General features: G+C 46.5%; 4 protein-coding genes across 4 annotated transcripts; 2 read left to right on the top strand and 2 right to left on the bottom strand.

Moving 5' to 3' along the window:
* Positions 1-27,931: 27,931 nt before the first annotated feature.
* On the bottom strand, positions 27,932-55,492 carry LOC143766861 (uncharacterized). Its single transcript, XM_077254850.1, has 7 exons — positions 55,458-55,492; positions 45,365-45,515; positions 45,056-45,235; positions 44,849-44,972; positions 44,668-44,765; positions 44,379-44,469; positions 27,932-29,601 (listed from the first exon to the last, which is right to left on the bottom strand). Exons 2-7 carry the CDS (start codon positions 45,440-45,442, stop codon positions 27,986-27,988), a joined length of 2,187 nt encoding a protein of 728 aa, XP_077110965.1. The 5' UTR covers positions 45,443-45,515; positions 55,458-55,492; the 3' UTR covers positions 27,932-27,985.
* A 7-nt stretch (positions 55,493-55,499) lies between these two features.
* Positions 55,500-90,847, top strand: LOC143766887 (gastrula zinc finger protein XlCGF66.1-like). The gene is made up of 7 exons (XM_077254889.1): positions 55,500-55,615; positions 64,134-64,283; positions 64,413-64,592; positions 64,675-64,798; positions 64,882-64,979; positions 65,178-65,268; positions 89,601-90,847. The coding sequence occupies exons 2-7, from the start codon at positions 64,206-64,208 to the stop codon at positions 90,536-90,538; spliced, it is 1,509 nt and encodes a 502-aa protein (XP_077111004.1). The 5' UTR covers positions 55,500-55,615; positions 64,134-64,205; the 3' UTR covers positions 90,539-90,847.
* A 19,379-nt stretch (positions 90,848-110,226) lies between these two features.
* On the top strand, positions 110,227-110,722 carry LOC143768281 (oocyte zinc finger protein XlCOF29-like). Its single transcript, XM_077256975.1, has 2 exons — positions 110,227-110,372; positions 110,498-110,722. Exons 1-2 carry the CDS (start codon positions 110,295-110,297, stop codon positions 110,720-110,722), a joined length of 303 nt encoding a protein of 100 aa, XP_077113090.1. The 5' UTR covers positions 110,227-110,294.
* A 21,734-nt stretch (positions 110,723-132,456) lies between these two features.
* LOC143766889 (uncharacterized) lies at positions 132,457-137,106 on the bottom strand. The gene is made up of 6 exons (XM_077254891.1): positions 136,639-137,106; positions 135,430-135,493; positions 135,276-135,350; positions 134,754-134,952; positions 134,437-134,599; positions 132,457-133,683 (listed from the first exon to the last, which is right to left on the bottom strand). Exons 2-6 carry the CDS (start codon positions 135,472-135,474, stop codon positions 132,702-132,704), a joined length of 1,464 nt encoding a protein of 487 aa, XP_077111006.1. The 5' UTR covers positions 135,475-135,493; positions 136,639-137,106; the 3' UTR covers positions 132,457-132,701.
* Positions 137,107-144,179: the final 7,073 nt, after the last annotated feature.

Below are 144,179 nucleotides of genomic sequence, written 5' to 3'. Positions count from 1 at the left end.
TTGCAGCGACTGCGGCATTGATAATTATTGTTCCTGCCTGAGTGGGAGTAGTTCATCGCGTCGCTGCAGCATGCCCAATAGCCAGTACAAAGCAGGCAGCCTTTCTGGCGACTAATACCCTAGGTGCAATACCTAATCTGACCTGACAGTAAGGGGGCGCCAGAGAGCTGCAAGGGTTAAGTGGAACTGTAAGCGGGATATACACAAATCCCTGCAGTTCATGGTATATTGAAGAGCAGTGGGATACCTAAAATAAGCCCCTGCTATAAACTAAGAGGTCAATAGCCTCGTGTGTGTTTTTTTCATCACATTGTGGCAGTGGAGGGATACCTAAGATAAGCCCCCCTGCACATGTGATAGCCGTCGGATGGTCTTAAGTCACCCCAATCCGTGACATATTGGTGGCAGTGGTCAGGAATCGTGACAAACGGCTGGCCGCGGCTAAGAGATCGTGACAATTGGTGGCAGCGTTGGGATAACTAAGATAAGCCCCCCTGCACAGGTAATAGCTATCTGTTGGTATAAAGTCACCCCAATCCGTGACATATTGGTGGCAGTGGTCAGGAATCCCTGAGGATTTCGTGACAAACTGCTGGCCGCGGCTAAGGGATCGTGACAATTGGTGGCAAGGCGGTGGGATATTAGAGCATTAGTGATTTGGTTTGAGCAATCATTCCTCTCACTAAAAACTTGCAGAAAGTTCTTGGGAGGACTCTGCGCAAATAAGTTTGGAGAACGAACTCAGTGTTTTTAGTCTTGAGACAATTGTGTACTGGTAATTATACCCTCCCTTTATCTTGGTTTTTCTATCCTATCTTTTATTTGGCAACCATGGTTGGGCTGGGAGAAGCCTTTTATGAACAGCAGATCAGAGACACCCTTGTTGCCTTATGCAAGTCACAGCACGTTGACTATGCAAGCAAAAACAAAAGCCAACTGGTCACAGTCCTAATACAATGGGAAGCCGTTCTAGACCACTCACAGAGCCCAGAAGCCAGCACCAGCGAACATGGTGCTGCAGCAGTGGTCCAACCACTGAATGCTGGCCCTGTTAGCAATCCGGGCGAATTGGATCCCCACCTGCAGGCGGCCTTGGAAGAACTCCCCACTGATGACCATGATGGACGTTTGCAGCTGATTCAGCAATACCAGCGGGAGGACCGAGCCGAGCGAGAAGCCCAGGCCCAGCGAGCCGAGCGGCAAGCAGAGCGGGAGTACCAGCTGCAGATGGCCCAACTGCAAATGCAGGGGTCGTCCCAGTCCAGCCGTGAGCCCAGCAGCGCTCAGATACTGAAGCCCCGGCCCGATCACTTCCCTGTTATGGAGAAGGACGGGGACTTGGACACTTTTCTGCGGGCCTTTGCGAAAGCCTGCAGACAGTACCGACTGCCTACAGATGAATGGGCACGATACCTGACACCAGGGCTGAGAGGCAAAGCTCTGGAGGCGTTTGCTGCGCTCCCTCAAGAACAAGATGGTGACTGAGGCTATCAAGCAGGCCCTCATAGCCAAGTACCAGCTTACACCCGAGGTGTACCGTAAGAAGTTCCGGACCCTCCAACGTGGCCCACACGACAGTTACAGTGATGTGGTGCATGGACTGGGACCCACTTTGACCAGTGGACCCAAGGACTATCAGTGACCACCTTTGCACAGCTGCGAGACCTGATGATCAAAGACCAGTTCTTCCATCTTTGCCCAGCTGAGGTGCGACAGTTCATGATGGACAGAGAACCCAAAAACGTGACGAAAGCAGCGCAGATTGCCGATGCCTATGAGGCCAACCGTAGATCGGAAGTACGGAAGCCAGTCACCACCAGCTGGAGAGGGGGTAAGCCTGCATCCAACGCCAGTACCCCTGCCAGCCAACACACCAGAGGTCCTGTCCCCGTGGCCAACAGCACCAGACCTACCACCGAACCTCGCCAGTGTTACATCTGCAAGCAGCCTGGTCATATCAGTCCCCACTGTCCAGACAAGCGGAAGAACCCCCCAGCCAAGGCCGCAGGGCCTAGTGCAGCAGTTCTTTTGGTGGGTGGTGTGGTTGGGAGGGTGTGTGACAACGTACAGCACATCACTGTGGGAGGCCATGTTGCTACAGGCCTCAAGGACACCGGGGCTGAACGAACCCTCATCCGACCCGAACTGGCGGCCCCTGAAGAAATAATTCCAGGGAAAACCCTAACTGTCACTGGGATTGGGGGCATCAGCTGTCCCTTACCGATGGCCCGGGTTTATATTGATTGGGGTGCCGGAAGCGGGGTGAAGGAAGTGGGGCTGTCTGATAATTTGCCCACTGATGTTTTGTTGGGGACTGATTTGGGGAGGATGGTTGCATATTACGTCCCTGACACCCCTCCCCAATCTACTAATAAGGGTAACGTTAACCCTGATGATGATGATGAGGATGATGGGAAATCGCATGTGTTACCTGACCATGCTTTACCTTGTAATGATGCATCTAATAACCATTTTTTCCCTAGGATTGATGGTGAAAATGTTGTACCTGTGCCAACTGTACCTGATAATGATGTTTCTGTGCAAGTTGATGTGTCCATAGGTACAGGAGTGCTCAGCCACGTCGCTCTGCGGAGTGAGACGGCTGAGGAACCCCTAGCAGGGGCAAGTGTCGGTGCTACAAGAAATGGGGAGATACATGGGAACCGTGAGGAAGGTGATGCCATGCAATTGACCAGTGCCACCGAGGAAGGTAACTGGCCCCTAAGTAGCAATGCTCCTGAGGTAATGGGGGTGGATGGGGAGGTAGAGCCCATAGCAGCGGCGGCTGTTGGGTCTGTAGAAACCCCCGGGGAGACAGCCTACGTAGCTGCTGTCACCCGCAGTCAGAGTGCCCGGAATGCAGATAACTGTCTGCCTCCCACACCCTCCTTAGTCATCAGTATGACTGAACCAGAGGTGGACCCAGAGCAGGTCCAAGAGGGTTCCCGTGGGGAAGGGACCCTGACGTTGCTTCTGGCTTCCCGTAGCCAGGAGTTTCAGGCCGCTCTGCACACAGATGCGAGCCTAGAGAGTTTGAGACAACTCACCGGGACGTCATTCTCTGAAACTGATAAGGAGGTGTTCTGGGAAGGAGGAAGGTTGTACCGGGAGACAGTACCCGGAGAATCACAGAAGGAGTGGTTGAGGGAAAGACAGCTGGTCGTCCCACAGCAATTCCGGGGTGAGTTGTTGCGGATTGCCCATGAGATCCCGCTAGCTGGACACTTGGGGATCAGCAAAACTAAGGCCCGGCTGTCTCAACACTTCTATTGGCCTAAGATGGGGACAGATGTGTCAAACTACTGCCGCTCCTGTGTCACCTGTCAAAGAGTGGGGAAGGCGGGGCATGCTATTAAGGCTCCTCTGATCCCTTTGCCAGTGATAGAGGAGCCTTTCCAGAGGATCACGGTGGACATTGTGGGCCCGCTGGCCGTCTCCAGCAGCTCTGGAAAGCGATATATTATTACTGTGGTAGACTACGCTACCCGGTACCCAGAGGCAGTAGCTCTGTCGTCAACTAGGGCAGATAAGGTGGCGGATGCCCTGTTGGCCATCTTTTCACGTGTAGGATTTCACAGGGAAATGCTTACTGATCAAGGGACCCAATTTATGTGTCACCTAATGGAGGCTCTCTGTAAGAAAATGCAGGTGAAGCACCTGGTATCGAGTGCGTATCACCCACAGACCAATGGCTTGTGTGAACGATTCAATGGTACCCTCAAACAGATGCTACGCATGCTGGTTGAGTCACAAGGGCGTGACTGGGAGCGGTACCTCCCACACCTGCTATTCGCTTACCGAGAGGTTCCGCAGGCCTCGACGGGGTTCTCCCCCTTCGAGCTCCTGTACGGCAGGCGAGTCCGGGGACCCCTTGGGTTGGTAAGAGAATCCTGGGAAGCGGAGCCGATCCCATCTGAAGTGTCCATAGTGGAGTATGTCATGCGCTTCCGTGACAAGATGCAGACCTTGACGCAGTTGGTGCATGACAACATGACGCAGGCTCAGGCTGATCAGAAGCACTGGTACGACCAGAGCGCCCGGGAGCGGACCTACCACGTGGGTCAAAAGGTGTGGGTGCTGGTCCCCGTACCAACGGATAAGCTTCAGGCAGCCTGGGAGGGCCCATACGTCGTCCACCAACAGCTCAACCCGGTCACCTATGTGGTCACGCTTGACCACGCTCGGGGTAGGCGAAAGGCCTTTCACGTCAACATGATGAAGGCTCATCACGAACGTGAACCTTTCGTCCTACCGGTCTGCAGCGCACCCGAAGACGGGGAGGAAGAAGCCCTCCTGGACATGCTGCCTGGAAGGACTGAGTTAGCCGTCCACGAGGTGGACACCGGGAATCACGCCCCACTACGGCGAACACCCTATCGAATCTCCGACCAGGTGCAGCAGATTATGCGCCAGGAGATCGATGAGATGTTACAGCTGGGGGTGATTCGACGGTGAAAGAGCGCGTGGGCCTCACCTGTAGTTCTCGTGCCAAAGAAGGACCGGAACACCCGGTTTTGCGTGGACTACAGGGGGCTCAACGCTATTACAGCCACTGACGTACACCCAATGCCGCGCATCGATGAGCTGCTTGAGAAGTTAGCTGGCGCAAAATACCTGACAATAATGGATCTGAGTCGAGGATACTGGCAGATTCCCCTGAGCCCCGAGGCGCAGGAGAAGTCCGCCTTCATCACACCCTTTGGAGTGTACGAGTCCACGGTCATGCTCTTCGGCATGAAGAATGCCCCTGCCACTTTCCAGCGGATGGTCAACCTCCTGCTTCAGGGACTGGAGAAGTACGCAGTGGCGTACTTGGATGACATTGCCATCTTCAGTCCCTCCTGGGAGGAACACCTGCAGCATCTCGAGGAGGTGCTCAGGCGAATTCATCAAGCAGGACTGACTATCAAGCCCGGAAAGTGCCAGATGGGCATGAGTGAGGTTTACTACCTGGGACACTGGGTAGGTGAAGGCACGATGGAGCCAGAGCATGGCAATGTTGATGGGTTGGCCCACCAGGGTGAACCTGCTGAGGTGCGCATGGAGAACCATCAGGTCCTGCCTCCGTAGCGCACACCTGAAGGGGGAGGTGTGAGGAAAATGTATAATATAAGTAGTAGTTTCTCTGCCTGTTAGCACCACAGCTGAGGGATTTTTGCACTTCTGACCATGGTCCCCAAAAACACATGGCAGACACTGGGCTCAAAACCCCCCTTCCCATTACTTCAGGATTTAGCTTTCCTTCTCAGAGAGTGTGGGGGTTTTATGATAGCCAAGGTATTTACGACCGGCATTTCCTGCCATGTAAGCTCTTGTCCAGCTATAACTGGACTAGAAACTTCTAGAATCCATGAAAGTTCTTTGTTTGGTTTTTGTAAGATATTAGGCAAACCATTTAAGTTAAGAACACAAAAATATATATTCTTAAAGTCCGTCGGAGGATCTATCCATCACTCTAAGCACGGGCTTCTAACTCCATCTGCCAAAGAAGCAGGGATTTCTCTGTAAATAATAGGACATATTTGATCTCATTAGAAAGCCCACGTTAATCCGAGATGAATGCTGGTTTTGTTATGATTGTGACAGGTACTGGAGCGGACTTACGGGCATTGGATAGAGTTGGGTTACATGTAGTTGAACTGAAGGGATGGGAGGGTCTGGGATAGCCAGCCCTTTTTGGGGATGTCACCAAGCTGAGCTATAACTGTTTTGGCCAGACCCCAGCAGGCAGTCTGCTGCTGGAAGAACATGTGAGTCTGATCTGAAGAGCTGTACCTCATGCATTGGGATTTTTGGGAGCTCCGCCCACCAGCATGGTGTTTGCCTGAACTGATATGAACTAAGAGCATGTGAGTTATCTTTTCTCCTTTAATCCTCTTTATGTTTTAATTACCTTGTACATATTTGCAATTGTCTCATTTGTAACATCTCTATAAAATATTTTTGATAAAGCACTGCCTAATTTTTACGGGGTATAATATTAATACCAGTTCATTCTCCATGCTCTAAACGTACCCTGTCTCTTGAAGGGAAATTACGCTGCTGTTTTGGGTTAGCTACGGACCCGGTTAATCGAAGCTGGTGGCGGCACTACCGTGTACTGTGCCGGCCTTTGGGTGACATTGCAGCGACTGCGGCATTGATAATTATTGTTCCTGCCTGAGCGGGAGTAGATCATCGCGTCGCTGCAGAGTGCCCAATAGCCAGTACAAAGCAGGCAGCCTTTCTGGCAACTAATACCCTAGGTGCAGTACCTAATCTGACCTGACAGTAAGGGGGGCGCCAGAGAGCTGCAAGGGTTAAGTGGAACTGTAAGCGGGATAGACACAAATCCCTGCAGTTCATGGTATATTGAAGAGCAGTGGGATACCTAAAATAAGCCCCTGCTGTAAACTAAGAGGTCAATAGCCTTGTGTGTGTTTTCTTCATCACATTGTGGCAGTGGAGGGATAACTAAGATAAGCCCCCTGCACAGGTGATAGCCGTCTGTTGGTCTAAAGCCACCCCAATCCGTGACATATTGGTGGCAGTGGTCAGGAATCCCTGTGGATTTTGTGACAAACTGCTGGCCGCGGCTAAGGGATCGTGACACTGAGCTTCTGCTGCCATATGTGTCCCTATTACTCCACCTAATACCCCAATACTGAGCCGCTGCTGCCGTATGTGTCCCTATTACTGCACCTGATTCCCCAATACTGAGCCGCTGCTGCCGTATGTGTCCCTATTACTACCCCCGATACCTCAATACTGAGCCTCTGCTGCCGTATGTGTCCCTATTACTGCACCTGATACCCCAAATACTGAGCTGCTGCTGCCATATGTGTCCCTATTACTGCACCTGATACCCCAATACTGAGCTGCTGCTGCCGTATGTGTCCCTATTACTGCACCTGATACCCCAATACTGAGCAGCTGCTGTCATATGTGTCCCTATTACTGCACCTGATACACTAAGGCCGGCATCACACTAGCGAGTTTTACGGACGTATGAGCACAGAAACTACATCCGTAAAAAATATAGTTCTTACCGATAACGGTATTTCTCTGAGCCCATGACGGCACCACGGAGAGAGGGGATCCGCCCACCAAGGACAGGAAACCTACAGATAAAAAGGCGGTACCTCTCTCCTGCATCAGTTGTTTACTAGAGAATGATGGGAGACTATGGAACAGCTTATTAGTTTCAATATTACTTAACTTAATTGAGATACCGCGTGACCTATCATAAAATAAACTATGGCACTATATTAACGTGCACACCCATGAGTGAAGGGAGGGAATGTACGGGTGCCGTCATGGGCTCAGAGAAATACCGTTATCGGTAAGAACTATATTTTTCTCTGTCGCCCATAACGGCACCACGGAGAGAATTGCAGAGATTTGTACATTCAGGGAGGAACCACCGCTTCCAGAGCCCTTTACCGAAAGTAAGGTCCGAAGAGGAGATAAGGTCCAATCTATAGTGCCTATAGAATGTGGAAGGTGATGACCAAGTAGCAGTTCTACATATCTGGTCAATAGAAGCTCCGGCCTTCTCCGCCCAAGAAGCTGCCACTGCTCTCGTTGAGTGAGCCTTGACCTCCCCGGAAATAGACATTCCACTTGATGAGTATGATAGGCTGATAGCATCTGTGATCCATCTTGCCAGAGTAGCTTTGGAGGCTTTTTTCCCCTTCCAGGGATCCTGAAAGCACACAAAAAGAGAGGCATCCTCCCTACTCTCTCTGGTGGCTTCTAAGTACTACATGAAGCATCTCCTGACATCTAGTGTATGCAATGATTCCTCCTCCCTATTTTTAGGGTTAAGACAAAAGGAGGGGAGAGATATCTCTTGAGTTCTGTGGAACCGGGATGCCACCTTCGGGAGGTATGCTGGATCTATTTTGAGAGTAACACTATCCCCTAAAAACCGTGTAAGAGGAGGGTTAGCAGATAGTGCCTGTATGTCGCTTATTCTACGAACAGATGAGAGGGCGATGAGCAGGGATGTTTTGAGGGATAGGAGTTTTAATGGGATATCCTCTAAGGGTTTGAAGGGCAGTTTAGACAGGGTTTTAAGGACCAAAAATAAATCCCATTGAAGGGAACTTTTACTGGAAGTGGCCTCGAACTACCTGCTGCCTTGATGAACCTGGGAACCCACCGAATCATAAAGTGAGGTTTTAAGGGACAGATTCCCAGAGAAGCCTCTGACCGGGGTTCAAAAGAAGGTTTGGATAGGGATATAAGATCCAAGTTTAAATTCCCAGGAGGAGTAAACCGAGAGGGGATGGGTCTAGACCTGGCCAATGCTTTGATGAACCTGGATATCCCCGATACCCAGCCGGGTCGTAATTTTACAGGGCCCTTAAAGCCAAGACTTGAACTTTTAAAGTATTTGTGGCTAGCCCCTGTTCCAATTCCTTGCAGAAACTCTAAGACAGCTGTTATTGGAAACTCCCTCGTCTAACTTGGAACCTGAAAGGAAGTTCCTCCAGGTTTCCCCCCCCCCCAGCAGTTTGGTGGTTCCTATATGGTCTTCACCACTCCTGGAAACATTCACAATCAATATTATGGCTAATATTCTGAGGAGATGCACCAGAGAAGTCTGGGTGACCAGCCTCTTGACCACTGCCACATATTAGGGCTCAGAGTACCGGCCCCCGACCACCTGCTCTATATTTCTACGAGGAGGGGACTTGGAGAAGCAACATGTGCCTGTTCAGACTGGATTACCCAGTCATGCACCGTGGCGTCTGCTTGCGTCATAAGGGCGCGCTCTCACCCCGCGCGTGCCACTAGCCTCCGGTCCTGGACTGCGGGAAGATCAAACCAATAACAGTTAGTACATGGATAATGGCAGAGCATTAGGATGTACACACATTACTCATCCAGGAGATCATGTCTATTCCGAATCCTTAGGTGTCTAAACCCCAAACAAGGGTTGGATATTATTGCAACCAAGGAATACACAATCTGGCAGGTAATATTTCCTAACATTACCAGAGTTGGCCTCTCATTAGAAACGCTGAAAGGGAAACGTGGATCATCAATCCTATTTTACTGACATTACACACATATACATATCCTAAAAAGCAAGCTTGTCAGTGTTATCAGCCATGGAGGGAGAAGCCATACTCTATGGCTAGAGAAAAACAGGATTCTTCCCACCAGAGAGGTGCTGATTCGCCACAAGGTGCCAAAGGCAGACATGCCGTCCCTGGTAACCATAGTACAATAGACTTATGGGACGAGAATCTGTCTACTGGATGTTAATCAAGGAAACCAGCCTGATTGTCACATGTGGAATTGGTAAGGATTTTTTCCTTCCACCTCTTGGTATTTTCTGCTCCCAGGACAGTAGTATGTCCCTTTATAGGTTGAGAAAAACTGTTCCATACGGAAGAACTGCTAATTTACTCAGCCAATTCAAGCAAAGCTGCTTGCTCAGCTAAGCCCTGTTGTAAAGAATGAATCAACAGAAGTTGGAACTGAGTACAAAACCACTAGGACTCTAAGTCAGAATTGGGGCCCAAGACAAAAACGTGAAATGGTAGACCCACGATATACCTTGTGCGTGGCTGCATAACCTAAATCAGAAGGTCTAACCCAGAGCCAAAAAAGAAAACAACAAGCCCGAAGAACTAGGAAGCACAGAGGTACTATGATACTAATGTTACCTCCTGAGGCACAGGGGCACTGAAGCAATAAGATGCCCGTAAGCACACATTTTGATGCATGGAGGGGCTATTGATGCAATGTGAAGCAAAAAAGCACAATGAAGCACCATGAAGCAAAATGATGCAATACAATGCATAAAGGCAATATGAAGCACTAAGATGCGACATGATGCAATACGATGCAACATGATGCACCGTGAACTATACTGGGCAGCACGGTAGCGCAGTGGCAGTACAGCAGCCTCACAGCGCCTGAGTCCCGGGCTCAAACCCCAGCAAGGACAACATCCGCAAAGAGCCTGCATGCTCTCTCCGTGTCCGCGTGGGCCCCCGGGCCCTCCAGCCTCCTCCCACATTCCAAAGACACACCGACAGGGAATCCAGATCGTGAGCCCCACCGGGGACAGCGCCAACAATGTCTGCAAACTGCAAGGAGCTGCGGAACATGCCAGTGCCATACAAAAACAAAGAGCATCATTATTATTATCCATTATGATGCACAGAGGCAATATGAAACACTATAATACAATATGAAGCACGGAGGCACTATGATGCAATATGATACACAGAGGCACTCGATATGATGCATAGAGGCACTAAGATGCAACATGATGCACAGCGGCACTCAATATGATGCATAAAAACACAATGATGCAATATGAAGCAGAGGTACTCAATATGATGCATAAAGGCACTATAATGCAACATGCTGCACAGCGGCACTCAATATGATGCATGGAGGCACTGATGCAACATGAAGCATAGATGCACTCAATATGATGCACAGAGGCTCTCAATATGATACGTAGAGGCACAATAATGCAATATGAAGCACAGAGGCACTCAGTATGATGCATAGATGCACTATGATTCAATATGACACCCAGAGGCACTCAGTATGATGCATAGAGGCACCATGATGCAATACAACGCGCAGAGGCACTCAATACGATACCTAGAGGTACTATGATGCAACATGATACATAGAGGCATGCAATATAATGCATAAAGCACTATGATGCAATATGATACACAGAGACATGCCACATAATGCATAGAGGCACCATGCCGCAACATGATGCACAGAGGCACGCAACATAAGGCATAGAGGCACCATGATGTAATATGATACGTAGAGGCATGTAATATAATGCATAGAGCACTATGATGCGACATGATACAGAGACATGCGACATAATGCATAGAAGCAATATGATACACAGACACGCAATATAGTGCAAAGAGGCACCATGACACAAAGGGGCACTCGGTAAGATGCATAGAAGCTCTAAGATGCAATATGACACACAGAGGCACTCAATACGATGCATAGAGGAACTATGATGCAACGTGTTGCACTCAATATAATGCATAAAAGTGCCATATGATGTTCAGCCACACACAATAATAAAGCATAGAGCTACAGTCATGCTTGAAAACCGGCGCATAGTTACAAGCAAAAGAGCAATCTCTCAGAGATACGGATAAGCCTCCACTAAGAATAGTATATCTCATTTGTCAGACTGACCCCACCCGAAGGAGCTAACTAATGAGTCGCAGATGAAGGGCAGTCTTCATGGAGGCAAAGTGCTCCATTAACACTATATGTCCTCCCAAGGCATAGAGTAGTTAAGTTGTAAAGAAAAGTGAGACACCTGTTTATCAGATCCAAAAAAAGTGAAAACCATGCATCCAAAGGTCACTTTGAAGTCTAATCATAAGGCTCTGCGCAGACAAGACATGCAACTAACTTAAACCAAAACATGAGATGTAGCCTGGACATATGGCCTTATTATAGCCTAGAGGTCCAAGGTCTGGAAGTGTATATGTGAAAACATACCTCACGTATGAAGCTCTAGCACAGCTTTGCACAAAGGCATGAGCTATCAACAGAACATTCCACCATGCACTTACCTGTGCTGGCTCCATACCTGCTAAAAAACAGGGGGAGCTGGTGACGCCGAGAGCCCATCATAAGGGGAAGCGGCGTCCCATCAGGAGTGCTGCAATGATTCTCTCTCCCACGAGGTCCAGGCCTGGCAACTGAAGTAGGCTCAGCTCCGGTGTTTCCCTGGAGAAGATTCTGGAATAGGCAGCATGCATTTTTTTTTTTTTCTTTTTTCTCCCCTGCACACTGGGGCCCCGGCTTTTGCAGATTGCAGGCTTACGCTTCAGGGGGGAGAGCGCCACTCTCCCCGTAACCACAGAGGGACCCCCTGTATGTTTATCGCTGCTGCGGCATTTTTTTTTTTGTGGCTAGTGCTGCGGTTTGCGCTGCGGCCTGCTCAAGATGGTGCCGCACATGACCCGCTGCCTACCGGAGCTCCCGGTCTCTTTGCAGCCTGCAGCCTAACGCGCGGTCCCTGCACGCCGGTCGGCTATGCAGTGTGCAGGCTGACGCTTCCAAAGGGAGAGCCGCGCCGCTCCTCCCGCAACCACAGAGGGACCCCCCTGGATGTTGCCACTGCTGCATCTTACCTAGGGAGGTGACCGCAAACTCCATGTCACCTCCCCCGCACACCCTAAAGGCTCACTAGCCCCAGCGGTGGCTCTTCGAGTGACCACACCAGCCGAGGCAGAGGGACCCCAGCTGCCTGAGTCGGACTGATTGGCCCCGGAATCCCACGACGATCTTCCTTCTGGTAAGTCTGTAGGTCTCCCATCAAGGACAGGAAACCAACTGATGCAGGAGAGAGGTACCGCCTTTTTATCTGTAGGTTTCCTGTCCTTGGTGGGCGGATCCCCTCTCTCCGTGGTGCCGTTATGGGCGACAGAGAAATACGCATTACACACGGCCCAATGATTCTCTATGGCCCAGCTCCTATCTGCCGTATTTACTGATCCGTATTATATGGTATTGTACGGCCGTAGAAAATCACAGCATGCTGCGTTTGTCACCGTATTAAGCAAAAAATACGCCAATGAAAGTCTATGTGGGCGAGAAAAATACGGATTACAAACGGACCAGCAGTGTGACTTGTGAGAAATACGCAGCGGTGTTCTCTAGAAAAGCCGGTATTTCAATTGCCGGCTTTTCATTTCTCCTTCCCAAACCTGACAGGATATGAGACATGATTACATACAGTAAACCATGTCATATCCCCCTTTTTTTTTATGCATATTCCACACTACTAATGTTAGTAGTGTGTATGTGCAAAATTTGGGCGCTGTAGCTGCTAAAATAAAGGGTTTAATTGCGCAAAAAATTGGTGTGGGCTCCCGCGCAATTTTCTCCGCTAGAGTGGTAAAGCCAGTGACTGAGGGCAGATATTAATAGCCTAGAGTGGGTCCATGGTTATAGGACTCCCCCCTGGCTAAAAACATCTGCCCCCAGCCACCCCCCAGAAAAGGCACATCTGGAAGATGCGCCTATTCTGGCACTTGGCCACTCTCTTCCCACTCCCGTGTAGTGGTGGGATATAGGGTAATGAAGGGTTAATGTCACCTTGCTATTGTAAGGGGACATTAAGCCAGATTAATACTGGAGAGGCGTCAATTATGACACCTATCCATTATTAATCCAATAGTACTAAATGGTTAATAAAACACACACAATATTACAAAGTCCTTTAATGAAGTAAAGACACAGGGTGTTGTAATATTTTATTATTCTCTTAATCCAGCTGAAGACCCTCATTCTGTAACAAAGGAAAAAAAAAAAACAACAATATTCCATACCTTCCGTAGTTATATCCCACGATGTAATCCATCTGAAGGGGTTAAATCATTTTACAGCCAGGAGCTCTGCTAATGCACTGGCTCCTGCCTGTAATTCCCCGGGTACTGAATGGAAAGCAGGGTGATCTGTAATTACCTTGAGTCGCGGTGAGGCACCCTCTGCTGGATGTCCTCATGAACTGGAGCCTGGTAAAAGTTCCCATGCTCGAGTTCATATGAGGACATCCAGCAGGGGACGCCTCACCGCAACTCAAGGTAACTACAGATCACCCTGCTTTCCATTCAATACCCGGGGAATTACAGGCAGGAGCCAGTGCATTAGCACAGCTCCTGGCTGTAAAATGATTTAACCCCTTCAGATGGATTACATCGTGGGACATAACTACGGAAGGTATGGAATATTGTTGTTTTTTTTCCTTTGTTACAGAACGAGAGTCTTCAGCTGGATTAAGAGAATAATAAAATATTACAACACCCTGTGTCTTTATTTCATTAAAGGACTTTGTAATATTGTGTGTGTGTTTTATTAACCATTTAGTACTATTGGATTAATAAGGGATAGGTGTCATAATTAACGCCTCTCCATTATTAACCTGGCTTAATGTCAGCTTACAATAGCAAGGTGACATTAACCCTTCATTACCCCATATCCCACTGCTACACGGGAGTGGGAAGAGCGTGGCCAAGTGCCAGAATAGGCGCATCTTCCAGATGTGCCTTTTCTGGGGTGGCTGGGGGCAGATGTTTTTAGCCAGGGGGGGGGTCCTATAACCATGGACCCTCTCTAGGCTATTAATATCTGCCCTCAGTCACTGGCTTTACCACTCTGGCGGAGAAAATTGCGCGGGAGCCCATGCCAATTTTTTCCGCGATTTAACCCTTTATTTTAGCAGCTACAGCGCCCAAATTTTGCACATACACACTACTAACATTAGTAGTGTGGAATATGCAAAAAAAAAAAAGGGATATGAGATGGTTTACTGTATGTAATCATGTCTCATATCATGTCGGGTTTGGGAAGGAGAAATTAAAAGCCGGCAATTGAATTACCGGCTTTTCACATATATCGCGCTGAATAAAATATAAATACAGAATATATATATATATATATATATATATATATATATATATATATATATATATATATATATATATATACACACATATACACACACACACACACACACACTGCATATATGTTTTACCGAACATTTGAGGCCATAAATCCATTAGATGTCGGTTTTAATAATAATAATAATAATAATTTTATTTATATAGCGCCAACAATTTGCGCAGCGCTTTACAACTTATAGAGGGGACTTGTAGACAATAGACATTGCAGCATAACAGAAATCACAGTTTAAAACAGATACCAGGAGGAATGAGGGCCCTGCTCGCAAGCTTACAACCTATGAGGAAAAGGGGAGACACGAGAGGTGGATGGTACAATTGCTTTAGTTATTTGGACCAGCCATAGTATAAGGCTCGGGTGTTCATGTAAAGCTGCATGAACCAGTTAACTGCCTAAGTATCTAGGAGTACAGACACAGAGGGCTATTAACTGCTGAAAGTGTATGAGAAAATGATGCGAGGAACCTGATTATGTTTTTTTTTTTTTTTATTAGGCCACGCAGGGATAGTTAGGTTAATGCATTGAGGCGGTAGGCCAATCTGAACAAATTAGTTTTTAGGGCACGCTTAAAACTGTGGAGATTGGGGATTAATCGTATTAACCTAGGTAGTGCATTCCAAAGAATCGGCGCCGCACGTGTAAAGTCTTGGAGACGGGAGTGGGAGGTTCTGATTATTGAGGATGCTAACCTGAGGTCATTTGCGGAGCGGAGGGCGCGGGTAGGTTGGTAGACCGAGACCAGAGAGGAGATGTAGGGTGGTGCTGAGCCATGGAGTGCTTTGTGGATGAGGGTAGTAGTTTTGTACTGGATTCTAGAGTGGATGGGTAGCCAGTGTAATGACTGGCACAAAGTAGAGGCATCGGTGTAACGGTTGGCGAAAAATATGATTGTCACGCCCTACAGATGGGTCTATCGGGTGGACCCTCTGGACCGCAAATACAGCGGTTGCTGATACCAGGAAGGGAGAGCCAGACCAAGAAAGCAGGTTCAAAAGGTTTATTGTAAAGTAATACAAATACTAGGGGAGACTCCCCAAAGGAGGGCCACAGGACCACAACACCAGGGTGCCTCTAAGGAGTCCAAGGCTTGGAGTGACCCCTATACAGGGATTTCCCCTTGACCACCAATAGAGGGTCCGATGAAGCAGACACCTGTGTTAAACCGACCTAGGAGGCTGGGGAGAAATGAACTGAAAAGACAGGGCAGAACGTGGAACTAGGAAGCAGGCTGAAGACTGCAGGGAATCGTCCAGGATCCAGGACACAGGATGCCGAGAAGGCCAGACACGATCCTAGGGGAAAAAGGAACACAGAGTAAGGCAGGCAAACTGGATTGGTAAGCATAGCAGGACAAGACCTGGAGCAGCAACTTCAGGATAATAGAAGTTGCCCAGGCGGAGTCCAGGAGTGACTGAGATCCTTTTATCCCTCCAGCCTGCAGGTGATAGGCCGGGAGGAGGGGCAGTGAGTAGGAACGGGCTGGCCGTTTAAGAAGCCAGAGAGCTGGCCTGCCCGCCCCCTATGCACTCCCTAGGAGAGGGAGAGGAACGAGGAAGTGCAGCAGACATGGGAGCAAGGACCCGGGCAGCATGTCTGCAGGGATGGACCCCGGAGCGCCGGCGGATGACCGGAGCGTGACCCTGCTGGCTCAGGACAGAACCGGAGGAGGTAAGAACAGGCGGGGAAGAGAAAGTAGGTGCCCCGGACCGCGAGGTGGTGACAGTACCCCCCCTCCAGGCCCCCCCGGGCGGCGACTGGCAAGGAACCGACGTAGGAGACGAGGAGCATGGATGTTGCCCTCCGGTTCCCAGGACCTCTCCTCAGGACCAAACCCCTTCCAGTCGACCAGGTACCATGTGGCACGCCCTCTCTTCTTCACGTCCAGAATGGCACTGACCTCATACTCGTCATTGGCCGATATAGGAGGAGGACGCTCTCCCGGATCCTGGGAGAAGCGGTTGAGGATCACAGGCTTGAGGAGGGAACGGTGGAAAGAATTATGTATTCGCAGAGAAGGAGGCAGTCGTAGCTGATAGCACACATCGTTGAGTCTCCGGGACACCTCGAACGGTCCGATGTACCGAGGTCCGAGCTTGAAGGAGGGCACCTTAAGGCGGACGTACTTGGCTGATAACCATACCTTGTCACCCGGTTGAAACATCTGGGCATCAAGTCTTCTTTTGTCGGCATGGTCCTTCATACGCTGGGATGCTTTCTCAAGAGCTACACGAGTCTTGTTCCAGATGTCGGCGAAGTCACGAGCCACGGCCTCTGCTGCAGGATTGGTAGTAGCGATGTCCAAGGGGGTCGGGATCCTCGGGTGCTGCCCATATACAATAAAGAATGGAGTGTTACGTGAAGACTCACCAACATGATTATTGTACGAGAACTCCGCCCAAGGCAGTAGGGACGTCCAGTTGTCGTGGTGTGCGTTGACAAAGTGCCGTAGATAACCTGCCAACACCTGGTTTACCCGTTCCACCTGTCCGTTAGTCTGTGGATGATAAGCCGAAGAGAAGTCCAAGGTAATATCGAGTTTCCTGCAGAGAGACCGCCAGAATCGGGACACGAATTGAACTCCCCTATCGGAAACAATGTTGGAGGGTAACCCATGCAACCGGAGGATATGTAGAACAAACAACTCGGCCAGCTTGGGTGCCGAAGGAAGACCAGGCAGAGAAACGAAGTGACCCATCTTGGAAAATCTGTCCACCACGACCCAGATGACAGTATTCCCGGAGGATGCAGGAAGATCCGTGATGAAGTCCATCGCAATGTGTTGCCATGGTTTTGATGGTACAGGCAAGGGCAAGAGTTGACCGGCGGGAAGCCGTTTGGGGGTCTTGTTGCAGGCACAGGAAGAACAGGCAGAGACGTAGTCTGTCACCTCTTGACGCATCCCAGGCCACCAGTAGTACCGGCCGATCAACTGTAGGGTCTTAGTCAGACCCGCGTGCCCAGCTAGTAAGGAGGAATGTCCCCAGCGGAGGATGCGTTCTCGATTAGGTTCAGGCACCAGCGTCTTCCCTGGGGGTACCTGCGACAGTCGGAGCGGTGCAACCATGATCACCTTGGATGGATCGATGATGGGACGAGGTTCCTCCTCATGATCGTCGGTAAGAAAAGAGCGGGAAAGGGCGTCAGCCTTGACATTCTTATCTGCGGGACGAAAATGAAGACGGTAATCAAACCGAGCAAGCAACTCACGGTCACCAATGGAGTAATTCCGCTCACAGGGGGAAAAGGCCTTCGAAAAGAAGCCGCAAGAGACCTTACGTCCGGAGGCGGCTCTCTGCGTGAGGACGGCCCCGGCACCTGTGGAGGATGCGTCCACCTCCAGAAAGAACTGCTTCTCAGCGACGGGCCTGTGCAGGGCTGGTGCGGAGGAGAAGGCCCGTTTGAGTGCCTGGAAGGAGCACTCAGCCTCTGGAGCCCATCCATTAGCAGGTGTTCCCTTGCGTGTGAGTGCAGTGAGGGGTTTGACCAGATCCGAGAAGTGCGGGATAAACTGCCGGTAGTAGTTGGTGAATCCCAAGAAGCGCTGGATGGCTTTGATCCCGACCGGCCGAGGCCAGTTCATGATGGCCGACACTTTATCAGGATCCATCTCCAGCCCAGAGTCAGAGACGATGTATCCAAGGAACGGCAGAGAAGACCGCTCGAAGAGGCATTTCTCATACTTGGCGTACAAGCGGTTCTCCCGTAATCGAAGGAGAACTCGTCGGACGTCTCTTCTGTGTGTGGGTAGGTCTGGGGAGAAAACCAAGATGTCATCTAGGTATACCACAACACATACGTACAGCAAGTCACGGAAGACGTCGTTCACGAACTCCTGGAAGACGGCTGGTGCATTGCACAGTCCGAAGGGCATCACCCGGTATTCGAAGTGACCATCACGGGTGTTGAAGGCGGTTTTCCACTCGTCACCGGCCCGGATGCGGACAAGGTTGTAAGCCCCTCGCAGGTCCAGCTTGGTGAACAACCGGGCTCCCCGGAGCCGATCGAAGAGTTCTGGAATAAGAGGCAGAGGGTACTTATTCTTTACCGTGATGGCGTTTAATCCACGGTAGTCAATGCAAGGACGCAAAGACCCGTCCTTCTTTTTCACGTAGAAGAACCCGGCTCCGACAGGGGATGTGGACCTCTGGATGAATCCCCGGGCCAAGCTGTCTGTGACGTATTCTGACATCGCCTGGGTCTCAGCAGGGGACAGTGGGTAGATTCGTCCTGTAGGAAAAGAGGCACCTGGAACCAAATCGATGGGACAATCATAAGGCCTGTGCGGGGGCAAGACCTCTGCTTCTCGTTTATCGAAGACGTCCGCATATGCCCAGTAGGCCTCCGGAAGTCCAGGCAAGGACGTAGGTGAGGGAGGCAAACGGATAGGCCGGACGGACAGCAGGCAATGGCTATGGCAGGCCGAACCCCAACGCTGGATCTCCCCACTTCGCCAGTCTATGACTGGCTCATGCATACGCAGCCATGGCAGACCGAGCAAGAAAGGTGGGGAGAGAGTGGGTAGCACGAGAAAGGCAATCCTCTCAGTATGGAGAGCTCCGATCTGAATCTCCACCTCACTGGTAATGCCCTCAACGGAGTCTTGTAGGGGTCTCCCATCAACGGAGGTGATGGTGCGGGGATGCTGCAGGGGGTGTATAGGGATGCCGAGGCGGAGAGCCATGTCTCGCTGAATAAAGTTACCTGCAGATCCCGAGTCCAAATACGCCAACTCTGAGAACCGCCTGTCACCAATTTTCACCTGTATGGAAACAGTTAATGGTAGAGAGGTATCACTCTCACCTAGGATGGCCTCTCTTACCTGTCCTAGGTGGAGGAGTTTTCCGGTCTTCTGGGACATTGCCGGCGGAAGTGGTTGGAGCCACCACAATAGAGACACAACCTCCGGGCGACTCTCTCCTCACGCTCCCGGGGACTCAGCCGGAGACGATCCACCTCCATGGGTTCGGGTGCTTCGGCAGACGAGGCGTTACCTGGTAACAGGGGCCTCTGTAAAGAGGGTGCCAATCGAGGTGGTCCTCTCTCCTGGGCTCTCTCCTTGGTGCGTTCTTGTAGGCGGCGGTCCATCCGGACGGCAAGGGAGATGTATTCGTCCAGGGTATCGGGGAGGTCTCGTACGGCAAGCTCGTCCTTCAGGCGACTGGATAACCCTCTCCGGAAGACACCGATCAGGGGCTCGTCAGACCAGCGAAGCTCCGAAGCCAAAGTGCGAAACTGTATGGCGTATTGGCCAACCGAGAGAGTACCTTGCTGTAAGCTGAACAACTCCTCCGTGGCCGAAGCCACTCGACCTGGCTCATCAAAGATCTTCCGGAAGGTGTCCAAGAAGGACCGCAGATCAGATACAATGGGGTCCTCTCTCTCCAGTAGTGGGTTGAACCAGGCCAAGGCCTCGCCCTCCAGGTGTGATGCCAGAAAGGCCACTTTCGCCACATCCGTAGGGTATTGATGAGGGAGAAGCCTGAAATGCTGCTGGCATTGGTTGATGAAACCCCTGCACATTTTTGGATCCCCAGAGTACCTGGTGGGTTTGCAGAGACGAGGGGAAGAGAAGACGCCTCCTACGGCAACGGGATCCAACACGGGTGCAGTAACCGGGGCAGGAGGAGACCGCTGTAGATTCGAGAGCCGCTCGTCAACAGACGTCATGTACTCCAGCATCTGGGTCTGTATCCGTCCTTGTTGATCCAGCTCCTGATGTAGATCTGCAAGATGAGAGGAGTAAGATGCATCCACCCCCTGAGGGGAACCTAGACGGGCCTCAAGGGTCCGCATGAACACAACAACCTGTTCCTGGCTCTGGCGGAGACTAGCAAGCTCCCTCTGAGCATCGAACCTGGCATCAGCGGGGTCCATGGCCTGGGCAAAATCTGTCACGCCCTACAGATGGGTCTATCGGGTGGACCCTCTGGACCGCAAATACAGCGGTTGCTGATACCAGGAAGGGAGAGCCAGACCAAGAAAGCAGGTTCAAAAGGTTTATTGTAAAGTAATACAAATACTAGGGGAGACTCCCCAAAGGAGGGCCACAGGACCACAACACCAGGGTGCCTCTAAGGAGTCCAAGGCTTGGAGTGACCCCTATACAGGGATTTCCCCTTGACCACCAATAGAGGGTCCGATGAAGCAGACACCTGTGTTAAACCGACCTAGGAGGCTGGGGAGAAATGAACTGAAAAGACAGGGCAGAACGTGGAACTAGGAAGCAGGCTGAAGACTGCAGGGAATCGTCCAGGATCCAGGACACAGGATGCCGAGAAGGCCAGACACGATCCTAGGGGAAAAAGGAACACAGAGTAAGGCAGGCAAACTGGATTGGTAAGCATAGCAGGACAAGACCTGGAGCAGCAACTTCAGGATAATAGAAGTTGCCCAGGCGGAGTCCAGGAGTGACTGAGATCCTTTTATCCCTCCAGCCTGCAGGTGATAGGCCGGGAGGAGGGGCAGTGAGTAGGAACGGGCTGGCCGTTTAAGAAGCCAGAGAGCTGGCCTGCCCGCCCCCTATGCACTCCCTAGGAGAGGGAGAGGAACGAGGAAGTGCAGCAGACATGGGAGCAAGGACCCGGGCAGCATGTCTGCAGGGATGGACCCCGGAGCGCCGGCGGATGACCGGAGCGTGACCCTGCTGGCTCAGGACAGAACCGGAGGAGGTAAGAACAGGCGGGGAAGAGAAAGTAGGTGCCCCGGACCGCGAGGTGGTGACAATGATCCTGGCAGCAGCATTCAGGACAGACTGGAGCGGGGAGAGTTTGGTAAGAGGTAGGCCGATTAGTAGTTACAATAGACCAGACGAGAATGAATAAGTGAGACAGTAAGAGTTTTTGCAGAGTCGAAAGTAAGAAAAGGGCGAATTCTAGAAATGTTTTTGAGATGCAGATAAGAAAAGCGAGCCAGTGATCGGATGTGGGGGGTGAATGAAAGCTCGGAATCAAGGATAACCCCAAGGTAGCGAGCATGTTGCTTTGGAGTAATGGTGGAACCGCACACAGGGATGGCAATGTCAGGCAAAGGTAGGTTAGTAGAGGGAGAGAACACGAGGAGTTCAGTTTTTGACAGGTTCAGTTTCAGATAGAGGGAGGACATGATGTTAGAGACAGCGGTAAGACAATCACTGGTGTTTTCCAAAAAGGTCGGCGTGATATCAGGAGAAGAGGGTGTCGTCAGCATAGAGATGGTACTGGAAACCAAATCTACTGATTGTTTGTCCAATAGGGGCAGTATACAAAGAGAAGAGGGGGCCTAGGACTGATCCTTGAGGAACCCCAACAGTAAGGGGAAGGTGAGAGGAGGAGGAACCAGCAAAACATACAGTGAAGGATCGGTCAGAGAGATAGGAGGAGAACCAGGAGAGAACGGTGTCCTTGAGGCCGATGGAGCGGAGCATAGTGAGGAGGAGCTGATGATCCACAGTATCGAATGCTGCAGAGAGATCCAAGAGAATTAGCATGGAGTAGTGACCATTAGATTTAGCTGTTAGTAGGTCATTAGAGACTTTAGTGAGGGCAGTTTCAGTAGAGTGTAAAGAGCGGAAACCAGATTGAAGAGGGTCGAGAAGAGAGTTATCTGAGAGATAGCGGGTAAGACGGAAGTGGACCAGGCGTTCGAGAAGTTTAGAGATGAAGGGAAGGTTAGAGACAGGTCTATAATTAGCGGCACAATTTTGGTCGAGGGAGGGCTTTTTAAGCAATGGATGTATGATGGCATGCTTAAATGAGGGAAAAATACCGGAAGTGAGGGAAAGGTTGAATATTTTTGTTAGGTGAGAGGTGACAGCCGGGGAAAGGGACTGGAGGAGATGTGACGGAATGGGGTCACTGGTACAAGTGGTCGGGCGAGAAGATGCAAGGAGCCTGCTTACTTCTTCTTCTGTAACTGGTTCAAAGTCAGAGAGTGAACTAGATGCAGTGGGGGAGGGAGGACAGTGCTTGGTATGAAGAGATTGGGAGATGATTTCCTGTCGAATGTGGTCAATTTTTTCTTTGAAGTAATTGGCCAGATCGTCAGTGCGGAGATCTGTGGTTGGGGCCTGCTCTCTTGGGTTGAGTAGGGACCGGAAAGTGTCAAAGAGACGTTTAGGGTTATTGGACAGCGAGGTGATAAGGGTGTTGAAATAAGTTTGGAAAGGTGAAGGGCAGAGTTGTATGTTTTTAGCATGAACTTATAATGGATGAAATCTTTGGGAAGATTAGATTTTCTCCACAGACGTTCGGCGCACCTGGAGCACCGCTGCAGGAAACGTGTTTGCAGCATGTGCCACGGTTGTCGCCGTCTGTGCCGAGTTGTTCTATGTATAGGAGGTGCAGCTTCATCCAGGGCACTTTGCAGGGTTTCATTGTAATGCTTCAGAGCAGAATCAGGACATGAGATGGAGGAGATTGGGGCCAATGAGGACTGCAAGTTCTTCATAAGTTTCTGGGTGTTAATGGCCTGTATTTTTCTATAAGTGTGGAAAGAGGGGGTGACCTGAGCGGGATTGCAGTTCTTGATAGAGAATGAAAGAAGGTTGTGGTCAGAGAGCGGGAGAGGGGAGTTTGTGAAATCATCCAGTGAGCAAAGCCGGGAGAAGACCAAGTCAAGGGAGTTTCCATCATCATGTGTTGGAGAGTTAGTATGCTGCGAGAGGCTGAAGGAGGAGGTTAGAGACAAAAGGTGAGAAGCAGATGGGGAGAGGGGAGAAGCAATGGGGATGTTGAAATCACCCATGATGAGGGTGGGGGTGTCACAGGAGAGAAAGTGTGGAAGCCAGGTGGCAAAATGATCCAGGAACTGGTGAGAGGGGCCAGGAGGACGGTACACCACCGCCACTCGCATGGAGAAGGAGACGTAGAGTCTGACAGCATGGACCTCAAAGGAAGGGAAGACAAGTGAGGGTACTTGGGAGATAACTTGGAAGGTACATTTGGGTGAAAGGAGCAGACCAACACCTCCACCTGCTCTGTTGTCTGATCTTGGAGTATGAGAAAAGTGTAGTCCACCATATGAGAGAGCAGCAGCAGTGGTGTCTGACTGCTGGATCCAGGTTTCAGTAAGAGCCAGGAGATTAAGAGTTAGAAAGGAAGAAGTCATGAATGAAGGAGAGTTTATTACACACAGAGCGAGAATTCCAAAGGGCACAATTCAAAGAGACAGAAGGCATGCATGAAATATTAATAAGGCTAGAGGGGTTTCTGGGGGTAGCAATTGGGAGGTTTGACTGGCTATAACATGGGGGGCCGGGGTTTGGAGAGATGTATCCAGCCACTAGGAGGAGGATAGAAAGAGTGAGCAGATGGTTGAGTGATTTGTGAGAGCGTCTCTTGTGTTGGATGGTGGGACTCTGTGGATCTGTGCTGTTAAGCAATGTGAACAGAGCATGAGTGCTATACATAGGAGAGGCAAGGACAGAGGGGCCGCTATGGATGGAGTGTAAAGAGTTAGTGCAAGGTCGGTGAATGTGAGTGAATGCAGCAGCCAGGATATAGATTATACAGATACATATGGTGATTATTTGTTCTGTTTCAAGTGAATAGGGAATAGATTTAGATGGTCTTGCCTGTCTCCTGCCCTGTCTAACTGCCATGTTATAACTGCTGAATACTTAGAAAAAATAGTACTTTGAAAAAATTTACACGAATAATAGTGCATGAATGCACCCCTGCATGAATGCTTCCCCAAGCTATGTCTACATTTATAGAAGGCGAGCTCTTAGATCTCACTTTTTTTTTTTTTTTTTGGGGTGTTTCTCCCCCTCTGATTACCAATCAATCTAACTCAGTTGAGACAGCAGGACACAATAAATGTAGTGATCAGATAAACAAATGTCCAGGTCTACATGGATCATAAACCGCTTTGAAAAAGTGATGTGAACTCTTAGCAAAAGGACAAACAGAAGTGAATTAAATATCTATAAACAAAAACAATTGTATAATAATATGGCTAACAAATATAGATATAAGCAGGAATCAATGCCGAAGGTAGAAGGACTCTGATACCATTCAAGCTTGCTTGCTGTCAGGGAATGGAGCCATAGACATGCAGGATATTTCAGTTCAGACAATGAATGATATGTTTACCATTCAAGCTTGCTTGCTGTCAGGGAATGGAGCCATAGACATGCAGGATATTTCAGTTCAGACAATGAATGATATGTTTACCTGTCCCAACTGCAGCTCCTTGGGTCATGGAGTGCAGTCTAGCAGTTCCCCGTGATGTCTTCTCCTGCTTCTGGCTGTCTTTTCATCTTCCCTGGATCACTGATCCATGAAGCATGATGAATGCTTCAGCAGTGAGGCTGAGCAGTGAGGTTTTGCAAGGCTGCGGGAAAATATCGCAGTACGGATGCCATACGGATTACATACAGAGGATGCCATGCGCAAAATACGCTGCCACACCCTGCCTACGGATGACATACGGACCACTATTTGGGGAACATTTCTCCGTATTACGGCCGTAAAAAATGGACAGTATTGTATTACGCTGAGTGTGACGCCGGCCTGATACTGAGCCGCTGCTGCCGTATGTGACCCTATTACTGCCACTGATATCCCAATACTGAGCCTCTGCTGTCGTAGGTGTCCCTATTACTGCACCTGATACCCCAATACTGAGCCGCTGTTGCCGTATGAGTCCCTATTACTGCCCCTGATACCCCAATACTGAGCACCTGCTGTGTGGTTCTCTGTCCCTTCTAAATTCTAAAGCACTCCTCTATAATACAGTAATGCCAGGTGCAAGCGCCCTAGAAAACAGTGCCCATATTTTGCCCCCTAGAAAGTAATAATGCCATCTGTGAGCCCCTTTGACAGTCACAGTAACCTGAGTTCCCCTAAACAATAAGTGCCCACTTTACATTTAATAATGTCCCGAGTCTCCCCCCTGTTCATCTCCCCTATACACAGTATGATGGTATCTTATACACAGTATACTGACCCCTTAGTAGCCTCCAAACTGTTTGATGGCTCCAACACTGTATGATGGCCACCTCACTGTAATCCCCACACTGTATGATGGCCCCATATATAACATCCATATAGTATAATGTGCCAGATAGTCCTCAATATAGCACAAGGCAGCACAATCATAGGCAGACCCTGTAGAATAAGGCAGCACCCCCCCCATAGGCAGATCCTGTAGGATAAGGCAGCTCCCCCCATAGGCAGATTCTGAAGGATAAGGCAGCTCCCCCCCCCATAGGCAGATTCTGTAGTATAAGGCAGCACCCCCCCATAGGCAGATTCTGTAGTATAAGGCAGCTCCCCCCCATAGGCAGATTCTGTAGTATAAGGCAGCTTCCATTTGCAGATCCTGTAGTATAAGGCAGCTCCCCCCATAGTCAGATTCTGTAGGATAACGCAGCACCCTCCATAGGCAGATTCTGTAGAATAAGGCTGCACCCCCCATAGTCAGATTCTGTAGGATAAGGCAGCACCCCTCATAGGCAGATTCTGTAGGATGAGGCAGCATCCCCCATAGGCAGATCCAGTAGCATAAGGCAGCACCCCCCATAGGCAGATCCTGTAGTATAATGCAGCTCCCCCATAGGCAGATTCTGTAGGATAAGGCAGCACCCTCCATAGGCAGATTCTGTAGGACAAGGCAGCACCCCCCATAAAAAAGCAATAAATACTCACCTCTCTTCCTCCTTCCATCGCTGCTCCCTGCTCCAGCTCATCTGACAGCAGGCACTGGGTGGTGACGTCATTGCGCCCGCTGTCAGAGACGCTGACAGGGGGATGATGGGGGAAGGAGTGCAGCGCAGAGCTCCTTCCCTCATCACTGTGGTCAGCTGACCTTGCGATCAGAGGAGGGGGCCCACTGCTGGCACTGGGCCCCCCGCCTGCTCAGGGGCCCCATAGCGGCCGGGCGGCAGAGCAGGGAGATCGATTCTCCCTGCTCTGCCACAGAATGTAACTGTATCGGCGTGATGCAGTTACAGTAGCATAGCTCTGGGTGGGCCCCCTCTGAGCTCCTGGGCCCGGGGCGCCCGCACCGTCTGCCCCCGGTAGCTACGCTACTGGTGAGGTGACTTATACACACTCACTCTCCAAGCCTCTCATTTCTATGGGTTTCATCGTCCTCACCAAAGGCGACTCATCAGGAGACTATTTAATATTGACCTATATTCAAGCGAAAGTAGACAAAAAAACTAAAATCATGTATCATGTTATCCGAAACAGTCAGAAAACCAGTCACATATTGGCAGATCCCAGATCTCAAACTATATAGTTTGTAAGTTTATAAGCTACTCCAGTGACAAGAATAGATGAGTCGCCTATCGTGAGGACGATGAAACCCGTAGAAATGAGGGGCTTGGAGAGGGAGTATGTATACGTCACCTCATCCTATATACTGAACTGTGGCAAATGTTTTTTCTATTAGTCACCTACTGACTAACCTTCAGGGGGTGAATTATGAATATACACTCACTGGCCACTTTATTAGGTACACCTGTCCAACTTCTTGTTAACACTTAATTTCTAATCAGCCAATCACATGGAGGCAACTCAGTGCATTTAGGCATGTAGACATGGTCAAGACAATCTCCTGCAGTTCAAACCGAGCATCAGTATGGGGAAGAAAGGTGATTTGAGTGCCTTTGAACGTGGCATGGTTGTTGGTGCCAGAAGGGCTGGTCTGAGTATTTCAGAAACTGCTGATCTACTGGGATTTTCACGCACAACCATCTCTAGGGTTTACAGAGAATGGTCCGAAAAAGAAAAAAAATCCAGTGAGCGGCAGTTCTGTGGGCGGAAATGCCTTGTTGATGCCAGAGGTCAGAGGAGAATGGGCAGACTGGTTCGAGCTGATAGAAAGGCAACAGTGACTCAAATCGCCACCCGTTACAACCAAGGTAGGCCTAAGAGCATCTCTGAACGCACAGTGCGTCGAACTTTGAGGCAGATGGGCTACAGCAGCAGAAGACCACACCGGGTACCACTCCTTTCAGCTAAGAACAGGAAACTGAGGCTACAATTTGTACAAGCTCATCGAAATTGGACAGTAGAAGATTGGAAAAACGTTGCTTGGTCTGATGAGTCTCGATTTCTGCTGCGACATTCGGATGGTAGGGTCAGAATTTGGCGTAAACAACATGAAAGCATGGATCCATCCTGCCTTGTATGGAGCATCTTTGGGATGTGCAGCCGACAAATCTGCGGCAACTGTGTGATGCCATCATGTCAATATGGACCAAAATCTCTGAGGAATGCTTCCAGCACCTTGTTGAATCTATGCCACGAAGAATTGAGGCAGTTCTGAAGGCAAAAGGGGGTCCAACCCGTTACTAGCATGGTGTACCTAATAAAGTGGCCGGTGAGTGTAGTTTTACATTTGGAATTAATAAAGCTTACTTTTATCCTTTTGTCAGCAAACATGAGGAATGACCAGAGACAACTCATTTCAGAAGATTCAATTGTGGTTATAACTATTCCAACATTATGAACATAAAAAAGGCTTCTCCCCTATGTGACGTCTCTGATGTTTATTAACAGTAGATTTCCAAGTAAAATATTTCACCACATTATGAAAATGTAAAAGGCTTCTCCCCTGTGTGACTGCTCTGATGTCTAACAAGAAGCTCTTTACGTTTAAAACATTTCCCACATTCTGAACATGAAAAAGGCTTCTCTACTGTGTGAGTTCTCTGGTGACTAACAAGATTCCTTTTCTGGTTAAAACATTTCCCACATTCTGAACAGGAAAAAGGCTTCTCTACTGTGTGAGTTCTATGGTGTATAACAAGATTCCTTTTCTGGTTAAAACATTTCCCACATTCTGAACAGGAAAAAGGCTTCTCTACTGTGTGAGTTCTCTGGTGACTAACAAGATTCCTTTTCTGGTTAAAACATTTCCCACATTCTGAACAGGAAAAAGGCTTCTCTACTGTGTGAGTTCTCTGGTGACTAACCAAAGTTGATTTATGGGTAAAACATTTCCCACATTCTGAACAGGAAAAAGGCTTCTCTCCTGTGTGAGTTCTCTGATGTTGATAAAGGTTTGTTTTCCATTTAAAATATTTCCCACATTCTGAACAGGAAAAAGGCTTCTCTACTGTGTGAGTTCTCTGGTGACTAACCAATTCTGATTTCTGGGTAAAACATTTCCCACATTCTGAACAGGAAAAAGGCTTCTCCCCTATGTGGATGCTTTGGTGTCTAACAAGATGCACTTTGAGAGTAAAACATTTCCCACATTCTGAACAGGAAAAAGGCTTCTCCCCTGTGTGAGTTATATGGTGATAAACCAAATCTGATTTCTGGATAAAACATTTTCCACATTCTGAACATGAAAAAGGCTTCTCCCCTGTGTGAGTTCTTTGGTGTATAACAAAATTTGATTTCTTGTTAAAACATTTCCCACATTCTGAACAGGAAAAAGGCTTCTCTACTGTGTGAGTTCTTTGGTGACTAACAAGATTCCTTTTCTGGTTAAAACATTTCCCACATTCTGAACAGGGAAAAAAAGGCTTCTCTACTGTGTGAGTTCTCTGGTGACTAACCAAAGCTGATTTCTGGGTAAAACATTTCCCACATTCTGAACAGGAAAAAGGCTTCACTCCTGTGTGAGTTCTCTGGTGTTGATAAAGGTTTGTTTTCCATTTAAAATATTTCCCACATTCTGAACAGGAAAAAGGCTTCTCTCCTGTGTGAGTTCTCTGGTGACTAACCAATTCTGATTTCTGAGTAAAACATTTCCCACATTCTGAACAGGAAAAAGGCTTCTCCCCTGTGTGAGTTATATGGTGATAAACCAAATCTGATTTCTGGATAAAACATTTTCCACATTCTGAACATGAAAAAGGCTTCTCCCCTGTGTGAGTTCTTTGGTGTATAACAAAATTTGATTTCTTGTTAAAACATTTACCACATTCTGAACATGAAAAGGACTTCTTTGCTTTAGGAGCAGTTTGTTTTTTAATGCCTCTTTTGTGACTTTGATTTTCCTTAGTAGACAGTAATGAATCAAAAGATGGGACCTGTTTCATAGGATCAGATGACAGATCTTTGCCGTGAATGGATGATGATATATCTGGAGTAATGGCATTCACTTCAGTTGTATCTTGTGGGATCTCAAGATCATCAGATATTAAAATTGATGATGTCAGCTGTCCCTCTGATCTCCTGGCACAGTTATCTGCTAAGATAATAAACAATTATTTTTTAATAAAATATCCTTGAGTTTTATATTTTTGAACATTTCTACTTAAACTGTCCATAAAAATGTCAAGCTATGTAAAAAAAGCTTTAATTACACTATGTAACAATTATGTTTTTTCCTGGGTAGACAGTGTGTTTTCTTAACCATAAAACAAATAGAAAATAGTTGTAGTTCCAGCAAAACTTTGCTTCTGTGATCAAGATAATGAAATTTTGAAATTTTTCTGTTTTCAGTAAAAAACGGTTTTTACTTACCGGTAATAGGATTTTACAGAGTCCACGACAGCACCCCTACGAGAGACATTCAAAGACTAATCACCTGGGAGGGACTACAGTACTAAGTACTGTACGGCCAAACTCTATGTTGGCCTCAGATGATAGATCAAGATGGTAATGTCTATAAAAGGTGGAAGGGGATGACCACGTTGCCGCCTTACATATTACATCTATGGAGACGTCCGCTCTTTCCGCCCAGGATGAGGCCATGGCTCGAGTAGAGTGGGCTCTGATGCCGTCTGGCGGAGCTTGGCCCTTGGACGTATAAGCCAAATGTATCGCATCTCTTATCCATCTGGCGATAGATGCTTTTGTTACACTCGCCCCCTTCCTTGGGTTCTAGAATGAAACAAACAGAGCCCTACTCTGCCTCCATGGTTCTGTTTTGTGCAAGTACTCTAATAATGTTCTTCTAACATCTAGCATATGACATTTCTGCTCTTTCGCTGAGACTGGATTGTCACAGAATGATGGTAAGAAAATTTCCTGACTTCTATGAAATTTGGAGGCTACATTTGGTAGATTTGCTGGATCTGGCTTCAACACTATTCTATCCTGAAAGACCGTTAAATAAGGGGGGGTCTATCGACAATGCTTGCAAATCACTCACTCTCCTAGCGGAAGCCAGTGCTATCAGTAGGGCTGTTTTTAAAGTTAAATTTTTAATGGAGACAGACTAACGGCTCAAATGGGGGTTCTGTTAAAGCATCCAACACTAAATTTAAATCCCATGGTGGTAGTTTAGGAACATAAACCGGGTTACTACGTTCGGTGGCCTTAATGAATCTAGATACCCATCTGTTTCCCGCCACATCGCTGTTATATAATGCCCCCAAGGCCGATACCTGGACTCAGAGTATTTACCGCTAAACCCAATTCTCGGCCCTTCTGTAAAAATTCTAGAATAGCCGGAATTGGAACCCTGCCCGAAAAGGGATGTTGGTAGAAGGCAAGGAACTTTTTCCAGGTTTTACAGTAGATCTTAGTGGTAACTTCTTTTCGGCTATTTAAAAGGGTATCAAAGCTTCTGAAAACCCTTTCCTCCTCAATAACTCCCTCTCAAATTCCACGCCGTCAGATGCAGGGATTCCACATTGGGGTAACGGAATGGACCCTGAGAAAGAAGTTCCGGACTGGCCGGCAATACCCAGGGGTCGGTCACAGACATTGCCCTGAGTAGAGAGAACCATGCCCTTCTGGGCCAGAAGGGGCCAATCATGATCACTCTCGCCCTCTCCTCCCTGATCTTTCTGAGGACTATAGGGATCAGACACATTGGGGGAAATGCATATGCCAGAGGGAAATCCCAGTGAATCCGAAGGGAGTCTATTACACAGGGTTTGTCCGCTACCCGAAGAGAAGCAAACTTCCTGGTCTGTCTGTTCTCTCTCGTTGCAAATAGGTCTATATCGGGCAATCCCCATAGGTCTATTATCTGTTTGAACACCCGTCGATTTAGAACCCATTCTCCCTGACGAAGAGAATGACGGCTGAGGTAGTCTGCCTCTGTGTTGAGCTCTCCTCGAATGTGCACAGCTGAAAGAGAGCAAAAGTGAGCTTCAGCTATGTCGAGTATGTCTGTGGTGGTGTTCATTAGAGACCTTGATCTTGTCCCTCCTTGATGGTTGAGATATGCTACTACTGTTGTGTTGTCTGACTGGATTCTTACATGTGAATCCCGCAGAGATGGGAGCCACCTGAGTAGAGCCTTTTTTACAGCCGTAAGCTCCTTCCAATTCGAGGACTCTTGGGCCTCTAAGAGAGACCATTGCCCTTGAGTCCAAACATCTCCTATATGAGCTCCCCAAACTATCGGACTGGATTCGGTTGTGACCGTGTTGTCTGGTACTATACTCCAGTGCACCCCTTTTTCCATCTGTTTGGTATTTAGCCACCATTTCAGACTGTCCAGAGTGTTGGTGGAAAGTCTGAGTCTTCCGCCTAACTGACCTTGAAGACTCCTTTCTGCATCCAAGACTTGGGCCCGCAATACTCGAGTGTGGAATTGTGCCCACTGGACGGCCGGTATGCAAGATGTTAAGGATCCCAAAAGGGACATCGCGTCTCTCAAAGTCAGATCTGTTTTTTTTGTCACAGCACTGACTTTGTGCACAATCCTCTGTTTCTTTTCTTCCAGAAGAAAACATTTGATTTTCCGAATTTAGCAGAATACCCAGGAAAGTTTGAGTCGTTGATGGTTTTAATCTTGATTTTTCCAGATTGACTAGCCAGCCTAAGTCCTGTAAGGAAGATATCACATGATTTAGGTGTTTTTTACATTGAAGAAACAAATTTCCCACTACAAGGAAGTCATCCAAGTAGGGTATGATTAATGTATCTTGTTCTCTGACATGGGCCATCACTTCCGCCACAATCTTAGTAAACACCCTTAGTGCCATAGATAGACCAAATGGCATCACAGTAAACAAAGTGTCTGACCTGGTTGTTTAAGCGCACCGCCATTCTGAGGTATTGTTGATGATCCTTGTGAATGGGCAGATGGTAATACGCATCCTTTAAATCCAGGACTGTCATATAGCATCTGGGAAAAAGAAGTTTAGTCGCCGTTTTAATTGATTCTATTTTAAAGGCATGGTATTGTAGATACTTGTTCAATCTCCTTAAATTTATGATGGTTCGAAAGGATCCATCTGGTTTGGAGATCAAAAATAAAGGGGAATAGAACCCTTTCCCCTGCTGATCTTTTGGAACCTCTACTATAACTTCCTTTTTTCTTAACATCTGAACCTCATTTTCCAGGGCCTTCTGTTGGTCTAAGGAATCAGGGGCAGTCAAAATATAAAAATCAGAAGGTATCTCCTGGAATTCTAATTTGAATCCCGATTTAACTATACCAAGAGCCCAATTGCTGGAAGTTATTCTGGTCCACTGTGTATAGAAGTGTCTTAACCTGCCCCCTACTGGAAGACCTGTATTAATGGTAATTTCTTCTACGTCTTGAGGAAGATGATGCTGTATTAAGGTCCGAACCTCTCTTCCTCGGATCCGTCGATTCCCAGTCTCGGTTTTGGTAAGGTCTTCGGTATGGGAAGCGTCTCTTGAAGGTATTCCTAAAGGTAGGATTGAAAGCTTTAGGAAAACCTTTCTTCCTATCCTCAGCTTTAGCCAGGATGTCATCCAATACTGGGCCAAACAGGTACTCACCCCTACACGGAATAGTACAAAGTTTAGCTCTTGCCTGGGCATCCCCCTTCCAAGTCTTAAGCCATAATGCTCGGCGGGCGGCATTTGAGAGACCTGATGATCTGGCTGCAAGTTTCAGGGAATCCACTGATGCATCCGCCAAATATGCCACCCCCTCACATATTTGGGATAGGGAGTTCAGTATTTTGTCTCTAGGTACTTTGGATTTCAGCTGTTCCTCTAGCTGGGTTATCCAAACCATGACAAATCTAGCCGTGCAAGTACTAGAGATTGCAGGCTTAAATGCTCCAGACGATGCTTCCCAGACCTTCTTCAAAAACATATCCGCCTTCCTATCGGACGGATCTTTCAGAAGACCTACATCCTCCAGAGGCAAGGTACCTGCCTTAGATGTAGAGGCCACAGCTGCGTCCACCTTAGGGACTTTCGACCATTCCGCCAAGTCATTATCGTCAAAGGGATACCTTCTCTTTGCAGATGACGGCAAAAAACCTTTGTCCTGTTTATCCCATTCCCGTTTAATGAGTTCTTTAACTGTATCTACTACCGGGAATGACTTACGACTCTTCTGGCACAAGCCTGCAAACATTATGTCTTGCGCAGATCTTGGTTCCCTGTTGTCTGCCACACCCACGGTTGCACGGGACTCCTTTGACTAACATATCCATATTTTCCACTGAAAAACATGGCCTTCCCTCTTCATCCGAGGAGGATGGTGATGAGGGGCGAGAACATTCACCCTCCTGTATAGATGGGCTAGATCCAGGAGATACGTCCCTGACCGATCTCTCATGGCGGCTGCCCTTAAGGGAATAACTTATTTCCTCCCTGATGACTGCTCTGAGGTCTGATGAACGAAGTGGAGCTTCTTCCTCTAAAGTCTGACAGATGCAAGCCTGGCAAAGCCTTTTAGTATAATTGTCAGGCATTGGAGTCGTGCATAAAGCACATTGCTTATGCTTAGATTTAGTTGTCTTTTTACCCTAAAACAAAGCACAAAATAACGGACCATATCAGCATCAGGTGTATTGTTAACACTCACCATAAGGCTGAATTCGTGAATACCGGTTTTGGAGGAGAAAGATCTCTCTGTGACGCTGGGGCGCTCCCCTGCCCCCGTACCACTCTGCTGCTGCTGCTGCATGAGCGGCCACTACCGCTCTTGCTGCGCTGCTCCCGCACCTCTTCCTGAGGGTGCTCTGTGCCCCCTAACGAGGACATCTTGCCGCACAATACATTCCATAGGCGCCGCCCTTTCATAGTTGCAGCCATACTCCTCCCCCAGAAGTGTAACAACCTCTTCCGGGTTCACCAGCGCCGGTGATACGCAGACCGCACGCTAGATCTGCGGACCAGGACGGCACTGCCCGACTCCTGGAGCACGTTCCATATGGCCAGACGAGAGGTGGTCTGCATGCAGGACACACCCGATGCTGCTTCCGGGCCCCCGATTCTGCCGTTCCTAATAGACACCGCACAGAGGCATGGTGGACCCGGGTAAGTTCATACTGCAGGCTCCCGCCGTCCGGACAGGAACCCAAACTGGAGTGGTGATGGGGACCGCCCCTTTAAATTCTGTAGGTTCCTGTCCGGAAGGTGGGCGGATCCCCTCTCTCGTAGGGGTGCTGTCGTGGCGATAGGAAAAACTCGATTCTTATTCAATACGGAGTAGTCTTCTTGAATATTCTTGAACTGCTAGAATTGTGCAGAGCTTTCCAGAATTATCTAGAAGATTCTAGAAACTTTTAGAACTTTCAAGAATATTCTAGGACTGTTCAATAGTAGTCATGGAAGTATAAAAGCACAGATGACTCGAACCAACATTTCGGTTTGTTATTGCTGAGTAACAGAAAAAGGAATCGTAAAGAGCAATTATTTTTTTAGATGGCATCAAGAGGTTGTTTGCACCAAGCAGATGCATTTTGCTATGTGTGTGGACAATTTATAAAGACAAGAGCGAGAAAGTATTCCATGAAAGCATGTCGTAAGATGTGCGAGGCCTACAAGGCATATTTCGGCATGCCTGTCGGGGATCAAAACAAGTCCTGGGCACCTCATTTCACATGCGAATATTGCAAGAAATCTCTTGAAGGTAAGGTGAACAATTGCTACTCGTTTAGATGGCAGTGCTTTATTTTGTAGAATTTCAATGATTTAGGTCTAGTACAGTTTAAGGAGTTGCAATTAACAACATTTTCACATATTTCAATGCACTATAGTAAAATATGTATTAAGTAATGTGTAAAATTTCATGCTTTTAAATTTATATAATAATTATATCTGCTATGTTACAGTTTGGTACAGGGAAGAAAAGAGCCGTGAAGTTTGCTATCCCGTGAATTTGGCAGCAACCGACCAACAGCTCAAGCAACTGCTACCTCTGCATTTTGGATCCTGCCAAACGTCGCACAAGCAAGAATGCGCCTCAAATCGTTTATCCAGACATTACTTCTTCTATTGCCCCAGTATCGCACTGCCCCGAGATACCTTTTCCATCTTCCCCGAAGAGGGATCAGCCATCTTCAGGAAAAAAATAGTAAGTCGGACAGCGAGGAAGATATTGGAGAGCAAGATTATGTTTTCACAGATGCGGTTGAGGAGAGAAGGCCATTTTTTCCTAACCAGAAAGACGTCAACAATCTAATCAGAGACCTTCGTCTTACCAAGTCCAATGCTGAGCTTCTGACATCCAGGCTCAAGCAGTGGACCTTGTTGGATGAAAGTGTGCAAGCCACAGATCAAAGAAAGCATCACCAAACATTTTCCAACTTCTTCTGTTGAGAAGATGGGTTGTGCTTCTGCAACAATGTGGCCGGTCTTTTTGAGGCTATAGGTATCACTTATAACCCGAGTGTCTCCGCCTATGGCTCACTCTTTGTATCTCAAGGAGGACTACACCAGTATCAAGATGTTGCTTAGTGCCTTGAAGTATGAGGACTATGGATGGGAGGTCATCGGAGACTTTAAAATGGTGGCATTCCAGATGGGCCTTCAAGGCGATTTCACAAAATTTCCTTTGCCTCTGGGACAGCCGTGACACTAAGGCACACTATCACAGAAAGGACTGGCCACAGCGGACCGAGTTCTCTGTGGGGAAAAACAACATCAAGTGGGAGCCGCTGATAGAACCTCTGAAGGTGCTGATGCTACCACTGCACATCAAGTTAGGCCTCATCAAGCAATTTGTTACAGCTCTTGACAAGGAGTCAGCAGCTTCAAGTACCTCCAAGGTCTCTTTCGAAAGCGGTCAGAGGCAAAGGTCAAGGCTGCTATCTTCGTCGGACCGCAAATCAAGAAGATCATAGAATATGACTAGTTTGCCAAGCTGCTGAACAGGACAGAGAAAACAGCTTGGAACAGTGTCGTTGCAGTGGTTCATGGCTTCCTGGGTTATCACAAGGCTGAAAACTATGTGCAGTTGATTCAGACTCTTCTAAAGAATTACGCCATAATGGAATGCAGAATGTCTCTCAAAGTCCATATCCTTGACGCTCATCTTGACAAGTTCAAGGAGAACATGAGAACTCAGAGGAGCAAGGCGGGCGCTTTCATCAAGATATATTGGACCTTCAATGTTGTTACCAAGGACAGTATAACAAAAACATGATGGGGGACTACATTTGAGGGCTTCTTCGAAAAAGCGATTTGCAGTAAACTCGCATATCTAGAACTTCCACTCATTTCTGAACCTTTGAGAGTTTTTTGACTGTCTTTGTCTATTTACCATGCAAGTTTTGACATTTTTCTGGGCTGTGGTCATAAAATCAAAGTTTGTGCTGAATGTAGTCGTTTTTCATAAGCAGTTGAAATATTACACTTGGAAGCCAGGAACAAAAATTGTGTTACATGGTGTTATTTAACAAGACAATGACTGTTCACAGTCTAATAGAAAACCTTGCTGGATGAGCCAGTAGTGCGTGGTGTTCAACTGCTTGTTCATTCTGCCTCCCAAATATCGAATAAAAAGAAACCAATCAATGTTATGTAGGCAAAAATAATATTAATTCTCATCTCACAAAAAACAAGTCCCCACTCAGGTCTATCATCTGTCAATGGAAAAACAGAGGTTCCCACACCACTAGTGGTTCAAAGGTTGTTGAAAAGTAACAGAGTTTATATAAACCAATCCAGCAAAATCCGCTCTCACTTCTGAGTCTTGCAGTGTGCTCAAACAACATTTAGGATCCCCGTATTTAGCAATATTATATAGTGAGAAGAATCCACTTAATTTGCGGTGTGTGACTCCTGGAGCACAATCTGGGCACTATGTGCTGGGTAATAAAATGGCAAATGTGTAATTTTCACTCTCCAACATCCACTGCGTGTTAATTTCTGGAAAGTGGCTGTGGAGTCAAAATATTCATTCCTCCTACACACGTGGTCTGAATTGTTGGTACCCCTCGTTTAATGACAGAAAAATCCACAACGGTGGCAGAAATAACTTGAATCTGACAAAAGTATTAATAAATAAATAATCTATGAAAATGAACAAATGAAAGTCAGACATTGCTTTTCAACCAAGCTTCCACAGAATTTAAAAAAAATAAAACTCGTGAAATAGGCCTGGACAGAAATGATGGCACCCTTAACTTAATATTTTGCTGCACAACCTTTTGAGAGAATCACTGCGATTAAACAATTCCTGTAACTATCAATGAGACTTCTGCACCTCTCGACAGGTATTTTGGCCCACTCCTGAGGAGCAAACTACCCCAGTTGTCTCGTGTCTGAAGGTTACATTTTCCAGACGGCATGTTTCAGCTCTTTTCAAAGATACTCACTAGGATGTAGGTAAGGGCTCATAGAAGGCCACTTCAGAATAGTCCAATGTTTTCCTCTTAGCCATTCTTGGGTGCTTTTAGCAGTGTGTTTTGGGTCATTATCCTGTTGCAAGACCCATAACCTGCGACTACGCCCAAGCTTTCTGACACTAGGCAGCACATTTTTCTCTAGAATCCCTTGCATTGTACCCTGCACAGATTCTAGACGCCCTGTGCCAGATGCAGTAAAGCAGCCCCAGAACATAACAGAGCATCCTCCATGTTTCACAGTAGGGACAGTGTTCTTTTCTTGATATGCTTCATTTTTCCGTCTGAACACAGAGCTGATGTGCCTTGCCAAAAAGCTCAATTTTTGTCTCATCTGTCCATAGGACATTTTCCCAGAAGCTTTGTGGCTTGTCAACATGTAGCTTGGCAAATTTCATTCTGGCTATTTTATGATTTTTTTTTTTTTCAAGAATGGTATCCTCCTTGGTTGACTCCCATGAAGTCCACTTTGGCTCATACAATGACGGATGGTGCGATCTGACACTGATGTTCCTTGAGCTTGAAGTTCACGTTAAATCTGTTTAGAAGTTTTTCTGGGCTCTTTTGTTACCATTTGTATTATCTGTCTATTAGCCATCAATTTTTCTCCTGCGGCCACGTCCAGGGAGGTTGGCTACAGTCCCATGGATCTTACATTCTGAATAATATGTGCAACTGTAGTCACAGGAACATCAAGCTGCTTGGAGATGGTCTTATAACTTTTACCTTTAACATGTTTGTATATAATTTTCTTTCTCATCTCCTGAGACAACTCTTTCCTTCGCTTCCTCTGGTCTATGTTGAGTGTGATACACACCATGTCACCAAACAGCACAGTGATTATCCATAGCCCTATATACAGGCCACTCACTGATTCCAAGATTGTAGATCCCTGTGATGCTAGTTAGTGGACACACCTCATTATAACATGTCCCTTTTGTCACATTATTTTCAGGGGTACCATCATTTCTGTCCAGGCCTATATCATGAGATTTATTTTTTGAAAAATTCTGTGGAAGCATGGCTGAAAAGCCATGTCTGATTTTAATTTGTTTATTTTCATAGATCTTTTATTTCTTATTACTTTTGTCAGATTCAATTTATTTCTGTGACCAGTTAGTTTTTAAATCATTAAATGAGGGGTACCAACAATTTTGACCACATATGTACTGTGAGGCAGTAACCCCTGTTACAGCTAGGGGGTGCTGTTTGTGCTCTCCAGAATGTGCATGGAGGCATAGTGAGGCCATGAGGGCATACTGCAGACACAGGTGTGGCTGTAATTAGAATAGTGAAGCATGGACTGATTAAAAACCCTGTAGTAGAGGGGGAGGTGTGTCAGTGTTGGTTTGGAAGCAGACAGAGAAGTTGTCTGCAGAGCTCGTTGTGTGTGGAGCAACACACGGGCAAAAGAAACGGACACCCTGTGTCCCGGGCTGTCTTGTGTTGCCAGGCTGCAATCCGGAGGATTGCGTGAGATGCACGGCGTGAGTAAATAGACATGGAATCAGTGGGCGGTTGCCCCAGGGAAACTGGACAAAGGGAAGTCTGGCCTGTGTAGGGACTGCTAAGTAAAGCCGGTTACTGTGTATTTCTAATGGATTGTGTGAAGAATCTGTGTACTGTACATTTTCCTTTGGCCTGGATGAAGAAGCCGTTTAATGTGTATTGCCCTGAAAAAAATTACTAATGACTTACTCACAGACAAAGCTAACAGACAGTTCTCCATCCTCCTCCTTCTTGACCTGTCCTCTGCTTTCGACACAGTCGATCACTGCCTACTGCTACAGATTCTTTCTTCCCTTGGCATCAAAGACCTTGCCCTGTCCTGGATTGCCTCATACCTTTCCAACCGCACATTTAGCGTTTCCCACTCCCACACCATCTCCTCATCCTGCCCTCTCTCTGTTGGGAGTCCCTCAAGGCTCTGTCCTAGGACCCCTACTTTTTTCCATCTATACTCTTTGCCTAGGACAACTCATAAAGTCCCATGGCTTCCAGTACCACCTGTATGCGGACGACACTCAGATCTACCTCTCTGGCCCAGATATCACCTCTCTGCTGTCCAGAATCCCGGAGTTTCTGTCAGCCATATCCTCCTTCTTCACCTCTAGCTTCCTAAAACTCAATGTAGACAAAACCGAACTCATCATCTTTCCCCCATCTAACGTATCCCCCCTACCTGACCTATCTATTATGGTAAACGGCATCACGCTCTCTCCCGCACCTGAAATTCACTGCCTCGGGGTAACTCTCGACTCTGCCCTGTCCTTCAAACCGCACATCCAAACTCTTGCCACCTCCTGGTCGCCTCCAACTCAAAAATATTGCCAGAATCCGTTCCTTTTTCAGCCCACAATCTACCAAAACTCTTGTGCATGCCCTCATCATCTCCCGCCTCGACTACTGCAACACCCTCCTCTGTGGCCTCCCCGCTAACTCTCTTGCACCACTCCAATCTGTCCTCAACTCTGCTGCCCGGCTAATCCACCTCTCTCCTCGCTACTCCTCTGCTTCTCCCCTCTGCAAATCCCTCCACTGGCTCCCAATTCCCCAATGAATCCAGTTCAAACTACTGACACTGATCTACAAAGCCATCCACAACCTGTCCCCTCCCTATATCTCTGAACTAATCTCCCACTATCTTCCCTCACATAATCTCCGATCCTCCCAAGACCTCCTACTCTCCTCCACACTTATTCGTTCCTCACACAACCGCCTCCAAGATTTCTCCCGAATATCCCCCATCCTCTGGAATTCCATGCCTCAAGACGTCCGACTATCCACCACCCTCGGCTCCTTCAGACGGAACCTGAAAACTCATCTCTTCAAGAAAGCCTACAGCCTGCAATAACCATTCTGCCGCCTCGCCATCGCCAGAGCCGCCACCTCGCCCCTACCTTCTGTCTCTTCCTCACTATCACATAGAATGTAAGTCCGCAAGGACAGGGTCCTCTCCCCTCTGTACCAGTCTGTCACTGTAAACTTGTTTACTGTAAACGATATTTATAACTCTGTATGTAACCCCTTTCTCATGTACAGCACCATGGAATTAATGGTGCTATATAAATAAATAATAATAATAATATTGCTAATAGACTGTGTGAAGTAACACAATAAAGAATACTTTTTGTTTGAACTTGCCTGGGTCAATACCATTTCACTGTGTATGGACCTGCCGCTGCATCACAGTACAGATTATAACCCTCAGTGAATTAATTTATTAAATGGAATCACTTTATGAGAATTTCGACTATTCTAGTTTTGTGTCATTTAGTCATATTAGGGTTTCTGCATATGGTGCATCCAATCTCATTTGGCACTCAAAAATGTCTGCAATTTAGATTTATTTCAATGCAATCCCAAATTCATAACGTTTAGGTCTGTTACTTAGACCTTCCTCAGACAGACTGCTGAAAGTTGAAAAGCATCAACTGTAAACAGCGCGTGGTAGAGGATAAGCTGTTACCATATAGGAGCTTATCCTCTGCCACGCGCTGTTTACAGTTGATGCTTTTCACCTTTCAGCAATCCGTCTGAGGAAGGTCTAAGTAACACACCGAAACGTTATGAATTTGGGATTGCATTAAAATAAATCTAAATTGCAGACATTTTTGAGTGCCGGAATTTTTGATTTGTGCATGATAAGGGAGTGGTATCCCTCTCCGAACACCCCCCTAGTTCCAGAGTGACGTGCACTATATTTTTATATGACTTCATCCAATCTCATCTGGGATCTGTTCCTGCTGTCCAGCTGGAGTAATCTGCTCCCTACTTCAGCCAATTGAAAAGTACCACACCCTACTAAAGCTCAAAGCACATGGCCGGAATCTGCCAGAAACAGCGTTGTTCTCCTCTGGTTCAGTCCTCTGTGCTCAGCTTGTGTATTTGTTTCCTGCTATGACCGTGGCCCATTTACTGACTACTCTTGTGTCTTCTGATTCTGTATTCTGTATTCTAGTTCTGACCCAGCTACCTGACTATTCTCCTTGCCATCTAACACCACAGAATAGCAGTTAACACCATGGTCCAAGCCTAGGGGTCCCAGTATAAGTCCAGATCCATGTAATGGTGTTAAAGGCCGATGAGCAAGGCAATCCTTGGGATATGGAAAGCAGAGAAGATAGTGCCAAGCATGTTCATGGTGGAGATCTTTTGAGCTGCCAGTTGACCACGAACATTGTTCCCAATACATTGTGTCTGCAAACTATTCCAGCTAGATCTGCATTCAAACAACTAAATGGCGCTCCTTCCCTTCTGAACACTGCCATGTGCCCAGAGAGTAGTGTACAATCGTATGTAGGGTATTGTGAGAAGCTGGAAAATAATTTGTAAGATCCATTTGTTTTCTATTATCCTTTGTGAATAATTCCAAAGTTATCACCACATAAAGTGACCACGTCAGATTGTAAAAATGGGGCCAGATTAAGAACACAAAACTGGCTGCGGGAAGAGGATAAATCAGAGGATTCTGGACACTACTGTAATCAAAAACTGACTATAGACAATAACATCTACTGAAATGCTCAAACTGAACAGTCTCCATCAGTAATAAATGAGGAGCTAGTGGTGAAACCTCTCTGGGGGAATTAGAGCACGGGGCTCGGTGACTTCACAATCTAAACTATCGGAAGCTCCAATATTTTCTGTCAGATGAGTTTCAAGAAGAAATATTACACATTTATAGAGAACTGTGTATAATAGTGCAGAGCGGAGATGTCTTACAGGGAACCTGTCAGCAGGATTGTGCTCAGTGACTACAGACACTGTCAGGTTGGTGCCGTTATACTGATTACACCGATACCTGGTGATGAAATCCGTCTTGTGGTTGTTGATTAATCTGTATTTGTAGTTTTCAGTTAATGAGATTCTCGTGCTCTGGGGTGGAGCTGTGGGCGGGGCTTTATGTGGTGCTCTGGGGCGGGGCTTTATGTGGTGCTCTGGGGTGGGGCTTTATGTGGTGCTCTGATTACATATTCATCTGTATTGGCTTATGACAGGTCGCTGATCCCTCACTGTCCTGCCCCCCATTTTTACATAATGCATATAATAGCATTGATATTATTGGTGATAATGCCTATAATATTGTGGCTATTGTGAGGCTTAGAAAGAAAATTACATCCAGCAAAATGTCACCGGCGATGGCGGCGCCTGCGCAGTCTATAAGTAAGAGATAGATGCTACTGGACAGGCGCCGCTGGTGACATTTTGAAGAATGTAATTTTTTTTTCTAAGCCTCACAATAGCCACAATATTATAGGCATTATCAACAATAATATCAACACTATTATATGCATTATGTAACATGGGGGCAGGTCAGTGAGGGATCAGCGACCTGTCATAGGCCAATACAGATGAATATGCAATCAGAGCAGCACATAAAGCCATGTCCCACGCAGTAAATCCGTCTGAAGGTGTTAAATACAGTTACAACCAGGAGCGCTGCTAATGCAGCCGCTCCCAGCTGTAAAAGACTGGGGAATGAATGAAATGAAGGCAACGGAGCTTCGGTGACTAGCGGTGCAGTCACCGAAGCTTCGCCCCCTGGTGGCGTAAACTCATAGGAACTGTAACTTGTGAATTTTTCTTAATATTTTCTCACGCTACAGTTAAAATGAGTTTATGCTACCAGGGGGCGCAGCTTCAATAACCATGGTCCCTCCCTAGGCTATTAATATCTGCCCTCAGTCACCGGCTTTCCCACTCTAACGGCGAAAATTGCGCGGGAGCCCACGCCAGTTTTGTCCGTGATTTAACCCTTTAATATTTAGAGCTCCCAAATTTTGCACACACACTACTAACATTATTAGTAAGGAATATGTAAAAATATAATGGATATGAGATGGTTCACTGTATGTAAACCATGTCTCATATCCTGTCAGGTTCGGTAAGGACTTAAAAAAGCTGAAAATTGAATTACCGGCTTTTATGATATTTAGCGCAGTATGAAATATGAATATGTGTATATATATATGTGTCTCACTGACATATATACAGTATATGTCCATTTTGCAAGCCGGTGAGAAAATCTCGCCGTACGGATGCCATACGGAGGTTTAAATGCACAAAATATGCAGCCACACCTTGCCTACGGATGACATACGGATCACTGTTCGGGGAACATTTGTGCATATTACGGCCGTAAAAAACAGACCGTATTTTTATACGTTGTGTGTGACTCCAGCCTCACTCTGTATTCGGTGTGAATCTTTAAACGCGCATTGGCCTATATTGGGTCAGGTACAAGCAATCATATAGATCTCACTTTAAGGGATCACCCTCACAGTAATACCAGGGGGTAGGTGGATCTACCAGGTTGTAAGTTCTATAGAAAAGGGCTTTCAATGCCCAAAGTCATTAGAACAGTTTTGGGTGGAGGAGAATGTTGTGGTCTAGAGGCAAAATGGTGATCATGGTAATACGGCCGGACTACACCACCGATAAAGCAGCCACAGCCGGTGACTGAGGAGAATCTGTGACTTCTCTGCATTTAGTGGTTACTACTCACCTGGGTAGTCATATGTGGGAATCTCCTCTTTACACCACTCATCTCCCCTCACATATGTCTCTGTAGTATTAATATGGGTCAGATCTTCACCCTGAAACAAATATTATAAAAGTCACCGACAGATGGAGAAATCCCATCTATGATCAGCTCTAATCCTGCCATCTCCACCGTTCTCATTACGCAAGTATAAAACATATAATACTGGTGGATAAATCAAGACTGAGCACAAGACCTTCACCGGCGTCTACACATCATAGGGGAGATCTCCTGACACCTTCTCTCCATCTACCTGATGGTCCTGAGTAGCATTGGGATCTTCTTGCTTACAGTCTGGTGGAAGAAGAGGACGGGGACATCTCTCTGGTGTTGTCCTCTTACTGGATAGATCTGGAGGAAACACATACAGGGACTGAATTCATTCTTTACATACAGATAATTATAGGCCGTGTGTATTTAGTCCTGTCTGTTACCTGGAGATGTGAGGGGCTGGGGAACCTCCATTATGACGTTCTTGTACAGATCTCTGTGTCCTTCTAAATACTCCCACTCCTCCATGGAGAAATAGACAGCGACATCCTGACACCTTATAGGAACCTTACACATACAATGATACCGTCATCCCCCCGATCCCTTCATAGCGTTACTGTATAATGTCCCAGCATTCCCAGCAGTGTCACCTCTCCAGTCAGCAGCTCAATCATCTTGTAGATGAGTTCTAGGATCTTATGGTCATTGATGTCCTCATGGATCAGGGGGTGAGGTGGAGGCCCCGTGATTGGGCTCAGGGGTCTTCCCCATCCCTCAGGCACAGGGTCCTGACAGCGCTCACTAGAGGTCTTCTTCACCACTGTGTAATCCTGGTAATGGAGAGACACATTAATAAATCTCACTACAGACATTTCCAGAGTCCTCACCTCTCCAGTTCTGTCCATCTGTTATTCCCATAGATAAGAATGATGTAATGTGACGTCATCAGAATCTCTCACCTCTCCAGTAAGCCGGAAGAGGATCTCTAGGGTGAGGTGTAATATCCTCTCCGCCATCTTGTCTCTGTCCATATCCATCTGTGATGGGTAAATCAGGAAAATGTTTCTTTTGTAGAAGATCTTCACTGAGAGGATCCGATATTGTAGAGACCTGAATGAGAAGATGAGCCGATGTAATATCATAAGAATCCTGTAATAATACAATTACTGGAGATAATAAGGGAAACATATGAGGAGATTTATTATTTTACAGTATTTAGTTTCCTTCTTTACATCTACTAATAAATCCTATATATTTAGGCCACAGACAACAAGCAGTTTCCTCCTCGGAGTCGGCAGCTGAATACGTTCCTCATAGACTCATCTTCCATAACGCTAATTCTCGTCTCATTTACCGACCCTGGAATCGGCATTAGCAATACTGCAGGAGATATTCATTACACGCGACATGAGAAATAACTACTTCATGGTGAGGACGACATCTTCATCTTCTACTACGGCCGTAGGAACATATGTGGCCAGAGTCGGTCACTGACTCCATCCCCACCGGCCGTCTATATGAAGGTTTCCCGTCTTCCCCGCACTGTAATCTTCTATCACGTTAGATCTCAGGTCAGACAGAGTTTGGCTGAATGTCCCCCGCCCCCAAGTACTCGATAGTATGGGGCGGCCTAGTTATTACGATACTTACATGCCTAATAATGGTGTCTGGGCTGCAATGTATGAAGGTCTATTAGGCCAGAGGCAGCGTCCAATAAGTTACCTTTTACCGCCCCCATACACATTAGACCAAAGTTCCATGAAATCACTGATTTCGGGGGTTTGGGCGACTATATAATGTATTTGGGGCCTCCCGACAGATGATGTCAGGGTAGAGAAGGATCTGACATCCTGAATTTCAGAGGATAATTCGCTTGTTCTTCCTATAGATAATCCTCCGCTAGAGGAGTCTGGAGGCGACTCTCTCATACAGACCCCAGGAAAGCTGGAATATTTGTGTGTATGGGGGAGTCGGGAGAGATGGCCGTCTGCCAAATGACAGTTCACCAACTCTTATCTCATGTGTATGGGGCCGTTAGTATTACACTGACAGCAGTGATGATACACGGCACTACAGTAGTACAGGGCATCACCGGAGCCATCAGAGGCTGGTATGTTGTGTGATCGCACTGATCAGAGGGGTTTAACAAAGGGTTAAAGTGAAAAACATCATAGTGTCAGCAACAAGAAATATCCATCACTGTATGGAAAGCAGAGTCACTGCACAATGTTAGTTACGTCTCGTCCATAACTACTTTATTATACTCTATTATCCTGTACACAGTGGAGGAGATAGAAATCACAGGTCCGACAGCAACAGCTGGAATTGGGCCCTCCGACGGAAAGAAAAAAATCTATATATATAAAGCTGAGTGTATGTATGTATGTGTGTGTATGTATGTATGTATGTATGTATGTATGTGTGTGTGTCAAGCCACGTCCATTCCACATAGCAACCAATCACTAAGCATCTTTCATTTCACTAGAGCTGTTTACAAGAAGCGGAGCTGTGATTGGTTGCTATGAGCAACAGTTTTCCCACAACACCTCAGCAGACACTGACCGGGTGGGAGACATCTATCATCCCTGGGAACATAAGCTCCAGCCATTGTCTGCACCCCAGAAAGGAGCAGAGAGCACATGACAGAAATGAATCCCCCTCCTCTATTACTGCCGCGCTCTATTGTTACCGGCGTAGAAAATCGCATCATCAGCGGCCGCACACAGAGCCGCACTGCCAGGTTACATAACAGCACATCTCCAGGAACTCCCTGCTCAGCGCCACCCAGCTCGGGACTATGGGATGGAGGATGTATGATGGGTATATGGGCACGGGACTATGGGATGGAGGATGTGTGATGGGTATATGGGCACGGGACTATGGGATGGAGGATGTGTGATGGGTATATGGGCACGGGACTATGGGATGGAGGATGTGTGATGGGTATATGGGCACGGGACTATGGGATGATGTGTGATGGGTATATGGGCACAGGACTATGGGATGGAGGATGTGTGATGGGTATATGGGCATGGGACTATGGGATGGAGGATGTGTGATGGGTATATGGGCACAGGACTATGGGATGGAGGATGTGTGATGGGTATATGGGCACGGGACTATGGGATGGAGGATTTGTATGATGGGTATATGGGCACTGGACTATGGGATGGAGGATGTATGATGGGTATATGGGCACAGGACTATGGGATGGAGGATGTGTGATGGGTATATGGACACTGGACTATGGGATGGAGGATGTGTGATGGGTATATGGACACTGGACTATGGGATGGAGGATGTGTGATGGGTATATGGGCACTGGACTATGGAATGGAGGATATGTATAATGGGTATATGGGCACTGGACTATGGGATGGAGGATATGTATGATTGGGATATGGGCACGGGACTATGGGATGGAGGATGTATGATGGGTATATGGGCACTGGACTCCGGGATGGAGCATATGTATGATGGTATATGGGCACTGGACTATGGGATGGAGGATATGTGTGATGGGTATATAGGCACTGGACTATGGGATGGAGGATATGTATGATGGGTATATGGACATGAGACTATGGGATGGAGGAATTGTATGATGGTATATGGGCACTGGACTATGGGATGGAGGATATGTGTGATGGGTATATGGGCACTGGGCTATGGGATGTAGGATGTGTGATGATCTCCCGCTACGACGACTGCAACATCCTTTTCTGTGGCCTACCTGCTAACACCCTTGCACCTCTCCAGTCCATCCTTAACTCTGCTGCCCGACTAATTCATCACTCTCCTCGCTACTCCTCCGCTTCTCCCCTCTGCAAATCTCTTCACTGGCGACCATTCCCTCATCGCATCCAGTTCAAATTACTAACACTGACCTACAAGGCCATCTATAACCTGTCTCCTCCATACGTCTCTGAACTAATCTCCCGATATCTTCCCTCCCTCCTCCACACTTATTCGCTCCTTACCCAACCACCTCCAAGACTTCTCCCGAATATCCCCCATCCTCTGAAATTCTGTGCCCCAACACATCCGACTATCAACCACATTCGGATCCTTCAGGCGGAACCTGAAAACCCAACTCTTCAGGAAAGTCTACTGCCTGCACTGACCCTGCTGCCTCCTCACCACTACCGGAGCTACCACCTAACCATCACCAGGATGGTATACAAGCTACTCAATTTTTTCTGGAAACCAGTGGATGTGATCCAGCCTTGTGTGACTTCCTGATTAATGCTCTGCATTTTATATTAACACACAACTTTTTACTTCAAGGAGTCCCTCTTCCTGCAGCTCCAGGGGACTGCTATGGGGGCGTCTTGTGCGCCCTCGTATGCAAATCTCTTCCTGGGGCTGTGGGAGAGGGACATTTTTCAGTCTAATCCTAATGCCTTTTGTTCAGGTGTTATAGCATGGTGGCGCTTTATTGACGATGTGCTTGTGGTGTGGCAAGGATCTGAAAGAGACCTACACTCTTTTTTTGATCACCTGAATAAGAATAATTTAAACAAAAAGCTGACATACAAGAGTAGCAGACAAGAAATTGAATTCTTGGACGTCCTTATTAAAGTCGACGATTCAGGTGATATTCAGACCGACCTTTTTCGGAAAAAGACGGCAGCCAACACCTTACTCCACGCTACTTCTCAACATCCCAGGCATCTACTAAATAATATTCCAACAGGTCAATTTCTGCGCGCAAGACGAATTTGCTCTAACAACATTCTTTTTGAAAGACAGGCTGAAGATGTGTGTAGCAGATTTCGAGAACGAGGCTATGGCAGGAAACCAATTTGCCAAGCGTACACACGAGCTCGGCTGAGCAACCGGAATGACTTGCTCCAGAATAAACCGTTGGAGAATAAAATAGCTGATACCAAGGTACGATGTATTCTCGACTATAACTCTCGCAGTCATGAGGTATTTGAGATTTTACAAAGGCACTGGTCGATCTTGTCACTTGATAGTACCCTCTCTCAATTCATTGGAGATGCCCCCTCGATAACCTATAGAAGAGCCCGTAATCTTCGTGACCATCTGGTACACAGTTACCATAGGGGAGACACACCCAAATTTATTTTTGGCTCGAAAGGCCCGGCATGGGGGTGCTATCCTTGTAATAAGTGTGTTGCATGCATAAATGTAGAGAAATCTAAAGAATTTGCCAACTCAGACTCGACAAAGAAGTATTTGATCACCCACAACATTAATTGCACCACCAAAGCTGTCATATACCATGCCACCTGTTTATGCGGCCTGATTTATGTGGGTATGACAACACGCGAGTTCCGAAGACGTATCCGGGAGCATATTCTGGACATTGAAGGAGCCGCAAGTGTGGAAGATACATCAACACTAAAATCCATCCCACGCCATTTTAAGGCGGTACACAACTGTGATCCCTCAGGTCTAAAATTTAAAGGCATTGATAGGGTATTCATTGGCCCACGTGGGGGAAATTGGAAGCGACTGTTAGCACAGAAAGAAACAAAATGGATTTTCAAACTTAAACCCATCTCCCCGTTTGGATTAAATGAATACAATAGTTTTCAGCCCTTCTTATAATTGCTTAATTATTTATATATCCCATTGTGGACGTCGGCTATTTCACCTCCCCCCTTCTCTTCCCCATTAGTCTTGGTAATCTTTTTTATGATGTTTCATCTTCTTTTAATAAGGCTATTTATAATAAATGTCTGTTTGAGCTGTCGTGTGTCGTTGGTTTTAATTTCTAATATGTGTTTTTTATCTTTCCCTTTTCTATATTCAGGCTGTGGATTCATGTCTTTCTTCCATATTCTCCATATGAAGTTTTGTGACTGTGGATCAAAAATTCCCTCTTTCTTGGCACTATATTCACTTTATGGAGTCTCAAATTTGGTCTCCAATATAGTTTTATAGTTTGCGTTATAATTAATGTTTAATTAGTCTAAAATTTCACCAGTGTACTGGTTCATCTGTATTAAAGTGTATTTTTATGTGCACAGGGGTGGTTTTATTAAATTGTCATGTGTTTGCTGCCAATTGATCGTATTGCAATGTTGCATACTTTTATTATATGTTTTTTCTTATACGTATGTTCCTTCTATGTGCATAGGATTATTATTCACTGTTCACTATTAATATTGCATTGCAGGGTTGATCGATTTGTAATGTTGCACATATTTTCTACATGTGTATTTTTTATCTATATATATATAGGGCTATTGCCCACTGTGTATCACTGTTTTAGCATGCTACAATTTGCCTATTTATATTTTGCTGTTCAACTAATAACATTCCTTCTCACAGGTTCTTATGTCACCATCCTCCGATCATTCACTCTGTGCGTCCGTTGCTGGGTTACTGTTTGTAAACAGCGCGGCGCACTTACACTGCACTCCCGGCACTTCCTGTTCTCGGCACATTCACCTCCACGTCACTTCACCTTTTCGGCCGGTTACCCGGAAGTACTTATGGACCGGAGTGTTGCGATAATGTGGACTTTTGTTTTCTGCCCTTTTGCACCAAAAACGGCATTCAGGATTGATAAGTTCACTTTTCTTCAGACCTATATATAATATTTAGCGAAGGCTGGCTATTTTAACACTCGTGGCCAGCATTACCATGGCAGCGGTACTCGTTAGTATCTCGTCACTTCCGGTTTCTCGGCGTTACTTCCGCTTTTCTTTCCACAGCTGTGTGTCGTTATGTGTGGCCTCAATCTATTTAAAAAGGTACCTTACCAGCGTTTCACCACCCCTGGACGAAGCAACTTGTGCGAAACGCGCGTCGGGTGTGGTGGACGCCTGGCTATCTATTCTATCTGGTAAATATGAACTGATGTTGTACTTTATGCGTAGGGTCAGTATAGTCTCTGTGCATTTTCCTATTATGTAGCACATAAGGTGTATTAGCCTCTCCTTGTATTGGGAGTATATGTGGTTTTGGTATGCAACATTGCAGTGTGACTAATTGTGCAGAGACTATAATAATATACATTATAACATACTACCTCTGTTTACATACAAAGCATTCCAAGTTAGTATTTTTACGTCAGTAATCTATAGGTTATCTCTTCATGATTTTGTCGTCAGGTGTCTACCCTTTTTTTTTCTGTATCTGTTGTCTCTCATTTGCTGCCCACTGTGGGCTATTTTCACCATGTTTGGTGTTTTTTTATGTTGAATAAAGAGTTTCTTTCTATATCATCAATGAGTGGTGCCTGTTTATAGGTATATATATTATGTGCGGCTAACCACCGTGGGTTTCATTATTGGTGTGATGTTACATCCATGCAGAGGGTGTCTTGCCGTGGCGCTTCATGTTCCTGCTCTTCCTTCCAGATCTGTTGTTGTTGCTGCCTTAGGCTTTCTCTCAGCATCTCATCTTTTGGTGCCATTTTTCTGATGTTTTCCTGGATACTCCTTGTTTCATCCGTGATGGTGGCTTGGATGCTTATCAAACCTCGAACACTCTCCTTTCTGTTGGTATACAATCTTTGTGTGTTAGACTTAGAATGGAGACCTCCATCCAGGGCTGGCTCCAGGTTTTTGTGGGCCCCGGGCAAAAGAGTCTCAGTGGGCCCACATACCACGATTCATGATGCACAGATACGGCGGAGAAATGAAGATATACTACATAGGGCCTAGCCTTCCCCCTCATCCTTCACATACGCAGATATGCACACACACACACAATACGCAGACATGCACACACACAATACCAAAGCAAAAGAGGGGAGAAGCCAGCGCTGCCTATGGTTAAAACGTAATACATATTGATTTCTAACTGTATTTTCAAAATGAGACATTTAGCAAACAATTGATCAATTCTTTGAGCTACCCCGCCACTTCACGGCATTCTCATAATGGGGCAGTCCTACTCTATGTTTTTTATATTCGCTGTGCCAGAGAGGCCTCCTAAACGAGTTAAAAGCAAGAGCACATTAAATGCAAGCTGTACCTGGAGCATTACTGAATCACTCCCATGGTGCCAGAGGGGCAAGCGAGGATAAAGGTTGACCAGGTCCAGGCATAGACATTTCAGGTCCAACCTCCACACTGCCCAGCCAGCACCACAGATAAAGGGTGAGACAGGCTGAGACACAGGTGCATAATTAAACAAAGCCTAGGGCAGGGCAGGGCTGCTGTATGTGTGTACAGCAGCCTATCAATCACAGAAACACAGAATGGCACACGGAACCCGGAGCGCACGGCAACAGTGGTGGTCAGCCACGTACCAATATCAAAGCAAAAGCAGGTTGGACCTGAAATGTCTATGCCTGGACCTGGTCAACCTTTATCTCTGCAGCTGTGTCTGCTACTATTGATGCGGTCAGGCAGACACTGTGCCTTTAACTTTGCTTGTGTGTCCGCCCGGCCGCGACATCGCTGCACAGTGCACGGCCATGTTTATTTAAGTGACGGCTGAGCTCAAGTAATGCCGAAGCTGCTGGGGGAGCGGCCCGGGCCCCCTGGTATCCCGGCCACGAATGGGCCTCCCATTTGTTCAGGGCCTCGGCACTTGCCCCGGTACGCCGGGTGCTGACGCCGGCCCTGCCTCCATGCATTGTGAGGACTGGAGCTTTCGTGTCTTCACATCTGCAGCTTCCATCTCTTCTTTTGGCCAGCACACTCTGCCAGCAGGGTATCTGATAACTGTGAGGGCATATGCATTGATGGCGTGGATGGGATTCCTAGTAGAGGCCCTATCAGCAGCTAATAATGTTAGAATCACTGAAACAGAAAATTACTGCAGACGGCAGATCTTAAAACTGGCCACAGAGGAAACGCATCGTAGAGCTAGATGGGAAGCTATGGAGGAAAGGAACCTGCTAGCTAAGGCTCAGTCCCGTACAGCTAGATCTATCAATAATGGACCTATCAGAACAGGAACTGTTGTTTCTTTCAACCTGCACAAAGGATGGGGGTTTATTAGAGAACAAGGAGGACATATGGAATTATTTATCAACCGCAGAGACGTGGAGTCACACCTCTTAAGGGGACACCCTGACCGTGATCTGTACCCCATGACAAAGTGACCTATACTCAGCACCATGGAGAAAGGGGATACTATGCTCTACACGTTAAACGGTGCCCAACACAGCAGATTCGTACCCGTGTAGCCACTGATAGTGGGATGCAGACCCGGGCTTCACAGACAGTTTTCTATGGAGTCACCTGCACCAAAAGACTTCCCCAGTCAGGAAGCTGTGCACACCAGGACCTGCCCTGGAAGAAACTATAACGAGACATTCACCTGCGTAAACGTAATTGTGTGAATATGTTATAATGTTTTTCTTTACAGTTTAGATGGACAGTGCTACTTGAGGACAGTATTATAAATAGTTTGGTACCTGTTCAGGTGCCCCTTATTGATATTGCCATGCGCTGGTAGCGTGAGCAGGACTGTAAGTATACCTGTATTGCTTTTCAAACCTGGAGCAGAACTGCATGGCGTAGCAGAGACCAGGACTGCCAATGCACCTTGCTATCCAAATGTTTGCACTTTACCTGAGTGCACTTATATAAATAGATAAATGCTTATGTAAAGTTTTGTTATGCAACGTTCAAGAACCGTACCTCCCATAAAGGGATGCTTAGCTTTTCACCAGTTAACCTGTTGACATGCATGTCTCAAAAATTGTCTTTAACCTGTATGCTTATGTTTTCCTTTCCCAGTCCAGGAGTACTGGAGTTAACGGGGGGGGGGGGGGGGGGGGGAGTGTAACACCCTGGTAACCGGTTGTTACAGTGATGTTGCCTTCTCTTCGGGGAGGGCGATATCATGCTTGGAGGCAAGGGGAATTCTTTTTACCAGGTAAGGCACCCACACACAACACATTCCAAATCCAGGCCAGAAGGGGAAGCTCAGGACCCGGATTCAGGGGAGCTTCCCTTAGCTATAGGCATCCTGGTCTTGAGGAGGAGCTAGCTAATCTCCAGGAGGGAGAGATAGGAGAAGGAAGTCTGGAACTGAGTGCAGACAACGGAGCCGTGCAGCCAGAGAAGTGCTGCAGCTACAGGGAAGACAGAGAACCCGAGGGGTTGAATGTGGTGGAGCTACAGAGGAAAGGAGCAGAGGAGAGATAAAGGGCTCAGAGGGGAACTGCGGCCAGGCACCCTCAGAACCAGAGTGCAGTAACCTGGTACCGGGAGCCCGAGGTCGAGTTGTTCTCCAGGACGCACGACAGAACCGGAGGGTTGAGAACTTGAAGTGGTCGGCCCACACCACGCCTGAGATGCAGAAGCACCTGAAGAGCCTGGGTCATGATAGAGACCCTGTAAAACTGCTCAAGCTGCCCGTCATGCAAGTACCTGTTCTAGGACAGGGGAAAAGAGGACTTTGCCTGTAAGCTTCAGGCAGCAGGGACCTCATACAACAGCGCAAGGAGGAAAGGCTCACGGACCTCAACTGTGAAAGGGAATCTTCCATTGCCTCCGAGCCGGCCGAACCACAGGACACCTGTACCTGGTACTCTGGAATGCACTCCTACCATCAACACTACAACACTGTGTCTTCCACTTATTTACCGGCAATCTACCACCTCTGCCATACACCTTGGGAGCCCTGGGGACCCCACCACCTGTGGGAGGCGTTACCGACTAGCCGCCATCTCATCACCCCAGGGGACCCCTTAAAGCGGCGTCGGTCCCCACTGACAGAACACCACAGGTGGCGCCACGAACAATAGACTTTACTCACTATTCCCCTTAAAGGGAACCTGTCACCCCCCCCCCAGGGGTTTTATCTAAAAGAGCCGCCTTGTGCTGCACTAATGCTGCAGTCTGTCAGGGGGGCTCTTATAGTCCGGGGCCCTGCAAACGCTGAAATAATCTCTTCTAATGTGCCCCTCATACGTGTATTTGTCAGGGGGACACAAACACCTCCAGCTGTCACTCAGGACCTCTGTGCGCCGCCTCCATTATCTTCATCAACGTCCCCGGAGCCTGCACTGTAAGCTCAGGAGAGTGGCCACAACACCCCCAAAAGAGTCTCCTCCGTGCAGAAGGGGTTAATGTCCCCGGCTGCGCTCAGTACTGGGGAATCTCCACATACCTCCACCTGCAGAGCCGCACTCCACAGATATGGCTGCTCTCACATGTAGCGTCTTCACTGCGGATCACGTGACCCCTGACTCCTCCCCCTGTGACCTCATCACAGGTCCTGTGCGCACAGAGCAGCCATATCTGTGGAGTGCGGCTCTGCAGGTGGAGGTATGTGGAGATTCCCCAGTACTGAGCGCAGCCGGGGACATTAACCCCTTCTGCACGGAGGAGACTCTTTATAAGAACCATAACGTTGTTGTTCTGTTTCCTGTAATAGATACATACGAGCCAACTATGGAGGACAGGAAGTGAGGGAGCGGAGTGTTCTCCTAGTACAGGGCCCCTTTCTTGGCCCCACACAGTGTAATGCCCCCATTATGCCCTGTAAGCAGGTTCTGCCCCACACCCAGCTGCCTCGGGCACTTTACCAGGAGCTGGTACCTCAGATTCTTCCCCGCACCCCTTTCCTTTGTTGGCGCCAAATCTGTTCTGCCTTTGGGGCTCCGGCCTTTATAATATCAGTAACTGCGCCATCAAGGTCTCCTGACCAGGTGCACCCTCTAGACTCTTCCCTCCGGAAACCTCCCTCTTCCCATTGGTGTCACATGGTCCCGTCTGGACGGCAGATAGCAGTCTGTACAAATGCAGCACAGCCCTGAGGAGGCTTTTTTATGACTCTCCTTTTTACACCCCTTATGTAATATATATGATGGCGCTCACATAGTGTAATGTTTCCACAGTACTGGCATCTCTCGTAAAAAGGTATTTTCACACTACCGCCATACCCCCACACACAGTATAATGTTCTCATAGTACCGCCATCCCCCCACATACAGTATAATGTTCTCATAGTACCGACATACCCCCACACAGTATAAAGTTCTCATAGTACCGCTATACCCCCACACACAGTATAATGTTCTCATAGTACCGCCGTACCCCCACACACAGTATAATGTTCTCATAGTACCGCCGTACCCCCACACACAGTATAATGTTCTCATAGTACCGCCATACCCTCACACACAGTATAATGTTCTCATAGTAGCGCCATACCCTCACACACAGTATAATGTTCTCATAGTACCGCCGTACCCCCACACACAGTATAATGTTCTCATAGTACCGCCGTACCCCCACACACAGTATAATGTTCTCATAGTACCGCCATACCCTCACACACAGTATAATGTTCTCATAGTACCGCCGTACCCCCACACACAGTATAATGTTCTCATAGTACCGCCATACCCCCACACACAGTATAATGTTCTCATAGTACCGCCATACCCCCACACACAGTATAATGTTCTCATAGTACCGCCATACCCCCACACATAGTATAATGTTCTCATAGTACCGCCATACCCCCACACACAGTATAATGTTCTCATAGTACCGCCATACCCCCTACACAGTATAATGTTCTCATAGTACCGCCATACCCCCACACACAGTATAATGTTCTCATAGTACCGCCGTACCCCCACACAGTATAATGTTCTCACAGTACCGCCATACCCCCACACACAGTATAATGTTCTCATAGTACCGCCATACCCCCCACACACAGTATAATGTTCTCATAGTACCTCCATACCCCCCACACACAGTATAATGTTCTCATAGTACCGCCATACCCCCACACAGTATAATGTTCTCATAGTACCGCCATACCCCCACACACAGTATAATGTTCTCATAGTACCTCCATACCCCCCACACACAGTATAATGTTCTCATAGTACCGCCATACGCCTACACACAGTATAAAGTTCCCACAATAGTGGCTTCCCACAGACACAGGACAATGTTTCCACAGGACTGGCATCCCCCTCACACACAGTATAATGTCCCCACAGTACTGCCATCCCCCCACTTTCTAATGTTCCCACAATACTGCCCCCTACATGCACAATATGGTACCATCCACCTCACTGACTACCTCTGACCACCAACAGTTAATTAATAAATACTCACTTAGCCTCATTCTTGGTGCAGATACTAATGAACCCAGGATCTATGAGATATTTACCATGCGATAGTTGGATAGGCAGGAGTGTATCATCCAAAACGATAGCCCACTTGGTTGCTATGATGCCTATGAATTGACAGGGCTCGGTGGGGTGTGGTATTGGTCACCCTCTCCTTCCCATCATCACATTTTCAGCTAAAGGGCAAGTGGGAAGAGAGAGGCTAAGTGTCAGAATTGGTGCATCTTAGAGATGTGCCTTTTCCAGGCAGCTGAGAGCTGATATTTTTAGCCTGGGGCACAGTATCCATGGCCCCTTCCTAGGCTATTAATATCAACCCGCAACTGTCTGCATAGCCTTTGCTGGTTATTAAATATAGCTGCACCCTACGTCACTGTTTTAGAGGAGTCCCCCATTTTAATAGCCACTAAAGGCTAAGTATACAATTGTAAGCTGATATTACTACCCAGGGAAGCTCCATGGGTATTACCCCCTTCCTAGGCTATAAAGAAACTCCTGTGTGTGAATCAGAGCTGAGATCTAATGTGATAGAAGATTACAGTGTGGGGAAGACGGGAAACCTTCATATAGACGGCCGGTGGTGATGGAGTCAGTGACCGACTCTGGCCACATCTGTCTCTAGAGCCGTAGTAGAAGATGAAGATGTCGTCCTCATCATGAAGTAGTTATTTCTCATGTCGCGTGTTGTCATGGTTCCCAATGGCAAGGGAACGTTAGAGAACATAAATAACAGAACAGCTCTTGGGTGATGGAATCTCGAGCTGACCGTGAGCTAAACCTACCACACAACTAACAGTGGCCGGGTGGCGTACCTACGTTTTATCCCTAGACGCCTAGCGCCAGCCGGAGGACTAACTAACCCTAATAGAGGAAAAGACAGACCTGGCTTACCTCTAGGGAAATTCCCCCAAAAAGGAGACAGAAGCCCCCCACATATATTGACGGTGAGTTCAGAGGAAAAGACACACGCAGTATGAAGGTAGGTTCAGCAAAGCGAGGTCCGCTTACTAGATAGCAAGAAGATACAATAGGGAACTTCACGGTCAGCTGAAAACCCTATTAAAATACCATCCCGAAATTACTTTAAGACTCATGTGTCAACTCATGACACCGGAGTGGCAATTTCGGCCCACAAGAGCTTCCAGCTACAGAAAAATAACATAACTGTGAACTGGAACAAAAATGCAAAACAAACTTAGAACTAAGAGTCCAACTTAGCTGATAGTAGTCTAGAAGCAGGAACATGCAACAGAAAGGCTCTGGTTACATTGATGGCCGGCACTAGAATAACTGAGCAGCAAGGCTAAATAGGATACTCCCATATCCTGATGGAAACAGGTGAACAGTGAAAGTGAAGCACACAAGTCCAGTACCACCAGTGAGCACCGGGGGAGCCCAAAAACCAAATTCACAACAGTACCCCCCCCCCCTCAAGGAGGGGGCACCGAACCCTCACAAGAACCACCAGGGCGATCAGGATGAGCCCTATGAAAGGCACGGACCAAATCAGAGGCATGAACATCAGAGGCTGTGACCCAAGAATTATCCTCCTGACCGTAGCCCTTCCACTTGACCAGATACTGAAGTTTCCGTCTGGAAACACGGGAGTCCAAGATCTTCTCCACAACGTACTCCAATTCACCCTCAACCAACACCGGAGCGGGAGGCTCAACGGAAGGCACAACCGGTACCTCATACCTGCGCAATAATGACCGATGGAAGACATTATGGATAGAAAAAGATGCTGGGAGGTCCAATCGAAAGGACACGGGGTTAAGAATCTCCAAAATCTTATACGGGCCGATGAACCGAGGCTTAAACTTAGGAGAAGAAACCCTCATAGGGACAAAACGAGAAGACAACCACACCAAGTCCCCAACACGAAGACGAGGACCAACACGACGACGGCGGTTAGCAAAATGCCGAGTCTTTTCCTGGGACAACTCCAAATTGTCCACCACCTGTCCCCAAATCCGATGCAACCTATCCACCACAGTATCCACTCCAGGACAATCCGAAGACTCCACCTGACCGGAAGAAAAACGAGGATGAAACCCCGAATTGCAAAAGAAAGGAGAAACCAAAGTGGCAGAACTAGCCCGATTATTGAGGGCAAACTCCGCCAACGGCAAAAAGGCAATCCAGTCATCCTGATCCGCAGACACAAAACACCTCAAATAAGTCTCCAAGGTCTGATTAGTTCGCTCAGTCTGGCCATTAGTCTGAGGATGGAACGCAGACGAAAAAGACAAATCAATGCCCATCCTAGCACAGAACGCCCGCCAAAATCTAGACACGAACTGGGTCCCCCTGTCAGAAACGATATTCTCCGGAATACCATGCAAGCGAACCACATTTTGAAAAAACAGAGGAACCAACTCGGATGAGGAAGGCAACTTAGGCAAGGGCACCAAATGAACCATCTTTGAAAAACGGTCACACACCACCCAGATGACAGACATTTTCTGAGAAACAGGGAGATCAGAAATAAAATCCATAGAGATGTGAGTCCAAGGCCTCTTCGGAACAGGCAAAGATAACAACAATCCGCTAGCCCGAGAACAACAAGGTTTGGCCCGAGCACAAACATCACAAGACTGCACAAAAACTCGTACATCTCGAGACAGGGAAGGCCACCAGAAGGACCTAGCCACCAAATCCCTGGTACCAAAGATCCCGGGATGACCTGCCAACACAGAAGAATGAACCTCCGAGATGACTCTACTGGTCCAATCATCAGGAACAAACAGTCTACCAGGCGGGCAACGATCAGGTCTATCCGCCTGAAACTCCTGCAAAGCTCGTCGCAGGTCTGGGGAAACAGCAGATAATATCACCCCATCCTTAAGGATACCTGTAGGTTCAGAATCACCAGGGGAATCAGGCTCAAAACTCCTAGAAAGGGCATCCGCCTTCACATTTTTAGAACCTGGTAAGTATGAGACCACAAAATTAAACCGAGAGAAAAACAACGACCAGCGCGCCTGTCTAGGATTCAGGCGCCTGGCAGACTCAAGATAAATCAAATTCTTGTGATCGGTCAATACCACCACCTGATGTCTAGCCCCCTCAAGCCAATGACGCCACTCCTCAAAAGCCCACTTTATAGCCAAAAGCTCCCGATTACCAATATCATAATTTCGCTCGGCGGGCGAAAATTTTCGAGAAAAGAACGCACAAGGTCTCATCACGGAGCAGTCGGAACTTTTCTGCGACAAGACCGCCCCAGCTCCGATCTCGGAAGCATCGACCTCAACCTGAAAAGGAAGAGTAACATCAGGCTGACGCAACACAGGGGCGGAAGAAAAGCGGCGCTTAAGCTCCCGAAAGGCCTCCACAGCAGCAGGGGACCAATCAGCAACATCAGCACCCTTTTTGGTCAAATCAGTCAAAGGTTTAGCAACATCAGAAAAACCAGTTATAAATCGACGATAAAAATTAGCAAAGCCCAAAAATTTCTGAAGGCTCTTAAGAGAAGAAGGTTGCGTCCAATCACAAATAGCCCGAACCTTGACCGGATCCATCTCAATGGAAGAGGGGGAAAAAATGTACCCCAAAAAAGAAATCTTTTGAACCCCAAAAATACACTTAGAACCCTTCACACACAAGGAATTAGCCCGCAAAACCTGAAAAACCCTCCTGACCTGTTGGACATGAGAATCCCAGTCATCCGAAAAAATCAAAATATCATCCAGATACACGATCATAAATTTATCCAAATATTCACGGAAAATGTCATGCATAAAGGACTGAAAGACTGAAGGGGCATTTGAAAGACCAAAAGGCATTACTAAATACTCAAAATGGCCCTCGGGCGTATTAAATGCGGTTTTCCACTCATCCCCCTGCTTAATTCGCACCAAATTATACGCCCCACGGAGATCAATCTTAGAGAACCACTTAGCCCCCTTTATTCGAGCAAACAAATCAGTCAGCAGTGGCAGAGGATACTGATATTTGACTGTAATTTTATTCAAGAGTCGATAATCAATACACGGCCTCAAAGAGCCATCTTTTTTAGATACAAAGAAAAAACCGGCTCCTAAGGGAGATGAAGAAGGACGAATATGTCCCTTTTCCAGGGACTCCTTAATATATTCTCGCATAGCAGCATGTTCAGGTACAGATAGATTAAATAAACGACCCTTTGGAAATTTACTGCCCGGAATCAGATCTATGGCACAATCGCAATCTCTGTGAGGAGGTAGTGAACCAAGCTTAGGCTCCTCAAAAACATCACGATAATCAGATAAAAATTCCGGAATCTCAGAGGGAATAGATGACGAAATGGAAACCAAAGGTACGTCCCCATGAGCCCCCTGACATCCCCAGCTTAACACAGACATTGCTTTCCAGTCAAGGACTGGGTTATGAGATTGTAACCATGGTAATCCGAGCACCAAAACGTCATGTAGATTGTACAACACAAGGAAGCGAATCATCTCCTGATGGTCTGGATTCATACTCATAGTCACTTGTGTCCAGTATTGTGGTTTATTACTAGCCAATGGTGTAGAGTCAATACCCTTCAGAGGTATAGGAACTTCCAGAGGCTCTAGATCAAACCCACAGCGCCTGGCAAAGGACCAATCCATTAGACTCAAAGCGGCGCCAGAGTCGACATAGGCATCCGCGGTAATTGACGATAATGAACAAATCAAGGTCACAGACAGAATAAACTTAGACTGTAAAGTGCCAATTGAAATAGACTTATCAACCTTTTTTGTACGTTTAGAGCATGCTGATATAACATGAGTTGAATCACCACAATAGAAGCACAACCCATTTTTTCGCCTAAAATTCTGCCGTTCGCTTCTGGACAGAATTCTATCACATTGCATATTTTCTGGAGCCTTCTCAGAAGACACCGCCAAATGGTGCACAGGTTTGCGCTCCCGCAAATGCCGATCAATCTGAATAGCCATTGTCATGGACTCATTCAGACCTGTAGGTGCAGGGAACCCCACCATAACATCTTTAATGGCATCAGAGAGACCCTCTCTGAAATTCGCCGCCAGGGCGCACTCATTCCACTGAGTAAGCACAGACCATTTACGAAATTTTTGGCAGTATATTTCAGCTTCATCTTGCCCTTGAGATAGGGCCATCAAGGCTTTTTCAGCCTGAATCTCTAAGTTAGGTTCCTCATAAAGCAACCCCAAAGCCAGAAAAAACGCATCCACATGGAGCAACGCAGGATCCCCGGGTGCCAATGCAAATGCCCAGTCTTGAGGGTCACCCCGCAGCAAGGAAATTACTATCCTAACCTGCTGTGCGGGATCTCCAGCGGAGCGAGATCTCAGGGAAAGAAATAATTTACAATTATATTTGAAATTCAGGAAACGAGATCTATCCCCGGAGAAAAATTCTGGTATAGGAATTCTAGGTTCAGATATAGGAGCATGAATAACAAAATCCTGTAAATTTTGAACCTTCGTAGCAAGATTATTCAAACCTGTAGCCAAACTCTGAGGATCCATTTTAATCAGGTGAGATCAGAGCCATTCAAGGATTAGAAGGAGAGAGAGAGACAAAGGCTGCAATTAGAGCAGAAATGCAGCTAAGTCAACTATAGAGCAAGCTCAGAGGGAAAAAAAAAAAAATCTGCAGACTTCTTTTTCTCTCCTTTCTTCTGCCAACGGTTTTAACACTGGGCCGGCCATACTGTCATGGTTCCCAATGGCAAGGAAACGTCAGAGAACTTAAATAACAGACTAGCTCTTGGGTGATGGAATCTCGAGCTGACCGTGAGCTAAACCTACCACACAACTAACAGTGGCCGGGTGACGTACCTACGTTTTATCCCTAGACGCCCAGCGCCAGCCGGAGAACTAACTAACCCTAATAGAGGAAAAAACAGACCTGGCTTACCTCTAGGGAAATTCCCCCAAAAAGGAGACAGAAGCCCCCCACATATATTGACGGTGAGTTCAGAGGAAAAGACATACGTAGTATGAAGGTAGGTTCAGCAAAGCGAGGTCCGCTTACTAGATAGCAAGAAGATACAATAGGGAACTTCACGGTCAGCTGAAAACCCTATTAAAATACCATCCCGAAATTACTTTAAGACTCATGTGTCAACTCATGACACCGGAGTGGCAATTTCGGCCCACAAGAGCTTCCAGCTACAGAAAAATAACATAACTGTGAACTGGAACAAAAATGCAAAACAAACTTAGAACTAAGAGTCCAACTTAGCTGATAGTAGTCTAGAAGCAGGAACATGCAACAGAAAGGCTCTGGTTACATTGATGGCCGGCACTAGAATAACTGAGCAGCAAGGCTAAATAGGATACTCCCATATCCTGATGGAAACAGGTGAACAGAGAAAGTGAAGCACACAAGTCCAGTACCACCAGTGACCACCGGGGGAGCCCAAAAACCAAATTCACAACAGCGTGTAATGAATATCTCCTGCAGTATTGCTAATGCCGATTCCAGGGTCGGTAAATGAGACGAGAATTAGCGTTATGGAAGATGACTCTATGAGGAACGTATTCAGCTGCCGACTCCGAGGAGGAAACTGCTTGTTGTCTGTGGCCTAAATATATAGGATTTATTAGTAGATGTAAAGAAGGAAACTAAATACTGTAAAATAATAAATCTCCTCATATGTTTCCCTTATTATCTCCAGTAATTGTATTATTACACAGGATTCTTATGATGTTACATCGGCTCATCTTCTCATTCAGGTCTCTACAATATCGGATCCTCTCAGTGAAGATCTTCTACAAAAGAGAATTTTCCTGATTTACCCATCAAAGATGGATATGGACAGAGACAAGATGGCGGAGAGGATATTACACCTCACCCTAGAGATCCTCTTCCGGCTTACTGGAGAGGTGAGAGATTCTGATGACGTCACATTACATCATTCTTATCTATGGGAATAACAGATGGACAGAACTGGAGAGGTGAGGACTCTGGAAATGTCCGTAGTGAGATTTATTAATGTGTCTCTCCATTACCAGGATTACACAGTGGTGAAGAAGACCTCTAGTGATCGCTGTCAGGACCCTGTGTCTGAGGGATGGGGAAGACCCCTGAGCCCAATCACGGGGCCTCCACCTCACGCCCTGATCCATGAGGACATCAATGACCAGAAGATCCTAGAACTCATCTACAAGATGATTGAGCTGCTGACTGGAGAGGTGACACTGCTGGGAATGCTGGGACATTATACAGTAACGCTATGAAGGGATCGGGGGATGACGGTATCATTGTATGTGTCAGGTTCCTATAAGGTGTCAGGATGTCGCTGTCTATTTCTCCATGGAGGAGTGGGAGTATTTAGAAGGACACAGAGATCTGTACAAGAACGTCATAATGGAGGTTCCCCAGCCCCTCACATCTCCAGGTAATAGACAGGACTAAATACACACGGCCTATAATTATCTGTATGTAAAGAATGAATTCAGTCCCTGTATGTGTTCCCTCCAGATCTATCCAGTAAGAGGACAACACCAGAGAGATGTCCCCGTCCTCTTCTTCCACAGGACTGTAACCCAGAAGATCCCAATGCTACTCAGGATCATCAGGTAGATGGAGAGAAGGTGTCAGGAGATCTCCCCTATGATGTGTAGACGCCGGTGAAGGTCTTGTGCTCAGTCTTGTTTTATCCACCAGTATTATATGTTTTATACTTGTGTAATGAGAACGGTGGAGATGGCAGGATTAGAGCTGATCATAGATGTGACTTCTCCATCTGTCGGTGACTTTTATAATATTTGTTTCAGGGTGAAGATCTGACCCATATTAATACTACAGAGACATATGTGAGGGGGGATGAGCGGTGTACAGAGGAGATTCCTACATATGGCTACACAGGTGAGTAGTGACCACTAAATGCAGAGAAGTCACAGATTCTTCTCATCACCGGCTGTGGCTGCTTTATCGGTGGTGTAGTCCGGCCGTATTACCATGATCACCATTTTGCCTCTAGACCACAACATTCTCCTTCTATACACTGACCTGAGAGGCTTCCTGATCATCACTGCGCATGAGAGGAAACCTCTCAGGTCTGGAGCCCCTGATGTCGTCGTGACGACATCGGGTCTCCATGGCAGTGATCGGAACCAGCGTCATCCACGGGGTCTAGGATCCAAAGTCAGAGTGGATGTTGGCCCATGTAGTGAGGGATCAGCGACCTGTCATAAGCCAATACAGATGCATATGTAATCAGAGCAGCACATAAAGCCCCGCCCCAGAGCACCACATAAAGCCCCGCCCACAGCTCCACCCCAGAGCACGAGAACCTCATCAACTAAAAACTACAAATACAGATTGAACAACAACCACAAGACGGATTTCATCACCAGGTATCAGTGTAATCAGTATAACGGCACCGACCTGACAGTGTCTGTAGTCACTGAGCACAATCCTGCTGACAGGTTCCCTCTAAGCCATCTCCGCTCTGCACTATTATACACAGTTCTCTTTAACCCCTTACTGACCGGGCCAATTTTTACAATTCTGACCACTGTCCCTTTATGAGGTTATAACTCTGGAACGCTTTAACAGATCCCGCTGATTCTGAGACTGTTTTTTCATGACATATTGTACTTTATGTTAGTGGTAACATTTCTTCGATATTACTTGCGATTATTTATGAAAAAAAAACGGAAATATGGCAAAAAAAAAAAAAATTAATTTTGCAATTTTCAAACTTTGAATTTTTATTCCCTTAAATCAGAGAGATATGTCACAAAAAATAGTTAATAAATAACATTTCCCACATGTCTACTTTACATCAGCACAATTTTGGAAACAACATTTTTTTTGTTAGGGAGTTATAAGGGTTAAAAGTTGACCAGCGATTTCTCATTTTTACAACAAAATTTACAAAACCATTTTTAAGGGACCACCTCACATTTAAAGTCACTTTGAGGGGTGTACATGACAGAAAATACCCAATTTTGACACCATTCGAAAAACTGCACCCATCAAGGTGCTCAAAACCACTTTCAATAAGTTTATTAACCCTTCAGGTGTTTCACAGGAACTGAAACAATTTTGAAGGAAAAAATTAACATTTAATTTTTTTTTGCAAACATTTTACTTCAGAACCAATTTTTTTTATTTTCACAAGTGTAAAAAGAGAAAACGAACTACAAAAGTTGTTGTGCAACTTCTCCTGAGTATGTCGATACCCCATATGTGGGGGTAAACCACTGTTTGGGCGCACGGCAGAGCTTAGAAGAGGAGTGCCGTTTGACTTGACAATGTAGAATTGGCTGGAATTGAGATCGGACGCCATGTTTCGCGTTTGGAAAGACCCTGATATGCCTAAATAGTGGAAACCCCCCACAAGTGACACCATTTTGGAATCTAGACCCCTTAAGAGCTTATCTAGATGTGTGGTGAGCACTTTGAACCCCCAAGTGCTTCATAGAAATTTATAAAGTAGAGCCGTGAAAATAAAAAATCCTTTTCATTTCCTCAAAAATGATTTTTTCACTCGCAATTTTTTACTTTCTCAAGGGTAACATGAGAAATTGGACCCCAAAATTTGTTGTCCGGTTTGTCCTGAGTACGCTGATACCCCATATGTGGGGGGGTCCACTGTTTGGGCACACATCGGGGCTCGGAAGGGAAGTAGTGATGTTTTAAAATGCAGACTTTGATGGAATGGTCTGAGGGCGTCATGTTGCATTTGCAGAGCTCCTGATGTACCTAAACAGTAGACACCCCCCCACAAGTGACCCTATTTTGGAAACTAGACCCCCCAAAGAGCTTATCTAGATGTGTGGTGAGCACTATGAACCCCAACTGCTTCACAGAAGTTTATAATGTAGAGCCATGAAAATAAAAAATCATGTTTTTTCCACAAAAATGATCTTTTCCCCCCAAAATTTTTACTTTCACAAGGGTAACAGGAGAAATTTGACCCCAAACTTTATTGTGCAATTTATACGGAGTACGCTGATACCCCATATTTGGTGGGGACCACTGTTTGGGCGCATGGCAGAGCTCGGAAGGGAAGGAGTGCTGTTTTGGAATGCAGACTTTGATAGAATAGTCTGCGGGCGTTATGTTGCGTTTGCAGAGCCCCTGATGTACCTAAACAGTAGAAACCCTCCAAAGTGACCCCATATTGGAAACTAGACCCCCCAAGGAACTGATCTAGATGTGTTGTGAGAACTTTTAACCCCCAAGCGTTATAAACTGTAGTGTAAACTACAGTTTATAACGCAGAGCCGTGAAAATAAAAAATCATTTTTTTTCCACAAAAATGATTTTTTTAGCCCCCAATTTTTTTAATTTTCGCAAGGAGAAACAGGAGAAACTGGACCCCAAAAGTTGTTGTCCAACTAATACTTAGTATGCTGATGTTCCATATGTGGGGGTAAACCACCGTTTGGGTGCACAGCAGAGCTCAGAAGGGAGGGAGCATAATTGGACTTTTTGAGCGCAAAATTGGCTGTCTCGTTTGGAGCCCCCCTGATGTACCTAAACAGTTGAATCCCCCAATTCTAACTCCAACCCTAACCCCACCACACCCCTAATCCCAACCCAATCCATAATCCTAATCACAACCCTAACCCCCAAAACACCCCTAACCCTAATCCCAACCCTAACCATAACCCTAATCAAAACCCTAAACCCAACACAACCCTAACCTCAAAACCTAACCCTAATCCCAATACACCCCTAACCCTAATCCCAACCCTAACCTTAACCCTAATCCCAAACGTAACCCTAATCCCAACTCTAACCCTAACTTTAGCCCTAACCCTAACTTTAGCCTCAACCCTAACTTTAGCCCCAACCCTAGCTCTAACCCTAGCCCTAACCCTAGCTCTAACCCTAATCCTAGCCCTAACCCTAATTGGAAAATAGAAATACATACAATTTTTTTATTTTATTATTCTCCCCTAACTAAGGGGGTGATAAAGGTGGGGGTTATTTACTATTTTTTTAATTTTGATCACTGTGATAGGATCTCACAGTGACCAAAAAAAAACAAGAGGAAGAATCTTCCTATGCTGGCCGGCAGATCACTACTCATACTCATTTTCTTACCAGAGCAAGAAGCCAACAGCCAGGAGAGGAAGCAGGAGGACCCAGGGACACCGATAAGTATAACAGAGTCCCCGATCCCCCTATTGTGTGCGATCACATCAGAGGACAGAGAATGACAGATCGCTTTTTTTTTTTTTTTTTTTTGCGCCCGCCGGTAAATGGTTAATTACCGGCGATCGCAAAACAGGGTGGGTGAAAAACGACCCCGATCATGTTCTTTGGAGATGCTCCATATAACAATGTGCCCCATATAATGCTCCATGCAGTTCATTATGGCCCCATAGATGCTCCATATAATAATGTGCCACATGTAATGCTCCATACAGATTATTATGGCCTCATAGATGCTCCATATAACAATGTGCCCCATATAATGCTCCATACAGTTCATTATGGCCCTATAGACGCTCCATATAACAATGTGCCCCATATAATGCTCCATACAGATCATTATGGCCCCATAGATGCTCCATATAACAATGTGCCCCATATAATGCTCCATACAGATCATTATGGCCCCATAGATGCTCCGTATAATAATGTGCCCCATATAATGCTCCATACAGTTCATTATGGCCCCATAGATGCTCCATATAACAATGTGCCACATATAATGCTGCTGCAATAAAAAAAAATGACATACTCACCTCTCGTCGCTGCCTGCTGCTCCCCAGCGTCCCGTCTCTCCGCAGTGACTGTTCAGGCACACTAATACGTCATCGTGCCCTCTCACCTGAACAGTCACAGCCAGAAGACTCGGAAGACTGAGCAGCGGTGGAACGAGGGAAGGTGAATATGAAATACTCACCTGCTCTCGGCGCGGTCCCTGGCAGCTTCTCCCAGACAGCTGGTCTCCAGCGCCGGCAGCTTCTTCCCCTGTTCAGCGGTCACTGGTATTGCTCATTACAGTAATGAATATGCGGCTCCACCCCTATTAGAGTGGAGTCCATATTCATTACTTTAATGAGCGGTACCACGTGACCGCTGAACAGGGGAAGAAGCTGCCGGCGCCGGAGACCATGGGACATGCAGGGACTGCGTCAGCAGCGCCAGGAGCAGGTGAGTATGTGACCGCCGTCACTCCCCCTCAACCGCCCGCCCCCCCCCCCCGCCGACCATGACTCAAGTATAAGCCGAGAGGGGCACTTTCAGCCCATTTTTTGGGGCTGAAAATCTCGGCTTATACTTGAGTATATACGGTATATATTTTTTTTATTTAGGATTTTTTTTTTTTTTTTTTTTACATGTACATTTTTTTTTTAAATTTGTTTCAGGGTGGGACATCATGCTATAGTGTCAGATGGCTGATCTGACACTTTGCACAGCGCTGTGTCAGATCAGCGATCTGACAGGCAGTGCTGGAGGCTTGCCGGCACCTGCTCTCAGCAGGCACTTGCAAGCCGCCTCCCTGCAGGACCCAGAAGGAGCCCGGGGCCATTTTGGATCCAGGGCCTACAGGGAGAAGACACATCGCGTTGTTCCAAGGGTCTCAGGGAAGCACCCAGGGAGCTCCCTCCCTGCACGATGCGTCCCTATCCCACCTGAGCGCTGCGATCATGTTTGATCGCAATGTTCTGGGGGTTAATGTGCCAGGAGCAGTCCGTGATCGAATGCTTTTTTTTTTTTTTAACAAGCACCATAGCGAATGTAAGTCCTAAAAATGTTTTCATTTCTAGGACATTAGTTGGTGTCCATAAATTTGACCTAGCATAATAGGATCGTGGATTCTGGCTGATGAATTGGGACACATAAATTTGTTTGTAGGACACTATGCTCTAGCACGCTATCTGTCATAAACAAATTAAAAAAATTAATTGGTCCAAAATTTTCCACCTCCACATTTATACCAGGAATGGCATTAAAATTAGGGATGAATGGAGTAGCCGAATCCGAAGCCTCCCATCTGGGAAATGCTACATCAAGAGGCAAAGTCCCTTGGACATTGATGTGCACCAATTCACGAGCACTAGGTACAGCGCTAGTACTGGGCATTGTTCCCTGAGTTGGAGACATTTCTCCAGAAGCGCTATTTGTCCTTCTTGTTGTACTGGTCCTTGTGTGTGAGGATGGACCAGAATCACTGCTCATTTCTGAGCTATCACTGTCGCTGCTACTAAAGCCCTCGAAATCCACATCGCCATCTGACACTGCACTTTCTTCACTGTCAGAACATAAAAGTGCTTAGACCTCCTCTGCACTATAATACTGACAGGCCATTTTATTCCTTTTTATTTATTCTTTCCGGAAATAAAAAAACTCTGACGTGACTGACTGACATGAAGTGACTGACGTGACCAAATTATTGGGGAGACATTTGAGAAAAGCCTAATTCTTTAGCCTAACCCTAACTTTAGAACAGACTCTAACCCTAACTTTAGCCTAAAAGTAAGCCTAACAGTAAGGCCGGGGTCAGACTTGCGAGAAACACGGCCAAGTCTCGCAAGTTAATACCCGGCACTGCCGCCGACACTCGGGAGCGGAGTGTGCGGCTCCATGTATTGCTATGCGGCTGCACACTCCGATCCGAGTGCGGGCAGCAGTGCCGGGTACTTGTGAGACTCGACCGTGTTTCTCGCAAGTCTGACTCCGGCCTAACCCTAAGTTTAGCCTAAGGCCATGTGCACACGTTGCAGATTTTCCCACAGATCCACAGCGTTTTTGACGCTGTGGATCTACAGCAGTTTTCCATGCCTTTAACGGTAGCATGTTAACCTATGGAAAACCAAATCCACTGTGCACATGTGGAAAAAAACGTGCGAGAACGCAGCATTGTTTTTTCCGCAGCATGTCCATTCTTTTGGCGGATCTGCAGCGTTTCTGCACCCATAGACTTGCATTGATTCAGGCACATCCGCAGCAAAACCGCAGATGTAAAAAAGATCTGCGGTTTGGTTGCGGGTGAAACGCTGCAGATCAGGAGGAGGGAGTGTGTGGGTGTGACTGTGTGCGTGTATGTGTGTGCGGGCGGGGTCTTCAGGCTGTCCATGGGTCTGCCAATGCATCTGCGAGCTGTCCGGGGTTTTGCGGGGCTGTCTGGTTGTGTGCGGCGCTGTCTAGGGGTCTGCGGCGCTGACCAGGGGTCTGCGGGGGTGGGTGTTTGGGGGGTTATGTGTGTGTGTGTGTGTGTGCAGGCATCGTCCGATGGGACTACAAGTCCCATCGGGCTTTGCCTGCTACAGTGACAGTTATTGACACATTAGCCAATGATGGGACAGTAGAAGTCTCATCATCCTGCTAATGTGTTGAATGTAAAAAACAAAACACATACATAGACCTACAGTACATACAACATATACAGGGGTTGGACCAAATAATGGAAACACCTGGAAACATCAACAAAAGTTAGTTTAATATGGTGTAGGTCCACCTTTTGCGACAGTTACAGCCTCAATTCTCCGAGGTATGGATTCATACAAGGTGTGAATTGTTTCCATAGGAATTTTAGCCCATCCTGTAGATAAAACACCCTCCAGTTCTTTGAGCGACTATGGTGGTGGAAATCGACATCTAACTTGAATCTCTAAAATCGACCATAAATGCTCAATAATGTTGAGGTCTGGGGTTTGTGGGGGCCAGATGAGATGCTCAACTTCATTAGAATGTTCCTCGTGCCATGCTTTAACGATTCTAGCTGTATGAATTGGTGCATTATCATCCTGAAAGATGGCGTTCCCCTCCAGGAACAGTGCTTGAACCATTGGATGCACTTGGTCACCCAAAATGCCTAAATTATTTCAGCTGTTAATTCTTCCACGAAGGGATATCATTGGCCCGGCAGATCTCGACGAAATAGCACCCCAGATCATCACAGAACCTCCGCCATGTTTTACGGTTGGGAGAAGGCAGTCTGGATGGAATGCTTCTTTCGGCTGTCTCCAAGCGTACACTCGGCCGGAGGTCGGAAATAGGGTAAACGATGATTCGTCTGAGAATATCACATGTTTCCACTGCTCGCGGGACCAATCCTGGAGGTTTCTACACCACTCTAAACGCTTGGAAACATTTGTCTTTGAGAGCAGCGGTTTTCTAATTGCAGCTTTTCCGTGGAATCCAGATTTGTGCAGCTCCCGACGAACAGTTTTGGTGGCAACTGGGTTCTGTAGGTGTTCATTGAGCTCAGCAGTGATTTTCAGAGCCGTGGTCTTGCGATCCTCTCTCACAATTCGCTTTAGAGTCCAACGGTCTCTCTCAGTCAACTTTGACTTTCGGCCGGACCTGTGTTTTGCTGCGGACATTTTTCCTTCTCTTTCAAACACAGTCATTACTTTGGAGACAGTACCTCTTGACACGCCAAGCATTCGGGCACTTTCTGTTACACTAGCGCTTACCATACGAGCACCAACAATTTGGCCTCTTTGAAAATCCGAGAGGTCTGCCATTGGTATCAGGTTCTCATCAATGTTCTTACAATTCTGCAAAACAGTTAATTTACATACACATATCACATAACACAAATATTCAACTACAAAACATTACCATATGTAACGGTTTGCATGTTTATAACATGTTCAAAGATTATGATGCCAAAAACGTTAGCTGTTTCCATTATTTGGTCCAACCCCTCTAACATATAACATACAACATACAGTACATACAACATACAGTACATACAACATACAGAACATGCAGTACATGCAACATGCAGTACTAGCAACATATAACATACAACATGCAGTACATGCAACATGCAGTACATGCAACATAGAGTACATACTCGCCAATCACCTTGATCCCGAAGCCCTTGCTCACCAATTAAAAAATTATTAAAATAATAAACCAACAATATACTCCCTGATCCGCAGTTATCCAATTAATGCGAGTGTCCCACGACGATCTCCGGTGGAGAGCTGCCACATCAGCTGATGCGACCGCTCTCCAGGGGCTTCGGCAATACAATGGCAGAAGGTATCCCTCCGCTGCTGTGAGAAATAGTTCCAACTCTCACTTGTTGCACTGCTGTGTGGTAAAAGTCACACGCAGCTTTGCCATAAAGTGAGATCCTGAACTAAGGTAACCTCTTCAGTGTTGCACTGCAGGAGCCATTGTCTCCAGTCAGTGTGTCACTGGAGGCCCTATAGAGCCATGACATCACCCGATATCACTGTCCCCTATAGAACAGTTTCATCACCCGATGTCACTGTTCTATAGGGGAGATCGTCGTGCGACACTCGTTATTAATTGGACTACAGCGGAAAGAGAGTATACGATTGGTTTATTATTTTAAATTTTTTGCAGGCGATCGAGGGCGTCACAGGAATTATGCGTATTTGTAAGTATGGTGAAATTAAGAATATTAAAATACTTTTTCTGGCTGTCTTTTTTTTTTTTTTTTATTCTTTCAGTACTATAGGATTAGTAATGGATAGGCGTCTTATTGACGCCTCTCCATTACTAATCGGGCTTAATGTCACCTTACAATACAAAGGTGACATTAGCCCCTTATTACCCCATTCCTAACCGCTACACGGGAGTGGGAAGTGAGGGGCTAAGTGCCGGAATTGGCACATTTTACAATGTGCCATTTCTGGGGTGGCTGGGACTGGTATTTGTAGCCGGGGGGGGGTAAATATCAATGGCCCCTTCCCAGGCTATGAACATCAGCCCACAGCAGTCTGTGTAGCCTTTACTGGCTATTAAAATAGGGGGACCCCCTCCAAAAAAATGACGTGGGGTCCCCATATTTTAATAGCCAGTAAAGGCTATGCAGACAGCTGCGGGCGGATGTTCATAGTCTGGGAAGGGGCCATGGATATTGCCCCATTCCCAGCCTACAAATATTGGCCCCTGCCATTTTTTTTTTTCCCGTTTTAATTAATTTTTTTTTTTTATTAAACATGTTGATTGATAAACATCGGCCTTGCTATTATATATCTATAGATGGATATCTATAGATATATCTATAGATATAACTATGGATATATGTATAGATATATTTCTAGATAGATATATCTATAGATACATAGATATATCTATCCATATATCTATCTACATCTATCCATAGATATATCTAGGAAGAAGATTCTGGATTTTCATAGATATATCTATCCACACATAAATATCTATCCATAGATATAGCTATCCATACATATATCTATAGATAGATCTAGCTATTCATATATCTATCTATCTATCTATAGATCTTTCTATATGTAGATCTATCTATAGATCTATCTATCTCATTCCTTCTATCTATAGATAGATAGATGGATATGGGATAGATAGAAGGAATGAGATAGATATATCTATTCATATATCTATCTATAGATCTATCTATGGATAGATGTAGATAGATATATGGATAATAACAAAAATTGGAACAGCACAAATCCTTTACTTATCTTCGGGTGCAAAGCCCCTAGACCACCCGTCCGCCGGTTGTCTCCAGTCCATACACTCCATTTTCCTAAACATAATATGCCGGATTTATTGAAGCCCTCATGTCTCTGCGACGTTTCGGCTCTGAATGAGCCTTTCTCAAGCAGTGAGGGTTACATCTTAGTGCATATATATAGACAATCCCATCATCCCTCACTTACAGGCAATTAAAGTGCAATTTCATCACTTGTCGTCCATATTCTCATTGGTTACATAAAGTGCTTCAGTGCTAATAGTGTCAGGTGTTCATCCATCGAATCATTTCGTCCAGTCGACTATTAATAGTCTCCACAGTTATTCCTGCTTACCCCTGGAGAGACATGCTGTTGATGGAGGATATCGGCGTTCTAAAGTGCTCACTGCGCATGTCCCAGCGCTCACAACTACGTCATAACCACGTGTTTGATCAAAGGCCAATTAAATGCCTAAGGGCGGCATCAAGAATCAGGCGCATGCGCAGTAGCGCCTATTAATTGTGGCAAACCTCCCAAGGTTCCAACTATCGCCATCTTAGTTGTGGAATATCAAAGTGTTTGTGTTTAAACCACATCCACATATACTATTAAAGGAGAATCAGGTACCTCAATACGGCATCTATAATCGGGCGCCTATTACCGCCATATTGGTTGTGGCATATCTCCTCTGGCCATAATGGTTGTGGCATGCCTCACAGGGCACCTTACCCATAGTAATCCATTCGCTCGTCAATAAAATTCAACGGCACTTCTAGTACAAGCTTACTCTGTTTTTTTAGCGCCCCACAATGTAGTACACACTGCGCAGCACTCTTTCACTGCCACACGGACTTTTTTGTGCCTAATCCCGCCCTGGCAATCAGAACCGGCCTTATTACAGACCATCCTCCAGTTACCAAGCAGTGTCTAGAGGGTGCACCAAGCCTTTCATGGCCAAATGCCTCACCTCCTGACTCCTGCATAGCGGTAGCATAACAGTCCCGGCTACCACCTACACCGCAGCTGTGTGAACAAACACTTGGCCCTTTTGCGTAGAAGTCAAAAAAATACTGTTAACCCTTCCGGTCAGAAGCCACAACCCCTGGATTTTATATAGACCACATCCCAATCTATGCATATAGCAAAAAAATACTAAAATATCGTTTTACAACAATTTATTCATTGGGCTTCAATCTCATCACATGTATGACTAATATTACTTATCATTTTACATTAAATTTGTAATTAATTTCTTGAGAATAATCTTTTGAAGAAGAGGAAAGCTTTATTTCTCTCCACCTCCGCATGTCACTCCAGGCGAGATCTTGTGGCGGTATTTAAACAGCAAAGTCACCTAGGCAGAGACATGTGGGCTTAAATAAATCCTGCATATTATCTTTAAGAAAATGGAGTGCTGCCTGCTTTTTTGGATATGTATAGATATATGGATAGATACATAGATATATCTATCTACATCTATCCATAGATAGATCTATAGATAGATATATGAATATATATCTATCTATCTCAATCCTTTTATCTATCCCATATCTATCTATCCCATTCCTTCTATCTATCTATAGATAGAAGGAATGAGATAGATAGGTATTTATGATAGATAAAATAGATAGATGGAATGAGATAGATAATGATAGATCTATAGATAGATAGATAATATCTATCGATCTATTACTATTATTATTATTTATTATAGCGCCATTTATTCCATGGCGCTTTACATGTGAGGAGGGGTATACATAATAAAAACAAGTACAATAACCTTAAACAATACAAGTCATAACTGGTACAGGAGGAGAGAGGACCCTGCCCGCGAAGGCTCACAATCTACAAGGGATGGGTGAGAATACAGTAGGCTAGGGTAGAGCTTGTCATGCAGCGGTTTGGTCGATCGGTGGTTACTGCAGGTTGTAGGCTTGTCGGAAGAGGTGGGTCTTCAGGCTCTTTTTGAAGGTTTTGATGGTAGGCGAGAGTCTGATGTGTTGTGGTAGAGAGTTCCAGAGTAAGGGGGTGATACGCGAGCGAAATCTTGTATACGATTGTGGGAAGAGGAGAAAAGAGGGGAGTAGAGAAGGAGATCTTGTGAGGATGGGAGGTTGCGTGTAGGTAAGTTCCGGGAGACGAGGTCACAGATGTAAGGAGGAGACAGGTTGTGGATGGCTTTGTATGTCATGGTTAGGGTTTTGTACTGGAGTCTCTGGGCAATGGGGAGACAGTGAAGGGATTGACAGAGGGGAGAAGCTGGGGAATAGCGGGGGGACAGGTGGATTAGTCGGGCAGCGGAGTTTAGAATAGATTGGAGGGGTGCGAGTGTGTTCGAGGGGAGGCCACAGAGCAGGAGGTTGCAGTAGTCAAGGCGAGAGATAATGAGGGCATGGACTAGGGTTTTTGCACATTCTTGGTTGAGGAATGTACGGATCCATGAAATATTTTTGAGTTCAAGTCGGCAGGAAGTGGAAAGGGCTTGGATATGTGGTTTGAAGGAGAGATCAGTGTCAAGGATTACCCCGAGGCAGCGAGCTTGTGGGACTGGGGAGAGTGGGCAGCTGTTTACTGTAATGGATAGGTTCGTTGGGGGGGTCACGTGAGATGGGGAAAGATGATGAATTCTGTTTGTCCATGATAAGTTTCAGAAATCTAGTGGAGAAGAGGGATTCTGGTTAGTAGGGAGGTGATACCTGGTTCAGAGATGTACAATGCCTACGAGTAGTATTCAACCCCCTGCAGATTTAGCAGGTTTAATAAGATGCAAATAAGTTAGAGCCTTCAAACTTCAAACAAGAGCAGGATTTATTAACAGATGCATAAATCTTACAAACCAAAAAGTTTTGTTGCTCAGTTAAATTGTTATAAATTTTAAACATAAAAGTGTGGGTCAATTATTATTCAACCCCTAGGTTTAATATTTTGTGGAATAACCTTTGTTTGCAATTACAGCTAATAATCGTCTTTTATAAGACCTGATCAGGCCGGCACAGGTCTCTGGAGTTATCTTGGCCCACTCCTCCATGCAGATCTTCTCCAAGTTATCTAGGTTCTTTGGGTGTCTCATGTGGACTTTAATCTTGAGCTCCTTCCACAAGTTTTCAATTGGGTTAAAGTCAGGAGACTGACTAGGCCACTGCAACACCTTGATTTTTTGCCTCTTGAACCAGGCCTTGGTTTTCTTGGCTGTGTGCTTTGGGTCGTTGTCTTGTTGGAAGATGAAATGACGACCCATCTTAAGATCCTTCATGGAGGAGCGGAGGTTCTTGGCCAAAATCTCCAGGTAGGCCGTGCTATCCATCTTCCCATGGATGCGGACCAGATGGCCAGGCCTCTTGGCTGAGAAACAGCCCCTCAGCATGATGCTGCCACCACCATGCTTGACTGTAGGGATGGTATTCTTGGGGTCGTATGCAGTGCCATCCAGTCTCCAAACGTCACGTGTGTGATTGGCACCAAAGATCTCGATCTTGGTCTCATCATACCAGAGAACCTTGAACCAGTCAGTCTCAGAGTCCTCCAAGTGATCATGAGCAAACTGTAGACGAGCCTTGACATGACGCTTTGAAAGTAAAGGTACCTTACGGGCTCGTCTGGAACGGAGACCATTGCGGTGGAGTACGTTACTTATGGTATTGACTGAAACCAATGTCCCCACTGCCATGAGATCTTCCCGGAGCTCCTTCCTTGTTGTCCTTGGGTTAGCCTTGACTCTTCGGACAAGCCTGGCCTCGGCACGGGAGGAAACTTTCAAAGGCTGTCCAGGCCGTGGAAGGCTAACAGTAGTTCCATAAGCCTTCCACTTCCGGATGATGCTCCCAACAGTGGAGACAGGTAGGCCCAACTCGTTGGAAAGGGTTTTGTACCCCTTGCCAGCCTTGTGACCCTCCACGATCTTGTCTCTGATGGCCTTGGAATGCTCCTTTGTCTTTCCCATGTTGACCATGTATGAGTGCTGTTCACAAGTTTGGGGAGGATCTTAAATAGTCAGAAAAGGCTGGAAAAAGAGATAATTAATCCAAACATGTGAAGCTCATTGTTCTTTGTGCCTGAACTACTTCTTAATACTTTAGGGGAACCAAACAGAATTCTGGTGAGTTGAGGGGTTGAATAATAAATGACCCTCTGAAAAAACTTTTCACAATTTTAAAAAAAAAAATAAACAAAGAAATAACATTCTTTTTTGCTGCAGTGCATTTCACACTTCCAGGCTGATCTACAGTCTAAATGTCACAATGCCAAGTTGATTCCAAATGTGTAAACCTGCTAAATCTGCAGGGGGTTGAATACTACTTGTAGGCACTGTAGATCTGTGTGTCATCAGCATAGAGGTGATACTGAAAACCGTGAGATTCTATGAGCTGTCCCAGGCCAAAGGTGTAAATGGAGAAGAGCAGGGGCTTGCGGGACTGAGGGTGAGGTGAGGATGTGGTGTGTGAGTGGGAGACTCTGAATATCCGGTCTGTTAGGTATGACGAGATCCAGGATAGGACCAAGTCTGTGATGCCAAGGGATGAGAGGGTCTGTAATAATAGGGAATGGTCCACTGTGTCAAAGGCAGCGGACAGGTCCAGGAGGAGGAGGACAGAGTAGTGTCACTTGCTCTTGGCGGATAAGAGGTCTGTTATGATCCGGTGACCTTGGAGCTGCATGGAACTTTCTCAGGAGAAGTGGAATCTGTACTGACCGCAAACCCTGAACTCGCACCGCAACTAGAAGTAGCCGTGGGGTGTGCCTAACAAACCTAGACACCTCGACACAGCCGGAGAACTACATACCCCTATAGATGGAAATGGGAAAACTAACTTGCCTCAGAGCAGAACCCCAAAGGATAGGCAGCCCCCCACAAATATTGACTGTGAGTAGGAGAGAAAAGACACACACAGGCAGAAAACAGATTTCAGCAAAAGAGGCCACTCTAACTAAACAGGGAAAGATAGGACAGAATACTAAGCGGTCAGTATTAAAACACTTCAAAAATACCCACAGCAGAAAATACAAAAAAGTTCCACAAACTAACTAAAGTCATGGAATGTACATCTGCAACTCCTGAGAATCCAACAAGACTGTGAAAACACTGACAATCAAAGCTGGACAAAAAAAAAACACTGAATAGTACCGAATCATTAAGCACACAGCATGTGTGCACAAAAGAAACCAGACACTTATCTTGCAGATTTGGCAGTAAGGCAGAAGGAACCAGGAAAGGACTAAACCTCCAAAAACAATGGACAACTGGCAAGGACTAATGAATCCTGCAAGCCTAAATACCCCAGTCCGAACTGCAATCAGTAGATTCACCTGACCAGGGCTGCAAACCAGGGACCACTGCATTACCATCTACAACCACCGGAGGGAGCCAAAAAGCAGAATTCACAACAGTACCCCCCCTTGAGGAGGGGTAACCGAACCCTCACCAGAGCCCCCAGGCCGATCAGGACGAGCCAGATGAAAAGCATGAACCAAATCAGCAGCATGGACATCGGAGGCAAAAACCCAAGAATTATCCTCCTGGCCATAACCCTTCCATTTGACAAGATACTGAAGCCTCCACCTCGAAAAACGAGAATCCAAAATCTTCTCAACCACATACTCCAACTCCCCATCAACCAACACAGGGGCCTGAGGATCAACAGAGAGAACAACGGGTACCACATGTTTCCGCAATAAAGATCTATGGAAGACATTATGGATAGAAAAAGAGGCAGGAAGCGCCAAACGAAAAGACACCGGATTAATAATCTCAGAAATCCTATAAGGACAAATAAACCGAGGCTTAAACTTAGGAGAAGAAACCTTCATAGGAACATGACGGGAAGACAACCAGACCAGATCCCCAACCCGAAGCCGGGAACCAACACCCCGACGACTGTTAGCAAAACATTGAGCCTTCTCCTGAGACAACACCAAATTGTCTACGACATGAGTCCAAATCTGCTGCAACCTGTCAACCACAGAATCTACACCAGGACAGTCAGAAGGCTCAACCTGCCCAGAAGAAAAACGAGGATGAAAACCAAAATTACAAAAAAAGGCGAAACCAAAGTAGCCGAACTAGCCCGATTATTAAGGGCAAACTTGGCCAATGGCAAAAAGGTCACCCAATCATCCTGATCAGCAGACACAAAGCATCTCAAATAAGTCTCCAAGGTTTGATTAGTTCGCTCGGTCTGGCCATTTGTCTGAGGATGAAATGCAGAGGAATAAGATAAATCAATGCCCAGCCTAGCACAAAAGTCCCGCCAAAACCTAGAAACAAACTGGGAACCCCTGTCAGACACAATATTCTCCGGAATACCATGCAAACGAACCACATGCTGAAAAAACAACGAAACCAAATCTGAGGAGGAAGGCAATTTAGGCAAAAGCACCAAATGAACCATCTTAGAGAACCGGTCACAAACAACCCAGATAACCGACATCTTCTGGGAAACGGGAAGATCAGAAATAAAATCCATAGAAATATGCGTCCAAGGCCTCTCAGGGACCGGCAAAGGCAAAAGCAACCCACTATCAAGGGAACAACAAGGCTTGGCCCGCGCACAAGTCTCACAGGACTGCACAAAAGAACGCACATCACGTGACAAAGAAGGCCACCAAAAGGACCTACCAACCAAGTCTCTGGTACCAAAAATACCAAGATGACCAGCCAACACAGAACAATGAACCTCAGAAATCACTCTACTAGTCCATCTGTCAGGAACAAACAATTTCCCCACTGGACAGCGGTCAGGTCTGTCAGCCAGAAATTCCTGAAGAACCCGTCGTAAATCAGGGGAAATGGCAGAAAGAACAACCCCTTCTTTCAGAATGCCGACCGGTTCAAGGACCTCAGGAGAATCAGGCAAAAAACTCCTAGAAAGGGCATCAGCCTTAATATTCCTAGAACCTGGAAGATACGAGACCACAAAATCAAAACGGGAAAAAAAACAAAGACCATCGAGCCTGTCTAGGACTCAGCCGCTTGGCAGACTCAAGGTAAATCAGATTCTTATGATCAGTCAGAACCACAAAACGGTGCTTAGCTCCCTCAAGCCAATGTCGCCACTCCTCAAACGCCCACTTCATAGCCAACAACTCACGATTGCCGACATCATAATTGCGTTCAGCAGGCGAAAATTTACGGGAAAAGAAGGCACATGGTTTCATCAAGGAACCACTAGGATCTCTCTGAGACAAAACGGCCCCTGCGCCAATCTCAGAAGCCTCAACCTCAACCTGAAATGGAAGAGAAACATCTGGTTGACGCAACACAGGAGCAGAAGTAAATCGACGCTTAAGCTCTTGAAAGGCAGATACCGCCGCAGAGGACCAATTAGCCACATCAGCGCCTTTCTTCGTCAAATCGGTCAAGGGTTTAACCACGCTGGAAAAGTTAGCAATGAAACGGCAATAAAAATTTGCAAACCCCAAAAATTTCTGAAGGCTCTTTACGGACGTAGGTTGAAACCAATCATGAATGGCCTGAACCTTAACTGGATCCATCTCAATAGATGGAGAAAAATAAAACCCAAAAAAGAAACCTTCTGCACCCCAAAGAGACACTTAGACCCCTTCACAAACAAAGCATTGTCACGAAGGATCTGAAAGACCATCCTGACCTGCTGCACATGAGACTCCCAATCATCAGAAAAAATCAAAATATCGTCCAGATATACAATCCAGAATTTATCAATATAATTCCGGAAGATATCATGCATGAAAGATTGAAAAACAGATGGAGCATTAGAGAGCCCGAACGGCATCACAAGGTATTCAAAATGGCCTTCGGGCGTATTGAACGCAGTTTTCCATTCATCACCCTGCTTAATACGAACAAGATTATACGCCCCCGAAGGTCAATCTTTGTAAACCAACTAGCCCCCTTAATCCTAGCAAACAAATCGGAAAGCAAAGGTAAAGGGTATTGAAACTTGACCGTGATTTTATTCAAGAGGCGATAATCAATACAGGGTCTCAAGGAGCCATCCTTCTTAGCAACAAAAAAAAATCCCGCTCCCATCAGTGAAGAAGATGGCCGAATATGCCCTTTCTCCAAAAACTCCTTAACATAACTCCGCATAGCGGTATGTTCAGGCACAGACAGGTTGAAGAGTCGGCCCTTGGGAAACTTACAGCCTGGAATCAAATCAATCGCACAATCACAGTCCCTATGCGGTGGAAGAGAACTGGACTTGGGCTCATCGAATACATCCTGAAAATCAGACGAAAACTCTGGAATTTCGGAAGAGGAAGAAGAAGAGATGGACATTAAAGGAACATCATTATGAACCCCCTGACAACCCCAACTAGTCACAGACATAGACTTCCAATCCAACACAGGATTGTGTACCTGCAACCATGGAAAACCCAGTACGATAGCATCATGTAAATTATGCAACACCAGAAATCGACAATCTTCCTGATGGGCTGGCGCCATGCGCATGGTCACCTGTGTCCAAAACTGGGGCTTATTTTTAGCCAAAGGTGTAGCATCAATGCCCCTTAAAGGAATAAGGTTCTGCAAAGGCTGCAAGGGAAGACCACAACGCCTGGCAAACTCAAAGTCCATTAAATTCAAAGCGGCTCCTGAATCCACAAATGCCATGACAGAAAATGACGACAATGAGCAGATCAAGGAGACAGATAACAGAAATTTAGGTTGTACAGTACTGATGGTAAATGAACTAGCGATCCTCTTTGTCCGCTTAGGGCAGACTGAAATAACATGAGAAGCATCGCCACAATAATAACACAACCCATTCTGACATCTGAATCCCTGTCGTTCTGTTCTAGACAGAATCTTATCACACTGCATTGGCTCAGGACTCTGCTCAGAGGACAACGCCACAGCGCGCACAGTTCTGCGCTCCCGCAAGCGCCGATCAATCTGAATAGCCAGAGACATAGAATCGCTCAGATCAACAGGCGTGGGAAACCCCACCATAACATCTTTAACGGATTCAGAAAGACCCTTTCTGAAAATTGCCGCCAAAGCATCATCATTCCATTTAGTCAACACAGACCATTTTCTAAATTTCTGACAATACAATTCTGCTGCCTCTTGACCCTGAGACAGGCCCAACAAGGTCTTCTCTGCTTGATCCACAGAATTAGGTTCATCATATAATAGTCCTAAAGCCTGAAAAAAGGAATCTATATTAAGCAAAGCAGGATTCCCAGATTCCAGGGAAAATGCCCAATCCTGTGGATCACCACGCAGCAGGGAAATAACGATTTTAACCTGCTGAATGAAATCACCAGAGGATCGAGGTGTCAAAGCAAAAAACAGTTTACAGTTGTTTTTAAAACTCAAAAATTTAGACCTGTCACCAAAAAACAAATCAGGAGTAGGAATCTTCGGCTCTAAAACAGGAGTCTGAGCAATATAATCAGAAATTCCCTGCACCCTAGCAGCAAGCTGGTCTACACAAGAAGCTAATTCATGAACATCCATGCTAATGCAAAACTCCTCAGCCACCCAGGGAGAAAGAGGGAGGAACAGGCAAAACAAACTACAGAAAAAAAAAATGACTCAACACCTTTCTTCCCTTCTTCTGAGATGCATTTAACTCATTGTTGGCCAGTTGTACTGTTATGATCCGGTGACCTTGGATCTGCATGGAACTTTCTCAGAAGAAGTGGAATCTGTACTGACCGCAAACCCTGAACTCACACCGCAACTAGAAGTAGCCGTGGGTTGTGCCTAACAAACCTAGACACCTCGACACAGCCAGAGAACTACATACCCCTATAGATGGAAATGGGAAAACTAACTTGCCTCAGAGCAGAACCCCAAAGGATAGGCAGCCCCCCACAAATATTGACTGTGAGTAGGAGAGAAAAGACACACACAGGCAGAAAACAGATTTCAGCAAAAGAGGCCACTCTAACTAAACAGGGAAAGATAGGACAGAATACTAAGTGGTCAGTATTAAAACACTTCAAAAATACCCACAGCAGAAAATACAAAAAAGTTCCACAAACTAACTAAAGTCATGGAATGTACATCTGCAACTCCTGAGAATCCAACAAGACTGTGAAAACACTGACAAAATCAAAGCTGGACAAAAAAAAACACTGAATAGTACTGAATCATTAAGCACACAGCATGTGTGCACAAAAGAAACCAGACACTTATCTTGCAGATTTGGCAGTAAGGCAGAAGGAACCAGGAAAGGACTAAACCTCCAAAAACAATGGACAACTGGCAAGGACTAATGAATCCTGCAAGCCTAAATACCCCAGTCCGAACTGCAATCAGTAGATTCACCTGACCAGGGCTGCAAACCAGGGACCACTGCATTACCATCTACAACCACCGGAGGGAGCCAAAAAGCAGAATTCACAACAGAGATCATTGGTGACCTTAGTTAGGGCAGTTTCAGTGGAGTGGTGTTTTCGGAAGCCAGATTGTAAGCGATCGAAGAGGGAGCAAGAAGAGAGATGGGAGGACAGTTCAAGGTCGACGAGGTGTTCCAGTAGTTTGGAGGCATAGGGGAGAAGTGATATAAGGCGATAGCTAGATACAGAGGATGGGTCAAAAGAGGGCTTTTTGAGGATAGGTGTGATTGAGGCATGTTTAAAGCTTGAGGGGAAAACACCAGTTGTTAGTGATAGGTTGAAGAGATGGGTTAGGGTTTGGATGAAGACTGTGGCGAGGTTTGGGATGAAGTGGGATTGGATGGGGTCAAGTGCACAGGTGGTGAGATGCGATCTTGAGAGTAGAGTGGAGAGTCGATCTTCTGTAATGGTGGAGAAGTTGGTTTGGAGGTGGAGGGCTGGGAAGTCAGGAGGAAGGGCTCTGGTTGTTGTTGACCAAAACTGTCTCTGATGTTCTCAATCTTCCACTTGAAAAATGAGGCTAAGAGGGAAGTATCAATGGGGATGTTGAAGTCGCCCATGATGATAGTGGGGATGTCCGCGGAAAGGAAATGAAGTAGCCAGGTGGTTAAGTGGTCAAAGAAGGTGGTGGCTGGCCCTGGGGATGGTAAATGACAACCAGTTGGAGGTTGGAGGGGAAGTAGATGCGCACAGAGTGCACCTCAAAGGAAGGGAGGGTAACAGAGGGTGGCAGTGGCATTGGGGTGAAGGAGCAGTTATCTGACAGGAGAAAACCAACTCCTCGTCCATGTTTGCTGCTGGGGCAGGGTGTGTGAGAAAGGTTGAAGCCACCATATGAAAGTGCAGCAGGGGAGGCTGTGTCAGAAGGGGTGAGCCAGGTTTCGGTGATGGCGAGGAAGGAAAGTTTGGTAGCAACAAAAGATCATGGATGTAGGAAAGCTTGTTGCAGACAGCAAGTGTTCCACAGAGCTCCTGTTAGTGGGACTGGGGAAGCAGGGGCTGTGTGAATGGGTATAAGGTTAGAGAGGTTACGGAAGTTTGTAATAGAGCGTGGATAGGAGGTAGAAATGACTGTGCGGATGTGGTGAGGAGGGCCAGTATTTGGAGAGATATCACCAGCAGTGAGAAGGAGCAGAGAAAGTGTTAGCAGGTGGGAGCAGGAGAGGGCATGAGGTGGCTGTCTGTGTTTGGAGACAGAGGATTGTATGTTGAGGAATAGTTCTGAGGAGGAGGTGAGATGGATGGGGGAGGATTGAGGAAGAGATGAACAGTTCCTTACTTGGTGTAAGGATTAGGGGAGTTAGCAGAAAGTGAAGGATTATAGGGGTGAGAGTGAAAACAAACAGAAACACATTGTTTACAGTGACTGGGCAGTTATCTTCAGTTCCCTTCAGGTTCAATTCTGGTTTTAATTCTACTGTAATCTTCACACTTCTAGGACACACTTATAGGAATCACACTGCAGATTAAAGTCTTTGCAGACTTGAGCTATGCAATATATCTGCCACAAAGTGCATTCAGGTGTGAACCAGAGAGGAGTGGTCTCTGTTCATCTTGGTCAGAGAATTAAGAGTGGATGCATATAATCAAGCCAAAGTAAACAAGGTCATAAATAGCACGGGTGGAGGGGGTGTTTGGGTGAAGCTGGGGTTGGTTGAGAGACATACCAAGTGGAAGATAGGAGTAGAGGCAAGTCTGTGTGGAAAGATGGATGACACTACATGCACTTCATAGACAGACAGAGCAGGAGAGCTGGGTGGATCAACATACCATGTGAATGCTAGGTGCAGGGGCGAGTCTGTGTGCAAAGCTAGGTGATGTAGTATATGCACTTCATAGACAGACAGAGCAGGAGAGCTGGGTGGATCAACATACCTGTAGGAAGAATATACATGCTTGTTATCTATGTATAGATCTATCTATCCATCTCATTCCTTCTATCTATTATCTATCTATATTTATGTCTATTATCTATCATCTACCTATCAATCTGTGTGTATAATGGAGTGTGGGTTGGACAAATGTAAAAGAGGAGGTTGGACAAGAAATTACATAACAAATCTTTTTTTTTTGTTCAATAATACATCTTTATTTAGCTTTCAAAAACAAATTAAAAACGTGCAAAAAACGCATCAAAAACACACCTGCGTTTTCTGCCAAGAGATGCAGATTCAGTGCAGAAAAATCTGCAGGCAAATCTGCAACGTGTGCACATACCCTAACGGTAACCCTAACTTTAGCATAACAGAAACCCTAAGGCCTCTTTCACATTTCCGTCGGAATGTGAACTTTGCTATGCGTCGTTCTGTGCAAAAAACGCATCCTGCAAAGTTGCCCGCAGGATGCGTTTTTGCACATAGACTTGTATTACTGACACACCGCGACCTATGGACACACGTTCCATACGTCGTGCACTGGATGCGTCGGTATATGGCGGACAGTCGTTGCAAAAAAGTTCAAGGGAATGTTTTTTCGCACGTCGAGTCCTGCATTTCCGACGGCTCATGTGCAGCCGGAACTCTGCCCCCTCCTCCCCGGGACTTTACAGTGGGCAGCGGACGCGTTGAAACACTGTGTCTTCTGCCCACGTTGTGGTGAATTTGCACGTCGTCGGGCCGACGGAAGTGTGAAAGAGGCCTAACTTTAGCCCCAACACTAACCCTAACTATAGCACTAACCCTAACCTGCCTTATCTGTTTTTTTTACTTTTTAACAAGATGGCTGACTGGCACAGCTGTTGCCAGAAGCATTTGTAACACTATTTCTCCTCTAATCTCTCACTGACATCTGAGGAGAAACAGCGTTTTTATGAGGCAGATCGCCCGGGAAAGTTCATTGCTACAACACACTTTCATAGTGATTTGTCTCATTGGCTGGTGTGATGCTGATGTCATCAGGACCTGAACCAATCGGGTCTCGATAAGGTTGGGGGTCACAGTAAGGGTTGTGCGCCGGAATCCCATCATTATAGCTAGCGCTCATGTTTATCTATCGTTGGCGGTCACGAAGCAGTTAAGTTAAGGGTACCATCATTTCTGTCCAGGCCTATTTCATTAGTTTTTTTTTTTTTTTTAATTGTGTGGAAGCAAGGTTAAAAAGCAATGTCTGACTTTCATTTGTTCATTCTCATAGATTTTTGATTTGTTATTATTTTTGTCAGATTCAAGTTATTTTTGTGACCTTTGTGGGTTTTTCTGTCATTAAACCAGGGATACCAACAATTTTGACCACGTGTGTAGGAGGAATGAATATTTTGACTCCACAGCCACTTTCTGGAAATCAGCACGAAGCGGATGTTGGAGAGTGAAAATTAAAATTTGCCATTTTATTACCCAGCACATAGTGCCCAGATTGTGCTCCAGGAGACACACACCGCAAATTAAGTGGATTCATCTCACTATATAATATTACTAAATACAGAGATCCTAAATGTTGTTTGAGCACACTGCAAGACTCAGAAGTGAGAGCGGATTTTGCTGGGTTGGTTTATAGAAACTCTGTTACTTTTCAACAGCCTTTGAGCCACTAGTATTGTGGGAACCTCTGTTTCTACATTGACAGATGATGGACCTGAGTGGGGACTTGGCTTTTTGTGAGATGAGAATAGGTATTATTTTCGCCTACATAACATTGATTGGTTTCTTTTTATTCGATAGTTGGGAGGCAGAATGAACAAACAGTTGAACACCACGCACTACTGGCTCATCCAACAAGGTGGACTGTCATTGTCTTGATGAATAATTAAAGGGAACCTGTCACCCCCAAAATGGAAGGTGAGCTAAGTCCACTGTCATCAGGACCTTATCTACAGCATTCTGTAATGCTGTAGATAAGCCCCCGATGTTACCTGAAAGATAATAAAAAGGGGTTAGATTATACTCACCCAGTGGCGGTCTCGCTGCGGTGGGCTTCACTGGTCCAGTCTGGCGCCTCCTATCTTCATTCCATGACGTCCTCTTCTGGTCTTCACACCGCGGCTCTGGCTCAGGCATACTTTCTCTGCCCTGTTAAGGGCAGAGCAAAGTACTGCAGTGTGCAGGCGCCGGGAAAGGTCAGAGAGGCCCAGCGCCTACACACTGCAGTACTTTCCTCTGCCCTAAACAGGGCAGACAAAGTACGCCTGCGCCGGAGCCACGCCGTGAAGACCAGAAGAGGACGTCATGGAATGAAGATAGGAGGCGCTGGACCGGAACAGCGACGCCCTTCGGACCGGACCGCAGCGGGACCGCCCCTGGGTGAGTATAATCTAACCTCTTTTTATCATCTTTCAGGTAACATCGGGAGCTTATCTACAGCGTTACAGAATGTTGTAGATAAGTCCCTGATGACTGGGCTTTGCTCACCTTCCATTTTGGGGGTGACAGGTTCCCTTTAAAGTTTTTTACATAGCTTGCCATTTTTATGGACAGTTTAAGTAGAAATGTTCAAAAATATAAAACTCAAGGATATTTTATAAAAAAAAAATGTTTTTTGTCTTGGCAGATGACTGTACCAGGAGATCAGAGGGACAGCTGACATCTTCAATTTTAAAATCTGATAATCTTGAAATCCTACAAGATACAACTAAAGTGATTGCTGTTACTCCAGATATATCAACATCCATTCACGGCAAAGATCTGTCATCTGATCCTATGAAACAGGTCCCATCTTCTGATTCATTACTGACTACTAAGGAAAATCAAAGTCACAAAGGAGGCATTAAAAAACAAACTGCTCCTAAAGCAAAGAAGTCATTTTCATGTTCAGAATGCGGGAAATGTTTTAACAAGAAATCAGAGTTGGTTAAGCACCATAGAATTCACACAGGGGAGAAGCCTTTTTCCTGTTCAGAATGTGGGAAATGTTTTAACAGGAAAGGGAGTCTAGTTTGTCACCAGAGAACTCATACAGAGGAGAAGCCTTTTTCCTGTTCAGAATGTGGGAAATGTTTTAGCCATAAAGGGAATCTAGTTAGTCACCAGAGAACTCATACAGGGGAGAAGCCTTTTTCCTGTTCAGAATGTGGGAAATGTTTTACCCTTAAAGAGAATCTTGTTAGACACCAAATAACTCACACAGGGGAGATGCCTTTTTCCTGTTCAGAATGTGGGAAATGTTTTATCCAGAAATCAGATTTGGTTAATCACCGTAGAACTCACACAGGGGAGAAGCCTTTTTCCTGTTCAGAATGTGGGAAATGTTTTAATCGGAAATCAGATCTTGTTCGTCACCAGAGAACTCACACAGGGGAGAAACCTTTTTCCTGTTCAGAATGTGGGAAATGTTTTACCCAGAAAGCGCTTCTTGTTAGCCACCAGAGAAATCACACAGGGGAGAAGCCTTTTTCCTGTTCAGAATGTGGGAAATGTTTTAAATGGAAACAGCTTCTTGTTAGACATCAGTGCAGTCACACAGAGGAGAACCTTTTTTCGTTTTCTTAATGTGGGAAATATTTTACTTGGAAATCAACTGTTAATAAAAATCAGAGACATCACATAGGGGAGAAGCCTTTTTTATGTTCATAATGTTGGAATAATTTTAACCAAAACTTAATCTTCTTATAAAGGGGTTGTCTCTTGTCATTCCTCATGTTTGCTGACAAAAGGATAAAATTAAACTTTATTAATTCTAAATGTAAAACTATGCCCATAATTCACCCCCTAAAGGTTAGTCAGTAGGTGACTAATAGAAAAAACATGTACACCACATTTCATTATATAGGGTGAAGTGACGTATATACACTCACTCTCCAAGCCTCTCATTTCTACGGGTTTCATCGTCCTCACCAAAGGCGACTCATTAGGAGACTATTTAATATTGACCTATATTGAAGCGAGACTAGACAAAAACAAAAACAAAATCATGTATCATGTTATCCGAAACAGTCAGAAAACCAGCCACATATTGGCAGATCCCAGACCTCAAACTATATACTTCATAAGTTTATAAGCCACTCCAGTGTCAGGAATAGATAGTATGTGACAATACAGTACAGTACAGTACAGTGTTATTCCTCCTATAGGGACTGCCCTAGTTTGGTAATGTAACAGATGTTAATTAGTAGTACAGACAAATTGTCCTAGACTAAACTCCGTTTTCAGACCCCCAATATGTACCACTCAGGGAAACTTACCTGCTCCAAAGATCAATAGCAGCTTCTAACTAATGGCCATGCTGCGGTCTGTCAAGGAATGAGTGCAATATCGTTATAAAGGCTAGGGATGTGTGCAATCATAATGTCTGGAAGATCGGTGCCATTATTTAGTATGACTATGGAGATTATCTCTGAAAGTTCAGTGTTCCCTGAGCGGTATATACTGTATTTTCACATACTATCTATTCCTGACACTGGAGTGGCGTATAAACTTACAAAGTATATAGTTTGAGGTCTGGGATCTCCCAATATGTGGCTGGTTTTCTGACTGTTTCCGATAACATGATACATGATTTTAGTTGTTTTTTTTGTCTAGTCTCGCTTGAACATAGTTCAATATTAAATAGTCTCCTGATGAGTCTCCTTTGGTGAGGACGATGAAACCCGTAGAAATGAGAAGCTTGGAGAGTGAGTGTGTATACGTCACCTCACCCTATATACTGAACTGTGGGGTACGTGTTTTTTCTATTAGTCACCTACTGACTAACCTTCAGGGGGTGAATTATGGGTATTTGTACATTTGGAATTAATAAAGTTTAGTTTTATTCTTTTGTCAGTGAATCTTTTTCTAATTAAGGGATCATTTTATATATAATTATATCTTAGAATTTTTTTTCTCAGTGAACTCATTCCTCATGTTTGGCCTCAGTAAAATAAAAACACTCATACTCCTCTGGCGGCCGGCTCCACTTCAGCGGTGTCAAGACTCCCTGTCCCGGGGCTTATGTGAGGTTGTTACATCACACGAGCCCTGCACTCGATCAGCGGCAGCTTCACTGCTCCTTCCTTCGGACGTATTGAACATGAACAGGAAGCCAGGGCCATGGCTGCTCTCTGACTGCCTCATGACGCTTGGAAAAATAATAAACGCACAAGATACATACCCTCAGCTGAACCGTCACGTCCCACGAGGTAATCCATCTCAAGGGGTTAATTATTTTACAGGCAGGAGCCCTGCAAATGCAGCTGTGCTCCGTGCCTGTAATCCCCGGCGAATGAAGGAAATGTAGGTCATTGACCTACATTTCCTTCAGTCGCGGTGATGCCCCCCTGGTGGATGTCCTCATATGACCTGGAGCGTGGGAAAAAGTTCCCAGGCTGCAGTTCATGAGAACATCCACCAGAGGGCGCATCACCGCGACTGAATGTAAGTATAGATCACTCTGCTTTCCTTTCAGCACCCGGGGATTACAGGCACGAGCGAGTGGTTTATCGCAGCTCGTGCCTGTAATATTAGTTAACCCCTTCAGATGGATTTCCTCGTTGGATGTGATAGGACATCAGAAGGTATGTATCTTGTGCGTTTATTATTTTTCCAAGCGAGGGTGTTGCTGATGGATTGAGAGAGCAATAAATTATTAAAACAACCGCTGTGTTTATTTCATTAAAATACTTTTAAATCATGTGTGTGTGTGTGTTTTTTAACCCTTTCATACAATTGGATTAATAATGGATAGGTGACATAATTGACGCCTCTCCATTATTAATCTGGCTTAATGTCACCTTACAATAGCAAGGTGGCATTAACCCTTCATTACCCCATAGCCCACCGCTACAGGGAGTGGGAAGAGAGTGGCCAAGTGCCAGAATAGGTGCATCTTCCAGATGTGCCTTTTCTGGGGTGGCTGGGGGCAGATGTTTTTAGCCACGGGGGGGCCAATAACCATGGACCCTCTCCTGGATATTAATATCTGCCCTCAGTCACTGGCTTTACCATTCTGGCGGAGAAAATTGCGCGGGAGCCCATGCCAATTTTTTCAGCCATTTAACCCTTTATTTTAGCAGCTACAGCGCTGAAATTTTGCACATACACACTACTAACATTAGTAGTGTGGAATATGCAAAAAAAAAGGGGATATGAGATGGCTAACTGTATGTAAACCATGTCTCATATCATGTCGGGTTTGTGCAGGAGAAATGAAAAGCCGGCAATTGAATTACCGACTTTTCACTAACACCGCTGCGTATTTCTCGCAAGTCATACTGCAGGTCCGTGTGGAATCCGTATTTTTCTCGCCCCCATAGACTTTCATTGGCGATTTTTTTGCGCAATACGCTGACAAACGCAGCATGCTGCGATTTTGTACGGCCGTAGAAAGCTGTATAATACTGAACCGTAATTTACGGCTGATAGGAGCAGCCCCATTGAGAATAATTGTGCCGTATGTTATGCGAGTTTTACGGACGTAGTTTCTGCGCTCTTACGTCCGTAAAACTCGCCAGTGTGACGCCGGCCTAAGTCTGTAACACCATTTATCTCCGGGTAATTGGCTAAACAGGTCAGGTGCAAGGGGTAAAGGATCGGGAAGGTGAGCTGTGATTCTATTAGGGTGAGTGTCCACGGTCAGTTAACGCTGCGTGTTTGACGCTGCGCAGAGCTGCAGCGTCAAACACGCAGCGTCCAGATGTTCCAGCATAGTGGAGGGGATTTTTTGAAATCCCATGTCCACTATGCGTGGAAACCCGCACGCGGCGGCCCTGCGACTCCGGACATGCTGCGCGTCTTTTCAGATCGCAGCATGTCCGTGCTACCTGCGGCGAAGCTGCGTCGCCGCAAGTAATATCACAGGGTCCTATGGCGAGGGGTGCGATGATCCCAGATGTGTACAGTACACATCCGGCATGATCGCGTCCCAGAAAGGGGGCGGGGCTTAGCGCCGAGCTGCTTCGCCGCTCCGGCGATACCGCCGGCCATCCTGAACGTGGACACGCACCCTTACTCTCTCTGAAGTCCAAGCATGGACACCGCCCTCCGTCCGATTACCAAACCCCACAGCGACTGGAGAGGAGCATGGCCGTATATGACCCTAAGGGCTCATTTCCACATGCGAGTCACACGTCCGTATCTCGCATGTGGAAACCAAGCTGTGGAGCCGGCACTCAGGAGCGGAGCGTGCGGCCGCATAGGAACACATGGAGCTGCACAGCTCCGCTCCTGAGTGGCCGGCACCAGAGCTTGGTTTCCACATGCGAGATACGGACGTGTGACTCGCATGTGGAAATGAGCCCTAAGGGCTCATTTCCACTGGCGAGGAAAACGGACGAGTGCAGTCCGATAAAAAATCGGATTGCACTCGGACCAATGTTATTCAATAGGTGTCTTTTCATTTGCGATTTTTTTTCTCAGCTGAAATCGGACTGAGAAAAAAATCGCAGCATACTGCGATTTGCTGCGAGTCTCGGACGAGACTCGCCAATGCAAGTCAATGGGTGCGAGAAAAAAAACGGTCGGAATACGGACCATCCGTATTCCGTCCGTTTTTTACGGATACATCACCATTCTGTGGCCTAGAACACTGTAAATGGTCCTGTAAATGACTGTCTAAAAATAGTTGCAGAGAAAAAAAACGGATTGCATACGGATGTAAAACGGATGGTGCGATTAAAAATCGCACTGCACTCGCATGACAATCGCATACGCTACATCCCTTTTTTCGGTCCAGATTACGGACCGATTTGTCTCTCGCCAGTGGACATGAGCCCTAAGGCCGGAGACACACTGCTGCGAGATACGTCCGAGTCTCGCTGGTTAAAAGCAAGCTGTGGCACCTGCACTCCGGAGCGGAGCGTGCGGCTCCATGTATTGCTATGCAGCTGCACGCTCCTCTCCGGAGTGCAGGTGCCACAGCTTGCTTTTAACCAGCGAGACTTGGACGTATCTCGCAGCAGTGTGTCTCCGGCCTTAGCCGGACACTGGAAGGGGTAAATAAGCTTGATTTCGGCCTTTTAGCTCCTGGTGTGGAGGCGATAGCACAATCATATGCCGCCATATACTAGACGTCCGGTAACCGGTGATAATCCCCTCATGTGTGGGGTCTATTTGTCTCCAGAGAAATCACACGTTACATTCCACACAGAACATTGTGTAGAAAAGGCGGCGCGAGGTGATTGTGCCAGTAGTGAGGGCGAATAATGGCGGGAATGTCACTGACTGAGGAGAAGTCTCCATGTAGCGTCTTCACTGCGGATCACGTGACCCCTGACTCCTCCCCCTGTGACCTCATCACAGGTCCTGTGCGCACAGAGCAGCCATATCTGTGGAGTGCGGCTCTGCAGGTGGAGGTATGTGGAGATTCCCCAGTACTGAGCGCAGCCGGGGACATTAACCCCTTCTGCACGGAGGAGACTCTTTTGGGGTTGTTGTTGCCCCTTTATAAGAACCATAACGTTGTTGTTCTGTTTCCTGTAATAGATACATACGAGCCAACTATGGAGGACAGGAAGTGAGGAGCGGAGTGTTCTCCTAGTACAGGGCCCCTTTCTTGGCCCCACACAGTGTGATGCCCCCATTATGCCCTGTAAGCAGGTTCTGCCCCACACCCAGCTGCCTCGGGCACTTTACCATGAGCTGGTACCTCAGATTCTTCCCCGCACCCCTTTCCTTTGTTGGCGCCAAATCTGCCTTTGGGGCTCTGGCCTTTATAATATCAGTAACTGCGCCATCAAGGTCTCCTGACCAGGTGCACCCTCTAGACTCTTCCCTCCGGAAACCCTCCCTCTTCCCATTGGTGTCACATGGTCCCGTCTGGACGGCAGATAGCAGTCTGTACAAATGCAGCACAGCCCTGAGGAGGCTTTTTTATGACTCTCCTTTTTACACCCCTTATGTAATATATATGATGGCGCTCACACAGTATAATGTTCCTACAGTACTGGCATCTCTCGTAAAAAAGGGATTTTCACACTACCGCCATACCCCCACACAGTATAATCTTCTCATAGTACCGCCATACCCCCACACACAGTATAATGTTCTCATAGTACCGCCATACCCCCACACACAGTATAGTGTTCTCATAGTACCGCCATACCCCCACACACAGTATAATGTTCTCATAGTACCGCCATACCCCCACACACAGTATAATGTTCTCATAGTACCGCCATACCCCCACACACAGTATAATGTTCTCATAGTACCGCCATACCCCCACACAGTATAATGTTCTCATAGTACCGCCATACCTCCAAACAAATAGTATAATGTTCACACACTACCACCATACCCCACCACACACAGGATGTTTCCACAGGACTGGCATCCCCCTCACACACATTATGATGTCCCCACAGTAATACCATCCCTCCACTTTCTAATGTTCCCACAGTACTGCCCCCTACATGCACAATATGGTACCATCCACCTCACTGACTACATCCGACCACCGACAATTAATAAATACTCACTTAGCCTCATTCTTGGTGCAAATACTAATGAACCCAGGATCTATGAGATATTTACCATACGATAGTTGGATAGGCAGGAGTGTATCATCCAAAACGATAGCCCACTCGGTTGCTATGATGCCTATGAATTGACAGGGCTCGGTGGGGTGTGGTATTGGTCACCCTCTCCTTCCCATCATAATAATTTCAGCTAAAGGGCAAGTAGGAAGAGAGAGGCTAAGTGCCAGAACTGGTGCATCTTAGAGATGTGCCTTCTCCGGGTGGCTGAAAGCTGATATTTTTAGCCTGGGGGCACAGTATCTATGGCCCCTTCCTAGGCTATTAATATCAACCTGCAACTGTCTGTATAGCCTTTGCTGGTTATTAAATATAGGGGCAAACTACGTCACTTTTTTAGAGGAGTCCCCCATTTTAATAGCTACTAAAGGCTAAGTATACAGTTGTGAGCTGATATTACTAGCCAGGGAAGCTCCATGGGTATTACCCCCTTTCCAGACTATAAACAAACTTCTGTGTGTGAATCAGACCTGAGATCTAACGTGATGGAAGATTACAGTGCGGGGAAGACTGGAAACCTTCATATAGACGGCAGGTGGGGATGGAGTCAGTGACCGACTCTGGACTAATCTGTTTCTAGACAGGGGCAGGAGTAGGTCGCAGCTAGACGGAGGCCCCCATGACTGCATTTGGCTGGGAGGTTTTTGAATAATGCCATGGGGTTGTGATAGGAGGATTGCAGCGGGGGAGGAGCTATAAGGAGGGGGGATTTGGGAGGAAAAGTGCGGGAAAACCGCCATTCCATCCCATATTCCAGAGTGAAGAAGACGTACCTGATGGAGTCAGCAGAATCACTGATGTCTCGGCTGCAGGAGGTGGCTCGGTCCAGGAGTGGAGGTTGGCTTGAAGCCCAGCTGTCCTCGATCCTAGGAGATGCAGAGCGATCCGGAGTGAGCACAAGGGGCAGGAGGACCAGGCCCCCAGAAAGACTTTCCCCCGAAGTTGCGGCGCGTGGCAGGCGCAGGCTCCGGAGCCCCTCCAGGGACCCTGGGGGCGGTGAGTCCAGCGGCGCTGCTCCCTCCCGCCGCTCACGCTCCGGCAGGAATCCACTCACCCGGCCTGCATGTGTCCGGCGTCAAGCACAGGACACCGCTGCTGCTGTGAGCGCCGGACTGGAAGTGCGTCCAGTACAAGCCAGGCAGCGCGCAGCCGGCGCCTCCCTGGATTCCAGTCGGTCCCCGGCGCTCAGGGGGCGGTCAGCAGCGGCACGAAGAGGAATGCAGCAGAGACTGGCAGCAGTGAGGAGTACGGATCCTCCACCTGCAGCAGGCACCCCCAGCGCAGTTTCTTCCAGGGTGCCTGCTGGGCCCACCACCAGGCGCCGGCAAGCAGCAGGCAGGCAGCAGCTGGGAGCCCCCTGCTGCCTGCATCCAGGGTGCATCGAAGTGAGGAGAGAGAGGCGGGCAGCAGTGTTGAGCTGCCTGCCGGTCAGCGAGGAAGGGGATATGACCGGGCTGGCCCGTCCGAGTCTGCGCATCAGGATCGGTCATGGTCACCTTTGAGGTCTCCAGCGCGAAGAACTGCACGTACCCAGAACCCATCGGGCGATGAGGTGGCCGGGGGTACTGGCCGTGGACGGAGTAGTGGGTCGGTCCAGCAGGTTCAGCATGCTCGGGTCCCCCCTGGTGACGAGGAGGCCAGGGGCGTGGGCCTGTGGCAGAGAGGGCTAGCAGTGCAGCGGTCCCAACACGCTCGGGTCCCCCCTAGTGACGAGGAGGCCAGGGGCGCGGGCCTGGGGCAGCAACTTAACGAGGAGGTGTCGGCGTCCGGCAGCGATCGTCACGGAGCGACAGGGATCCGGAGGTTCGGCTGACGGGGACACGGGTGTGAGTATGATTCCATGTCTTGTTTGTTGCCCATAGGGGCCGGTTGCAGGAGGCTAGGGGGGGCCGGGTGGTAGGGAGTGAGGAGCGGCAGAGGGGTGGGCCGATTGTGGCTGAGGTGCCAGGCCTGCAGGATTTATTGCAAGGTATGTCGCAAATTTTGCAGAGATTAGATGGCGGGGCGGCAAATGGGGTCACTACGTCGCCAGTTGGAGCGTGGATTTCAGGGCAGGGGGTGGAGCCCCAGTTGGGGAGTGTATTGTTGAGTCCTGGTCGGGTGTTGGAAGCATCGTCAGGTGTATCGGTTTCGGTTCAGACAGAGAAGGAGAAAGGCGATACGGTTAAATTAGATGACAGAGCAAAAGGGGAAGTTTATGTGTGCTTTGAAGGGCCTTTGGGAGCTCATTTGAAGAAGGAGGTCACAGAGAAAATTTGGTGGGATGAGTACGTGGAAATTTTTTCCCTGCTTCGTTTGGAAAAGTTTAACTTGGATAAAGGAATAAAAGACAATAGCAAAAAGGAGGAGGAAGAAAAGCGGAGGTGGAGATTAATTCCACAGACATTTGTGAATTGGTTGCAGGCATTTGCAATATTGGCGAGTGTAGTGGGGGAGAAGTCGCCTGAGAATTGCTCTGGATTGTTTTGATATTTAGACTCGATTGGGGAAGCGCATCGTACATATGGCGGTCAGACGTGGCTGCGGTATGATGAGCAGTTTAGGCAGAGAAAGGCGGTGAGGCCGGAAATTAGGTGGGACCAGAAGGATATAGGCCTTTGGTTGAAGGTTATGGCCCCAGCTAGGCATGGGCAGTCCTTTCACGGGGGTGGAGGTGGTGGCAACCAGCAGGCGGGACACGGAAGCGGTAGTCAGGGAGCACAGGGATCAAAGGAGAAATCCGGAACCAGGTGGCAGTTTAATGACGGCCAGTGTAAATACGGGAATACCTGTAAGTTTAAACATGTGTGTTCCCATTGTAATGGAAGCTCCCATGGGGCTGCGAAATGTTTCAAGAAAGGGAAAGGAAAGCCAGCATTGTGTGCCGGTCAAGGGGGAGAGCCCAGTGATAATTCAAGAGATGGCCCCCTTTCTAAATAGGTACCCTGATCAAGTGAAGGCCGGTATTATTTTTCATGGTTTTGCGGATGGTTTTAGGATTCCCCCCCGGGTCACGAGATCCCTTTCTCGATTAAGAATTTGCGGTCGGCAATGTTGCATGCCGAGATGGTTGATGTTAAGCTCAAAAAAGAAGTGGAGCTGAGTAGGATGGCGGGTCCGTTTTTGCATCCACCGACGGAAGGGATGATTGTTTTCTCTTCGCCACGACAGCACCCACTGAGAGAGGGGATCTGCCCCTAGGAACAGGAAACCCTACGGAGAGATAAAAGGGGCGGTCCCCCTCGCTCCCACAGTTTGGTTTCCTGTTCCTACGGGAATCCACGGAGAGAAGAGGATACCCAGCCTGGATGCCGCTTGCGCAGTTTACCTTTGAGGACGGCAAGGGCTCCAGAGCTGGAAGCGGCGTCGGGGGTCCTGGCTCAGTTTCCCCCCTCTGCTGGCAGACGCCGTGAGGCCAGGACGAGCGGTGGCTGGCTCACGGGATACCATCCTGAATTGTCTGCGGGAGCAAGCGCTGTGGTACGGTCAGCTTCGTGCCGTCCTCGGCGGGCGCATAGACAGCATGGAGCCCCAGTGTATTCCCCCGGAAGTACAGGTAAGCTTCCGGGGTTATGGAGGAGGAGGAGGGCGCCTGCGCTGATACCGGTGGCAGCGCAGGCGCATGGAGTATGGCCGCGACCCGGAAGTGGTTAGCACTTCCGGGTACAACCGGAAGAAGATGGCGGCCCCCATATGAAAAGACGCCGGCGATGTCGCTCCGGCGTCCACTATGGATTCTGCGCAGGACCCTGTGATGTCTTCCATCGAAGCCACCGCATCCACTCCACGCAGCCATGCCAGCACCAGCCGCTCTAAGCAGAGCGGATCTTCTAGGAAGAGCAGATCGGATCGAGCTATTCCTCAACCTGTGCCTCAGTCTCCTCCTCATCAGCCGGTACCTCCACAGACAGCTTCCCTGGGGTGAGTGTATATCTACCCTATTAGGCTGATTATTGTTCCCTCTCCCTCTATACAACGGGAAGAAGCCTCGGTTAAATCAGAAGACATTAGAGTCATGATCAGGGAGGAATTACGAGCCCTGCATAGTTCTGACAAAGAGCAAGTCAGCGGGCCTCACGAATGCAGCACGTAGAGCCCTGTGGCTTAAAGGGTGGAAGGGTGATCCCCAGACAAAATCCAAATTGTGTGGCCTCCCATGTCAGGGTGAGTACCTGTTTGGTACTAAACTGGACGAGATCTTAACCAAAGCGGGAGAGAGAAAGAAGGGCTTCCCTAATGTTAATTACCTTCCATCCTATAGGAGAGCGTTCCGGAAGCCCGTGTTTAATAGAAGGAAAGATTTTAAGAACCAAGACCGCTGGGCCACTAGAGACCCCAAACAAAGAGGTGCATTCTTTGGGAAGCGCCCTTTCAAACCTGAGGACAAACCCCGTTAGAGCGGATCTACCTGTGGGAGGTAGATTGTCCTCCTTCTCAGATAAATGGCGGCAGATAACATCAAATAGTTGGGCAAATAATCTCGTCACCTCCGGCTTAAAATTAAAATTTTCCCGAGTCCCTCCGGACTCATTTCTATTGACTTCATTAAAACCTCAATCGCAACAGGAGGCATTGGAGCAAGAAGTAATGAATCTTCTATCCAAGGGGGTTTTGGTGGAAGTTCCATTTCTTCAGGAGGGCAAAGGATTTTATTCCCCTTTATTTTTAATACCAAAACCGGATGGATCATTCAGAACCATTATAAACCTTAGAAAGTTAAACACCTTCTTAGAAAATCAAACCTTTAAAATGGAGTCTATCCGATCCACCATAAAACTCCTGTTTCCCCATTGCTTTATGACGGTTCTTGACCTTAAAGATGCGTATTATCATCTACCAATCTTTATGGAACACCAACAATATCTCCACGTAGCAATTGTATTAAAGGGGTGTATACGGCATTTTCAGTACACAGCAATGCCCTTTGGACTATCTATAGCTCCAAGAGTACAGGTCCTTCTCAAAAAATTAGCATATAGTGTTAAATTTCATTATTTACCATAATGTAATGATTACAATTAAACTTTCATATATTATAGATTCATTATCCACCAACTGAAATTTGTCAGGTCTTTTATTGTTTTAATACTGATGATTTTGGTATACAACTCCTGAAAACCCAAAAAACCTGTCTCAATAAATTAGCATATTTCACCCGGCCAATCAAATAAAAGTGTTTTTTAATAACAAACAAAAAAAACAACAAATAATAATGTTCAGTTATGCACTCAATACTTGGTCGGGAATCCTTTGGCAGAAATGACTGCTTCAATGCGGCGTGGCATGGAGGCAATCAGCCTGTGACACTGCTGAGATGTTATGGAGGCCCAGGATGCTTCAATAGCGGCCTTAAGCTCATCCAGAGTGTTGGGTCTTGCGTCTCTCAACTTTCTCTTCACAATATCCCACAGATTCTCTATGGGGTTCAGGTCAGGAGAGTTGGCAGGCCAATTGAGCACAATAATACCATGGTCAGTAAACCATTTACCAGTGGTTTTGGCACTGTGAGCAGGTGCCAGGTCGTGCTGAAAAATGAAATCTTCATCTCCATAAAGCATTTCAGCCGATGGAAGCATGAAGTGCTCCAAAATCTCCTGATAGCTAGCTGCATTGACCCTGCCCTTGATGAAACACAGTGGACCAACACCAGCAGCTGACATGGCACCCCACACCATCACTGACTGTGGGTACTTGACACTGGACTTCAGGCATTTTGGCATTTCCTTCTCCCCAGTCTTCCTCCAGACTCTGGCACCTTGATTTCCGAATGACATGCAAAATTTGCTTTCATCAGAAAAAAGTACTTGGGACCACTTAGCAACAGTCCAGTGCTGCTTCTCTGTAGCCCAGGTCAGGCGCTTCTGCCGCTGTTTATGGTTCAAAAGTGGCTTTACCTGGGGAATGTGGCACCTGTAGCCCATTTCCTCCACACCAGACTCAGTCCACTGCTTCCTCAGGTTCCCCAAGGTCTGGAATCGGTCCTTCTCCACAATCTTCCTCAGGGTCCGGTCACCTCTTCTCATTGTACAGTGTTTTCTGCCACATTGTTTCCTTCCAACAGACTTACCATTGAGGTGCCTTGATACAGCACTCTGGGAACAGCCTATTTGTTGAGAAATTTCTTTCTGGGTCTTACCCTCTTGCTTGAGGGTGTCAATGATGGCCTTCTTGACATCTGTCAGGTCGCTAGTCTTACCCATGATGGGGGTTTTGAGTAATGAACCAGGCAGGGAGTTTTTAAAAGCCTCAGGTATCTTTTGCATGTGTTTAGAGTTAATTAGTTGATTCAGAAGATTAGGGTAATAGGTCGTTTAGAGAACCTTTTCTTGATATGCTAATTTGAGACAGGTTTTTTGGGTTATCAGGAGTTGTATGCCAAAATCATCAGTATTAAAACAATAAAAGACCTGACAAATTTCAGTTGGTGGATAATGAATCTATAATATATGAAAGTTTAATTGTAATCATTAGATTATGGTAAATAATGAAATTTAACACTATATGCTAATTTTTTGAGAAGGACCTGTATTCACTAAACTAATGTCGGAGGTAATGTCATATCTAAGATTAAAAGACACCCTAATAATCCCATACCTAGACGACCTTTTGGTAGTGGGAAATTCCCCTTCTCAATGTCGGCAACGATTATGTGATATGATTTCAACTCTACAGAGATTAGGGTGGCTAATAAATTGGGAAAAGTCTAGGCTATTCCCAACAACTCGGCAAACATTTCTGGGGATTATATTAGACTCCATAAGCCAAAGATGTTTTCTCCCAGAAACTAAACAAATAACGGTTAGAAATAAGGTTCAGTCGGTAATAAATAAACCTTTAATTTCCTTGCGGGAAGGCATGTCACTTCTTGGCTCCTTCACATCGTGTATCCCGGCTTTTCCTTGGGCTCAGTTCCGTTCCAGACGATAACAATATGCAATTTTACATGAAGAAGTAAAATTACAAGGTCATTTGGACGGTAAGATCTCCCTTTCTAGTGAGGTAATCCAATCTCTAAACTGGTGGCTGGAACCAAATCATCTGGTTACCGGAGTTCCCTGGGTAATCAAACCCTCGAACATAATATTTACGGACGCCAGTCCTAGTGGTTGGGGAGCACACTTAGGGGACCAGTTAGTCCAAGGACTATGGTCAATTACGGAGTCAGACAACTCATCTAATAAAAGAGAGCTAAAAGCTATCTATCATGCCCTATGTGAATTCCTTCCACAGCTACACGGAACACATACCAGAATTCTATCAGACAACATGACATCAGTAGCTTATATCAATCATCAAGGAGGAACAAGATCAGGCACTCTCAAGTCTATAGCCGAGGACATCCTAACTATGGCCGAAGAACATCTTCCGTCCCTAACAGCGCTTCATGTCAGAGGCGTGGACAACTCAAAAGCAGACTTCCTCAGTCGTCATACCCTCCACCAGGGCAAGTGGGTTCTAAATCATCGGATTTTCAGAATGATAGCCATGAAATGGGGCATGCCCGAAATAGATCTCTTCGCTACAAGAGACAACAGGCAGTTAAAAAGATTCGCTTCAATGTTCCGAACCGACAATCCCGATATTCTCGATGCACTCCAGGTTCCATGGACATTTCAGAAAGCATATGCCTTTCCTCCGCTGATACTTCTTCCAACAGTGATCAGGAAGATAAGGGAGGACAGAGCGAATATAATCCTTATTGCTCCATTTTGGCCGAAAAGACCATGGTTCTCCCTGCTCAGAGCCATGTCCATCTCAGATCCATGGATTCTCCCAGAGGATCAGGATCTTCTCTTCCAGGGGCCCTTCAACCACCCTCATGTGAAGGGTCTACGGTTGACAGCCTGGAATTTGAGAGGCAGCTGTTAAAATTAAGAGGCTTCTCTGATAACGTAATCAATACCTTATTATTAAGTAGGAAAAAATCCACTACATCTATCTATGTAAGGGTGTGGAAAAAATTCCTAAGCCTCTATCCATCGGCCCTGTCGAATGAAATTCCAGTCTCTACTATTCTAGAGTTTCTCCAGAAAGGACATGATCTAGGCCTTTCAGTTAGTACCTTAAAGGTACAAGTCTCGGCATTAGGGGCCCTGTATAGTCACAATGTTGCGGGTGATAGGTGGATAGCCAGATTTATTTCAGCTTGCCAAAGATCAGAACCAGTTCAAATTCCCTCCTTACCTCCTTGGGATGTTAATTTAGTCCTTGAAGCCTTGACAGATCACCCTTTCGAGCCTCTACACTCGGCTCACATTAAACACGTTTCCCTCAAGACTGCTCTTCTTGTCGCTTTACTATCGGCGAGAAGAGTGAGTGATATGCAGGCACTATCAGTAGATCCTCCATTTATGTCAATATTTCCAGATAGAATTGTCCTGAAAACAGACCCTTCCTACCTACCTAAAATGTGTACTAAATTCCATAGATCTCAAGAAATTCTTCTTCCTACCTTCTATAATAACCCTACAAATCAGGAAGAAGAAAAGTACCATACTTTAGATGTGAGAAGGGCTGTGTTAACCTATCTAGACAGGACTAGTCCCTGGAGGAAGAGCAGGGCTCTCTTGGTTTCCTTCCAGGGTCAAAGGAAAGGAGCTGGTGTTACAAAAGGCACATTATCCCGATGGATTCGGGAGGCGATATACCTGGCCTATTCGTCTAAAGGGGAGAATCCACCTGAGACTGTTAAGGCACATTCCACCCGGGCGATAGCATCATCTTGGGCTGAACGAGCAGAGGTTCCAATAGAACTCATATGTAAGGCCGCAACCTGGTCGTCTCCTACTACCTTCTATAGTCACTATAGACTAGATTTATCTGCCTCCACTGACTTGTGTTTCGGTAGATCAGTTCTTAACACGATAATCCCCCCCAAATAACTATCTCTGAAAGTCTCTCAGTGGGTGCTGTCGTGGCGAAGAGAAAACACCGGATTACGTACCGGTAATGCTCTTTTATAGAGCCACGACAGCACCCCTTCACTTCCCTCCCTTATATATTAGTTTGCATATAGCACTGTTAAGGGTGATTGGTTCTTGTAAATATACGTAATTATGTTAAGATAAGTGATGGTATAAGAATTACCTACTAAAACTGTTGGGCGGTTCCTCGCAATATCTGTAACCCAAACTGTGGGAGCGAGGGGGACCGCCCCTTTTATCTCTCCGTAGGGTTTCCTGTTCCTAGGGGCGGATCCCCTCTCTCAGTGGGTGCTGTCGTGGCTCTATAAAAGAGCATTACCGGTACGTAATCCGGTGTTTCCCCTTTGGGGGTAGTGCCTAAAATAGAGCAGAATAAATTTCGGTTGATTCAACATTTGTCATATCCAAAAGGCCGGTCGGTGAACGATGGCATCGCCCAAGAGTTGTGCTCTGTTGAATATATATCGTTTGATGCGGCGGTACAGTGGGTGAGGAAACACGGCCCCGAGGCTTTGTTGGCGAAGACGGATATTGAATCTGCCTTCCGTTTGCTTCCGGTGCACCCGGACAGTGTTCCGTTGTTAGGTTGTTTTTGGAATGGTGGTTACAATTTGGATAGATGTTTGCCAGTGGGTTGCGCAATTTCTTGTTCCTTGTTCGAGACGTTCAGTACTTTCTTGGAGTGGGTGGTTAGGGAAGTTGCGAGAGTTCAGTCAGTTATTCATTATTTGGATGATTTTTTGTTTATTGGTCCGCCTGATTCAGCAGTGTGCCGGAATGCGTTAACGGCTATGTTTTGGGTTGCTGAGCGTTTTGGGGTTCCGTTAGCGGCGGAAAAGACGGAAGGTCCCAGTACCCTTTTGAGTTTTCTGAGCATTCTAATTGATTCCGAGAGAATGGAGTGTCGGTTGCCAGTAGACAAGCTGGCCCTCCTGCAACAAGAGGTGGATAGAGCTAGGAGGATGCGGAAGCTGACTTTGAAAGAGTTGCAGTCTTTGTTGGGTAGGTTGAATTTCGCGTGCAGGATCATACCCATGGGTAGGATATTTTGTTGCAGGTTGTCGGTCGCAACGGCGGGGGGAAGGCGCCTCACCATTTTATTCCTTTGAACAAGGAGCACAGGGAGGATTTGCTAGTGTGGCAACATTTTTTGGACAATTACAATGGGCGGTCATTGATTCAACAGGAGGTTTTAACCAATTTTGACTGCGAGATATACACGGACGCAGCTGGTGCGGCTGGTTTCGGGGCCTATTGCAAGGGACGGTGGTGTGCGGGATGTTGGCCGGACCATTGGAGGGAGTTGGGCCTTACGAGAAACCTGGCTTTGTTAGAATTGTTTCCTATTGTCGTGGCGATTTCCATTTGGGGGGGAATGTTCGCTAACAGGAGGGTTAGTTTTCATTGCGACCATATGAGCGTTGTGTCGGTGATTAACAGTTTATCGGACTCGTCCCCCCCCCGTGATTAAGTGTTAGAATCAGGCTGCACTCAGATGTCACCCGAGTGCAGTCCTATTTGAGTGCGAAGGTTCAAAGAGGGAAAACTGAGAGTGGACCCTCTAGACCGCGACGACGAAACCCTCACGGAGGAGCTGACCAGATAGACCTGCCCCTATACAGGGAGAGTTATGGGCAGGCCCGTGAGGGACTATCGCCATGGAAGCTGGAGGACCAGGACGGGAGGATACCAAGAAGAGGCGGAGATAGTAGGACCACAGGATAGGTGAGTATTGCAGAGAAACAGGACTGATGGGTAAAGCAGGACTGATGGGTAAAGCAGGACTGATGGGTAAAACAGGACTGATGGGTAAACTGCAGCAGTACAGGGACAGACGGAGGAACTGAGGAAACACAGAGGCTAGCAGGATACGGGAATGACAAGATAAACCCAAAGTCAGAGGGAGGTGAACTTCACAGAGACTAAGAGCGGCCAGGAACACCTGTAGGAACAAATGATAACCAGGCACAGAGGAATGTCAGGAAGCAGTTTAAATACCTAAAGGCAGGGTAGCACTTCCAGGTAACAGACCTCCAGAACCATAGAGAGGACAATAAGGAGGACCAACCTCCGGGTACTAGTCCTCCAAGACCGTAGAGGAGATGAAGGGGAGGGCCGACAGAAGATCAGAAGTGCACACGCGCAGCACTGAACCTGGTATGCGCGCGCGCACGAGAAGCAGAGGCCGGGAGCGAGCGCGGAGGAAGAGACGCTGACTGGGGATGCGGCAGTAGCGGTATGACATTAAGTTGGTGAGGGAGCTGGTTTTCAGGTGCTTGGAGCTGAATGCTTGTATTTCGGCGGTTCATGTGCCAGGTGTCCAGAATTCAATTGTGGTTGCGTTGTCTCGTTTTCAGTGGCAGCGTTTTTGGGAATTGGAGCCGGACGCGGGGATTTCGGTAGAGGAATGCCCTTTGCATCTATGGAACGTAATTATGGATGAGCGGGACTGTTGATTCAAGAGTCTGTTACAAGCCAAACCTGGTCATCATACGAAGCCTCGCGGTGGGTATGGCAAAGTTGGGTGTCTTGTTGGGGCAATTTGGTGTCCGAAGGAGATACGATGTTGGCGGTTTTATTTTTAATTGGCAATGCGGCCGAGGTAGGTTGGTCGATTTCTAAAGTGAATAAATTTGTTGCTGGACTGGCTTTTGCTTTTAAGTTGCAGGGGTTGGTGGACGCTACAAAACATTTTTTGGTTAGACAGGCACTAAGGGGTTTTAGGAGAGGTAATTAGATGCTTGATCGTCGCCGTCCCATTTCTTTCAGCCTTTTGGAACGGTTGGGCGGATTTTTGGAGACTATTTGTTGTTCTAATTTTGAGTCGGCGTTGTTTCGACTTGCTTTTTCTTTAGCATTTTTTGGGGCAATGTGTGTTGGTGAGCTTGTGTCAAGCTCCAGGGACAGGGCAGGGGGTTTTTTGGCAGAGGATGTGGATTTTTGGACGGGGGTATCGTTTTTTGGATTCGGCGTTCGAAGACTGACCAGTTTGGGAGAGGACAACGCGTGGTGTTGGGGAGGGTTAACGGGTCATTGATGTGCCCTAGAGGATGTCTGGAAGCGTATTGGCGATTGTGGTCAGGCAGAGCAGGCCCTTTGTTGTGTAACGCAGAGGGGTCATTTCTGTCTCGTTTTTAGTTTATTGCTGTATTTAAAAGGGGTTTGCAGGAGTTGGGCCTTTCCCCGGATTTGTTTGGGTCGCATTCCTTTAGGATCGGGGCTGCATCGGAGGCTGATAGTTTGAGTTTGGGCATGGAGGACATACGGAGAATTGGCAGGTGGACTTCAGATCGCTATTTAAGTTACGGTCGTCATTAATTTTTAGGTGGCGTGTTATGATATTGTATTCGAATTTGAGTGTTTCTTCGTGTATCTTGTTGCAGGTGGTTTCCCCTATTTAGCCTGGATCTTCGGACATTCGTTCGTGCATTGGGGGGCGCTGCGTGCCGATGTCAGGCCGGACGGTAGGCAACTGGGTTTTAGTAGGCGGCAAGTGGTCATTTGTTGGTTGGGATTTAGGGGGATGGTTTGGAGTAGGGCCCTTTCTGAATTTTCCAGCGCTGTTCGTTTGGATAGACAGCCTGACATTTTGATTGTGCATTTGGGGGGAATGATTTGGGGGGTCGGTCAGAGAATTAATCAGAGACATACGGTTCGATTTTTTTGAGGTTGCAGGTATCGTTTCCGGGTGTGTTGATCGTGTGGTCAGATATTGTGCCTAGGAAGCGGTGGAGGGTAGCTAGATCTTTGAAGGGTATTAACAGAGCTAGGGTAAAGTTAAACAGGGCAGTATCAGGTTTCGTTTCCAGAAATAGGGGTATTAGCGTCAGGCATTTTGAATTGGAATCGGGGGTTGGTAATTACTGGTTGGAGGACGGAGTTCACTTAAATGCGATTGGAATTGATTTGTGGACTTTGGCATTACAAGATGGGGTGGAAAGGACGTTGGTGGCGTTGGGGCACTCACGAGCCTGAGGTGGTCAGGGCTGTTTGTGTGTGGTGGGGGGGTGGGGGTTCTTGGAGTTGACGATCATTGGTAGGGGGAAGGAATTGGAACATAATTACAGGCAATTTAAAATGGTGTGGGGTTTGATCTGGCATTTTGGTATGGGCTCTGGACGGGGTTTTTACCCTGGGAGCTGTTGGTGGTTTTTCTCTTCCCGGAACGGGATGTTCGGTGCCCTTGAGCTGGTGATGTACGGCTGAGGGTAATATGGTGGTCGATCTTCTTTTTGGGGTTTTGCCAGATCTTTTAGCTCCAAGAACCCTCCCCATCGAATTTATATATACTGATTGTATTACTGTTTATGTTATTTTTGTTAATAAAAGTTGGCCGCTGTGGCCAAAATATCCAAAAGAATATAAATGGTTGTGTTTTTATTTAAGGAATGGGTTGGGACAGTAGGTCAGGGTTTGGCGGTATTTAGGATTACACCTGAAGGAAAAACTGTACTCGGCATACGCGGTCATGAGCTGTAGTAGAAGATGAAGATGTCGTCCTCACCATGAAGTAGTTATTTCTCATGTCGCGTGTAATGAATATCTCCTGCAGTATTGCTAATGCCGATTCCAGGGTCGTTAAATGAGACGAGAATTAGCGTTATGGAAGATGAGTCTATGAGGAACGTATTCAGCTGCCGACTCCGAGGAAGAAACTGCTTGTTGTCTGTGGCCTAAATATATAGGTTTTATTAGTAGATGTAAAGAAGGAAACTAAATACTGTAAAATAATAAATCTCCTCATATGTTTCCCTTATTATCTCCAGTAATTGTATTATTACACAGGATTCTTATGATGTTACATCGGCTCATCTTCTCATTCAGGTCTCTACAATATCGGATCCTCTCAGTGAAGATCTTCTATAAAAGAGAATTTTCCTGATTTACCCATCAAAGATGGATATGGACAGAGACAAGATGGCGGAGAGGATATTACACCTCACCCTAGAGATCCTCTTCCGGCTTACTGGAGAGGTGAGAGATTCTGATGACGTCACATTACATCATTCTTATCTATGGGAATAACAGATGGACAGAACTGGAGAGGTGAGGACTCTGGAAATGTCTGTAGTGAGATTTATTAATGTGTCCATTACTAGGATTACACAGTGGTGAAGAAGACCTCTAGTGATCGCTGTCAGGACCCTGTGTCTGAGGGATGGGGAAGACCCCTGAGCCCAATCACGGGGCCTCCACCTCACCTCCTGATCCATGAGGACATCAATGACCAGAAGATCCTAGAACTCATCTACAAGATGATTGAGCTGCTGACTGGAGAGGTGACACTGCTGGGAATGCTGGGACATTATACAGTAACACTATGAAGGGATCGGAGGGATGACGGTATCATTGTATGTGTCAGGTTCCTATAAGGTGTCAGGATGTCGCTGTCTATTTCTCCATGGAGGAGTGGAAGTATTTAGAAGGACACAGAGACCTGTACAAGGACGTCATAATGGAGGTTCCCCAGCCCCTCACATCTCCAGGTAATAGACAGGACTAAATACACACGGCCTATAATTAACTGTATATAAAGAATGAATTCACTCCCTGTATGTGTTTCCTCCAGATCTATCCAGTAAGAGGACAACACCAGAGAGATGTCCCCGTCCTCTTCTTCCACAGGACTGTAACCAAGAAGATCCCAATGCTCCTCAGGATGATCAGGTAGATGGAGAGAAGGTGTCAGGAGATCTCCCCTATGATGTGTAGACGGCTGTGAAGGTCTTGTGCTCAGTCTTGTTTTATCCACCAGTATTATATGTTTTATACTTGTGTAATGAGAACGGTGGAGATGGCAGGATTAGAGCTGATCAAGTGATCATAGATGGGACTTCTCCATCTGTCGCTGACTTTTATAATATTTGTTTCAGGGTGAAGATCTGACCCATATTAATACTACAGAGACATATGTGAGGGGGGATGAGCGGTGTAAAGAGGAGATTCCCACATATGACTACCCAGGTGAGTAGTGACCACTAAATGCAGAGAAGTCACAGATTTTTCTCAGTCACCGGCTGTGGCTGCTTTATCGGTGGTGTAGTCCGGTCGTATTACCATGATCACCATTTTGCCTCTAGACCACAACATTCTCCTTCTATACACTGATCTGAGAGACTTCCTGATCATCACTGTGCATGACAGGAAACCTCTCAGGTCTGGAGACCCTGATGTCATCGTGACGACATCGGGTCTCCATGGCAGCGATCGGAACCAGCGTCATGCCACGGAGTCTAGGATCCAAATTCAGAGGGGATGTCGGCCCATGTAGTGAGGGATCAGCGACCTGTCATAAGCCAATACAGATGCATATGTAATCAGAGCAGCACATAAAGCCCCGCCCCAGAGCACCACATAAAGCCCCGCCCACAGCCCTGCCCCAGAGCACGAGAACCTCATCAACTAAAAACTACAAATACAGATTGAACAACAACCACAAGACGGATTTCATCACCAGGTATCAGTGTAATCAGTATAACGGCACCGACCTGACAGTGTCTGTAGTCACTGAGCACAATCCTGCTGACAGGTTCCCTTTAAGACATCTCCGCTCTGCACTATTATACACAGTTCTCTTTAACCGCTTAGTGACAGAGCCAATTTGGTACTTAATGACCGGGCCAGTTTTTACAATTCTCACCACTGTCACTTTATGAGGTTATAACTCTAGAACGCTTTAACGGATCCCGCTGATTCTGAGAACGTTTTTTCATGACATATTGTACTTCATGTTAGTGGTAACATTTCTTCGATATTACTTGCGATTATTTATGAAAAAAATGGAAATATGGCAAAAAATTTAAAATTTTGCAATTTTCAAACTTTGAATTTTTATGCCCTTAAATCCGAGAGATGTGTCACACAAAATAGTTAATAAGTAAAATGTCCCACATGTGTACTTTACATCAGCACAATTTTGTAAACAACATTTTTTTTTGGTTAGGAAGTTATAAGGGTTAAAAATTGACCAGCAATTTCTCATTTTTACAACAAAATATACAAAACCATTTTTTTTAGGGACCACCTCACATTTAAAGTCACTTTAAAGAGTGTACATGACAGAAAATAACCAAGTGTGACACCATTCTAAAAACTGCACCCCTCAAGGTGCTCAAAACCACATTCAAGAAGTTTATTAACCCTTTACGTGCTTCACAGGAACTGAAACAATTTTGAAGAAAAAATTAACATTTAACTTTTTTTTTTTTTACAAACGTTTTACTTCAGAACCAATTTTTTTTATTTTCACAAGTGTAAAAAGAGAAAACGAACCACAAAATTTATTGCGCAATATCTCCTGAATACGCCAATACCCCATATGTGGGGGTAAACCACTGTTTTGGCGCACTGCAGAGCTTGGAAGAGAAAGAGCACCATTTGACTTGACAATGCAGAATTGGCTGGAATTGAGATCGGACGCCATGTTTCGCGTTTCGAGAGCCCCTGATGTGCCTAAATAGTGGAAACTTCCCACAAGGGACACCATTTTGGAATCTAGACCCCTTAAGAGCTTATCTAGATGTGTGGTGAGCACTTTGAACCCCCAGGTGCTTCACAGAAGTTTATAATGTAGAGCTGTGAAAATAAAAAATCACATTTTTTTTCTACAAAAATGATCTTTTTGCCCCCAAATTTTTATTTTCACAAGGGAAACAGGAGAAATTAGACCATGAAAGTTATTGTGCAATTTATCCTGAGTACGTCGATACCCCATATGTGGGGGTAAACCACAGTTTGGGCGCACGGCAGAGCTTGGAAGAGGAGGAGTGCCATTTGACTTTTTCAATGCTGAATTGGCTGGAATTGAGATCGGACGCCATGTCGCGTTTGGAGAGCCCCTGATGTGCCTAAACAGTGGAAATCCCCCACAAGTGACCCCATTTTGGGAACTAGACCCATTAAGGAACTTATCTAGATGTTTGGTGAGCACTTTGTACCCCCAAGTGCTTCACAGAAATTTATAACGTAGTGCCGTGAAAATAAAAAATCCTTTTTTTTCCTCAAAAATGATTTTTTAGTTCGCAATTTTTTATTTTCTCAAGGGTATCAGGAGAAATTGGACCCCAAAATTTGTTGTCCTGTTTGTCCTGAGTACGCTGATACCCCATATGTGGGGGGTCCACTGTTTGGGCACACATCGGGGCTCGGAAGGGAAGTAGTGATGTTTTAAAATGCAGACTTTGATAGAATGGTCTGCGGGCGTCATGTTGCATTTGCAGAGCTCCTGATGTACCTAAACAGTAGACACCCCCCCACAAGTGACCCCATTTTGGAAACTAGGCCCCCCAAAGAGCTTATCTAGATGTGTGGTGAGCACTATGAACCCCAACTGCTTCACAGAAGTTTATAATGTAGAGCCATGAAAATAAAAAATCATATTTTTTTCCACAAAAATGATCTTTTTCCATCATACATGACGGCACCACGAGAGAGGGGATCCGCCCATCAAGGACAGGAAACCTTCAAGATAAAAGGGGCGGCTCCTCTCTCCACATCAGTTGGTTTCCTGTCCTTGACGGGGAACCCTCAAGATGGAAGACGTCTGATGAAGATGGATGACGTCTGAAGATTGAAGAGGATGCCGGGGCCTGGGTCGGGTGGATATGGGCAGACGCTGGTCTGCTGCACCCGTCACCAGGTACCCGTAGTCGCCTCGGGGGTCAATGTATACCATGCCCCCCCTGAGCGAAGCATGGCCACAGCCCGTGAGGCAGACGCCCGGGTGAAGATTGGAGCTGTTGCAAAAAAAAAAAAAAAAAAAAAAATCCACCTGCCTATTGTCCTCGGAGGTCACAATGGTGCTCCCTCCCTGTTGACTATGGTGGCCATGCAGCCTGTGAGGCACATCGGTGCCCAGGCTAGGTAAGGCTCCTCGGTGGTATTATGCCATCCCTGTTGAGCACTGCAGATGGTCCCCCCGCCCCCCTCCTCCTTCCTTTTTTGGTACCTGATACAATCGGAGAAGATATGGAAGCGGTATCTGCAGCATGGATCTGGGGGGAGCGTGGCGTGTCGGACAGAGTGGACACTGCAGCTTTCCTGCCTGGCCGGCGCCATCTTCCCAGGAGGCGGCCGCGCGTGCGCACATCGCCGGGCAGCAGCGCTCGGAACGCTTGTGCAGGGCACTGGGGCAGGAGGATCGGAATCTTCAGCGCGCACCGGAAGTAAGAGCCGGGTGCGCGCCTGGAAGGTGAGTGCAAGCGCGCACCGGAAGTGAGTCCGGGTGCGCGCACAGGCCGTCGGCAGGATCAACCAGGTAGATGGGAGCGTGGGGTGCGCTCTCAGACATCACCCTACTGCGCAAGCGCGCAGGGCGGCCGGCAATGAAGCCAGATAGATGGTGGCTCTAAAAGCGCGCACCGGAAGTGGTTGCCGGGTGCGCGCTGGCATGATTATACAGCGCGGGCATTGCGCTAGCGACGGCAGGATCAACCAGGTGATTGATTGCACATAGAAGCACCGGAAGTGGTGCAGGTACGATCAGCCAGGTAATCATTCAGGACAGGTGCGATTATACACCTGATCACTGAAGCAGCCAGTAAGACAGGATCAACCAGGTGATTCATTAGAAAAAAAAAAAAAAAAGTGAATCTATTTAAACAAGCCAGAAACGCTGCCCTGTGTCACTAAAACCAGGCCAGGTTGAAGGTGACTACTCTTGCTAAGTGTTAACGTGTATGATGGAGAGTCTTTCACCAGAGCATTTGATGCCACAGCAAGAGATGCAGGAGAGGCGGTCTCGCTCAAGCGAAAAGAGCCAGTCCCGCCATGGCAGCAGCAGAAGCCGCTCGGACAGCGTACGGACGGATCGCCGTGCCAAGGAGGGGTCCCTAGTCTCAGTGGGAGACATGGAGAAATCCAGCCAACCTCCGGATCCGGTACCCGTACTTTGAAAGCGTCCGAGTGGTGAGTGATCTGCGAGAAAGTCCAGCACGCTAATGTCTGTTCTTTTCTCTTCTCTTATCTCCGTCTCTCCCCTCTCTTCTTACGGGGTGGAGTATAGGAGGTCCCCAAAAAGAGTAGAGGAAAAACTAAAAATAAGGAGTGCCCCTTATGTAAAAAACCCTTAAAGACATCTTGGGGTAAAAGACTGTGTCAGGAATGTATCAACCAGACTGTTGCGGAGGAAACACCCTCCTTTACGGACAGCCTAAGGTCCCTGATTCAGACCGAAGTCTCTAGGTCCGTAAACGCATTACAGACAGCTGACACAGATGCCAGATCTAGGGACAGATCCAGCCCTTCAGTAGGATCCCAAAGAGATTCCTCGGGGTCAGAGCAGGATTCCGATACAGCCCGCTGCTCTGATAGTAGCTCAGAGGAAGAAGACATCTTTCCAGCAGAGGCTACGGATAGGCTTATTAAAGCTGTTCGCTCTACCATGGGGCTGGTAGATGAGAAGGCCAAAAAGACAGCCCAGGAACTCATGTTCAGTGGCCTACAAAAGAAAAAGCGGAGGTCATTCCCTGTTAATGAGCAGCTACAAGAACTAATTAAAAGGGAATGGCAAAAGCCAGAAAAAAGGTCCCAGTTAACTACCTCCCTAAAAAGAAGGTACCCTTTTGAAGAGGAGGCGTCCTCATCTTGGGACAGAGCCCCAAAAATTGATGTGGCGGTCTCCAAAGTTGCCAGGAAATCCTCCCTGCCATTCGAGGACCTAGGTTCTCTAAAAGAACCTCTGGATAGGAAGGTGGACAGTTCCCTGAAGACAGCTTGGGAAGCCTCAGCAGGAGCACTAAGGCCAGCCATCACGGCCACTTGTGTAGCCAGATCCCTTAAAATCTGGATAGACAACCTGGAGGAACAGGTAGAGAAAAAAGTTCCCAGGGAAACTATCCTGGAGGCAATACCAACTATGAAAGCAGCGGCGGTGTTTCTAGCTGAAGCATCAGCGGACTCGGCTAGGCTGGCAGCAAAATCAGCAGCGTTAGCCAACACAGGACGCCGTGCCGTATGGCTTAAATGCTGGCCAGGAGATACTCAGGCGAAGATGAAGCTCTGCTCTTTGCCTTGTGAGGGGAACTTCCTCTTCGGACCGGCTTTAGACGAGGTGTTGGAGAAAGCCGGGGATAAAAAGAAGAACTTCCCGAAACAGCCGTTTCAGCCCTTTCGTCGCTCCTTTCGGAGAGGTCAAAAATTCCGGAGACAGCAGTACAGAGACCGAGACAGGAGCAACCTGGACAAGCGACCCAGGGGAGGAAAGGGCTTCTATTTCGGCAAGTCCCCCAGAGACACCAAAAAACCCTCCCAGTGACGGTCCTTCTCAGGTGGGAGGGAGGCTCTCTCACTTCCTTCCAGCCTGGGAGAGGATCTCATCCAGCATATGGATCCGGCAGATCGTAGGATCAGGCCTAAAACTAAAGTTTCACCACTGGCCTCCAAGAAGGTATATGCAGACCCCAGTACAATCCTCTCAGGAGAAACAAGACAGTCTGGAAGGAGAAGTAACATCACTCTTAGACAAACACGTCTTGGAGGAAGTTCCTATAGAGGAAAGAAGGGAAGGATTTTATTCCCCTCTTTTTCTCATAAAGAAACCAGACAACTCCTGGAGGACAATAATAAACCTAAAAGGCCTCAACAAATTTCTTGTAATACCATCATTCAAGATGGAGACCATAAAATCAGCGGTGAAACTTCTCTATCCCCAGTGTTACATGTCCGTCCTCGACCTCAAGGACGCTTATTATCACGTCCCAATCAGACAACAAGATCGTCGGTTTCTCAGAGTGGCAGTCCAGATGGGGTCTCAGCTGCGTCACTTCCAGTACAAGGCTCTGCCCTTTGGGATAGCAACAGCCCCACGGGTATTCACAAAGCTGATAGCAGAGGTCACAGCTCATCTCAGAGAAAAAGACACTCTGATAATACCCTACCTGGACGACTTCCTGATAGTGGGGAAGAACTTTTCTCACTGTCAGGAACAGGTCAGGATAGTGATGGACACTCTTCAGACACTGGGATGGCAACTAAATCTCAAAAAGTCCAAGCTGGAGCCAGCTATGGTCCAGAATTTCCTGGGGATAACGGTAGACTCCGTGGCACAGGAGTGTCGCCTCCCAGAAGGAAAAGAGGAAAAAATCAAACAAATGATTATGACCACTTTAAAAAAACCGGAAATGACTTTAAGAAGGGCCATGTCGGTGTTAGGATCCCTAACCTCCTGCATACCGGCAGTAAAATGGGCCCAGTTCCATGCAAGAGAACTGCAATGGTGTGTGCTGCAGAACGACCAGGAACTTCAGGGGCAGTTAGAGCAGAAGCTCACTCTCCCACTCTCTGTGCTCCAATCTCTCAGATGGTGGTTACAGATAGAGTCATCCCCGAGAGGAGTTCCCTGGACATTCACAGCCTCCAAGGTGATCACAACAGACGCCAGTCCGTGGGGGTGGGGAGCCCACTCAGACACACTATGGGTCCAAGACCCCTGGGCTCAAGAGGAGAAAGATCTATCCTCAAACGAGTGGGAGCTCCTAGCAATAGAAAAAGCGCTAGAGAGATTACTTCCTCACTTGGCAGGACATCATGTGAGAGTCCTATCGGACAACCGAACAGCGGTCGCATACGTGAACCACCAGGGAGGCACCCGCTCTCGGGCTCTGATGCACGTAACCACAAGACTTATGTCTCTAGCCGAAAGACACCTCCTGTCATTATCGGCCCTGCATATCCGAGGCGTGGACAACATAAAGGCAGACTTTTTAAGCAGGAACCACTTGAGGCAAGGAGAATGGTCCCTAAAAAAGTCCGTTTTTCAACGGATAGTGCACATGTGGGGAAAACCCAAGATAGACCTCTTTGCCTCAAAAGTCAACAAGAAAGTCCAAAAGTTCTGCTCCCTGAACCCAGCAGACAGGCCGTTGGCAGTAGATGCCTTCAGCATAGAATGGACGTCAGGACTCCTGTATGCCTTCCCACCGATATGTCTAATCCCAGTGGTTCTGAGGAAGATCAGGGAGGACAAGGCCAGGGTAATTGTCATAGCTCCCTTCTGGCCGAAAAGACCGTGGTTTTACTGGCTGAGAGTGATGTCAGTGACGGACCCATGGGTTCTCCCGGAAGACCAGGACCTTCTAACGCAGGGTCCCTTCAACCACCCGCAGAACTCCGGGCTTCATTTGACAGCCTGGCATTTGAGCGGTCGTTACTAGAGAAAGAAGGGTTCTCAGCTGGGCTAATATCCACCTTGCTCAGCAGCAGAAAGCCAGTAACGACCAAGATCTATGGGAGAATATGGAAGAAATTCCTCTCCAGCTCAGGGCCAATACGGGAAGGGGAGGTCCCAATAGTGGCAATACTGGAGTTCCTGCAGAAGGGCTTAGATCTGGGGTTAGCTGTTAGTACCCTCAAAGTACACATTTCAGCCTTAGCAGCCCTATTTAACTGTGACCTGGCAAGTAATAGGTGGATGGTGAGGTTTGTCCGAGCCTGTAGTAGAGCTGACTCTGTTCCATCTCCTACTCCTCCACCATGGGATCTAAATCTAGTGTTAACAGCCCTGACGGAAAGCCCCTTTGAGCCATTAAATACAACTTCTGATAAAATACTAACATTAAAAACAGCTTTGTTAGTGGCCCTTACATCAGCCCGTAGGGTGGGGGATTTACACGCGTTGTCAGCTGACCCCCCTTACACACAAATCATGGACGATAGGGTTGTATTAAAATTAGATCCGGCATATCTCCCCAAAGTGGTATCGAGATTTCATAGGGCTCAGGACATAACCCTACCCTCTTTCTGTCCCAATCCCAGTAACCAAAAAGAGGAGAGACTCCATTGCCTAGACGTTAGGAGATGTATCCTACAGTATCTAGAGGTGACAAAATCCTGGAGGAAGCATAGGGCTTTATTTGTTTCGTTCCAGGGGTCAAGGAAGGGCCTTAAAGCCTCAAAACAGACTATAGCTAGATGGGTGAGAGAGGCCATTATTCTAGCGTATAGTAGTGCAGGCAAGGTTGTTCCACAGGGTCTGAAAGCCCACTCCACGAGGGCCATGGCGACGTCGTGGGCGGAGAGAGCAGATGCTACCATCGACCAGATCTGTAAGGCGGCCACTTGGTCCTCTCCGTCTACGTTCTTTAAACATTATAGGCTAGACCTATCTGCTACCTCTGATCTCACATTTGGGAGAAGAGTGTTACAAGCAGTGATCCCTCCCTAAAGAGAATACAATCTCTGTAACTCTCTCGTGGTGCCGTCATGTATGATGGAAAAACACGGGTATTACATACCTGGTAATGTGTTTTTTCATGAGACATGACGGCACCCTTATATTCCCACCCTTTTGATCACGTCATTAGTTGGGTGCATTATTAGCATTATTTGTATTATACACTCCCTGGGGTATCGGTGAATAGAACCGTATAGGATGTATTATTTATGTGTACACTAACCAGCGGAGTTCCTCTCGTACTCTGTAAACAACTGATGTGGAGAGAGGAGCCGCCCCTTTTATCTTGAAGGTTTCCTGTCCTTGATGGGCGGATCCCCTCTCTCGTGGTGCCGTCATGTCTCATGAAAAAACACATTACCAGGTATGTAATACCCGTGTTTTCACCCCCAAATTTTTTCTTTCACAAAGGTAACAGGAGAAATTGGACCCCAAACTTTTTTGTGCAATTTATACTGAGTACGCTGATACCCCATATGTGGGGGGGACCACTGTTTGGGCGCATGGCAGAGCTCGGAAGGGAAGGAGCACCGTTTTGGAATGCAGAGTTTGATAGAATAGTCTGCGGGCGTTATGTTGCGTTTGCAGAGCCCCTGATGTACCTAAACATTAGAAACCCCCCACTAGTGACCCCATTTTGGAAACTAGACCCCCCAAGGAACTTATCTAGATGTGTTGTGAGAACTTTGAACCCCCAAGTGTTTCATTATAGTTTATAACGCAGAGCCGTGAAAATAAAAAATCATTTTTTTCCACAAAAATCATTTTTTAGCCCCCAATTTTTTTTATTTTCGCAAGGGTAACAGGAGAAACTGGACCCCAAAAGTTGTTGTCCAACTAGTACTTAGTATGCTGATGCTCCATATGTGGGGTAAACCACTGTTTGGGCGCACGGCAGAGCTCAGAATGGAGGGAGCATAATTTGACTTTTTGAGCGCAAAATTGGCTGTCTCGTTTGGAAACCCCCTGATGTACCTAAGCAGTTGAAACCCCCCAATTCTAACTCCAACCGTAACCCCAACACAACCCTAATCCCAACCCGATCCATAATCCTAATCACAACCCTAACCCCCAAAACACCCCTAACCCTAATCCCAACCATAACCCTAAACCCAACACAACCCTAATCCTAATCTCAACCCTAACCTCAAAACCTAACCCTAATCTCAAAACACCCCTAATCCTAACCTTAACCCTAATCCCAAACGTAACCCTAATGCCAACCCTAATCCAAACCCTAATCCCAACTCTAATCCTAACTTTAGCCCTAACCCTAACTTTAGCCCCAACCCTAACCCTAACTTTAGCCCCAACCCTAACCACAACCCTAACCCTAGCTCTAACCCTAGCCCTAACACTAATCCTAGCTGTAACCCTAGCCTTAACCCTAACCCTAATTGGAAAATAGAAATACATACAATTTTTTTTTTTTTTTTTCCTAAGTAAGGGGGTGATAAAGGGGAGGGGGGGGGGGTTATTTACTATTTTTTTTATTTTAAGCACTGTCATAGGATCTCACAGTGACCAAAATAAAACAAGAGGAAGAATCTTCCTCTGCTGGCTGGCAGATCACGGCAGGCGCACTGCTCATGCGCCCGCCATTTTCTTACCAGAGCAAGAAGCCGACGGCCAGGAGAGGAAGCAGGAGGACCCAGGGACAACGGTAAGTATAACAGGGTCCGCGATCCCCCTATTGTGTGCGATCACATCAGAGGACAGAGAATGACAGATCACTTTTTTTGTTTGTTTTTGCGGCCGCCGGTAAACGGTTAATTACCGGCGATCGCAAAACAGGGGTCAGTAAAAACCGACCCCGATCATGTTCTTTGGGGTCTCTGCTACCCCCGGCAGCCGAGACCCCAAAGATCTGCCAGGTCCCGGGCAGTGGGCGCACTGCGCATGCGCCCGCCATTTGTTTCCCGGAACAAGATGGTGGCGCCCATAGGAAGCCACGAGGAGCACTGGGGGGAGACACGTGAGTATCGGAGGGCAATCGGGGACCCCATTTCTCTGTTCTTTGATGTGCGATCACATCGGAGGGCAGAGAAACTAAATGGCAAATCGTGTTTTTTTTTTGTTGTTGTTGCGACCGCCGGTAAACGTTAATTACCAGCGATCGCAACTCGGGGGTCGGTAAAATCCCCCGAATCATGTTCTCTGGGGTCTCGGCTACCCTCGGCAACCGAGACCCCAGAGAAAATCCGACTCTGGGGGGCGCTATTCACTTTTTCCACAGCGCCGTTAATTAACGGCGCTGTGGTTTAAGTACCCTTAACTGCCGCCGTTAAAAGACGTATCGGCGGTCGTTAAGGGGTTAAATGTGTAATATTTCTTCTTGAAACTCATCTGACAGAAAATATTGGAGCTTCCGATAGTTTAGATTGTGAAGTCCCCGAGCCCCGTGCTCTAATTACCCCAGAGAGGTTTCACCACTAGCTCCTCATTTATTACTGATGGAGACTGTGCAGTTTGAGCATTTCAGTAGATGTTATTGTCTATAGTCCGTTTTTGATTACAGTAGTGTCCACAATCCTCTGATTTATCCTCTTCCCGCAGCCAGTTTTGTGTTCTTAATCAGGCCCCATTTTTACAATCTGATGTGGTCACTTTATGTGGTGATAACTTTGGAATTATTCACAAAGGATAATAGAAAACAAATGGATCTTACAAATTATTTTCCAACTTCTCACAATACCCTACATACGATTGTACACTACTCTCTGGGCACATGGCAGTGTTCAGAAGGGAAGGAGCGCCATTTAGCTATTTGAATGTAAAATATGTTGGAATAATTAGTGGTTGCCATGTCGCGTTTGGAGAGCCCCTGATGTGCCTTAACATTGAAACACCCCACAAGTGAAACCATTTTGTAAACTAGACCCCTTAGGGAACTTATCTGGATGTGTATTGAGCACCTTGAACCCACAGATGCTCCACAGAAGTTTATAATGTAGAGCCATGGAAATAAAAAAAAAAATACATTTTTCACAAATCTTTTTAGCTCCGTATTTTGCATTATCGTAAGGGTAATAGGAGAAATTGCTCCATGCAATTTGTTGTGCAGTTTCTCCTGAGCACAGCGATATCCCATATGTGGGGGAATACTACTGTTTGGGCGCACGGCAGAGCTTGGAAGGGAAGGCGCGCCATATTGGAGAGCAGATTTTGCTTGAATTGTTTGTGGGTGACATGTCACATTGTCTGAGCCCCTGATGTGTCTAAGCAGTGAAAACACCCCAACAATTGACCCCATTTTGGAAACTAGACCCGCCAAGAAACTTATCTAGATGTGTGGTGGGCACTTTGAATCCCCAAGTGCTTCACAGAAGTTAATTACGTAGAGCAGTGAAAATAAAAAATCATATTTTTTTTCTAAATTTTTTTTCCAAAGGATAACCGGAGAAATTGGATGCCAAAAGTTATTGTGAAATTTCTCTTTAGCATGCCGATATGCCATATGTGGGGGTAAACCACTGTTTGGGCGCATGGCAGAGCTCAGGAGGGAAGGAGCGCCATATTGGAGAGCAGATTTTGTTGGAATTGTTTGTGGATGACATGTCACATTGTCAGAGCCCCTGAGGTGCCAGAACAGTATAAGCCCCCAAAAGTGACTGCATTTTACAAAATACTTCCCTGAATTAATTCTTCTAGAGGTGCAGTGAGCATACTGACACCACAGCTGTTCCACAGAAAATTATACCATTGGGCAGTGAAGAAAAAAATAACATTTTTACCACTAAAATGTTGTTTTAACCCCAGATTTTACATTGGAAAACACGTAGATAGATAAATGGTCACTACCCCAATAGATGAATTCGCAGAGGGGTATCATTTCCAAAATGGGGTCACTTCAGGGGGGATTCTGCTGTTATGGCACTTTGGAGAGCCGCTAAGTGCCAGAACAACAGAATCCCCCTGAAGTGACCCCATTTTGGAAATGACACCCCTCTGCGAATTCATCTATGGATATAGTGACTATGTTCACTACACGGATGACTTCCAGAAACACGTAGTGGGAGTTTTAGAGCAAAAATTGTAAACATGTCATTGTAGTGCCCAATATATTGTGCCCAGCTTGTGTCTCTGGAGACATTCCCCCACCTACCCCCGGAAATTGTTAAGTCAGCTCTACTGAGATGTGTCTGTCACTAAATAAACCAAATGCTTGAATGTCAAAACAGTGTAAAAACGTGGTTCTGTGTGGAAGATTGTAAATCAGTCATGGAGGCATAAGGCTGGCAATGATGGGCATTGTGGGCAATAATAGCGGGTATCATGCCTCATTCCTCTCTTGGAACATACACGACATCTTCTCTGGGGTTCTTTCTTGTTTCAGTTGCTGGAATGAGTGCAATAAAATGCCGCTCAGTGAGTCTTCTGACATCTTCAGATTCTAAAGGATTGGCGGGGACAACATTTTCAAAAACAAGATTTTCAATGACCTTTTCCTGATAATCAAGGAAAGTATCTGCATTTCTGGCCTTTTTGTGTGACACAAAAGAACTATATGTGGCCACCTGAAACAAATGACTAAGGCTACGTTCACATTTGCGTTGTGCGCCGCAGCGTCGTCGCCGCAACGCACAACGCAAACAAAAACGCAGCAAAACCCATGCAAAACGCAGCGTTTTTTGTAAACGCAGTTGCGTTTTAACCAAAAACGCAGCGTTTTGCGCCGCATGCGTTTTTTGTGCAGTGAGTCATTCTTCACCCCCCCCCAAAAAAAAAAAAGTGTCTACACAATAGATAAGGACCACCAATGGCTAGAAGAGGGTTGGTGTTATGTAATTGTGTATATATACCCTGGCAGAGATGAATTCCTCCCATTTTGCTGGTATTCATGATGGAGCGTCCCATGGACAGTATCTACATGGATATGGAGATGGAATTTGCCTTGGCTAATGCCTATGCTGTCGCTTGTTTTCATCAAAGGGAAAGGGAAAAACGGAGATGGAGTCGTCGCCGCTTTTGGATACACCCTATCGTGGAAGTCCGGGAGAGCCGTGGAGCCTACCATTGCTTGTTTGGCGAACTGAATGACAACCTGGAGAAATATTTCGAATATACCAGGATGTCTCAGGACAGCTTCCGCTATCTTCTGCGTCGGGTGGAAGGAGCCATTAGCAGGCAGGACACGCAGCTCCGGAGAGCTATTTCCGCAGAGGAACGGCTGCTGGTGACTCTACGGTACGTAGCTGTTTGAATGACTGTGATATGTTCTTCCCTTTGTTTTTGTTTTTTATTTTTTTTATTTTTTGGGGGTTGGTATGGTCAATGTACTTTTATAAATTACAATGTACTTTAATGTAATTTATTCGGACTCCCATGACAGCACCACGAGAGAGGGGATCCGCCCCCTTTAGGAACAGGAAACCCACAGATACAAAAGGGCGGCACCTCTCCCACGTATCAGTTGGTTTCCTGTTCCTAACGGGACGGGATCCTACAGATTTTACAAAAGGATCCCAGGCCGGCCGGCCGACTCAGGTAGCGAGGGGTCTCCTACCTCGGCCGGTGCGGAGTCCCTTGTAGATGTCGCAATGGTCCTGGCAGGGCTGCATATCGGCGACATTCCAGCAGGGAGCGGTCACCGGTGGTGTCCTGTCTCTAGACCAGCGCCGCGTGAGTATGTCCCCTGGGTCCCCTCCTTCTGGAGTGGCTGGGGTCTCAGGTATGCGGCAATGCTTGGCGCCATCCGGGTGTGCTGCGGCTCTGTCCGGCGTCCTCGCCGCTCTGTGCGCTGATGGTGAAGCGCTGGGAGGCCGGGTGACGCCGGGGGAGGAGTCGGCAGTCACTTCCGGGTTTCCGGGGTCCTGCGCATGCGCAGTGAATACCAAGATGGCGGCGCCCACCGGTATAGCGTCGCCGGCGTTCTGAGCCCCGGGGGTTTACCACCTGCACCAGGGGGAGGCCGGAAGAAGTAATCAGGGGAGCGCTAGGCACAGCTGCTGACCGGAGGAGGGGTTATAAAAAGAACTCCGGATCGTGATCCCTTGCTTCTGGCCTCATATCTGGTGAAGATGGAGGACGAGCACGTGCAGCTTCTGGAAGAGGTATCCCAGAAGCCTAAAGGGAAGGATCGCGACAGAAGGAGTAGTGAATCTGGCCACAAAAGCACCTCCAGACAGGGGTCTGGAGCATCAGCCTGTAGAAATCCCCCTCGTATTCCAGTACTTTTTCTTTGGGCAGCGCTGGTAAGTGATCTTCGTGAAAGTTCACTCAGTGACATGATTCCCTTCATATGTTCCATTATAGGGGAAGAAATGTGCCGGGAAGGTGAAAGACAGGGAATGTGGAATCTGCGGGGTTCCCCTACCTGATTCGTGCCCTAAAAAGTTATGTGGCCCCTGTATCCAGCAGACGGTGAGGTCTCAGGAAAGGGGAGAGGGGGAGAGCATTATATCTACAGGGATTAGATTGCTTTACTTACCCCCCTCAGGTGGCGGAGGAATCCCTTACTATGACCACCAGCTTAAAGGAGATGATCAGAATGGAGGTCAGACAATCCTTAAAGGGTCTTTCCCAAGGAGGAAGCTCTAAATCCAAAGCTCCGTTACTCTCCGATTCTTCAGTAGAAGAGGATAAGGAGGAAGTTTTCTCCGGTTCGGCTGCGTCGTCCTCTTCCTCGGATGAGGACACCGCCCGCTTCTGTCTACCCCTCGAACGAGTGGATAAGCTGGTCAAGGCGGTCAGAGGAACGATGGGCATAACGGAACCGAGACCCCAACTTTCCAAGGAGGAAATTATGTTCAGTGGGTTGGAGCAGAAAAAACGTAGAGTCTTCCCGCTCAATGAAAAAATCCAGGGTCTTATCAATAAAGAGTGGAAAAAACCTGAGAGAAAGGGTTCCTTACCTCCAGCGCAGAAGCGCAGATATCCGTTTGATGATCCTGCAGTCACCAACTGGGAAAAAGCCCCTAAGTTGGATGCGGCAATAGCCAAGGTGGCAAAACGGGCCTCTCTCCCTTTTGAGGACATGGGGACCCTTAAGGACCCCCTTGATAGAAAAGCGGACACCTTTCTAAAAAGTACCTGGGAGATGGCGGCCGGTTCTTTAAGGCCTGCGGTGGCTTCAACCTGTACAGCCAGATCAATGATGGTCTGGTTGGAACAATTAGAGACTCAGTTAAAAGAAGGTGCATCAAGGGATTCTATTTTGACTGCCTTACCACTGATCCAAGAAGCAGCTGCTTTCTTATCAGATGCATCTATTGACTCTGTCAAAATGGCTGCTAGGGCAGCAGGTCTCTCGAATGCGGCCAGAAGGGCTCTTTGGCTGAAATGTTGGCCAGGCGATATACAATCAAAATCAAAACTCTGCATCATTCCATGTAAAGGGGAGTATCTATTCGGGCCCACCTTAGATGAACTCCTAGAGAAAGCGGGAGATGACAAAAAGAAGTTCCCCAACCTGCTGGGGTCCTACCGTCGTCCCTTTAATAAAAGAAGGTTCGGTCGTGGAGGGAAGCGTACCTTTTCACCTTCAAGGGATCGGTCTAGGTGGGACGACAGACGTAGACGAGGTACGGGATATATGTTCCGTCGTTCCTCAAAAGAAAGGAAGAAGGAGGACAAATGACTAGGAGCCCCGGTGGGGGGCAGACTTTTACTTTTTGGTTCAGAATGGTAAGAGATCACGAATAGTGTCTGGGTGCAAGATACTATTTCTCGAGGTCTTACTCTTGAGTTTTGCCATACCCCACGGGATAAATTTATGTTAACGCCCTTACGTTCTAATCCCCTAGAACAATCTGCTCTAGAAGAAGAGGTTTGGTCTCTCTGTTCTAAAAATGTTCTTATACAGGTTCCAGAGGCTGATAGAGGGAAAGGATTCTATTCTCCCTTGTTTTTTATTCAGAAACCTGATAACTCGTATAGAACCATTATAAATCTCAGACATCTTAATAGTTTTTTGGTTAAGCATACCTTTAAGATGGAGTCCATCAGCTCAACAATAAAGATACTGTTCAAAAACTGCTTTATGGTGGTAGTCGACTTAAAGGATGCCTATTACCACGTACCTATTCATGTGGATTTCCAGCAGTTCTTGAGGGTAGCAGTATTAATGGGAGGAGTTGTTTATCATTTTCAGTACAGAGCTCTTCCTTTCAGTATAACATCAGCCCCTAGAGTATTCACAAAAATAGTGGCGGAGGTGATGGCTCACTTGCGAGAATCTAATGTCCTTATTGTCCCATACCTTGACGATTTCCTCATAATAGGTAACTCGGTAGAACACTGTTTGTCCCAACTAGAACTAACTAGGATTAAGTTGGAACGCCTGGGCTGGATAATTAATTTTGAAAAATCTCGATTACAGCCTCAAAAAATTCAGAAGTTTCTGGGCTTATTACTAGATTCAACTACACAACAGTGTTATCTTCCGGAAAATAAACTATCTCAGATTCAGCATCAGGTACTAAAAGCAGTAAATACACCCTCTATGACCCTGCGGCAAGCTATGTCCCTGTTGGGGTCCCTCACATCGTGCATTCCAGCGGTAAGGTGGGCACACTTTCACACTAGATCCCTCCAGAAAGAGATTTTGGTTAAGGATAGGATCTTGAGGGGTGTATTAGAGGAAAAAATAACGCTAGAACCAGCGACTCTCAAATCCCTAAGTTGGTGGCTGGATAGGGATAATTTGTCAGCAGGTGTTCCCTGGATGATAGACGTGTCCCGGGTTGTGACTACGGATGCCAGCTCCTCAGGTTGGGGGGCTCACATGAATGACATTGTAGTGCAAGGCCAATGGGAACCATACTCAACATCCTCTTCCAATCAGAGAGAATTATTAGCAATCGAATTGTCAGTTAAAAACCTCCTCATGTATCTGCAGGGCCACCACGTCAGGATCCTCTCAGACAACCGGGTGGCAGTCTCCTATATAAATCATCAAGGAGGGACACACTCCGAGGCTCTGATGCAGATCACAGATCGTCTCCTCCGGATGGCAGAAGAGAATTTACAATCCTTGACTGCTTTGCACATCACAGGAAAAGACAACATAAAAGCGGACTTTCTCAGCCGCAATGTTCTAAAGCAAGGAGAATGGTCTCTAAACGGAGACATCTTCAAACAGATTGTACGCTTGTGGGGTCAACCGGTAGTGGACCTATTTGCCACAAGAGAAAACAAAAAAGTAAAAAACTTTTGTTCCCTAAAACCCAGGGAAAATCCACTGGCAGTGGACGCATTCCTCATAAAATGGGATTTTTCTCTGGCCTACGCCTTCCCGCCACTGAACCTACTACCTCTAGTGGTGAGGAAGGTCAGAGAAGATCGTGCGAGACTCATTCTGATTGCTCCCTTTTGGCCCAGGAGAACCTGGTTTTCATGGCTCAGGACGATGTCAGTGGGCGATCCCTGGGTACTTCCAGACATCCCAAATTTACTCTCCCAGGGGCCGATACTCCATCCACAAGTGAAGGGACTTCATTTGACGGCTTGGAGTTTGAGCGGTCATTGTTAGAAAATAAAGGCTTCTCTCCTAAATTAGTCAATACCCTTTTAAGAAGTAGAAAGCCAATAACAACAAGAATCTACTCCAGAACCTGGAGAAAGTTCTTAACTTCCTCAGAATGTAATATTAATGATGGTGTACCAATACGTCAAATATTGGAATTTTTGCAAAGAGGGTTAGAGTTAAAATTCTCCACAAGCACATTAAAAGTACAAGTTTCTGCACTTGGGGCCCTGTTCTCATGTAATATTGCGGGAAACTACTGGGTGTCGAGATTCATTAAGGCGGTCGGTAGAATTAGACCACTTTATAGAAACAAAATGGTACCATGGGATTTAAATCTTGTCCTTTCTTCTTTGACAAAGCCCCCTTTTGAGCCGTTGAATGAAGCCTCAGTCAGGATGTTGTCTCTCAAAACAGCTTTCCTAGTAGCTATAACATCAGCTCGCAGGATAGGAGACATCCAGGCACTCTCTAGACTTCCCCCGTATATAGAATTTCTCCAGGATAGAGTTATCCTTAGACCGGACCCAGCCTACTTACCAAAAGTAGTATCCCAGTTTCACAGATCGCAGGAGATAGTTTTACCTTCGTTTATCCCTAATCCTTCTAACCCTAAAGAAAGGGAGCTCCATACCTTAGATGTCAGGAGATGCCTTCTTCAATATATCTCGGTCACTAATGATTGGAAGAAGGATAATGCTCTATTCCTGTCCTTCCAAGGTCCAAGGAAAGGGGCTAGAGCATCAAAATACATACTTGCTAAATGGATTAGGGAGGCTATCTCTCTTGCTTACACGACAGGTGGGGGTCCAGCTCCGCAGAATCTGAGGGCACATTCCACCCGAGCCATGGCGTCATCCTGGGCAGAGAGGTCTGGAGTGTCGGTCGACCAGATATGTAAGGCGGCCACATGGTCATCCCCTTCCACCTTTTTCAAACACTATAGATTGGACTTGGGGTTCTCCTCAGATCTCACCTTCGGGTTAAGGGTGCTGCAGGCTGTGGTCCCTCCCTAAAAAATGGCTTACATCTCTGTAAATCTCTCGTGGTGCTGTCATGGGAGTCCGAATAAAGCATTAAGCTACTTACGGGTAGCGGCATTTTTCGGAGGCCCATGACAGCACCCTTAGTTCCCTCCCTTTTTTCACATGGGGGTTGCACATCCTGGGTTTATCCTGTGTTATCTCATTTGTTACTTTATTAAAGTCATTTGTATTTAATTGTTTGCAATATTGTGTTTGCTTGTCATTAACTGCGGTAGTCCTCTCAGGCTCTGTAATCCAACTGATGCGTGGGAGAGGTGCCGCCCTTTTGTATCTGTGGGTTTCCTGTTCCTAAAGGGGGCGGATCCCCTCTCTCGTGGTGCTGTCATGGGCCTCCGAAAAATGCCGCTACCCGTAAGTAGCTTAATGCTTTCTTTATCTTCTTGGCAGTTTCCTGGCTACCGGAGAGACCTTGAGATCACTTCATTTTCAATTCCGGATTGGAGTCTCCACTCTTTCCGGAATTATTGCTGACACATGCCGCGCTTTGTGGGATAATCTCTGGGAGGAATTTTTACCCATCCCTACAAGCGAAATCTGGGAGGCCAACGCACAGAAATTTGAGCAAGTGTGTTCTTTTCCAAACTGTATTGGCGCAGTGGATGGAAAGCACATTCATATTACCAAGCCTGCCAAAAGTGGATCCCTTTTCTACAACTATAAAAAATACTTTTCCACTGTGCTCATGGCAATTGCCGGTGCGGACTGCCGTTTTCTCGCAGTGGACATTGGTGCGTTTAGCCGTGCAAATGACTCACGCACATTTAAAGAGTCGGATACGGGCCAAAAATTATATGGGAACAATTTTAATTTCCCCCAGCCACGACCTCTTCCCCACACCGAAGGCCCTGCGATGCCATTTGTTGTGGTTGGGGATGAGGCATTCCAAATGTCTGCCAACCTATTGAAACCCTACTCCAGTCGGGGCTTGGACCATACAAAAAGGGTTTTCAATTACAGACTGTCCAGGGCCAGAAGGACTGTGGAGTGCGCCTTTGGCATCCTTGTCTCCAAATGGCGGATATTAGGATCCGCCATTAATCTTAAAATTGAAACAGTGGATGAGGTGGTGAAGGCTTGTGTGGTTCTCCACAATTACATTATGGCCAAAGAGAGACTGAATGTGGAACTCGATGAACCCATAGCCAACCCATTGCCCGATTACCATGATCATCCTCTGAGGACACGTGTGGAAATTGCGCAGATGAGGGATCGTTTTGCGGCCTATTTTGTGTCAGATGTTGGCCGTGTGTCATGGCAAGATCAAATGGTGTAGTGTTAATGTTACTGTTGGACTGTATTCTGGTTTTAACTACACCAATAAATACCTCTACTGTGACTGTGCTAAAAATGTAATATAATAATAAACTAATTCTCCAGTAAATGTGCAATAAATGTAATACGGTTAGGTTGGTTTGGTTATGTCAGATTTGGCATCTACCTATACTTCACAAATGTAATGTGCCTTATCTAAAAAACTTTGAACCCTTTGTTTTAAAAATGTTGTTGTTTAATAAAAATTTTTTCTAAGTTTTCTACCCTGCTTCAAAGACCAAATTTATACCATACCATATAACATATTTATTTGTTTGTCAGATCGCCGTGTATCATTGTGTTTGACAGCAAAAGCAACGATACCAGCGATGTTTTTCAATGGTAACCATGGTAAATATTGGGTTAATAAGCCTAGTGCGGCGCTTAGTAACCTAATATGTACCCTGGTTACCAGTGTTAAATGTAAAAAAAAAAAAAACAGTACATATACTCATCTTCGCGTCCCCCGGCGTCCGCTTCCTGCACTGACTGAGCGCCGGCCGTAAAGTGAATGCACAGCACAGCGTTGATGTGACCGCTCTGCTGTTAGGGACGTCACTCAGTCAGTGCAGGAAGCTGACGCCGGGGGACGCGATTGTGAGTATATGTACTGGTTTTTTTTTTACATTTAACACTGGTAACCAGGGTAAACATCGGAAGCGCGGCCCTGCGCTTAGCAACCCGATGTTTACCCTGGTTACCCGGGGACCTCGGCATCGTTGGTCGCTGGAGAGCTGTCACACAGACAGCTCTCCAGCGACCAAATAGCGATGCTGCAGTGATCTGCATCATTGTCTGTTTCGCTGCAGCATTGTTAAGTGTGAAGGTACCTTTAGGGTATGTGTCCACGTTCAGGATTGCATCCGGATTTGGTCAGGATTTTTCATCAGTATTTGTAAGCCAAAACCAGGAGTGGAACAATTAGAGGAAAAGTAGAATAGAAACATATGCTCCACTTCTGTATTTGTCACCCACTCCTGGTTTTGGCTACAAATATTGATGTAAAATCCTGACCAAATCCGGATGCAATCCTGAGCGTGGACACATACCCTTAGTGTTTGAAAACACCTCATACACTTTATTGTTTGTAAACACCTCATACAGCAATGAGAGACACCCAAAAAAAGGTAAAATTAAAAAATCCAAAAATACTGTCTGACATTGCATATATGAGGTGTTTGAAGCACAAAATATGTGTAGACGGCGCACGGCGTGAATTGCCGAGAAGTATACTGGAAACTAAGAACAAATATTGTTTTCAAACGAATAATTTTTATTGGGGGGAAACAAAAAAAAAAGGGGAAAGAAACTTAGGGGGTATCAACCTCCGCTACCAGCGGTGAATGGTAAGTGTGTGATGTTTGGGAACGGGGAGGGGAAGAGGAAGAGGAGGATGAGCCATAATCAAGGAGGCTAGAAGGCAGGTCCAAACCCTCCGCAGGGTATACTGGGGAAACCGCCACATCTGTAGGGGAGGGAGGAGGCAACACAAGCCTTTGATATGTTCTTGGTTGGCCCTGGCTGCTCCTGCTGCGGCTAGAGCCACGACGCGTAGTTGGTGTCGATATTGGAGCAGCCAGAGCCTCAGTGTGTGTCCTCTTCCTGCGTTTCCTTTTTTTTTCTCCCGCGGCAGCTCCCCCAGAAGGACGGCTATGGGAGGATGAGGGCCTGGCAGGAGCAGGAGTCGGCGGCACAATGCTATGGTGCCTGTGGTGGCGTCGCTCGGCACGTGGACCTCGGTGGGGTGGCTGGAGTGACTCTGCAGCAGGAGTCGGAGTCATGCTAGCCAGCGACGGCACTACGGGCAGTGTCGCTGACTGCATGACCCGAGCCTGCTGCAGAGCCCTCACGTAGGCATTGTTGCAGGACTGCATCACCGAAATCTGGAGTTCCGGCGTAAGGTGTTCCACTATGCCCTTAGCAATAGTACTTAAAAAATGTTTGGCCGGATTGGAGAGCTCGGCTTCCAGAGTTTCAAGGCGCCGTTCGATATTGGACAGACGAGTGTCCATTTTATCGCTCAACGCCTTGAAACAGTTCTGGAAAATCGTGCTCAAATGCAAAAATTCAGGCATGGCTGGCCTGTCCGAGGCCCGCTGGCGCTGTCGGGAATTCCCGAACGAAGGTGCGCCAGAGGCCTCGGGCAGGGGAACACCTGATGGCCCGGCTGCCGGTTCTCCAGATGGTGGTGCAAGCCTGCTGTCGCTGTGGGAGGGCTGTGACGGGTCAGATGGCGATGCATGAAGTTCCGCTTCAGAGGGGCGAGCTCGCTCGAGGGTGCTACTGTGTGTCCTGTGAAAAGATAAGGAAAAAATTAGTCTTCAATTAATAACCTATCACATACGCCAACTCCTGGAATAAAATTAACATTACATGACACAACAATACATTACAATCCCCTGTCTCTCAGTCTGTGTGGCCTATTATAAATTGCTGATTGTTATCGCCAGCTGACCATTAGGGCTCACGATTACAATCATGGACATACCTACGGCAGAAAATGACTGTTCATTCCCGCTGCCAAAGCCTTTTTCCCGCATACCTCTGTCATTGTTAAAAATTTTTTGTCTAAAACTCTTTCTTGACGCTGCCTATGCCGCAAAAATAGTATAAAATTTAAAGTCAAGATAAAATTTAAAAAAAAAAATACACACTGACTTTGCTGATCTGATCGCAGGAACGGCCATGACGTTAGGATCATGTGATCGAGATGTCATCATTATTCCTGCTATCAGAACTACCCTGACTCAGAACGTAACCTGTCATGAACTACAAGAACTCACGCTTAACCAAAAAATTACTAATGGCCTATATACCATTCCACTAGGGAAAAAGTTACGTGGATGGCCAATATGCTACGCTGACTACATGGATGGCCAATACACTATGTGCCTGGGAAATATACTTTGTGGATCCGTGGCTAGAACGTGTACTATGTGGCTGCGATATAGTGGCCTGGCAATATACTATGTGGCTGTGCAATATGCTATGTGGCTGGGCAATGTAATGTGGCTGTGCAATATGGTATGTGGACAAAATACTTACTGTCGGCGGCCAAGGATCGGTCTTAGGAACTGTAGTTGCCTATTGTACTTGTATGGCACCGACTTGGCCGCAGCAGCACCACTGCGAGATTGCTCCTCCTCTGTACGGAGCCCCTTATTGAAACGGTCCTTCATGGATCGCCATCTGGTCTTCAACTTTTTAACTGTGAATGCAAAGAAAAAAAAAAGGTTACATATTTAGCATTTACAAAGGATAAAACAACCGTGTGCGATGCAAAGTTTAGGCGTTGATCGCATCACACAAGGTTGTGTTTATCCTGGCAAGGTGGGTCATAGCAGCGTATCAGCAATACTCACTAAAGTTGCTTCTGTCAGTGCTTGAAGCGCTGTCAAAGCCATCCCAGAGCGACTTTGCCACCTCTATCCACAAACGCCTCAACACCACCTGGTCCATGTGCCGGGGGTCACGGCTGTCCCACAACGGGCCACGCTCCTGGATGCTGGAGATCAGGAGCTCCACATCTATGCCACTGTCTCCTTGGTCCCGTTGTGAAACCTAGAAAAATTAGAAAACAAAAAGGTTACAAATATGCAAATATTAACAACCACCAGCACCTGTCAGGATATGTACCTTTGCCCTATCCTTTGCCATTTGATGTATGTATATTGATGGTTTCTACACCTGTATTTTGGAATGTTTTTGTGCTGGGAGTTCAACTTTGTTACCTTCCCCCAATACTTGCTGCCCTGAAAAGCTATAATGTAATTAAGCTTAGTAAACATCCCTAGTGAAAGCAGCATGCTACTCAAATGTAATGTTCCTCTCACCAGCAGAATGCTACTCAAAAAAAAAAGATAAAAAAAAATAAAAATACTCACTCGCCGGCCTGACGCCACATCTTGGCCCTGACCTCGCTGCTCCCGCTGACTGCCTTCTCCCTCACTTGAAGAAGCCTGTAAAAATTGTATACAAAAATTATTGTCAATGCTACAAATGGCAGCGAATAGTAATCAACTGGACATAATTACTCACCGCACTCCCCCGCGCCGATTGGCTGTGTTCCGATTCACTCGCCATTTTTGTTTGCAAGTTTCTTCTGCAATGAAAAAATTAGCAAAAAATCACATCAAAAGCTAACAATGCCACATACAATAAAATAGGCCCAAAACATTAAAACAACCACAATTGACTGTTGACTGATAGGACAATGCAAACTCAAAAAGCGACACCACAACGCCATACATTGCAAGAGAAGACAATAGAAGAAACAATACAAGAATAGACCCAAACAAAATTAAGCAAAAATAGACACCTATGTCCAAATTTTTAAATATAAAAACTTTAAAAAAAAAACCTTAGAGGAAAAAAAAAGGCACAATGAAATAGCAAACTAATGAACGCCATACTTTACAATTACAACAAGACATGATCCCAAACAACACCATCTGGTGACATCCACAGAAATACATCAGAAAAAGGCGATAAATACCATTCTAGATAATAAGCAATAAACATTACGGGACAACCGCTGTTACAATATACAGCAACCCAAAAGATAAACCATAGTCAAATAGAAAAGAAAACACATGAAATTTTAAAAAAAGGGCCCCACCAAAAAAAAAAAAAAAATCCATTATACTACACACTTGGCAATGCAAACATTCAAGAAAGGAGATACATACGGAAGCCATACGGAAAACGATGTAACCATCATAGATTAAACAAAAAAAAAAAAGGGAAAATACAATTAAAAATAGAATGGCATAGCAGCACAGAACAATACAATACAAATGAAACATCATAAATGTAGCCCCCCACCAGCAAGAAAAGACACTCAAGGAAAGAAAAAAAAATGCCAACAGCATACTTTACAATAAAACACAGCAAGACATGAGCCAATAAAACGCCATACGGTTACCCCCAACAATAGAAACCAGAAAAAGACATGCACCAGAAATTTAACAATAAAAAATCAGCCAAAAAAAAGACATTGAACAACCGCATGACACCAGAACAACCCAAAATCCATTAAAACCAATCCAAAACCAAGCAAGGCCGAAGATAAGAAACGCCATCATATAACGCCAGAAGTACATCAGAACCAGATTAAAAAACACAAAATTTCAATAACCCACAGTGCCATAACCGTACAATAGCACAGACCAAACATTGCACAAATTAAATCAAAATCAAGAAATAAAACACAGAATAAAAAATATGCAAAGAGAAATATATACTTACAGGTTTTGAAAGCAGGTTTCTCCTCAGTGACTTGTCTGATGAGTAGCCTTGTGAAAGACAATGCCAAACCCCTTTTTTTTTTCTATATATATAGTGTTATTTTTGTGTCTAGACAAAGTCTAGACAATGTTTTGCATTTTTTATTGGAAAACGCATGCGTCGTACAACGCACCACGACGCAAGTACTTGCGTCGTCTGCGTTGTCAATACAAGTCAATGGGGAATAAGGCGCATCGACGACGCAAACATGACGCATGCGTTTTTTAAAAAGTCTGCGCCGCCCAAAAAATACCACATGTTGCGTTTGCCGCGCCCTGACAGGTGCGCCCTAACGCCGCATGCGGCGTACAACGCACCAAAACGCATGACAACGCATGTACATGCGGCGCCATGCGGCCCCAATGTTAAAGATAGGGCCGCACGACGCATGCGTTTTGTTGCGGCGACGACGCTGCGGCGCACACCGCAAATGTGAAAGTAGACTAACTTTTTATTCCAGGTATATGTTTTTCTTGATACCTGGTGTGGCTGTAGAACGTGATCTGCAAGGTCCACACTCCCCATATATTTGTTGTAGTTAATGACAGATGCAAGTTTTGCAGTAGTGGATCCCTGTTGGTCTGCAGTGGCCCTTGTGGCATCTGTGTGGATCGAGCTCAGGATAAAAATATCTTTATCCTTATTCTTAAGGGCAAGTATCTCTCCATTGTGTAAAGCCCCTGACTGCCTCTTTCAGGACTTTTCGTTGACCAATGATTGTGGAAACCCCTGACGGTATTTGCGAATGGTCCCACAAGTCCCCTTGTTATGTTCAACCAGACTTTTAACCCCTTTACCCCAAGGGTGATTTGCACTTTAATGACCGGGCCACTTTTTACAGTTCTGACCACTGACCCTTTATGACGTTATAACTCTAGAGAACATAGCATAAGCAGGAATTAAAACATAACTTTTAATGTATAACCAAATAAAGGAATATATTAAATAAACTGTCACCCATGTCACCCAGTTGACGTTATAACTCTGGAACGCTTCAACGGATCCCAGTGATTCTAACATTGTTTTCTCGTAACATATTGTACTTCATGATAGTGGTAAAATTTCTTTGATATAACTTGCGTTTATTTGTGGAAAAAAGGAAATTTGGCGAAAATTTTGAAAATTTCGCAATTTTCCAACTTTGAATTTTCATGCCCTTAAATCACAGAGATATGTCACACAAAATACTTAATAAGTAACATTTCCCACATGTCTACTTTACATCAGCATAATTTTGAAACCAAAACTTTTTCTTGTTAGGGAGTTATAAGGGTGTTATACAACATCATTTTTTTTAGGGACCACCTCACACTTGAAGTGACTTTGAGGGGTCTATATGATAGAAAATACCCAAGTGTGACACCATTCTAAAAACTGCACCCCTCAAGATGCTCAAAACCACATTCAAGAAGTTTATTAACCCTTCAGGTGTTTCACAGGAGTTTTTGGAATGTTTAAAAAAAAAAAAATGAACATTTAACTTTTTTCACAAAAAATTTAATTCAGATCCAATTTGTTTTATATTACAAATGGTAACAGGAGAAATTGGACCCCAAACGTTGTAGTACAATTTGTCCTGAGTACGCCGATACCCCATATGTGGGGGTAAACTGTTATGATCTGGTGACCTTGGAGCCGCATGAATCCTTCTCAGGAGTTAGGTGGAGACTGTACTGACCGCAAACCCTGAACTTAGCACCGCAACTAGAAGTAGCCGTGGGGTGTGCCTGACCAACCTAGACACCTCGACACAGCCGGAGGACTAAATACCCCTATAGATAGATATAGGAATACTGCCTTGCCTTAGAGCAGACCCCCAAAGGATAGGCAGCCCCCCACAAATATTGACTGTGAGATGGAGAGGAAAAAACACACACAGGCAGAAAACAGGTTTTAGCAAAAGAGGCCCACTAGCTAAATAGGAAAGGATAGGACAGAATACTAAGCGGTCAGTATAAAACCCTTTCAAAAATATCCACTGCAGAAAATACAAAAAGTTCCACAATCTAACTAAAGACATAGAATGTATATCTGCAACTCCTGAGAATCCAACCAAACTGAGAAAATACTGACACAATCAGGCTGGACAAAAACATGAAAAGTACTGAAATAATAAGCACACAGCAGGTGTGCCAAAAACAGAAACCAGACACTTATCTTTGCTGATTTGGAAGAAAGGCAGAAGGAAGCCAAGCCAGGACCAACTCCTCCAAAAACAATTGACAACTGGCAATGACCAAAGGATCCAGCAAGCTTAAATAGTCCAATCAGAATTGCAATCAGCGGATACAGCTGACCAAGGCTGTGATTCAGGGACAACTGCATTACCACTTACAACCACCGGAGGGAGCCCAAAAGTAGAATTCACAACAGTACCCCCCCCCCTTGAGGAGGGGTCACTGAACTCTCACCAGAGCCCCCAGGCCGATCAGGACGAGCCAGATGAAAAGCATGAACCAAATCAGCAGCATGGACATCAGAGGCAAAAACCCAAGAATTATCCTCTTGGCCATAACCCTTCCATTTGACAAGATACTGAAGCCTCCGCCTCGAAAAACGAGAATCCAAAATCTTCTCAACCACATACTCCAATTCCCCATCAACCAACACTGGGGCCGGAGGTTCAATGGAGGGAACAACAGGTACCACATATTTCCGCAACAAAGATCTATGGAAGACATTATGGATAGCAAAAGAGGTCGGAAGCACCAATCGAAAAGACACTGGATTAATAATCTCAGAAATCCTATAAGGACCAATAAACCGAGGCTTAAACTTAGGAGAAGAAACCTTCATAGGAACATGACAAGAAGACAACCAGACCAGATCCCCAACCCGAAGCCGAGAACCAACACACTGACGACGGTTAGCAAAATGGTGAGCCTCCTCCTGAGCCAATACCAAATTGTCTACCACATGAGCCCAAATCTGCTGCAACCTGTCAACCACAGAATCCACACCAGGGCAGTCAGAAGGCTCAACCTGCCCAGAAGAAAAACGAGGATGAAAACCAAAATTACAGAAAAAAGGCGAGACCAAAGTAGCAGAACTAGCCCGATTATTAAGTGCAAACTCGGCCAATGGCAAAAAGGCCACCCAATCATTCTGATCAGCAGACACAAAGCATCTCAAATAAGTCTCCAAGGTCTGATTTAGTTTGCTCGGTTTGGCCATTTGTCTGAGGATGAAATGCAGAGGAAAAAGAAGTCAATGCCCAGCTTAGCACAAAAGGCCCGCCAAAACCTAGAAACAAACTGGGAACCTCTGTCAGACACAATATTCTCCGGAATACCATGCAAACGAACCACATGCTGAAAAATCAACGGAACCAAATCTGAAGAGGAAGGCAATTTAGGCAAAGGCACCAAATGAACCATGTTAGAGGAACGGTCACAAACAACCCAGATAACCGACATCCTCTGGGAAACTGGAAGATCAGAAATAAAATCCATAGAAATATGCGTCCAGGGCCTCTCAGGGACTGGCAATGGCAAAAGCAACCCACTAGCACGGGAACAACATGGCTTGGCCCACGCACAAGTCCCACAGGACTGCACAAAAGAACGCACATCTCGTGATAGAGAAGGCCACCAAAAGGACCTACCAACCAAGTCTCTGGTACCAAAAATACCAGGATGACCAGCCAACACAGAACAGTGAACCTCAGAAATCACTCTACTAGTCCATTTGTCAGGAACAAACAGTTTCCCCACTGGACAGCGGTCAGGTCTGTCAGCCTGAAATTTCTGAAGAACCCGTCGTAAATCAGGGGAAATGGCAGAAAGAACCACTCCTTCTTTCAGAATACCGACCGGTTCAAGAACCTCAGGAGAATCAGGCAAAAAACTCCTAGAAAGGGCATCAGCCGTAATATTCTTAGAACCCGGAAGATACGAGACCACAAAATCAAAAGGAGAGAAAAACAAGGACCATCGAGCCTGCCTAGGATTCAGCCGTTTGGCAGACTCGACGTAAATCAGATTCTTATGATCGGTCGAGACCACAATACGGTGCTTAGCTCCCTCAAGCCAATGTCGCCACTCCTCAAACGCCCACTTCATAGCCAATAACTCCCGATTGCCGACATCATAATTGCGTTCCGCAGGCGAAAATTTACGGGAAAAGAAGGCACACGGTTTCATCAAGGAACCGCCAGGATCCCTCTGAGACAAAACGACCCCTGCCCCAATCTCAGAAGCGTCAATCTCAACCTGAAACGGAAGAGAAACATCCGGTTGACGCAACACCGGAGCAGAAGTAAATCGACGTTTAAGCTCCTGAAAGGCAGAAACAGCTGCAGAGGACCAATTCGCCACATCTGCGCCTCTCTTCGTCAAATCGGTCAAAGGTTTAACCACACTAGAAAAGTTAGCAATGAAACGGCGATAAAAATTAGCAAAACCCAAAAATTTCTGAAGGCTCTTTACGGACGTGGGTTGAATCCAATCATGAATGGCCTGAACCTTAACCGGATCCATCTCAATAGATGAAGGGGAAAAAATGAACCCCAGAAAAGAAACCTTCTGAACCCCAAAGTGACACTTAGACCCCTTCACAAACAAAGCATTGTCACGAAGGATCTGAAACACCATCCTGACCTGTTCCACATGAGACTCCCAGTCATCAGAAAAAAATCAAAATATCGTCCAGATATATAATCAAGAATTTATCAAGATAAGTCCGGAAGATATCATGCATGAAAGATTGAAAAACGGATAGAGCATTAGAGAGCCCGAACGGCATCACAAGGTATTCAAAATGGCCTTCAGGCGTATTGAACGCAGTTTTCCATTCATCACCCTGCTTAATACGAACAAGATTATACGCCCCCCGAAGGTCAATCCTAGTAAACCAACTAGCCCCCTTAATCCTAGCAAACAAATCGGAAAGCAAAGGTAAAGGGTACTGAAACTTGACCGTGATCTTATTCAAGAGGCGATAATCAATACAAGGTCTCAAGGAGCCATCCTTCTTAGCAACAAAGAAAAATCCTGCTCCCATCGGTGAAGAAGATGGCCGAATATGCCCTTTCTCCAAAGACTCCTTAATATAACTCCGCATGGCGGTATGTTCAGGTACAGACAGGTTGAAAAGTCGACCCTTAGGAAACTTACAGCCTGGAATCAAATCAATAGCACAATCACAATCCCTATGCGGTGGAAGAAAACTGGACTTGGGCTCATCGAATACATCCTGAAAATCAGACAAAAACTCTGGAATTTCGGAAGAGGATGGAGAGGAGATGGACATTACAGGAACATCATTATGAACCCCCTGACAACCCCAACTAATCACAGACATAGACTTCCAATCCAACACAGGGTTATGTACCTGCAACCACGGAAAACCCAGCACGATAGCATCATGCAAATTATGCAACACCAGAAATCGACAATCTTCCTGATGAGCTGGCGCCATGCGCATGGTCACCCGAGTCCAAAACTGGGGCTTATTTTTAGCCAAAGGTGTAGCATCAATGACCCTTAAAGGAATAAGGTTCTGCAAAGGCTGCATAGGAAAACCACAACGCCTGGCAAACTCAAAGTCCATCAAGTTCAAAGCGGCGCCTGAATCCACAAACACCATGACAGAAAATGAAGACAATGAGCAGATCAAGGACACAGATAATAGAAATTTAGGTTGTACAGTACTGATGTTAACTGAACTAGCGATCCTCTTTGTCCGCTTAGGACAGACTGAAATGACATGAGAGGCATCGCCACAATAGTAACACAACCTATTTTGACGTCTGAATCCCTGCCGTTCTGTTCTAGACAGAATCCTATCACATTGCATTGGCTCAGAACTCTGCTCCGAGGATAACGCCAAAGCGTGCACAGTTCTGCGCTCTCATAAGCGCCGATCAATCTGAATGGCCAGAGACCTAGAATCACTCAGACCGACAGGCGTGGGAAACCCCACCATAACATCTTTTAACGGATTCAGAAAGACCCTTTCTGAAAATTGCCGCCAAAGCATCATCATTCCATTTAGTCAACACTGACCATTTTCTGAATTTCTGACAATATAATTCTGCCGCCTCTTGACCCTGAGACAAAGCCAACAAGGTCTTCTCCGCTTGATCCACAGAATTAGGTTCATCATAAAATAGTCCCAAAGCCTGAAAAAAGGAATCTACATTAAGCAAAGCCAGATTCCAGGGAAAATGCCCAATCCTGTGGATCACCACGCAGCAGGGAAATAACGATTTTAACCTGCTGAATGGGATCACCAGAGGATCGTGGTCTCAAAGCAAAAAACAGTTTACAGTTGTTTTTAAAACTCAAAAACTTGGACCTGTCACCAAAAAAACAAATCTGGAGTAGGAATTTTCAGCTCTAAAACAGGAGTTTGCACAATATAATCAGAAATTCCCTGTACTCTAGCAGCAAGCTGGTCTACACAAGAAGCTAATTCCTGAACATTCATGCTCATACAAGACTCTTCAGCCACCCAGAGAAAAAGAGGGAAAAAAAATGCTGAGCAAACTGCAGAGAGAAAAAAAAAAGACTCTTTCTTCCCTTCTTCTGAGATGCATTTAACTCATTGTTGGCCAGTTGTACTGTTATGATCTGGTGACCTTGGAGCCGCATGAATCCTTCTCAGGAGTTAGGTGGAGACTGTACTGACCGCAAACCCTGAACTTAGCACCGCAACTAGAAGTAGCCGTGGGGTGTGCCTGACCAACCTAGACACCTCGACACAGCCGGAGGACTAAATACCCCTATAGATAGATATAGGAATACTGCCTTGCCTCAGAGCAGACCCCCAAAGGATAGGCAGCCCCCCACAAATATTGACTGTGAGATGGAGAGGAAAAAACACGCAGGCAGAAAACAGGTTTTAGCAAAAGAGGCCCACTAGCTAAATAGGAAAGGATAGGACAGAATACTAAGCGGTCAGTATAAAACCCTTTCAAAAATATCCACTGCAGAAAATACAAAAAGTTCCACAATCTAACTAAAGACATAGAATGTATATCTGCAACTCCTGAGAATCCAACCAGACAGAGAAAATACTGACACAATCAGGCTGGACAAAACCATGAAAAGTACTGAAATAATAAGCACACAGCAGGTGTGCCAAAAACAGAAACCAGACACTTATCTTTGCTGATTTGGAAGCAAGGCAGAAGGAAGCCAAGCCAGGACCAACTCCTCCAAAAACAATGGACAACTGGCAAGGACTAATGGATCCAGCAAGCTTAAATAGTCCAATCAGAATTACAATCAGCGGATACAGCTGACCAAGGGTGATTCAGGGACAACTGCATTACCACTTACAACCACCGGAGGGAGCCCAAAAGTAGAATTCACAACAGTAAACCACTGTTTGGGCGCACGGCAGAGCTCGGAAGGGAAGGAGCACCGTTTGACTTTTCAATGCAAAATTGACTGGAATTGAGATGGGACGCCATGTCGCGTTTAGAGAGCCCCTGATGTGCCTAAACATTTAAACCCCCCACAAGTGACACCATTTTGGAAACTAGACCCCCCCCCCAA

Source organism: Ranitomeya variabilis, chromosome 4 (genome assembly GCF_051348905.1).
Source record: "Ranitomeya variabilis isolate aRanVar5 chromosome 4, aRanVar5.hap1, whole genome shotgun sequence".
Classification (NCBI taxonomy): Eukaryota; Metazoa; Chordata; class Amphibia; order Anura; family Dendrobatidae; genus Ranitomeya; species Ranitomeya variabilis.
Note: the sequence above shows the minus strand (reverse complement) of the source record. Positions and strands in the feature narration are given on the sequence as shown.

Bases quoted from the DNA above. Each gene is read 5' to 3' on its own strand.
- LOC143766861 (XM_077254850.1), bottom strand. From the start codon at position 45,442: ATGGATATGGACAGAGACAAGATGGCGGAGAGGATATTACACCTCACC. The intron at 45,236-45,364 runs GTGAGAGATTCT...CTCCATTACCAG, and splicing joins TCTTCCGGCTTACTGGAGAG to GATTACACAGTGGTGAAGAA. The intron at 44,973-45,055 runs GTGACACTGCTG...TGTATGTGTAAG, and splicing joins TTGAGCTGCTGACTGGAGAG to GTTCCTATAAGGTGTCAGGA.
- LOC143766887 (XM_077254889.1), top strand. From the start codon at position 64,206: ATGGATATGGACAGAGACAAGATGGCGGAGAGGATATTACACCTCACC. The intron at 64,799-64,881 runs GTAATAGACAGG...TGTTCCCTCCAG, and splicing joins CCAGCCCCTCACATCTCCAG to ATCTATCCAGTAAGAGGACA. The intron at 64,980-65,177 runs GTAGATGGAGAG...TATTTGTTTCAG, and splicing joins ATGCTACTCAGGATCATCAG to GGTGAAGATCTGACCCATAT.
- LOC143768281 (XM_077256975.1), top strand. From the start codon at position 110,295: ATGGATATGGACAGAGACAAGATGGCGGAGAGGATATTACACCTCACC. The intron at 110,373-110,497 runs GTGAGAGATTCT...GTCCATTACTAG, and splicing joins TCTTCCGGCTTACTGGAGAG to GATTACACAGTGGTGAAGAA.
- LOC143766889 (XM_077254891.1), bottom strand. From the start codon at position 135,474: ATGGCGAGTGAATCGGAACACAGCCAATCGGCGCGGGGGAGTGCG. The intron at 135,351-135,429 runs GTGAGTAATTAT...CAATTTTTACAG, and splicing joins AATCGGCGCGGGGGAGTGCG to GCTTCTTCAAGTGAGGGAGA. The intron at 133,684-134,436 runs GTAAGTATTTTG...ATCTTTTCACAG, and splicing joins CCGATCCTTGGCCGCCGACA to GACACACAGTAGCACCCTCG.